General features: G+C 49.1%; 10 protein-coding genes, 4 long non-coding RNA genes and 3 pseudogenes across 22 annotated transcripts in view; 13 read left to right on the top strand and 4 right to left on the bottom strand.

Moving 5' to 3' along the window:
- Positions 1-713: 713 nt before the first annotated feature.
- LOC119059917 (patr class I histocompatibility antigen, A-126 alpha chain-like) lies at positions 714-13,186 on the top strand. 3 transcript variants are annotated; one of them, XM_053672016.1, is made up of 8 exons: positions 714-820; positions 1,020-1,304; positions 1,543-1,821; positions 2,378-2,653; positions 2,751-2,855; positions 3,288-3,320; positions 3,432-3,479; positions 3,629-3,729. In XM_053672016.1, exons 1-8 carry the CDS (start codon positions 757-759, stop codon positions 3,706-3,708), a joined length of 1,170 nt encoding a protein of 389 aa, XP_053527991.1. In that variant the 5' UTR covers positions 714-756; the 3' UTR covers positions 3,709-3,729. The 3 variants fall into 3 exon arrangements, 2 of the variants coding, with proteins under 2 accessions (XP_053527991.1, XP_053527992.1); XM_053672017.1 differs by having other exon boundaries at positions 1,555-1,821; positions 3,629-3,728; XR_008392772.1 differs by lacking the exons at positions 3,432-3,479; positions 3,629-3,729 and adding an exon at positions 13,094-13,186 and having other exon boundaries at positions 1,555-1,821; positions 2,751-3,320.
- Positions 9,461-18,232, bottom strand: LOC128628393 (uncharacterized). Its single transcript, XR_008392780.1, has 3 exons — positions 18,150-18,232; positions 17,768-17,873; positions 9,461-9,654 (listed from the first exon to the last, which is right to left on the bottom strand). It is a non-coding gene; the product is annotated as an uncharacterized LOC128628393 (long non-coding RNA).
- On the top strand, positions 10,143-15,568 carry LOC119037812 (patr class I histocompatibility antigen, B-1 alpha chain-like). Of its 4 annotated transcripts, none has more exons than XM_053672014.1 (7): positions 10,143-10,259; positions 10,460-10,744; positions 10,995-11,261; positions 11,822-12,097; positions 12,199-12,321; positions 12,754-12,944; positions 13,094-15,568. In XM_053672014.1, exons 1-7 carry the CDS (start codon positions 10,196-10,198, stop codon positions 13,106-13,108), a joined length of 1,221 nt encoding a protein of 406 aa, XP_053527989.1. In that variant the 5' UTR covers positions 10,143-10,195; the 3' UTR covers positions 13,109-15,568. The 4 variants fall into 4 exon arrangements, with proteins under 4 accessions (XP_053527989.1, XP_053527987.1, XP_053527986.1 ...); XM_053672012.1 differs by having other exon boundaries at positions 10,147-10,259; positions 10,983-11,261; positions 12,754-12,786; positions 12,897-15,568; XM_053672013.1 differs by having other exon boundaries at positions 10,148-10,259; positions 12,754-12,786; positions 12,897-15,568.
- LOC119037815 (patr class I histocompatibility antigen, A-126 alpha chain-like) lies at positions 17,354-20,208 on the top strand (annotated as a pseudogene).
- A 2,724-nt stretch (positions 20,209-22,932) lies between these two features.
- On the bottom strand, positions 22,933-26,064 carry LOC119037816 (uncharacterized). Its single transcript, XR_008392778.1, has 3 exons — positions 25,975-26,064; positions 25,653-25,770; positions 22,933-25,271 (listed from the first exon to the last, which is right to left on the bottom strand). It is a non-coding gene; the product is annotated as an uncharacterized LOC119037816 (long non-coding RNA).
- LOC119037804 (class I histocompatibility antigen, B alpha chain-like) lies at positions 25,666-28,989 on the top strand. The gene is made up of 7 exons (XM_053672015.1): positions 25,666-25,741; positions 25,908-26,249; positions 26,519-26,785; positions 27,189-27,464; positions 27,565-27,669; positions 28,095-28,127; positions 28,238-28,989. Exons 1-7 carry the CDS (start codon positions 25,678-25,680, stop codon positions 28,345-28,347), a joined length of 1,197 nt encoding a protein of 398 aa, XP_053527990.1. The 5' UTR covers positions 25,666-25,677; the 3' UTR covers positions 28,348-28,989.
- A 2,777-nt stretch (positions 28,990-31,766) lies between these two features.
- On the bottom strand, positions 31,767-32,692 carry LOC128628399 (COP9 signalosome complex subunit 4-like; annotated as a pseudogene).
- Positions 32,693-49,571: 16,879 nt separating this feature from the next.
- LOC119045150 (patr class I histocompatibility antigen, A-126 alpha chain-like) lies at positions 49,572-52,768 on the top strand. 2 transcript variants are annotated; one of them, XM_053672025.1, is made up of 8 exons: positions 49,572-49,680; positions 49,939-50,217; positions 50,489-50,767; positions 51,328-51,603; positions 51,705-51,818; positions 52,247-52,279; positions 52,390-52,437; positions 52,598-52,768. In XM_053672025.1, the coding sequence occupies exons 1-8, from the start codon at positions 49,617-49,619 to the stop codon at positions 52,600-52,602; spliced, it is 1,098 nt and encodes a 365-aa protein (XP_053528000.1). In that variant the 5' UTR covers positions 49,572-49,616; the 3' UTR covers positions 52,603-52,768. The 2 variants fall into 2 exon arrangements, with proteins under 2 accessions (XP_053528000.1, XP_053527999.1); XM_053672024.1 differs by lacking the exons at positions 52,390-52,437; positions 52,598-52,768 and having other exon boundaries at positions 52,247-52,379.
- Positions 50,740-96,306, bottom strand: LOC119037819 (uncharacterized). The gene is made up of 4 exons (XR_008392779.1): positions 96,060-96,306; positions 91,436-92,076; positions 90,340-90,404; positions 50,740-50,819 (listed from the first exon to the last, which is right to left on the bottom strand). It is a non-coding gene; the product is annotated as an uncharacterized LOC119037819 (long non-coding RNA).
- Positions 63,692-66,081, top strand: LOC128628389 (saoe class I histocompatibility antigen, A alpha chain-like; annotated as a pseudogene).
- LOC119037807 (ret finger protein-like 4A) lies at positions 73,990-77,198 on the top strand. Its single transcript, XM_053672039.1, has 2 exons — positions 73,990-74,277; positions 76,470-77,198. Exons 1-2 carry the CDS (start codon positions 73,992-73,994, stop codon positions 77,000-77,002), a joined length of 819 nt encoding a protein of 272 aa, XP_053528014.1. The 5' UTR covers positions 73,990-73,991; the 3' UTR covers positions 77,003-77,198.
- LOC119037811 (class I histocompatibility antigen, Gogo-C*0202 alpha chain-like) lies at positions 91,086-93,020 on the top strand. Its single transcript, XM_053672026.1, has 4 exons — positions 91,086-91,164; positions 91,363-91,678; positions 91,835-92,110; positions 92,660-93,020. The coding sequence occupies exons 1-4, from the start codon at positions 91,102-91,104 to the stop codon at positions 93,013-93,015; spliced, it is 1,011 nt and encodes a 336-aa protein (XP_053528001.1). The 5' UTR covers positions 91,086-91,101; the 3' UTR covers positions 93,016-93,020.
- LOC128628392 (uncharacterized) lies at positions 93,065-94,971 on the top strand. Its single transcript, XR_008392777.1, has 3 exons — positions 93,065-93,162; positions 93,585-93,617; positions 93,935-94,971. It is a non-coding gene; the product is annotated as an uncharacterized LOC128628392 (long non-coding RNA).
- Positions 96,307-101,430: 5,124 nt separating the features above from the next.
- LOC128628391 (ret finger protein-like 4A) lies at positions 101,431-104,259 on the top strand. The gene is made up of 2 exons (XM_053672038.1): positions 101,431-101,716; positions 103,675-104,259. The coding sequence occupies exons 1-2, from the start codon at positions 101,431-101,433 to the stop codon at positions 104,250-104,252; spliced, it is 864 nt and encodes a 287-aa protein (XP_053528013.1). The 3' UTR covers positions 104,253-104,259.
- Positions 104,260-109,947: 5,688 nt separating this feature from the next.
- LOC119052950 (saoe class I histocompatibility antigen, A alpha chain-like) lies at positions 109,948-112,606 on the top strand. Of its 2 annotated transcripts, none has more exons than XM_053672040.1 (6): positions 109,948-110,244; positions 110,803-111,078; positions 111,180-111,293; positions 111,727-111,759; positions 111,871-111,914; positions 112,075-112,606. In XM_053672040.1, exons 1-6 carry the CDS (start codon positions 109,977-109,979, stop codon positions 112,150-112,152), a joined length of 813 nt encoding a protein of 270 aa, XP_053528015.1. In that variant the 5' UTR covers positions 109,948-109,976; the 3' UTR covers positions 112,153-112,606. The 2 variants fall into 2 exon arrangements, with proteins under 2 accessions (XP_053528015.1, XP_053528016.1); XM_053672041.1 differs by having other exon boundaries at positions 111,867-111,914; positions 112,075-112,133.
- An 8,886-nt stretch (positions 112,607-121,492) lies between these two features.
- On the top strand, positions 121,493-125,137 carry LOC119052978 (patr class I histocompatibility antigen, A-126 alpha chain-like). Its single transcript, XM_053672008.1, has 8 exons — positions 121,493-121,569; positions 121,801-122,085; positions 122,241-122,516; positions 123,081-123,356; positions 123,458-123,571; positions 123,996-124,028; positions 124,136-124,183; positions 124,350-125,137. Exons 1-8 carry the CDS (start codon positions 121,509-121,511, stop codon positions 124,598-124,600), a joined length of 1,344 nt encoding a protein of 447 aa, XP_053527983.1. The 5' UTR covers positions 121,493-121,508; the 3' UTR covers positions 124,601-125,137.
- Positions 125,138-138,475: 13,338 nt separating this feature from the next.
- LOC119037813 (patr class I histocompatibility antigen, A-126 alpha chain-like) overlaps positions 138,476-138,609 on the top strand; it is a 3,827-nt gene continuing 3,693 nt past the window's right edge. For both annotated transcript variants that reach the window (XM_053672023.1, XM_053672022.1), the window contains exon 1: positions 138,476-138,552. In XM_053672023.1, coding sequence (XP_053527998.1) covers positions 138,489-138,552 — 64 coding nt within the window. In that variant the 5' untranslated portion in view covers positions 138,476-138,488. The remainder of the gene's footprint in view (positions 138,553-138,609) is intronic.

A 138,609-nucleotide genomic window follows, 5' to 3' on the forward strand; every position in this document is an offset into this window, starting at 1 on the left:
CACCAAAAACTTCTATGTGATGTACAATTCTCTGGTTCTGTTCCTGTTCTAGTTGTTGGCTTAGATCTTCATCCAGGGGACAAGCCCAACTTAGAGCAGTCAATTCAGTGCCAGCGGGGCAGATTTTACTTCTAGTCGATGAGAACTCTCAATTCTGTCCACCACGGAAGTTACATGTCCCCCTCAGTGATGTCCCTGGTCATCTCTCAGATAAGATCCCTCTGTAACCAAATTAAAGCAGCAGCACCTATCCAAGTTTCCTGTCAATCATTCCTGGGAACCAGTAGGTGGTCAGTCAGCACAACACAACTGTCTTCATGCTGTTAAAGGGGGTAGGAGTTGCAGGGTTAAGGTGGTCACACCGAGTTAAAGTATTATTAGGTGCAAGTATTATTAGGAGGAGGACACTTCCTAAGAAGCCCAGGGACGGACAGAGACGTGTTGAGTGGGCTGAGAGGTCAGTGAAGAGTCAGCAGAATGAGGAACACAGTTAGACGAGCGCCCCGAACTACCTCTTTTTCCTGTTCATGTGGCTAAGCGGTAACAGATGTTACCTCACCTAACACTTGGTAGAGTGTAGGAGGCGGGCTCAGGGCAGAGTTTGGGGTCCCCAGCCTGCATACTCAGACAACTCCTCAGTTCTCACTCCCATTGGGTACTCAAACTTGAAAGCAGCCAATCAGCATCCGTGCTTTCAGATACACTATTCTCATCAGTAACAACTTGTCAGTCTTCCAGACCTAGAAGATATGTGTCATGGGCCCCCGACCCCTGCTCCTGTTGCTCTCGGGGGCCCTGGCCCTGACCGAGACCAGGGCTGGTGAGTGCGGGGTCGGGAGGGAACGGCCTCTGCGGGGCAGGGGCGTGGGGACTCTGCAGGGGCGCAGGACCCCTGGCCCAACCCCAGACGCCCTGCGCCCGCCTCGGCCCCTGGCCTCCCCTTTCTCCTGCCCGCTGCGCTCAACTACTGCCCCCTATTCCGTCCTCCCGCACCCCTGCCCCTGTCGGCCGGCGCCCAGACCCGCACAGCCTGAGCTACTTGCACACCACCGTGTACCGACCAGGCCGTGGAGACTACCGGTACACCGTGGCCGGCTACGTGGACGACACGGAGATCATGCGGTTCCACAGCGACCCCGCGAGTGCCAGGCTGGAGCCCCGGGTGGCGTGGATCAAGCGGCCGTGGGTGGAGCAGGAGGGCGCAGGGTTTTGGCAGGAGCAGACGCTGGAAATCAAGCACAACGAACAGCGGAGCAGAGCGAACCTGAACAAGCTGCGCGCCCACTACAACCAGAGCGCGCACGGTGAGCCCCGCGCGCCGGGTCCGGGCACCACCCCCAACCCCACGGGCGGGCCGGGCTTGCCCCGAGTTCGCGGGTCCGAGCGTCACCCCGAAACTGTGGGACCCGCTGGTGTCCCAACCACGGAACAGCCCGCGAGTATTTTTACTTGGATTCATTTCAGTTTAGGGTTAGCCAGCAGGGCGGTGGGGCGGGCGGGACTGTCCTACCTGCCTGGTTAAGTGGCCTGTTCTGACTTCAGGACGGGGGTCAGGGTCGCCCACTTGGCAGGAAATGACCGGCTGCGTCCTGGGGCCAGACGGACGCTTCCTCCGCGGGTTCAGTCAGTTCGCCTACGACGGCGCCGACTTCCTCGCCCTGAACCAGGGCCTAGGATCCTGGACCGCAGCCTCCGGGGTCAGCTGGAGCGACATTGTGCGGGTCCCTGACGCGGAGGTTCAGAGGTTCTTCCTGGAGGACATGTGTGTGCACCGACTCCAGCTGCTCCTGGAGAAGGGGAAGGACACGCTGCAAAGAGCAGGTACCAGGGCGCGGGCCTCACCAAGGAGGGAATCTGTGGGCTGGGGCGGTTCCTACAGGGAGAGGAGGGCAATGGGGCAGTGTCAGAATGTCCCTCCTGCTCGGGACAGGGAAGAGACCCCCAGGTCTTATTCTGTGACTCACCCGTGGGCCCAGCTTCCTCTAAAGGACAGTAAGGGACCCAGCCTCTCCAAAAACACCTCACAGTGGCTCCCTCACACCCTGCAGCACCTGGGGCACCAGGACCCTCTCTCTCCCTGGTTCTGGGGCTGAGACCCTTTCTGGAGGCCTGACTCCCACTTTTCTGAGTCATCAGCCTCCACCTGAGTCTGTGTCTCCCCTTAGACACCTGGACACTCCTACCCTAGGTTTTCACCCTGATTCTAGAACTTTCCAGGACATAGGTTATCTCAGGTGCCTATGCCCAGGCTGGTGACTGGGTGGTGCTCCCCTTCCCATAACCCCGCTTCCTGTCCACTCTCAGGGTGGTCATATGAGCACTGCTGCAGTGTCCCATCACCATGCAAAGTCCCTGAATTTTCTCACTCTCCCCTCAGACCCTCCAAAGACACACGTGACCCACCACCCCATCTCTGACCAGGAGGTCACCCTGAAGTGCTGGGCCCTGGGCTTCTACCCTGCGGACATCACCCTGACCTGGCAGCATGAAGGGGAGGACCTGACCCAGGACATGGAGCTTGTGGAGACCAGGCCTGCAGGGGACGGGACCTTCCAGAAGTGGGCAGCTGTGGTCGTGCCCCCTGGAGAGGAGCAGAGATACACGTGCCATGTGCAGCACCAGGGGCTGCCTGAGCCCCTGACCCTGAGATGGGGTGAGGAGGGGGTGTGGGCATGGAGCCTTTCCTCAGGGTGTCCCTGAGCAGGGGCAGGAGTCAGGCCTCAGGTTGGCCTCTCACCTTCCCCTCTCAGACCCCCCTCCTCAGACCACCATCACCATCGTGGGCATTGCTGCTGCCCTGAGTCTCCTTGGAGCTGTGGCTGCTGGAGCTGTGATGTGGAGAAGGAAGTGCTCAGGTGGGCAAAGGGTGGGGCTGAGTTCCCTGTCCCCCTGGGGGTTAAGCCCAGGTGGAAGTGTGCTCTGCCTGGTTAATGGTCATGGTGTTCCCACACGGGTGCTTATCCATCTGGGGCCTATTTCCTAACACTGACTCTTTAGTGAGGCCTGTGGGAAAGTGAGGGACACATTTATCACCTGATGATTCTAGCAATGGGGACTGATTCCCAGGTATCACAGGTCAGAAGGAGAGGTCCTTGCTAAGGATGGACGTCCACACAGGCAGTTGGTCCAGTCCTGGAACACGTACTTTCCCTGTGTTTCCTGATCCCACCCTGGGTGTTCAGTCCCAGTTCTGGAAACGTCCCTGTGCTTCAGGAGTGTGGGGCTCCTTTAGGGTCACGGGACCCAGCCTCCCCCCTGACTTCTCACAGAACCTGTTCTTCCCACAGGTATAGACAGGACAATCTACTCTCAGGCTGACTGTAAGTCTGGGTGTTGGGAGGTGACATCTGGGACCCTTGGGAGAGTGTGGGCTGGAGTCTGTGAGAGGGGCTCCCCCACACCCTGTAACTCTGCTGTTGTGTCTTCTGCAGGCAGTGACAGTGCCCAGGGCTCTGATGTGTCTCTCACAGCTCCTGATGGTGAGACCCTGAGGGCAGGAAGTGGGGGCATTATGACCGAGGGGCACAACTGGGTTTTGGGGATTCTCAGAGTGGGACATTGTGAGTATGTTATGGGCTGTGGGAGAATGTGACACTTCTGAGACTGACCTGAATTTGTTCACAATAAATTTCTTCCAGTGTGACAGAGCTGCTTTCTCCAGGACTTGGTGCTGAAATTGTCAGTGTAGCCTCCTCTCTGAGATTATGAATTCCTGACTGCTGTATGTATATTAATTTAATATATATATATAATTTAATATATATATATATATAATTTAATATATGTAAACATAAGTGATGGACATTAAAATCTCCAAGGTGTATGGTTTCTGGTAGGTGTTATTCAATATACACCTTCACCCCATTTATTAACCCACTTAAGTTACTTTAAATTCATAAACTTACCATCGGGTCTGGAAACAACCCAGGTGGGAGAGACTTTGTGTCACATGACAAGGGGACCTCAGGGCTCCACAGTTATGTTCCCTGTGACCACCTGTGCTCTGCATGCAATTAAGAGTTTCTTCCCACACATCCAAATGTGACCTTTTAGAGCCTCTGCTTGTGGCTGGTTCAGTCCCCAGATTCTCATCTAGTGACGCTTTGCTGCCTAGTAGTCTCCCCAAGCTTCCAGGGCCCCCTCTTGTAGACCTCAGGATTGTCCCTGTGGAGTCAGAGAGCTGACCAATCAGAAGGTGAGAACACCTGCTTAAAGCAGAAACTGTCCCTGCATCCACTGTCCTTAATCCACTGCAGACACTGCTCTCATTCTGTGGACGCTGAGTTTGAGCACTGGAAGGTCATGGCCAAGGGAACCCATGCCCTTAGTGGCTTCCTCTGAGAGTTCCTCCCCAAGAGACAGCCCTCGGGCCACAGGGTCAGTCTGGCTCCTGAGCTGAGAACAGACTCAGGAGACAAGGGACCAGCCAGGCAGGAGGGAAAGGTGTGGGGAAGCTCCCAGGGTTCCAGGGTGCAGGTGCTGGGTGTTCTGATGGGGCTGTGAGTGGTGGAAACAGTGGGAAGGAATTGGACACTGAATGCATTTGGAAGATGGATTTCACAGCATTTCCTAGTGATTCGATCTGGGTTGTGGGAATGAGTCCAGGAGAGCACCCCACATTTGTGCTGTGCCAACAGAAAGATGGGGTTATATCAGCAGAGATGGGGAAGATGCTGGCAGGAGTATGTGTGGGGGAGGGGTGGGCATTTCAAGCTTTCAGCTGAAGAGAAGGTCAAGGTGAGATGAGTGTTAGAAACACCAGTGAGGAGTCAGGTTGGACAGATGAGTGTGGGGACCTTGAGGAGACACGTCTGGGCTGGAGACATAGGTGTGGAGGTGATGCTTCAAAAATGACATTTAAAGTCATGAACATAGATGAGGCCACCAAAGGGAGCCAGGACTGAGGAAGAGGAAGGAACAAGGACCGGACACTACACTCACCTGTCCCAACAGTGGGGACGTTCATCCTGGTGACTCATCAGGTTGGTGACAGTTAGGTCTCCTCGTGATACAGTCACCATTTGGTGTTTGTTGCCACGTCCACTGCCGCGTCCACTGTTGGATCCCTCTCTCCGTGACAAGGTCCTGAGAGGGGGTGTAAGACTTCAAGGAAGCAGTTTCCAACCTGGTGGATGTGGCATGGAAGGCCTTGCAATACCTATTGTGATTGTGCTTGCTTTAGAGATCATGACCTTTTTGCTTTAATCATTATGAATACCCTGGCAGTGATTCAGATAGTGTGCCTGGACCTTTCCCGGCTCAATAAACAGAATAATATCATACTAGAACGTCAGGGAATATAGGCACAAGGAAACAATCAGAACAATCTGAGAATTCAAGCTTAATCAATAACAATCATTAGAAAAACACCCAAGATAAGATAGAATACTCTAGGAAATCAGGAGATGATCTCACTACTTTCTTGGAAGGAATTAAAGTACAAAACATGTTTATAAAAAGAACTCCTAGAGAAACTTAAAAGAAGTACCCTTGAAAGCCCCCTGCTACATAGGAACAGCCCCTCCTTTACCTTGAATAGGAATATATATCAACTAGACAGGCAAAGTAATAAGAAAAGCTAGTTAGTTATTACAAACTGAATAGTCACTAGGGAGTCAGAATTTATGGTACACTGAAAAAACATTTTAAGCAAAAAAAAGGTAGATAGCTAAGTTAGACATCACGAGGGCCTCATAATAAATCACCTATTTTCTCTACTCAGTCTAGCGTATCCTTATGCCCTATACCAAATTCTGAGAAACTTTAATATACAATAAGATATTTTTGACTGTCTGATTAATGGCTCTCCTAGTTAAAATAATTTTTAACTAAATCTATGGGAACTTTTGTACTTTTACTGATTGCCTTTGTATTGATTTTTTCTGCTTAAATGATCATGTTATACTGCAAATATTAATCACTACCTGAAATGAAAATTATAAAAACCTGCTTGTACTTTCAATAAACAGAACAGAGCTTCACTGTCCTTTGAGGCGTGTTGTCGTCTGTTACCCAGCGCCGGCGCCTTGCCCTCATCTGTGGGACCCCTGACCCGCTGCGGCTGGACGGCGGCAGTTTGTCATTCATCAGTAATTTACAGGGAAGTGTTCTGAGATTGTCCTGCTGTGCCCTTCACCACTTGTACACTCACCCTCCTTGGTTTCTCTATTAACTTCCACCCAAGTCAGCGAAAATATGATGTTTGTTCTGTACCTGCCCTGAGTATTTTTTACTAGGATATACAGTACAGTACAGGGAAGACAGTCAGTAACATCATTGTGAATATTTATGGTGTCAGATGGGTCCTAGATTCATCAGGGAGATTATTCAATAAACTATGCAAATATGTAATTACTGCACTTTCCTGCTGAAACTGGTATAATGTTATATGTCAACTGTAATTGAAAAGCAAAAAATATTCAAAGTTTAAAAAGTTATAACTTGGACTTCATGCCCAATATTCTGAGAGCAGTTTTGAGGAGAAAGCTGAGTATTTTGTGACGAGCCCACAAGCCATCCTGGTCCCCAGTAGATTTGGATGCACACAGTTCTGTAATGCAGTAGAACCCGGGTTGGGGAAAGGCCTTGAAGCCACATTTCAATGTCCTTCCCACCCTTGGGAAGGAAAAGTAGTTCATTATTTGTCATATGAGGTTGGAAGGCACATGCCGTTTTCTCTACCATGGAGTAAAGTCAAAAGGAAGATTTAGAAAGTGGCTCTCAGTTCCACATACCGAAAATCTCCAAATGCTCGCTCTCTGCAATTAACTCTCTGACTGATTTCTTGTAGGAAAGAATGAAATCCAAAAATTTTTACTTTAAGCATAAAAGGATTTTATGTGGGATATTGGGAGCTCATTTTATTTCAAGAAAAGCCACAGAACAGACCTGAGGCCGTGAGCAGAGAGAACCGTGGGACTAGACCCCACAGGAAGACCAGCCTGGGTCACAGGCTGACACAGGATGACAGCGTGAGGGACTTGGGGACAAGCTCTGACAAGAGAAGGAGCTGAAGGAAAAGGTCTAGCCGGAAACACTGTGACAGGAACTGCCAGCACAGATGTCTCTGCACCCCTGTGACGATGAGACTCTAAGTCAGCTGCACCCAAGGAACAAGGGACACTTTCTCTGTCTCCTGCCCAATGTGCCTGAGGGCGTCTCAGTCATTGCCATCTCTGTCTGCGGTCATCAGACCTGCCTGAGGCTGCCATCTTGTGGTCACGTCCTGTGTCAGGTTCATTGTCCTTGCAGTCTGTCCCCAGAGTCTCCATGGTGCTTCACCTGCACAGACACCACCAGAGGCTGCAGCACATTCACACCCTGCAGCAGCCACCAATGCCCTCCAGTGACCAGAGCCACCCACACCATCCTCATGCTGGTGGACACCTGTGTCACCTCCTACCTACTCAATTTCATTCTCACTTTTTACATCTTCGAGTGGGTGTGACCTCATCTCTGGTGGGTGCAGACCTCCCCTGGTTGGCTTCCTGTTCTCTTGCTCTTCACCCCTCACTGTGGATACTCAGGGATCGTAGAGCTCCTGGGGTCACGGACTGTTGGAAGTGACTCTTGACAATCTAATCTGTGGATGTCACTGTTTATAATATTTTTTATTACAGTGTTTAGTGGTCCTTCACTGAGTGACAATGTTGTACATAATATCACTATGAACTTTATTTTTAAATTAAAATATAACTGACACACAACCTCGTGTAAGTGGAAGGTGTCCGGCATGTTTATTTGATGCCCTTACATCACTCATTCACCGCCTAACAGTGGTGATCCACCCTGAGACACACGTGGGAGTGTAATGTTGTGGCTGTGGGAACAGCACAGAGGCTCTCACACGTGGACGGTCTCGCTACTGCTCACCCAGACAGCAGGGCTCAGCCTGTGCTCCTGGGCTGCAAGTCTGCACAGCACATTGTTGTACAAAACACATGAGATTAAATCCACACAGCAGAAAATGAAACTGTGAAGGAGACCAGCTAAACAGCAAGTGCAGGAGGTCACTGAGCTCGACAGAGCAAACTGTTCCATTGCAGTGGTTTTTGTTTTCAACCTCACCCTGAGGATGTGGTTATTGATCTGAGAGTGGGAGAGACTAAGAGAGAGAGAGACGGGGTCAGTGATCTTAAGAGACTAAGAGAGAGAGAGACCGGGGTCAGTGATCTTAACTTAGTTTGCTGAAAACACTTATTAGCATTATACTGGGCTTTGTTGACACGTATAAAAGGGAAGGCAGATGGGGAGGAAAGTCAAGGGCTCAGCCCAGGGCTGACAGTGCTGGGCTCCACGTCTGGGCTCTGGGCAATGAACTTGCACACACTCCCCCACTGCTCACTTAGGGCGCTGCCCTCTGTGGAGGCCAAGCAGGGTCTCTCCCTTCTTCTGGGGTGTGGTCATTTGTATGTCAACACTCTGTTGCTTTTAAGAAGTGACTTTTTTATTACACATGGCATTTTTAGCCTTTTTCAGTCAGAGGATTTGCCCACACCCTCTAACCCCCTCTTGACAGGAATGGCATTTCTAAGGCAGATGGTTGGTCCCAGAGAACAGGGTCAGAACCCGAATCTTAAATTGTGATGTGAGGATGACCTGTCAGGGGTTTCATAAGTGTAAGGGTTTTAATGTAACTTGTTCTTTGAAAACATTATTCATGCACATACAAGAGAATTTAAAAAACTCTCAAGAATATGCAAAATTAAATGAGTCACATTGTCCCCCTGCTTCTTCAGTCACCAAAGTCATCTAAAAGAAGCGGTCACAGTGAGTCGCTTCTGAGTCCTCCTCTCGGGAAAATCCACCTGTGCACTGGTGTTGGCGTTATGTCTGTGAAAATAGCTCAGCTCACAGACTGGGAGAAAATGTTTGCTAATCACTCGTTTTATACTATGCATGAGAATCCTCAAACTCCACCATAAGAAAACAACTCAATAAAAAGTGATCAATATTCTAGAAAAATGCCTCACCAAAGAATATATGGCAGCCTCCGGTTGAGTTGGTTGGAGCATCGTCCCATGTACCAAATGTTGTGGGTTTGACCCCTGGTCAGGGCGCATCTATAGGTTCAGTGTACAATCCCCGGCCTGGGCACCCAGGGCGAAGCAACCTATCCACGTTTTGCTCTCACATCAGTGTTCTGCTCTCTCCCTTCCTCTCTCTCAAAGCAAGAACAATGAAATGTCATGGGGTAATGAAAACAAAGAAGAAAAAAAGGAAAGGAGATGTTTCTTTAAGGGAGTGGCACCAAAAGTTGCCACTCTCTTAGGGGCAAAAGTTGGGATTAGTTTCCCATGGGTTGTACATGTAAGTTCTTTGAATTCTCTGTGTCCTGTACCATTCTTAACCTCTCCCCCATCTATTTAATGCCTATCAATTATGCTCCTTCTTCCCTGTACATTTTCCCCCTATTCCTCCCCTCCCCTTTCCCCACCAAAACCTTCTATGTGATGTACAATTCTCTGGTTCTGTTCGAGTTCTAGTTGTTGGCTTAGATCTTCATCCAGGGGACAAGCCCAACTTAGAGCAGTCAATTCAGTGCCAGCGGGGCAGATTTTACTTCTAGTCGATGAGAACTCTCAATTCTGTCCACCACGAAAGCTACATGTCCCCCTCAGTGATGTCCCTGGTCATCTCTCAGATAAGATCCCTCTGTAACCAAATTAAAGCAGCAGCACCTATCCAAGTTTCCTGTCAATCATTCCTGGGAACCAGTAGGTGGTCAGTCAGCACAACACAACTGTCTTCATGCTGTTAAAGGGGGTAGGAGTTGCAGGGTTAAGGTGGTCACACGGAGTTAAAGTATTATTAGGTGCAAGTATTATTAGGAGCAGGACACTTCCTAAGAAGCCCATGAAGCCCATGGACGGACAGAGACGTGTTGAGTGGGCTGAGAGGTCAGTGAAGAGTCAGCGGAATGAGGAACACAGTTAGACGAGCGCCCCGAACTACCTCTTTTTCCTGTTCATGTTGCGAAGCTATAGCATATCTTACGTCACCTAACACTTGATAGACTGTAGGAGGCGGGCTCAGGGCAGAGTTTGGGGTCCCCAGCCTGCATACTCATAACGACTCCTCAGTTCTCACTCCCATTGGGTACCCAAACTTGAAAGCAGCCAATCAGCGTCCGTGCAGGCACACTATTCTCACCAGTAACAACTTGTCAGTCTTCCAGACCCAGAAGATATGGGTCATGGGCCCCCGAGCCCTGCTCCTGTTGCTCTCGGGGGCCCTGGCCCTGACCGAGACCAGGGCTGGTGAGTGCGGGGTCGGGAGTGAACGGCCTCTGCGGGGCAGGGGTGTGGGGACTCTGCAGGGGCGCAGGACCCCTGGCCCAGACCCCAGACGCCCTGCGCCCACCTCGGCCCCTGGCCTCCCCTTTCTCCTGCCCGCTGCGCTCAACTACTGCCCCCTATTCCGTCCTCCCGGACCCCTGCCCCTGTCGGCCGGCGCCCAGACCCGCACAGCCTGAGCTACTTGCACACCACCGTGTACGGACCGGGCCCTGGAGAGTACCGGTACACCGTGGCCGGCTACGTGGACCACATGGAGATCCTGCGGTTCCACAGCGACCCCGCGAGTGCCAGGCTGGAGCCCCGGGTGGCGTGGATCAAGCGGCCGTGGGCGGAGCAGGAGGGCGCAGGGTTTTGGGAGGAGCAGACGCGGGAAATCAAGCACAACGAACAGCGGAGCAGAGCGAACCTGAACAAGCTGCGCGCCCACTACAACCAGAGCGCGCACGGTGAGCCCCGCGCGCCGGGTCCGGGCACCACCCCCAACCCCACGGGCGGGCCGGGCTTGCCCCGAGTTCGCGGGTCCGAGCGTCACCCCGAAACTGTGGGACCCGCTGGTGTCCCAACCACGGAACAGCCCGCGAGTATTTTTACTTGGATTCATTTCAGTTTAGGGTTAGCCAGCAGGGCGGTGGGGCGGGCGGGACTGTCCTACCTGCCTGGTTAAGTGGCCTGTTGTGACTTCAGGACGGGGGTCAGGGTCGCCCACTTGGCAGGAAATGACCGGCTGCGTCCTGGGACCAGACGGACGCTTCCTCCGCGGGTTCAGTCAGTTCGCCTACGACGGCGCCGACTTCCTCGCCCTGAACCCGGACCTACGATCCTGGACCGCAGCCTCGGGGGTCAGCCGGAGCGACATTGTGCGGGTCCCTGACGCGGACGTTCGGAGGTTCTTCCTGGAGGACACGTGTGTGCACCGACTCCAGCTGCTCCTGGAGAAGGGGAAGGACGCGCTGCAAAGAGCAGGTACCAGGGCGCGGGCCTCGCCAAGGAGGGGATCTGTGGGCTGGGGCGGTTCCAACAAGGAGAGGAGGGAAATGGGGCAGCGTCAGAATGTCCCTCCTACATGGGAGAGGGAAGAGTCCCCAGATGTCTCTATTCTGTGACTCACCCGTGGGCCCAGCTTCCTCTAAATGACAGTAAGGGACCCAGCCTCTCCAAAAACACCTCACAGTGGCTCCCTCACACCCTGCAGCACCTGGGGAACCAGGACCCTCTCTCTCCCTGGTTCTGGGGCTGAGACCCTTTCTGGAGGCCTGACTCCCACTTTTCTGAGTCATCAGCCTCCACCTGAGTCTGTGTCTCCCCTTAGACACCTGGACACTCCTACCCTAGGTTTTCACCCTGATTCTAGAACTTTCCAGGACATAGGTTATCTCAGGTGCATCTGTCCAGGCTGGTGACTGGGTGTTGCACTCCCTTCCCCCAGCCCCGCTGTCCTGTCCACTCTCAGGGTGGTCACATGAGCACTGCTGGAGTGTCCCATGACCATGCTGAGTTGCTGAATTTTCTCATCCTCCCCTCAGTCCCTCCAAAGACACACATGACCCATCACCCCATCTCTGACCAGGAGGTCACCCTGAAGTGCTGGGCCCTGGGCTTCTACCCTGCTGACATCACCCTGACCTGGCAGCGTGAAGGGGAGGACCTGACCCAGGACATGGAGCTGGTGGAGACCAGGCCTGCGGGAGATGGAACCTTCCAGAAGTGGGCAGCTGTGGTCGTGCCCCCTGGAGAGGAGCAGAGATACACATGCCATGTGCAGCACCAGGGGCTGCCTGAACCCCTGACCCTGAGATGGGGTGAGGAGAGGGCGTGGGCACAGAGCCTCTCTCTCCTCAGGGTGTCCCTGAGCAGGGTCAGGACTCAGGCCTGAGGTTGGTCTCTTACCTTCCCCTCACAGACCTCCCTCCTCAGACCACCATCACCATCATGGGCATCGTGGGCATTGTGGGCATGGCTGCTGCCCTGGGCCTCCTTCGTGCTGTGGCTGCTGGAGCTGTGATGTGGAGGAGGAAGTGCTCAGGTGGGCAAGGGGTGGGGCTGAGTTCCCTGTGCCCCTGGGGGTCAAGTCCAGGTGGAAGTGTGGTGTTCCTCCTTCATGGGCCTTGTGTCCCCACACGGGTGCTTGTCCATCTGGGGCCTATTTCCTAACACTGACTCTTTAGTGAGGCCCGTGGGAACGTGGAGGACACATTTATCACCTGATGGTTCTAGCAATGGGGACTGATTCCCATGTATCACAGGTCAGAAGGAGAGGTCCCTGCTAAGGATGGACGTCCACACAGGCAGTTGGTCCAGTCCTGGAACACGTACTTTCCCTGTGTTTCCTGATCCCACCCTGGGTGTTCAGTCCCAGTTCTGGAAACGTCTCTGTGCTTCAGGAGTGTGGGGCTCCTCTAGGGTCACGGGACCCAGCCTCCCCCCTGACTTCTCACAGAACCTTTTCTTCCCACAGGTATAGACAGGACAATCCACTCTCAGGCTGACTGTAAGTCTGGGTGTTGGGAGGTGACGTCTGGGACCCTTGGGAGAGTGTGGGCTGGAGTCTGTGAGGGGGGCTCCCCCTCACCCTGTAACTCTGCTGTGTGTCTTCCTCAGGCAGTGACAGTGCCCAGGGCTCTGATGTGTCTCTCACAGCTCCTAAGGGTGTGACCCTGAGGGCAGGAAGTGGGGGGCATTATGACGGAGGGGCACAACTGGGTTTTGGGGATTCTCAGGTGGGACATTGTGAGTATGTTATGGGCTGTGGGAGAATGTGACACTTCTGAGACTGACCTGAATTTGTTCACAATAAGTTTCTTCCAGAGTGACAGAGCTGCTTTGTCCAGGACTTGGTGCTGAAATTGTCAGTGTAGCCTCCTCTCTGAGATTATGAATTCCTGACTGCTGTATGTATATTAATTTAATATATATATTCATATATAAATTTAATATATGTAAACATAAGTGATGGACATTAAAATCTCCAAGGTGTATGGTTTCTGGTAGGTGTTATTCAATATACACCTTCACCCCATTTATTAACCCACTTAAGTTACTTTAAATTCATAAACTTACCATCGGGTTTGGAAACAACCCAGGTGGGAGAGACTCTGTGTCACATGACAAGGGGACCTCAGGGCTCCACAGTTATGTTCCCTGTGACCACCTGTGCTCTGCATGCAATTAAGAGTTTCTTCCCACACATCCAAATGTGACCTTTTAGAGCCTCTGCTTGTGGCTGGTTCAGTCCCCAGATTCTCATCTAGTGACGCTTTGCTGCCTAGTAGTCTCCCCAAGCTTCCAGGGCCCCCTCTTGTAGACCTCAGGATTGTCCCTGTGGAGTCAGAGAGCTGACCAATCAGAAGGTGAGAACACCTGCTTAAAGCAGAAACTGTCCCTGCATCCACTGTCCTTAATCCACTGCAGACACTGCTCTCATTCTGTGGAAGCTGAGTTTGAGCACTGGAAGGTCATGGCCAAGGAACCCATGCCCTTAGTGGCTTCCTCTGAGAGTTCCTCCCCAAGAGACAGCCCTCGGGCCACAGGGTCAGTCTGGCTCCTGAGCTGAGAACAGACTCAGGAGACAAGGGACCAGCCAGGCAGGAGGGAAAGGTGTGGGGAAGCTCCCAGGGTTCCAGGCTGCAGGTGCTGGGTATTCTGATGGGGCTGTGAGTGGTGGAAACAGTGGGAAGGAACTGGACACTGAATGCATTTGGAAGATGGATTTCACAGCATTTCCTAGTGATTCAATCTGGGTTGTGGGAATGAGTCCAGGAGAGCACCCCACATTTGTGCTGTGCCAACAGAAAGATGGGGTTATATCAGCAGAGATGGGGAAGATGCTGGCAGGAGTATGTGTAGGGGAGGGATGGGCATTTCAAGGGCTCAGCTGAAGAGAAGGTCAAGGTGAGATGAGCGTTAGAAACACCAGTGAGGAGTCAGGTTGGACAGATGAGTGTGGGGACCTTGAGGAGAAATGTCTGGGCTGGAGTCATAGACTCAGTGGTGATGCTACGGGAATGACATTTAAAATCATGAACATGGATGAGGCCACCAAAGGGAGCCAGGACTGCGGAAGAGGAAAGAACAAGGACTGGACACTGCACCTCCCTTTCCTGACAGTGGGGACATTTATCCTGGTGACTCACCCAGGTTGGTGTAGGCCATGTTTCCCTGTGATACAGTCACCATTTGGTGTTTGTCTTTCACTAATTACTTATGAAGAGATGTTCTGAGATTGTCCTGCTGTGCCCTTCACCACTTCTACACTCACCCTCCTTAGTCTGTCTCATAACGTCCACCCAAGTCAGTGACAATATGGTGGTTGTCCTGTGTCAGCGCTGCACACTTATGAGTAGGGTGTAGTGTACAACAGGGGAAAGTAGGAATTATTATTGTTGTCAGTTGTTGGAGCCCAAGAGGCCTGTGAGGGGTCAAGGATAGGGTCTAGCACTGCGGGTGTGGTGACTGGGCCTGGTATCCGGCCTCGGGGCTATCTTGGGTTGTAACAGTTCTCTGACCCCTTGAGAAATTAGCCGCCTCTCCTTACCCATCAACTGGTATCTTTGGCCTGTGCATCATGTACCCAGAAAGTATGTTAGCTTGGGAACGTCTGGACTCTAAGGGAAGAGATAAACTTTGTAGGTCAAGGAAGTGAGCTACGTGCCAGAAGGCTTCTCCTTTGTTCTCCTTTGTACTCAAGATTGTATATAAGCCAGAAGACTGTGCAATAAACTTGCCTTATGCCAGCAGAGCATTTGGTCCTCTCCTTTATTCAGTCCCTCGCTCAGCCTCACGACCACCCTTGCTGCAGCTGGCTGCGGGCTGCGGCAGTGAGTAGGTATGCTGTCAGATGTCTACCAAGTTTATCAGGAACAGTACTTAATGAGCTATATAAATGTCTAATCATGGGGTTTTACACCTGAAAATAATATGATATTTTATGTCAACTACAATTAAAATTAAAGCAATTCAAGTCATGGACACAGACAACAGTGTGAAAATTTCGAGGGGTGAGGTTGGGGTTTGGAGATGGGAAATTGTATTCAGGAAATATACGCTGGTGGAAAAAATTAATGAAAGATAAACAAAGTTATTTTAATTTAGCCCTGGCTGGTGTGGTTCAATGGATGGAGTGCTGGCTTGCAAACCAAAGGGTCGCTGGTTCGATTCCCAGTCAGGGCACATGCCTGGGTTGGGGGCCAGGTCCCAGGTAGGGGGCATGTGAGAGGCAACCACACACTGATGTTTTTCTCTCTCTCTTTCTCCCTCCCTTCCCCTTTCTTTAAGAATAAATAAAAATATATATAACCTTAAAATGTTTCTTAAATAGTTTTTTAAATTAAGTTAGAAAAAAAAGTCATTACTAGGATATCCAACATTCTGACAGTCATTTTCAGGAGAAATTCCAGTATTTTGGGAACCCCGTAACTGTCTGGCCTGGGCTCCTGCTCCCACCCCAGTGACCAGGGTTTCGTGGCTACTTCGGACCACGTCTTCATCAGCAGGGACAACAGGCCTGTGGAGTTCGGGTGCAGGCAGGTCCCACTGCTGGGCCTGGGCCTGGGTTTCCACAGTCTGTCGAGTCTGTTCGTCCACGGAGCTCAGGCCTCACTGTCCTTCTGTGCCGCTTCCCACCCTGTTCCTGCTTCTGAAACAGCAGTCAGTCCCTCTGCAGGACCCACTTTAGGTAAAGGGTCTTTTCTAATGCATGACCTTCTTCACTGACTGCAAGTTCAGCTTGTCCCAGAACACCAAGGCCAGCCCCTAACCCTCCAAGTCCCCCCTTCTATTTCCTTTAGAGGGCGGGTGGGGGTGGGTCCACCAGGGATGTTGTCGCCATTGGGCAGCCAGGGCCAGGGAGCAGCTGGGGTGCACTGAATGGACCCAGACATTTGACTTTCCATCCACTGTTCAATGGGCCGTGGTAACCCCCAAATGACCTAGAGGTTGGCTAGTCCATAGGGCCTCCCACGAGTGTCCAGGACGCAATGAGCTGGGGTATCTACAGACAGACCTGCCTGGGGGTATAGAGGATGGTGCCTCTGCCAACAGGAATGACAACAGTTTTTAAAATGGGGACCCGATGACATTCCTCCTGTTTCACAGACATGCAGCCATAAGACTGTGGCTGCTGAGCCTCTTTTCTCCCTCCATAGCTGTCAGTTAAAAACTTCCACTGATTTAATAGAACATTCTTGGGTCTGGATAATGTGTCAGTTCAATGGCACCTCCCTAGCTTCAGTGTCAGCAAAGTGACTTCCTTTCCCTTCCACGGTGGCAGCGTTAGAATGCCCTGGAATTCTGATAATGGCCCATTCTTTGGGGTCCTTTGTGTCATCTAATAATCCTGCAACCACTTTTGCATTTGTTTGTGGGCTGCCCTAAGGAAGTGCGGAGGCCTGTCCACGTACCCATCATCCCACAGTCAGAGCAGCACCAGGCGCACGGGACTCTCCAGGTGAACATTGACTACTGGATCTTTGTCCAGGTGACAAGCCCGAGTTAGAACAGTGAGTTCAGCTTGGTGGACAGATTTCACTTCCAGTCGATGAGAGATTCCAGTTACGGAAGCTTCCACCATGGAAGGTACTGCATATTCCACTCACTAACGACCCTGGTCATCTCTCAGATAAGATCCCTCTGTAACCAAATTAAAGCAGCAGTATCATAGGAGTTTCCTGTAAATGACTCCTAGGAACCAGCACAACACAACTGTCCTCATGGTGTAAAGGGGGTAACAGTTGCAGGATTAAGATGGTCACACTGAATTAAAGTGATATCGGGGTACAGAGAGCATGACACTTCCTAAGCCAAATGGACGGACAGAGATGTGTTGAATGGGATGAGGGGACAGTAAAGAGTCAACGGAATGAGGAAAAAAATAGTTAAAGGAACGCCCTTAACGTCTCTGTTCTGTTTTGGAAACCTGGCTACAGGAGCTCACTCACAGAAAGCAGGAGTTCTCCATGTTTACCAAACACTCAGGACAGAGCCAGGCCAGGACCCTCCCTGATGTACCTCACTCCCATTGGACGTGCGGTGCAAACAAGCCCAACCGCTTCTCTGTGAGTCCGGTGACCCCCGACTCCTCCACCCAGACGGCTTGGTTGATCTCGGTCATGGGGCCCCGAGCCCTGCTCCTCCTGCTGTCCGGGACCCTGACCCTGACCCTGACCCAGAACTGGACGGGTGAGTGCGGGGTAGGGAGGGAAAGGCCTCTGCAGAGCAGGAGCCAGGGGGCCGGCGGAGGCGCAGACCCGGGGACTGTGCTCCAGCAGCACCGCCGGCCCAGACCCCAGACCTCCCCCACTCCTGCTTTAGCCACGCCCCCCATTTCCCCGCTAAGTCCTCTCCAGCACCCGCCACCTTTCAGTGTCCCAGGCGCCCAGCTCCCACCGGCCCCACAGCAAACCCAGGACCATGCATCCCCCCCCCGCCCCCAGGCCCCCACACCCTGGGATATTGCAGCACCGCCATGTACGTACCCCTCGGCGAGAAGAACCGCTACACCGTCGTCATCTACGTGGACGACAGGGAGATCCTGCGGTTCCACAGTGACGCCGCCAGGGCCAGGCTGGAGCCGCGGGTGCCCTGGATGGAGGCGCCGTGGGTGCAGCAGGAGGGCGCAGGGTTTTGGGAGGAACAGACACGGGAAATAAGGCACAAGGAACAGATGAGCAGAGTGACCCTGAACAAGCTGCACGTCTACTACAACCAGAGCGAGGACGGTAAGCCACGCGCGCCCGGGGCTCGGGGATGAATCCATCCCCACAGAGGAGCCAGAGTCGCCCGGAGTCGCAGGGTCCTAGCATTCCCCTGATGCTGCTGCGAGGTGGGCCCGGGCGGGGCCAAGTGGGTGGTGCTGACCTTGGGCGGGGTCAGGGTCTCACACCCTCCAGGAAATGACCGGCTGCGACGTGGGGTCGGACGGGCGCTTCCTCCACGGGTTCAGTCAGTTCGCCTACGACGGCACCGAATTCCTCTCCCTGGACAAGGACCTGCGCTCCTGGACCACCACGGCCACGGCGCCCCAGATCACCTGGCGCGAGTTGGTGCTGCTCCCTGACGCGGACGTCAGGAGATTCTTCCTGCAGGACACCTGCGTGCGCCGCCTCCACCGCCTCCTGGAGAAGGGGAAGGACACGCTGCTCCGAGCAGGTTCGGGGCGCGGCCTCCCCGAGGAGGGGATCCGTCGGCAGGGGAAATTTTCCTACAAGGAGAGGAGGAAAATAGAACAGTATCAGAATCCTCCTCCTGCTCTCAAGAGGGAAGAGCCCCCCAGGTTTCCTTATTTTAGAATCGTATAAATGTAACTACTTCTTAACTGTTAAGGGGTTGAAATTACATTTAGCCCTTTGAAAGCAACTGGGAGGCTGATGTGACCCTCACGAAAATGAGTTTTACACCCTGCAGCACCTGGTACACCAGGAACTCCCCCTGGTTCTGGGGCTGAGACTCTCTCTGGAAGCTGGACTCCAGCTTTTGTGACTCATTCTGCCTCCACCTGTCTGTCTCATTCTCAACTTAGAGACCTGGACACTCCAACTCTAGGTTCTCTCCCTGATTCCGGAACTTTCCAGGAAATAAGGCCCTGTCCAGGCTGCTGTCTGGGTGGTGCCATGCTGGAGTGTCCCATGACCATGCAGAGTCCATGAATTTTCCCACCCTCCCTTCAGACCCTCCAAAGACACATGTGACCCACCACCCCATCTCTGACCATGAGGTCACCCTGAAGTGCTGGGCCCTGGGCTTCTACCCTTCGGACATCACCCTGACCTGGCAGCGTGAAGGGGAGGACCTGACCCAGGACATGGAGCTGGTGGACACCAGGCCTGCGGGGGATGGGACCTTCCAGAAGTGGGCAGCTGTGGCCGTGCCCCCTGGAGAGGAGCAGAGATACACATGCCATGTGCAGCACCAGGGGCTGCCTGAGCCCCTGACCCTGAGATGGGGTGAGGAGGGTGCATGGACACAGAGCCTCTCTCTCTTCAGGGTGTCCCTGAGCAGGGTCAGGACTCAGGCCTCAGGTTGACCTCTCACCTTCCCCTTGCAGACCCCCCTCCTCAGACCACCATGACCATAGTGGGCATTACTGCTGCCCTGGGTCTCATTGGAGCTGTGGCTGCTGGAGCTGTGATGTGGAGGAGGAAGTGCTCAGGTGGGCAAGGGGTGGGACTGAGTTCCCTGTCCCCCTGAGGGTCAAGCCCAGGTGGAAGTGTGCTCTGCCTGGTTAATGGTCATGGTGTCCCCACACAGGTGCTTGTCCATCTGGGGCCTGTTTCCTAACACTGACTCTTTAGTGAGGCCCATGGGAAAGTGAGGGACACATTTATCACCTGATGATTCTAATCATGGGGATTGATTCACAGACATCCCAGTTCAATGGGGGTTGTCTTTTTTGAAGACAGACATCTAGACAAGTAATTGGTCCAGTCCTGGCATATTCCCCATATTTTCTGCTCCTACCCTGGGTGTTCAGTCACAGTTCTGGAACCTTCCCTGTGCTTCAGGAGTGTGGGGCTCCTTTAGGGTCACAGGACCCAGCCTCCCCCCTGACTTCTCACAGAACATTTTCTTCCCACAGGCAGAGGCAGGAGGAGCTACTCTCAGGCTGCCTGTAAGTCTGGGTGTTGGGGAGGTGACGTCTGGGGCCCTTGGGAGAGTGTGGGCTGGAGTCTGTGAGGGGGGCTCCCCCTCACCCTGTAACTCTGCTGTGTGTCTTCCCCAGGCAGTGACAGTGCCCAGGACTCTGAAGTGTCTCTCACAGATTCTAGTGGTGAGACCCTGAGGGCAGGAAGTGATGGGGGGAGGTTGGGACCTAGGGGTATAGCCGTGTTTTGGGGATTCTCAGCTGGGACATTCTGAGCATGAGGTGGGCTGTGGGAGAATGTGACACTTCTGAGACTGACTTGAGTTTGTTCATGACAACTTTCTCTCCAGAGTGACAGAGCTGCTTTCTATGGGACTTGATCTAAAACAGTCATTGCAGCCACCCCTTCAGACTTTAAGGATCCCTGACTGCTATATCTGCAACCGGCATTGGAACCTGTCTGCATTCTTATCAGCACAGTGAGGAGCTGGTGCCCAGGCCACCCTCCCCACAGGGACCTGTGTCCTCTCTCCTGGGGACTGTCATGTCCTAGCAGAGCTGGGGGAGCTTGTCCCCATCACGGTGCTCACTTCCATTCCTTTGAGTTTTAGTGTCCCGTTTCCCTGTTGGAAATCAGAATCTGGGTATGAATTGTTTTTTTAGATCCTTCCCATAAAGGGTCAATGAGTTAAAGGAAGAAGAATCTACAATGGGAGAGAAGACATCAGTGACTGAGAACCTAGGAACCTTCCAGAATCTGGGTGCTGAGTCTGTTGCAGGTGGGGTGGGGGCGGCTGTGAGGAGGAGGATGCAGCCCAGTCAGGCTCCGTGCGTTGCGGCCTCCGACGGGGTCATTCCTCGGTTGGGTCATCTTTGTTGCTCCTTCGCCTTGGGCGCTTCGGGGAGAACCTTGTCCGACCAGGACCTGTGATCCCAGGGACAAGAGTGCCACCTTGTGGTGGCTCCAGGACTGCGCTCAGTGAGGGCTTCCTGTGGCCGCGTCAGCCTGGGCTCCAGCTGGGTCTGGCCCTCAGCCGCTGTCTTTGGGATATTTGTTCTTTCTTTGTTTTTGTAGATATTGTACCCATCCTTTTGTTTACATTAAATTGTTGCGGTATTAATTAAGTTATTATGGCTGTTTTTAATTGTTCAATTACTGGTGTCTCACATTTTCCCTCGTTGCTGTCTTCTGCCCTGCCCACTCCCCTAAATTATTACTGTGGGTTTTTTTTTAATTTATTGTGATTGGAGCATCATCCCAATATTCCGAGATTGCAGGTTTGACCCCTTGTCAGGGGCCATACAAAGTCAACCACTGACTTTGTGAATAAGCAGGGAGACCAATCTGTGACTCTCTCTGAAAGCCACAAATTGCTTCTTGAAAAAGAAAGTGCAGCCCCACACAAGTTGGTGGTGGGAGGTGGAGCCCTGGCAGGTGCTCAGACCGAGAAGGTGAGGCTTTGGTGAGCAGGCTGAGAGTCTTGCAGAAGCGGCTGCAGCCAGGGCCCTGGCCCTTCCCCCACCAGAGCTCTCGCTCCCACCCCGCCCCTGGGCGCGTCCTTCTGTCCACCGCCCTTTCCCACCCCCATATCCCTCCGCATAAGATGAACCCAGTCCGCAGGACCCGGTCCTCCCCGCAGGAGGTAGGAATGACAGCCCGGCAGCTTGCTCACCTGTGTTGAGTTACATACACTGTGTGCTTAGGCCTCGGTCCTTCCCTGCTGTGCAACCATGAAAATCAATTCATTGGTTGATTCAATGTGAATGGGGACAATACCTGTCCAGAAAATGATGGAGACGTTATCCCCTCAATGAAGACAATCCTAGGCAGTGGAGATGTGCTTCCTCCATTATTTTAGGTCTATATTTTTTCAGCTCTCTCTCATATGCTGGCATGTTACACATAAAATAAAAGTACTTCCAATGAGGTACTACTTTCAACATGTGAAGATTTTTTAAAATTCTCACTTGAGGATATGTTTAGTGATTTTGGAGAGAGAGAGGGGAAGAAAGGGAGAGAGAGGGAGGAAGGGAGGGAAGGAGGGAGGAAGGTTCATTAATTGCCTGTCATCTGAGCCTGGATGGAGGACCATGACCACAACTGAGGCAGGTGCCCTGACTGAGTCTCGGACCCACAACCTTTTGGTGTAGGGAGGACGCTCCAGTGAACTGAGCCACCCAGCCAGGGTCGAACTTCTGTTTTGTTTGACATGGTCAACCTTTCCTGAAGTTTGTTTTTGTTTTTTTTTAAATTTTATTTGGTTTTATTGATTATACCATTACAGTTGTTTTGTTCCCTCCCTTCATTTCCCTGCACCCCCCACCCCACCATTACCCGCCCTTTAGTTTATGACCATGTGTCTCAAGTTCTTTAGAGTCTATATTTCCCATACTATTTTTGCCCCCTATCTATTTTCTATCTACTGTCTATGCTACTTATTTTCTGTACCTTCTCTCCCCTTCTCCTCCTCCCACTCCCCTGTTGCTAACCCCTTGAGATCTTCATTTCTATGTTTCCACTCCTGATCTAGCTGTCCTCTTAGTTTGCTTTTGTTTTAGATGTGGTCATTAATAACTGCGAGTTTGCTGTCCTTTCACTGTTCATGTTTTTTTTAACTTCTTTTTCTTAGATAAGTCCCTTTAACATTTCATATAATAAGGGCTTGGTGATAATGAACTCCTTGAATTTGATCTTATCTGAGAAGCACTTTATCTGTCCTTCCATTCTAAATGAAAGTTTTGCTGGGTAGAGCAATCTTGGTTGTAGGTCTTTGGATTTCATGACTTGGAATACCTCTTTCCAGCCCCTTCTTGCCTGTAAGGTCTCTTTGGAGAAATCCACTGACAGACTGATGGGAACTCCTTTGTAGGTGACTGTCCCCTTATCTCTTGCTGCTTCTAGAATTCTCTCCTTCATTTTAATCTTTGCTAATGTAATTATGATGTGCCTTGATGTGCTTCTTGGGTCCAACTTCTTTGGGACTCTCTGAGCTTCCTAGATTTCCTGGAAGTCTATTTCTTTTGCCAGATTGGGGAAACTCTCCTTTATTATTTGTTCAAATAAGTTTTCCACTGGTGGCTGTTTCTTTCCCCCTTCTGGTACCCCTATAATTCGGATATCGGAGCATTTAAAGATGTCCTGGAGGTTCCTAAGTCTCTCCTCATTTTTTTGAATTCTTGTTTTTCCATTCTTTTCTGTTTGGTCATTTTTTTCTTCCTTCTGGTTCACTCTCTTGATTTGAGTCCCAGTTTCCTTTTCATCACTATTAGTTTCCTGTGCAATTCCCTTCATTTCAATTAGTTTAGTCTTCATATGTTCCTCTAATTTGTGACCAGAATCAACCAGTTCTGTGAGCATCCTGATCTCCAGTGTTTTGAACTGTGCATCTGAAAGTTTTGCTATTTCTTCGTCACTTAGAGTTATGGGGTCTGGGGCTTTGAGATCTTCTTGAGCCATTTTTGGTCTGTTCGCCCCAATTAGGTGTGAGGAGCAGAGCCTTAGATGTTCACCAGGGTGGGGGGCTGCCCAGGTCGCTGGGTTGTGTCTCGGTATGTGGGGAGGACAGCGGTCCTCTCTGCCACTTCCCGCCACTGGGGCCTGCTCAGACCATCTCACTGCTCACTCCTTAGCTGGTCTATCTGTGCAGGAATGTGTGACCACAGTCAACCTTCCACCCTGAGCACTGGCTGGGCCTGCCTGTGGCTCACTGGGTCGCTCCCTGGGTCTGCCCTTTGCAACCCCACGCCTGGAAACCACGTGCCTGAGTCCATTTGACCGAGTTTTCCTGCGCAACCCTGATCCGCCACCTGCTGGCTTCGCCCCTCTTACCGGTCAGGCTGAAGAATTCACTGTTATCAGACTTCCAAAAAGTTCAATTTTCTGTGTTTTGGCTGTGTTTTCTGCTGCTAATATTTTGTTGTCTCTAAACTTGGTTGTGTGAGAAAGCACGGCGTCTCCACCTATGCCTCCATCTTGGCGGAAGTTGAAGTTTGTTGATTGAATGGATGAAGCACTATTAAAATGCCTCAAAGCTGCCATTTATTGATTTGCTAGTAGAATTTTTAGTTCAGTTAATAAAATATAGAAGTGGGGACTTCGTTTTCTCTTGGTGCTTTATTTTTTCCTTTTGTGGCAATCTGCTATTTTTAATACTTTATGTAAGTTATTGGTGTTAAATTATATCTATTGCAGGGGGTGTTGTAGCCATTTAAAATGCATTTCCAAGTTAGCACAGTGTCGTTAAAACTACTGTTGACCATTTCAAAGAATATGAAAGAATTCTACCTTAGTGTAATATTGTATACCTCCTCAGATGCTTTGAGAAACTGACTTCATGTATTTTTATTCTGTTATTCCCCACAAGAAATATAATTTCTGCTGTCATGAGCTAGTTAGCTCTTCCAGAAAATAAGAAATGGAATAGAAGTGTAGATTACCCATGTATCGCCAGGATGGCCAATTCTGTAAATTAGTGTATTTCATGTAAATGTGTTATTTGTATATACTATGAAGAGCTTTCCTTAGCTTTCTTTGAGTGCAGGTTCTCTCTAGGTGATGTGTTTCCATGTTTATTCACATAAAAATGATCTTTATTTCACCTACAGTTTCTCTCATAAAATTGTACAAACTACTTTCATTTTCAAAAGCCAGGAAATTGTGGCCAACAACAACAAAAAATCTATTTAGCACCAAGGAACCGCAAGTTAAAAATTAAACAATGCAGTGCCCGGAAATGATTTTTACTTTTAAAATTCTTGGTTTGAAATCATTTCAAATATACGTAAATTCCCCCTGACCCAAGTACTACAACTGGTGACGCTTTGCTGTATTTGATTTGTCCACAGTTGGTCTGAAAATAGTCCTCGTTATGGGTATGTTCTGCTTCACCTGAGAGCGCCCTGTGTGCGCATCTGACACACCCCGTGGTGTGGTTTCCCACACACACCGTTACACGACATCCGCACTGCCCTTCGACTGAGAAAACCAGCGTCCGTGTGACTCGACCGCTCTGTCTACACGTTGGTTCGGATTTTCCCATTGGTTCAAAACACCTCCTTTTCTTTGCTTGTTGAGTGCTCCCACCAGGGATACATGTCGCGTTTAGTTTTGGTGGCTCTGTCTTCCTCTTTATGGGCCACCTGGAGGAAGTGAAGAGGCCTCCGCACGTCCCCATCATCCCACAGTCACACAGTCCCAGCTGCACCAGGCGCACACGACTCTGGGTGAACATTGGCGACTGAATCTTTGTCCAGGGGACAATTCCGAGTTAGAGCAGTGAGTTCAGCGTGCTGGGCAGACTTCACCTCCAGTCAATGAGCATTCTCAGTTATGTCCACCACGGAAGTTACTGCATGTCCCCCTCAGTGATGTCCCTGGTCATCTCTCAGATAAGATCCCTCTGTAACCAAATTAAAGCAGCGGCATCATAGGAGTTTCCTGTCAATCATTCCTGGGAACCAGTAGGTGGTCAGTCAGCACCACACAACTGTCCTCATGCTGTAAAGAGGGTGACAGTCGCAGGGTTAAGGTGGTCACACGGAGTTAAAATGACAGTGGGCACAGAGATCAGGGCACTTCCTAAGAAGCCAAACAACTGTCAGAGTCATGCTGAGTGCGATGAGGGGACAATAAAGAGTCAGCGCAGTGAGAAGCATAAACAGAGAGAGGAGAACCCACAAGTACTTCCTCTGTTTATTCAGCCAGGCTGCAGCCAGCGGGCCGCAAACGGTGGGGGGCGGGGTGTGAACAAATGGTATAAAGTCTCACCCAAGGAACTCACCTCCCCAGACGTTCAAATTTGGGTCATGGGGCCCCGAGCTCTGCTCCTGCTGCTCTCCGGGGCCCTGGCCCTGACCGAGATCTGGGCTGGTGAGTGCGGGGTCGGGAGGGAACGGCCTCTGCGGGGCAAGAACCAGGGGACCCAACGTGGGTGCAAGACCCTGAACGGCGGGTGCCCAGAACCCAGATCACCGACTCCCGCCTGGACTCACACCTGCCCCTCCCCCCCCATTTTCCGTCCGCTGTCCCCCTGCAGGCCCCACCGCAGACCCCGGACGCGCGTCCTCCCCGCCCCCGGGCACCCACAGCCTGAGAATTCTCACCACCACCGTGTACAGCCCGGGCCGCGAGGAGAACCGCTACATGGGCGTTGGGTACGTGGACGACAGGGAGATGGCGCGGTACGACAGCCACGCCCGGGGTCCGAGGCTGAGGCTGGCAGCAGCGGGGCTGGAGGAGGTGTGGATGGAGTGGCGGCGGGACGAGGAGGCGCACCGACAGTTTGGGGGCGACTACATGCTCAAAATCCAGCACTACGAGCAGATGAGCAGAGCGAACCTGAACAACCTGCGCGCCCACTACAACCACAGCGAGCACGGTGAGCCCCGTGCGCGCTCGCTCCCGGGTCTGGGCACCACCCCCATCCCCAGGGACTGGCGGGGTCGCCCCGATGCCGGGTCCAGCGCCCCTGCGAGGCCGCTGGACCCGCCCGCCCCCACTGAGGAGGACCCCTCCAGGACTTTGATGCGGTTTCACTTTCACCTTAGGTTCAATCACCGCTGGAGGGCACTGACGGGTTGGGTCTCAGACACACCTGTTCTAGGGGCGGGGCTTAGTGACGGCGCGCCAACCTGGGGGCGGGGTCAGGGTCGCACACCTTCCAGGAACTGAATGGCTGCGTCTTGGGGTCCGACGGGCGCTTCCTCCGCGGGTACAACCACTTCGCCTACGACGGCTCCGACTACGTCTACCTGAACGAGGACCTGCGCTCCTGGACCGCGGCCGAGGGCATCAGCTGGAGCGACCTTGTGCAGGTCCCTGATGTGGAACGAAGGAGGGCCTACCTGGAGGAAAAGTGCGTGCGCTGGCTCCGCCTGATCATGGAGAAGGGGAGGGAGACGCTGCTCCGAGCAGGTACCAGGACGCTGGCCTCCCCGAGGAGGGGATCTCTGGGCTGGGGCGGCTTTCCACCAGGAGAGGAGGGAAATGGGGCAGTGCCAGACTGTCCCTCATGCTCGGGAGAGGGGAGAGGCCCGCTGGATTCATTATTTTGTGACTCCCCCAAGGGTGCAGGTTTCTTTTAAGATCTGTAAGGGACCCAGCCTCTCCCTTAAACACCCACAGCGGGTCCCTCACACCCTGCAGCACCTGGGGCACCAGGATGCTCTCCCTGGTTCTGGAACTGAGACCCTCTCTGGAGGCTTGTTCCCCCACCCCCGCTCCCGCTGTCCTGTCCACTCTCAGGGTGGTCACATAAGCACTGCTGTAGTGTCCCATGACCATGCAAAGTTACTGAAATTTCTCACCCTCCCCTCAGTTCCTCCAAAGACACACGTGACCCACCAACCCATCTCTGACCAGGAGGTCACCCTGAAGTGCTGGGCCCTGGGCTTCTACCCTGCTGACATCACCCTGACCTGGCAGCGTGAAGGGGAGGACCTGACCCACGATATGGAGCTTGTGGAGACGAGGCCTGCCGGGGACGGGACCTTCCAGAAGTGGGCAGCTGTGGCCGTGCCCCCTGGAGAGGAGCAGAGATACACGTGCCATGTGCAGCACCAGGGGCTGCCTGAGCCCCTGACCCTGAGATGGGGTGAGGAGGGGGTGTGGGCACAGAGCCTCTCTCTCCTCAGGGTGTCCCTGAGCAGGGTCAGGACTCAGGCTGAGGTTGGTCTCTCACCTTCCCCTCACAGAACCCCCTCCTCAGACCACCATGACCATCTTGGGCATCGCTGCTGCCCTGGGTCTCCTTGGAGCTGTGGCTGCTGGAGCTGTGATGTGGAAGAGGAAGTGCTCAGGTGGGCAAGGAGTGGGGCTGAGTTCCCTGTCCCCTGGGGGTCAAGCCCAGGTGGAAGTGTGCTCTGCCTGGTTAATGGGCATCGTGTCCCCACACAGGTGCTTGTCCATCTGGGGCCTATTTCCTAACACTGACTCTAGTGAGGCCCGTGGGAAAGTGAGGGACACATTTATCACCTGATGGTTCTAGTGGTGGGGACTGATTCCCAGCTGTCACAGGTCAGAGGAAAAGGTCCCTGCTGAGGAGAGTCCACAGGGCTCTAGGTCCAGTCCCAGCACATGTACTTTCTCTGAATTTCCTGATCCTACCCTGGGTGTTCAGTCACAGTTCTGGAACCTTCCCTGTGCTTCAAGAGTGTGAGGCTCCTTTAGGGTCACAGGGCCCAGCCTGCCCCCTGACTTCTCACAGAACATTTTCTTCCCACAGGCAAAGGCAAGAAGAGCTACTGTCAGGCTGCCTGTAAGTCTGGGTGTTGGGGAGGTGACGTCTGGGACAATTGGGAGAGTGTGGGCTGGAGTCTGTGAGGGGGGCTCCCTCAACCCGTAACTCTGCTGTTGTGTCTTCTGCAGGCAGCGACAGTGCCCAGGGCTCTGATTTGTCTCTCACAGATTCTAGTGGTGAGACCCTGAGCGCAGGAAGTGGGGGGTCATTGAGACTGAGGGGCACAGCTGTAATTTGAGGATTCTCAGGTGGGACATTCTGAGCATGTGGTGCCTGTGGGGGGATGTGACACTTCTGAGACTGACCTGAATTTGTTTATGACAACCTTGTTTCCCACTGTGACAGTGCTGTCTTGTATGAAACCTGGTACTAAAACAGTCACTTTAGCCTCCCCTTGGGACTTGAGGGATCCCTGACTGCTGTTCCTGCAACCGCCATTGGAATATGTCTGTGTTCTTATCAGCAGCAGTGTCGAGCTGGTCACCAGGTCACCCTCCCCACAGGGACTTGTGTCCTCTCCCCTGGGGACGTTCATGTCCCAGCAGAGTTGGGGTGAGGCATCCCCATCCTGGTCATTCCTAGTGTGGGGCATCTTTGTTGCTCCTTTGCCTTGGCCACTTCAAGAGAACCTTGTCCCATCAGGAGCTGGGATCCCAGGGACAAGAGTGCCACCTTGTGGTGGCTCCAGGACTGTGCTCAGTGAGGGCCTCATGAGGCGGAGTCAGCCTGGGCTGCAGCTGGGTCTGTCCTGCAGCCCCTGTGTTTTGGGTATTTGTCGTTTCTTTTTATTTTTTCCTTTCTTTTGTATATATCGCACCTGTCCTTGTTTTGTAAAAGTTAAATGATTGTGGTGTTTTTAAGTAAATGATTATGGAGTGTGGGCGCCACTAGCCCCCTTGGCAAAGCCAGGGGGCCGGGGTCAGCTGGCAAGGCCGCTGCCCGTGGCACAGTTCCTCTCCACCTTGCTTGGCTCCCTGCCTGGAACCTGCTGTGGCTAGACAATAGGTCTCCCAAGAAAGCTAGACAGCCTGTTTCCCTGTAGAAGGGTAGGTCATGCACCAGTGCTTGATAAACAGGGATGTTTTGATAGCACCCTGTGTTCCCCTGTTGTTCTGTGGAGTAGCTTTGCAGAAAGGACAAAGAAACTGGCTTGGGTGCAGCCCCCTCCTCCTTATTCCCCATAATTGTAATAAAAGCCTTGAATAAACAGCGGGATGCTGAGACCTCTCCAACCTGACTCCCTGCGTCCTTAACTCATTTCCGCCCCCTCCCCTCTCCTGACGAGGCTGGTCCGCGGCAATGGAGTGTGTGTGTTTTTAATTAAATGTGTTGTGGTTGGAGCATCACCCCAATATGCCAAGGTTGCAGGGTTGATCCCAGGTCAGGGGCCCTGCAAAAACCCACCAATGAACAAAGGAAAGGGTGGGACCACCCATCAGATTTTCTCTCTCTCCCTCCCTCCCCTTATCTCCCTCCATCTCTTTTTAAAATCAATCAGTGAATTGATTTTTGAAGAAAAAAATTGTAGCCCCACTCAAGACAGTGGTAGGAGGTGGGGCCCGGGCAGGTGCTCAGACCGGGAGGGTGGGGCTTTCTTTGGTGCGCAGGCTGAGAAATGGCTGCAGAGAGAGCCCTGGCCCTTCCCCCATGTCCCTCCGCTCAGCTGTTGGGACCGTCTCCTCCTTCCCAGGGGTGAGAGCGCCAGCCCGTGCTCACCTGTGCGGAGGTACACAGTGTGCGCCCCGGCGTCCCAGTGCGTCCCTGCTGTCCCCAGGGCACGGGGGTCACGTCGAGTCACAGCGCCGCTAAGTCCCAGGGGAGACACGGAGGCTGGTGGAGCACAAGGGCCCAGACACAGGGGACGGGGCCTCTGACACTGTTGTAGGACAGCAGGGCTGTGCCCAGGGTCCTCCGTGTCCCTTGTCTCCAGGAACCGCCGGCACCCACGTGTCTGAGTCGAGGGGAGTGGCCTGTCCAGAGGCACCACGCTGAGGGCGGGGCGGGGCGGGGCGGGGCGGGGCTGGCAGGCGGCCAGGCCCCACCTGCGGGAGGGTTCTGACTCCCTGTCTGGCGCTGTCCCCAAGTGTGACCGCGCTGGGCTGGTGGCCACTGTCCCGTCAGGGCAGGGCGGGTGTTGGTGAAGCCCCTCACTGGCGAGGTCGGGCTCCAGGAGCTGTGATCGGAGCCCGCGGGGCTGTGGAAGGGGGTGCGCAGGTCTGTGGGGTCAATGGGGCCAGAAGCAAAGGCCTCACACGGAGCCGCGCAGGTAAGCGCCCCGCACAGGAGAGATGGAGTGACTGACGTGTGCGGTTGGAGTCTCGGACAGGGCAGCTGAGTGCGGGGTGTCGGCGGGGCTGCGGGGAAGGACGGCCGTGGGATCGATCCCGGAGAGGGGACATTTGTGTACAAACGTGTTAAATGCATGTACACAATCAATAAAATGAAGAAGAGTAAATATTTCTACTTTCACTTGCTCCTTTGTCTATTTAATTTTCTTGAATCTTCATCTGAGGATTGTGTTTCTTCCATTGTTTGTAGAGAGAGGAAGGGAGAGAGAGAGAGAGAAACGTCCACGTGAGAGATCAGTTGCCTCCTGCACGCGCCCCAACCAGGACTCGAACCCCCAAACTTGGCCTATCAGGATGATGCTCTAACTAACCTGAGCTACCTGGCCAGGGACATACATTCTCATAGTAGGCAGTGACCGCGAACTCTAAGGGGGTGGGGAGGGTGCAGGGCTCATAGACTCAGTACCTGGTATTGAACTCACACTCATGGACTCAGTACCTGGTATTGAACTCCCACTGTGGGTCAACTGCATTGTTGACCTCAACAGACACGGTCCTGAATCTATGGACCCGATACTCTGGTGGGGAGTCGGAAAGTAAAAGTAAGTAGAATAAACACATAATAATAATGGGGAGCGGGGTACCGGGTTCAGGTGCATGTTCTCCAGGTAAAGCCATTTCCGTGGAGAACAACAGTGTCTTCTTTCTCAGGAGAAGAGCGAGAGTGCGCCCCCTGGTGGTCGTGTAGGAAGGTCGCTGGTGTCCACACAGTCATGGCCTCCTATTGGCTCCAGGACTCTGAGCAGCTGCGTCCATGTCTTTTCAGGACAGTGTCCCAGGACCCCAGGGCAGGTGGCTCTGAAAACCATCTTCCTTTGCAGATGGGGGTTGGGGCCGTGGCCTCTGTCATCCTTTCCTTCCGTGGGGTCTCTCACTATTGCTTGGGCAACAGACAGAGGCCGACACATACGGTCCTCATTCACATGGCCAGTCTTGTGGTTCCTCTGTCCCCTGGATTCCCCACACGAGGCAGCTTTGGTTTTGAGGAGCCCCCGTCCAGCCTTGGTTGTAACTGTGTCTGACATGTACAGACAGTGGCTTGTGGCACCACCCTGTGTCCGTCCACCTGAGTCCTGAGCACCTATCAGTTCCTCTCACTCAACCCCAGGGGAGTGGGGAGGGCGATGCTCAGAGGAGGAGCCCCAAGCCCCTCGGTCCCTCCTGTTGCATCTGCTGGGTGTTGGTTTCTCAATGAATATCTGCACCTGTGAACAGCACTGCTCCACAGAACAGGGAAAACGATGCCAACAGCAGAGGGAAGTGTTTAATTTCACCCTTGAAATCCAGTGCAGGCGTTGCCATCCTGTGGTCATGCTGTGATGTTACATTCACTATAGACGCCAGAACCATCAGCAGAGGTTGCTTTTGGTGAGGCATCAGCACAGCAGCAAATGCTTGAAGCTTATTTCTTCTGATGATCCCACCCAGGTACCTTTTCTCTCAAATCCCATAAGCAGCAGGTTGCTGGCCCCTTTCACCCTGAAAAAGAGTAGCTAGTGTTCGAGAAGGCTGTTGTCCTGCTGATGCTGAGATGTTTCAGTGCCAAGCAGTTTCTAAAGCCTCTAGTCTCCTGCTTTCGTGCCCTGTTGCCTTGTAAGAGAACTCACTGTGCCTTTGTCCAGCTTCAGTGAATTTCCTTCTAAAATCAGGAACATGTGCATGGCATACCTGTCATGTACCTGTAACTGTTTGTTGGTTGATTTGTTCTGAAGCCATGAGGCTGGATTTATGGAAGCCCCTGCCTGGACCGGATCATCGCCCTGCAGACCTAGCTTAGCCATCTTCAGGGACATCTTCAGGTCATGACCCACACTGTACCATTTTGGTCCCGTTGGCAAAGGAATTCCTGCCAGCACTCAGGTTGCCTTTCTCCAGTCTTCCTCCCTCTCATACGGGGATGCCGATGCTGTCTCGTGGAAGCAGCCTGCTCCTCACATGACGTGACCTCTTGCTGGATCCCTTCCAAGGTGAAACGATGGGTTCCTCTGGCTGTGCCATCAGGCAAGTTAGGGAGGTGAGTGCAGTGATCTGTCAGCAACGGTGAGAGATCAGGAGGCCGACATTCTCGTTTACCACGGCTTCCACAAGAGCTTCTGAGCTTCTAGTTGCTCTGCTCCAGGTCACTGAATGCCGTTTTCAGGATCTGACCACACTCACCTGCAGATCGTTGTGAGAGCTGCTGGAGGGCATGGGCTGAGCCAAATCCTGCCACACAGCGGCCACCATCTTTCTTCCCTACACTCAGGCTTTAATATAAGTTTTGCCACCATGTACTCACGTCCTGTATCATGTTCATTGTCCTCATGGTCTGGCCCAGAGTCTCCATGGTGCTTCACCTGCACGGACACCACCACAGGCTGCAGCACATTCACACCCTGCAGCCGCCACCAATGCCCTCCAGTGACCAGAGCCACCCACACCATCCTGATGCTGGTGGACACCTGTGTCACCTCCTACCTGCTCAATTCCATTTTCACTTTTTACGTCATTGTGTGAGAGGGCCCTCATCTCTGGTGGGTGCAGACCTCCCCTGGGTGGCTTCCTGTTCTCCTGCTCTTCACCCGTCACTGCGGATGCTCAGGGAGCTTAGAGCTCCTGGGGTCATGAACTGTTGGAACTGACTCTTGACAATCTAATCCATACATGTCAGTATTTATAATATTCTGAGTTGCTGTTTACTAATCCTTCATCGAATGCCAATGTTGTACATAAAATCCACAGTGAAGTTTATTTTTAAGTTAAAATATAACTGGCACACAACCTCGTGTAAGTGTAAGGTGCCCAGTGTGTTTATTTGATGCACTTACATCGCTCATGCGCTGCCTAACGGTGGTGATCCACCCTGAGACATGTGTGGTTGTGCAAACAGCACAGAGGCTCTCACACCTGGACAGTCTCCCTCCTGTTCACCCAGACTGCAGGGCTCAGCCTGCTGCTCCTGGGCTGCAAGTCTGCACAGCATGTTGTTGTACAAAATACCATGACATTAAATTAACACAATGAGACAATGGTTCCCTCAAGAGAACTGGTAACCACATGCATGAGCCTGCTGCAGCCCTAACAAAGCATACGGTTCTACTGCAAGCCTAAAAATAACTGTCATCAAAGGCTATGTTAATTGATTTGACTGTGCGTGTGTGTGTGTGTGTGTGTGTGTGTGTGTGTGTGTGTGTGTGAGAGAGAGAGAGAGAGAGAGAGAGAGAGAGAGAGAGAGAGAGAGACTGATCGGTTGCTTCCCATAGGCACCCTGGCCAGGGTTCGAACCCACAACATTCTGGTACCTGTGATGACACTAACCAATTGACCCACCTGCACAAGGCAGGCACAAATTCGTTAGTGGGGTATCTGATTAGAATTTTGATAAGTTTTTATTGAGTTATTGTTCTCGATTATTGAGTTGAGGCTTCTTATGTATATTCTAAAAGAACTGAATTGCAAACATTTTCTCCCAGTCTGAGGTCTGAGCTCTTCTTACATCCATAAGAGCAACACTAAGGCACAGGTAGATTTTCCTGGGAGGAGGAATTAGAAGTGACTCACTGCTTCCAGCCCAGATGGAGGCATAGGTGGAAACACGGTGCCTTCTCGGACAACCAAATTTAAAGACAACAAAGTTTTAGTAACAAAAACACAACCAAAGCACAGAATATTGAACTGTAAGAAGACTGACAACAACAAACTATTCAGGGAGACTGGTAAGAGGGGCGGAGTCAGTGGCTCACCCAGCAGGGTCATGCAGGAAAAGGTGGCCAGACCGACCCAGGCTAGAAGTCGGGGGTTGGCAGATCCCAGGTGTGCGATGGCAGATCCAGTGAGGGTGGAGGGCGGCTTGCTGACTGTGGTCACACATTTATGTGCAGATAAACCAGGCAAAGGAGTAAGCAGTGAGATAGACCTCGCAAATCAGGGGCACAGCACCAGGAACTAAAGCCTAAAAGCACCAATTGGAAGAACTTTCGGGGTCGAGGTACCAGGAGAAGATCCCAGGCTCACAGAGAGTTCCTTGGAGAGACCCACAGGGGCCTGGAGGGTGCACAGGTCCACACACCTGGGAACCAGCACCAGAAGGGCCCAATTTGCTTGCCAGAAACAGCAGAGGAGACTGAAATCCGAGAGAGAGCAGAACAAACGCCATTGCCCCTCTCTGACCCCGCCCCCACATACAGCATGACAACACAGTGACTTGAGTTGCCCCACCCTGGTGAACACCTAAGGCTCCGCCCCTCATACATAACAGGCATGAACAGACTAAAACACTATGGCTCAAGAAGAGCAGCTCACAGCCCCAGAGCCAATACTTCTAAGTGACCAAGAGATAGCCAACCCATCAGATACACAGTTCAAAACACCTATGATCAGGATGCTCATAGAACTGGTTGATTTTAGTCACAAATTAGAGGAACAAATGAAGGCTAAACTAAGTGAAATAAAGGGAAATGCACGTGAAACCAGTAGTGATGAAAAGGAAACTGGGATTCAAATCAAAGGAGAGGACCAGAAAGAGGGGAAAAATGACCAAACAGAAAAGGATGAAGAAACAAGAATTCAAAAACATGAGGAGAGGCTTAGGAACCTTCAGGACATGTTTAAACATTCCAACATCCGAATTATAGGGGTACCAGAAGGAGAAGAGGAACAGCAACACGTGAAAAACTTAGCTGAACAAATAAGAAAGGAGAACTTCCCCAATCTGGCAAAGGAAATAGACTTCCAGGAAGTCCAGGAAGCTCAGACAGTCCCAAAGAACTTGGACCCAAGGAGGAACACATCAAGGCACATCATCATTACATTAGCAAAGATTAAAATGAAGGAGAGAATTCTAGAAGCAGCAAGAGCTAAGGGGACTGTCACCTACAAAGGAGTTCCCATCAGACTGTCAGCAGATTTCTCAAAAGAGACCTTACAGGCAAGAAGAGGCTGGAAAGAGGTATTCCAAGTCATGAAATCCAAAGACCTACAACCAAGATTGCTCTATCCAGCTAAGCTTTCATTTAGAATGGGAGGATAGATTAAGTGCTTCTCAGATAAGACCAAATTCAAGGAGTTAATCATCACCAAGCCCTTATTATATGAAATGTTAAGGGAACTTACCTAAGAAAAAGAAGATAAAAAAGATGAACAGTTAAAGGACAGCAAACTCACAGTTATTAACAACCACACCTAAAACAAAAGTAAATTAAGAGGACAGCTAGATCAGGAGTGAACCATAGAAATGAAGATCACATGGAGGATTAGCAACAGGGGAGTGGGAGAAGGAGAAGGGGGGAGAAGGTACAGAAAATAAGTAGCATAGACAGTAGATAGAAAATAGATAGGGGGAGGGTAAGAATAGTAAGGGAAATATAGAATCTAAAGAACTTGAGACACGTGTTCATGAACTAAAGAGGAGGGAATGGTGGGGAGGGATGTGCAGGGTGGAGGGGAATGAAGGGGGGGAATAGAACAAATGTAATGGCATAATCAATAAAAAATGTGTTAGTTATAAGTTTGTTATTAATTAAATAAAATAGTAACATGAAAAAAAGATTCAAAGAAGAAGTGTTGGGTGGCAAATAAAAAAAAAAAGTTGATTTAACAAGGTGGCCAAAACACTGAGTTACAGATGAGTTGATTTCCCAGTGCCACTAGGGTAAGGGTTGTAGAAGGCACTAAGGGACATAGGCTGGAGGTTCCCAATGATTTGTCAGCACTAGGGTAGGGGGTGGTTGGTCATTGTTTCTGGTCTTAATTCAGCCATGGGGTCATTCTGTCTGGTTCACAAATTCATTCCACTGCTCTCCCAGAGTGTAAATCTTCATGAGTATGTATTTGAACACATCAGATTTCCAACCACTTTCCTCTTTGCAGACACCCGTCCACAGCCCTTGGTCCTGCCACAGGTGGACTGGGTCCCCACACACCTGGAGTCAGGCAGACACCCTGAATGTTGGTCACCACACCTCAGGGAAATAATGGCCTCTCCTGTTCTGGATCCCCTGTCACCTGGATCCCACATGTTCCTCTTTTTTTTTTTTTTTGCTTACTCCCTCAGTATTTCCCAAACAGAATGTGAGAAGTTAACTATAAAAACTCTAAATACACTAAGAAACTGTAGGCTATCCTAGCCTACAGGGTTAGGGTTAGGGTTATCTAGCACATCTTGACTAGATATAGAATTCTGTGTTGGAAATATTTTTTTCTGCAGAAAGCGAGAGGCATTACTTCAACATCTTCTAGTCTCCATGCCCATATTTGCTCCCTCTTGAAGCTTTCAAGGTCTCTTCTGCCCTCTTTCCGAAATTCCAATGTGACGTGTCACGGACTGGGTCTGTTTTCATCTGCTGTAGCAAGAATTTGATTAGGCTGTTCAAAATGTAATTTATTATCTGTAAACTTTGAGAAATATTCCTGAAAATGTTAAAAATCATTTTCTACCCATTATTTCTAGACAGATGCTATAAATTTGTTGGGATCCCTTGACTGAGAGACCAATAAGTCTTTTCTCCAGCTTCCCCACACATTTGTACAAGTCAGTAGAAGAACTACATAAATCTTCCAATTCATCTACTGAATTATTCATTTCTATGATGACATTTTTAATTTCCAAGAGGTCTTTTCTGTGCATTTCTATGATTGTGCATAATTGTTCTGTTTCAAACCCATTATCTTTCATGTGTTTTGGAGAATATGGAGAGCAGTAGAAGGGGACACGTAGGTGGCCTGTTTACCCATTTCCCTGATATCAGGAACCTTTCCCCCACTGCACTGGGTCATGATTACATTCTTCTGTGTCATTTCTCCTAGTGGCCCATGTCCCAATGACTGTGCCACAGTCACAGATTGAGGGTTCTACTCTTGCTCTGCATTCTGTCTCCACACTCTAATTCTGATGTAGTGGAGAACTTGAAACCCATGCAGGATGATGAACTTGACTGTGGTCTGGATAGCTAAGGTACACTGCCCCTTGATGTCCTCCAAAGCTCTCAGCCTAGCGGCCTCTCATCACAGAACATTCTGGGACACTGCAACAGTTTGCTTGCATGCACTGTGAAGTCATAGTGAGGCAGGATAGCAAGAAGCTAGGAAAACTGGGTGATGGAATGGGGAAACTGAGGCAAGAAAATTAAAGAAGGCAGAATAGTCTGAACAATTTACAGCCAGCTGATGACTTGCGATACCTTATCTCCCCTAACCAAGAACACTTGAGAACAAATTATTTGTATGTCTTCTCTTTAACAGGAGAACACATAGTGTAAATCACCCTGGTTGGAATATACACAACAGAGACCCAGGTGATGCCATTCCTGCCAGATGAACACAAGGCCAGATGAAGCCAGGAAAACAAAGATAAAAAAAAAACCATCAGGGCCAGACACACCTAAGATAAAAGTAAAACAGTGCAGCCGACCAGAGGATAATCCCCAATCCAACTATGTGCTCATTTTGATGCATCAGCATATTAAAAACACCCCTGAAAAACTCATGAGCATTCTGCTGAAACCCTGCCCTAAGATTCTCTCCTGCAAAAGTGAGATGAAATCACTCCAGACAGAGAGACCTGGGGCATTTCACTCTAGAGCACACCCACAGCCCGGTTTCAGACATGAACTTCCTTCTCTCCTTCTGAGCTCTAAGGTGCCCTTGGGATTTTCAGCCAGCGGAGCAGTGGGCAGTGGCAGCTTCTCCCAGGCCTATCCCCCACCCTGTCCCAAGGCCCCCATGTGTCCCTACTCTCCAGTGAGCTGACAGCTGCCATGCCTTTGCTCACTTCTGTCTCTGTGAGTTTTACTTCCCAGTGAGTTGACTGAAGCCCTGTCTAGGCTCTCCCCAGTGACTTCTTCTCCCCTAAGTCTTTCCTTAGTGTCACTGTCCCCAGATTTAATAAACATTTCAAAATCCCCTGGACATGGGTTATGAAATCTTCTGCAGAGGAAGTCAAGCATCCACACGTCACTCACTACACACCACACACCACACACCACAGGCTGTCCTGAGGCAGAACAGCTCAGGCCCAGGCCAATTCAGTACCAACAGCTGCCAAGGGACCCAGTGAGAGTGAGTCATCAAGGCTCTGAGAGAAAACCCCCTGCCTTCACTGAACCTCCACCACCCAGAACCCCTCTGAGTCTCCTTTCCTCTGTCCCCCACAAGGATCCCACAGCAAGTGCACAATGGATTTACACTTGACCTTCTATGTAGATCTCATGGTGTCACTGCCTGAGACATGTTAAGCGATCCTCTGTCCATAGTTACCAGCATTCTGTTGATTGATGCCTTTAGAGACACTTCATCATTTTGCTTTTATAAAACCACAACACAAGGAACATCCTTAAATATATATTTCTGAAGTATATATGACCAACTTAGGACAAATTCCTAAAAGAGGAATTTCTGTGTCAAAATGTGAGCACGTTTAAATTGCTAAGAATTTTTGCAAAAGCATCCTTCAGGAGTTTTGTCCCAGTTTTCAGTCCCTCCCTTCAACCTTTATATAGAATGAGTTTCCTACTCATCATTTTCTCTCATTTTTCCAAATTGAGAGATTTTTAATTCATTTCTATTTTTCTTAATCCACATTCTCATTTTTGTGTACATGTATTTATTTAAAATATAATTGGCCCTGGCTGGTGTAGCTCAGTGGATTGAGTGCAGGCCTGCGAACCAGACAATCGTGGTTCGATTCCCAGTCAGGGCACATGCCTGGGTTCCAGGCCAGTTCCCAGCAGGGGACTCACAGAGGCAACCGTACATTGATTTAAAAAAAATAATTGTTTAACATTTGCATTTCTTATTTTCCAAATTGTTTCTTAACATTTCTTATGTTCTGAGTGAGTTGTAAGTATTTTTAAAGATTGAATTTAAGAAGGAAGAAAAAGTAGCCCCAACATCAGAACGGGTCTGACACCTGATGCTCACTGCTAGGCCGGGTTCTTCTCCTTTGGAAACCCAAGGTCTCACAGGACATCAGCATCAGACAAGGACATCCCGAGACCACAATCACGTGAGACAGACCAACACCACACTTCGCATTGTCTCAGCACAGACAGAAACGGGACCCGGTGCAGCTCACAAGCTACCAAACAGCTCCGGGGCCTGCGAACAGTAGGGAAGGCAGCATCTATCCTGTCACCCCTCACCCTCGCTCCCGTCTGCTGTGTCCTGAGGTATTTCCTGAGATGCCCAGTCACAGACTTGCCCCCATGTCCTCACGAAGCCAATCTAGAGGGTCCCCTGCACCCACAGACCCTCCCGAGATCGCCGTCTAGAGCCCACATCTGGAGCACATCCTGTATTCCCCCGTCCCTCGAAGGTGCCCCGGACCTGGGGTGCACCCCCCTCACAGCAGCGACGCACACAGCCCGCTGTCTGCTTCAGGTGCCCCTCAGAGCCTTTGGCAGAAGAAAACGGACACACATTCCCTCACTGTCAACATTTTTAAGCGTCTTTGAGTTTGGTTGTGGGCGTGAGTGTGTGTCTCCAGAGCTTGTGGTTGACATAGAAAAGTTTCATGTTTCCCTTCACGGTTTTTCATCTTTGGGTCTTGCTTAGAGAATTCTTCATTCCACTATTGTTAAAACTTAAAATGTATTTTCATATTGGGGAGAAGGGTCCAAGGGTAAAAGGCAACAGAATTGTTAGAGTTTGGGGAAAACATGGAAAAGACAAGTAGGACATCTAAGTTGGAACAACAACGTTTATACCTTCTGCTTTACAACTTTTAATTATGTACAGTGCCCACAGGTGTTTGGTGTGTGTTGTGTTCAACAAATAGTTTCTCTTGAAGTAAAGCCTCATGTGCCTGCTTATGTTCTCCAGGTTCACAGAAACGACCCGAAGGGTCCCAAAGTGATGTGCACAAGGACGAGCTCCAGTGATGAGCCTTTCTGATGACTTACAACGTTAAGGTGTTACATCACATTTTGGTTAATGTCTGCACACTCTAGTTGATAAGTGCATAGTAAATAATCTTTCTTGAACATACCGTATTTTGAAGATATATCTAAACCCTCTCAGACAAATGAGAAACCATGGCTTCCATGGGACAATAATTTTAAGATATGCCAAAGTATGAGTCACACAGGGTCTTTTGGAGGGTGGTGGGCAGACACTAAAAACTACAAACGTTCTGGGGAAGCACTATCTCATATGGCAGCTACAGGACACTTAGGGCTTTTAAATTAAAAGTAAGTAAAATGAAAAGTTCAACTGCTCCACACACAGGTCGAATTTCCAGTGCCCAACAGCCACCAGCAGCCAGTGGCTGCCATGTTGGATGTGAAGACAAAGAACAATCCCTTCTTCCAGAACATTCTATTGGACAGAACTGAGCTTCATGTTGTCTGGGCCTCCAGTCACAGCACTAGACCCATGAAAAATAAAAGGGATAATATCACTTCCCTGACAGAGGACACCAGATTTCTGTGGGATGTGAATTCATATTAAGATGCTGTACAACAGACACAACCAGGTTACCTGTGGGTCTGGTACCTTCAGACACAGACTATTCTGAGTTCCAAAGGGGAAACAACTGTCCCCCCACCTGCCTTCTCAGACTGAGGACAGACACTCTCCGAAATCTCATTTCCAGGGGTTGAGCTTTCTTCTAGAAGAACCCAGGACAATGCCTTCAGCAGAGTGTGGGGAGGCAGGGTTCCCACCTCAGGGAGAGGGGTTCTAGGAAGTGAGGAGGGTACAAAGGCCATGGCCAGTGGGGAGAGGCCCCCTGGTATATCAACAAACAACCATTCCCAAAGTGTGCTCTGTGGAACCCTTGAAGTTTCTAAGACCCTTTTATGTGATCTATGAGGTCAAAACTATTTTCATAGATTAAGGACATCCTTTTGCCTTTTCACTGTACCCACATTTGCACTGAGGTAAACTTAGCAAGAAACCATGGTGGTTGGGACACCCAACTGCACTAGCAGGCATTCTTCACCATGACCCCCTCACAGACTAGAAAACAAAACCAGTGTCCCTTTAGAACAACATGGTTAAAAGATTGACAACTATTAATATTACTAAATCATCATCCTCAAACCAACATTGATAAAATATCTTGGTTTCAGGTCAAGATGGTTGTGTAGGTAAAAGCAGGATACTCATTGCCCCACGACTACATCAAAATTACAACTACACTACAAACAACCACGATCCAGAATCACCTGATGTCTAGCTGAACAGAAGTTCCCCAACTGGTGAGTTAAAGAAGCCACATAGAGACTGGCAGAAGGTGTAGAGATGCAGAACAAGCTGGTCCCACACCCAAGTGTGGCAGATAAAAATCAAAAGAGACATCTCGGCTGCAGAGTTTCCCTCAAGGAGCAAGATGTCCCAGATGCACAGAAGGCTCCCCCACCCAGGGTTTCAGTGCCAGGAAGACATGTCTCCACAACTTCTGGCTGCAAAAAGCATCCATGGTTGTGGCTGAGTGAGAGGGAGGCTTCTGGAGTCCCAGGCAGTTCCTCTTAAAAGGCCTGCAAGCACATGGACCTTCTCTAAGCTCCAGTGCTGGGACTGCAGCTCACAAAGCACCAGGAATCTATGGGGAGCCACTGAATGGTCTGGCATCAGGGTGAGAGCTGAGGGGCAGCTGTCTCCCAGACACAAGTACTGGCAGAGGCCATTGCTCCTTTCTGAGCCCTCCCCTCCCCCACTCAGAGCTGGCAGGCAAACACCAGATCTGATCGTCCAACAGCCTGACTCTCACTGTTTTTTGCCACCCTCATGATTCTCTGAAACCTTACCCCACCTAACTTGCAGGCACCCCCAGGGCCCATTCCAGTGATATCTCCATAGAAACAGCCTGTCTTGGCTCATGCTGAGGACTTTTCCTAAAATGTCTCAAACAAGCAACATCTGGCCTACACATGGTCTGTATCTTCAGCCAAGTGGCCCTCAGCCTAGCACTTGTGGCAGCTGGCCTTGGTTTGTAGCTTGGCCTCTCTGAGGCACCTCCAAGCTCAGCACAAGCAGCAGCCATCTGCAGATTGCTTTGTAGCTCCTGCCGGGCATCTGAGGGCAGAGCACAGGTACTGGCTGACCATGGCCTGCACCTCCTGTGGGGTGCCTGAGCCAGCACACCCAATAGACAGCCTCAGACCCCAACAAAGCACCACCCCACCACCTCCACAGCAACACACTTTAGGGGATGACTAAGTACCAGAGCCTCCACAGTGGCTGCAGCCAGTCCTCAGACCCAAACAAGCTGGGAGTAAATCCCTCCCATTGTCAAAAGCAGTCATGACTCAGCTACAACACGAGAATGCACTCGGCCCACCCCAGCAGAGGGGGGCGGTGCACCTGGAGTGCCCAGGTTAGGTGACCAAGGAGGCTGCACCATTAGGTCTATTACACCTACTACGTGAGGACACTCTACCAAGACCAGGAGATGGAGCAGCTCCACCTAACACGTAGAAATAAACACAGGAAGGAGTTTCCCAAATAAGGAGACAGAGAATATGCCCCAAATGGAGGAACAGAACTAAACTCTAGGGAAAAAAAGTGAAACAAAGTGGAAACAAGCATTCTACAACTACAGAGTTCAAAACACCAGTTGTAAGCATTCTCAATGAACTTCGGGGAAGAGTAGATGAAGTCAGTGTGAGCTTTAGCAAAGAGATAGGACACATAAAAATGAAGATAGAAAACATAAAGAAAGCTCTATCAGTGAAAAATTCCATGACTGAAATGAAGAATACATTACAGGGAATCAGCAGTAGAGCGGTTGAAGCATAAAATGAAATGAGAAATTGGGAAGACAAGGAAGCAGAAAAAATCCAACCAGAATAGCAAAAAGAAAAAAAAATAAAAATAAATAAATAAATGAGCCTCCGGAACAACTTTAAGCATAACAACATTTGCATCATGGGGGTGCCCAAAGACAAGAGAGAGAGCAAAAAATTGAAACCCTATTAAAACAATGACTGAAACCTTCCCTAACCTGGTGAAAGAAGTGCACGTGTGTTTATTTGATGCACTTAAATCACTCATGCGCCGCCTAACAGTGGTCCACTCTGACACACGTGTGGTTGTGCGATGTTGTGGTTGTGCAAACAGCACAGAGGCTCTCACACCTGGACAGTCTCCCTACTGCTCACCCAGACTGCAGGGCTTAGACTGTGCTCCTGGACTGCAAGTCTGCAAGGCTCATTACTGCACAAAACAAGTGAGATTAAATTAACATGGGAGAAAATGACCCGATAAACACATACATGAGGCTCTGCAGCCATAACAAAGGACACTGTTCTCCCAAAAAGGTCTTTCTTTTTAATCCTTACCTGAGGATATGTTTATTGATGAGAGACACCCAAAGTGAGAGAGAGAGAAACATATATCAGTTGCCTTTTCTTTCTTTTCAGCCAACTCCTGTTCGCATGTGATTAGGCTTGAATGTGCACAGGTGAATGAACCCATTTAGTAAGAATTTCTCATTTATAACATTTAACATTTTATGATTTTATAGTGAATATACATTTATCATAGAAATCATGTATTAGCTATATACACATAATTAATTTTAAAAGGCTTTGTTTACATGCATAAAAGGGAAAGGAGGGGGAGGAAAGTTAAGAGCTCAGCTCAGGGCTGACAGTGCCGGGCTTCATGTCTGGGCTGGAATGAACATGTTTGTTCCACAGCTTTTTCCAGAGTCTAAATCTTCATGAGCACATATTTGAGCATATCAGATATTCAGCCACTTCCATCTCTGCAGACACCTGTCCACAGCCCTGGGTTCTGCCACAGGTGGCCTGGGTCCCAAACACCTGGAGCAGGTGGACACACTGGACGTCCATCACCTCTTCACCGGCAGTCCTGGCCTCTCCTGTTCTGGATCCCCTGTCACTGGGATCCCACATGTTCCTCTTTTTTTGTTTACTTCCTCATTTTACCCACTTTCCCCAATAGTATTTTCTAACAGGGAATGTGAAAAGTTAACTATGAAAACTCTAAACACATGAAGAAAGTGTAGGCTACCCTAGCCCTTATTCACATCTTGACTGGATATAGAATTCTGTGTTGGAAATATTTTTTCTGCAGAAAATGAGAGGCATTACTTCAACATCTTCTAGTCTCCAGGACCATATTTGCTGCCTCTTGAAGTTTTCAAGGTCTCTCCCACCCTCTTCCTCAAATTCCATCATGGCATGTCACAGTGCGGGTCTTCTTTCATCTGCTGTAGTGAGAATTTCATTTTGATTAGGCCACTTAAAATGTAATTTTTTCTTTGTAAACATTGAGAAATAGTCTTGAAAACATTAAAAAGCATTTCCTACTCATCATTGTTTTTAGACAGGCATTAAAATCTTGTTGGGGTCCCTTGACTGACAGACTAAGAGGCCTTTTCTCCAGCTTCCCCACACATTTCCATTTGTGTGACTTAGTAGGAGAACAACTCGAATCTTCCAGTTCACCTCCTGAATTATTCATTTCTATGATGACATTTTTAATTTCCAAGAGGTCTTTCCTGTTCTATGACTGTGCATAACTGTTCTGTTTCAGATGTCACTATTGTTTATGTCTTTCCGATAAGATGGGGACCAGTGGAGGGATACCCATAGGTGGTCTGTTTATCTGTTTCTGTGATATCAGGAACATTTCCCCTCATTGCACTGGGTCATGATTACATTTCTGTTTGTCATTTCTCCTAATGGCCCATCTCTCACATGACTGTGCCAGAGTCACAGGGCCAGGGTCCTACTCTTGCTCTGCATTCTGTCTCCACACTCTAATTCTGATGCAGTGGAGGTCTTGAAACCCATGCAGGATGATGAACTTGACTGTGGTCTGGATAGCTAAGGTACACTGCCCCTTGTTGTCCTCCTGAGCTCTGAGCTGAGCAGCCTCCTATTACAGAACATTCTGGAACACTGCAACAGTTCACTTGCATGGAGTTCAGAGTCATAGTGAAGCAGGATAGGAAGAAGCAAGGAAAATTGGGGAATGGAATGGGGAAACTGCACAGGAAAATTAAAGAAGGCAGAACAGTCTGAACAACTTACAGCTAGCTGGTGAACTGAAAGCCCTTTTCTTGCCTAACCAAAGACACTTGAGAACAAATTATTTGTATGTCTCCTTTTTTTTAAATATTTTATTTCTTTATCTTTAGAGGGGAAGGGAAGGAGAGAGGGAGAGAAACATCAATATATAGTTGCCTTTCGTGCATCCCCTACTGGGAACTGGACTGCAGGGAACCAACCTGCAACCCCGGCACGTGCCCTGACTGGGAATTGAACCACGATTGTCTGGTTCGCAGGTCCGCACTCAGTCCACTGACCTACACCAGCCAGGGCTGTATCTCTCCTTCTTAATAGAAGAATATATAGTGTAAATCACTCTGGCTATAATATAAAAAACAGACCCAGTTAATAACATTTGTACCAGATGACCCCAAGGACAGATGAGGTCAGGGGGACAAAAAACAACGACAAAACAAATTAGAGCCCGACAGAACTAAGATAAAAGTAAAACAGAGGAACTGACCAGAGGATAATCCCCAACCCCCCATGTGCTCATTTTTGATGCATCAGCATATTAAAAACTTTCATGGGAAGCTGATGAATATTCTGCTGACACCCTCCCCTAAGATTCTTACCCGGAGAAGAGAGATACAAACCATCCAGTCAGAGACCTCGGGCAGCTCGCTCTAGATCACACCCACACCCCCCTGTCAGACATGAACTTCCTTCTGTCCTTCTGAGCTCTAAGGTGCCCTTGGTATTTTCAGCTGGGAGATCAGTGGGCATCAGCAGCTTGTCTCAGGCTTATCCCCCATCCTGACTTTTGGGTCCCCTTTTTACTGGACTCTCCAGTGAGCTGACTGCAGCCTGACCTTGGCTCACTCCTTTCCTGTAACACTCCCAGGACCCAGAGCAGCCCTGTCTAGGCTCTCTCCAGTGACTTCTTCTACCCCAAGTCCTTCCTCAGTGTCACTGTCTCAACTTTAACAAACATTTCAAAATCCCCTGGACATGGGTTGTGAAATCTCATCCAGAGGAAGTCAAGCATCCACATGCCACTCACCACACACCACACAGCACACACCACAGGCTGTTCTGAGGCTGAACTGCTCAGGCCCAGGCCTGTCCAGCACCAACAGTTGCCAAGAAACCCAGTGAGAATGAGTCATCAAGTCTCTGAGAGAAAACCCCCTGCTTTCACTGCAGCTTCCCCACCCAGACACCTCTGAGTCTCCTTTCCTCTGTCCCCCACAAGGATCCCATATTGAGTACCCAATGGATTTGCACTTGACCTTCTATGTGGATCCCATGCTGTCACTGCCTGAGACACATTAAGCGATCCTCTGTCTATAATTACTGTCATTCTGTTGATTGAAGCATTTAGAGGCATGACATTCTTGGGCTGGAACAAAAATAAAATGTTTTATAAAACCACAATACAAGAAACATTCCTGAATAAATATTGTGTCATTAACTTCTTAGGTTAATGAATTTCTGTGTCAAAATGTCAGCACTTTTAAATTGCTGAGACCTTTTACAAAAGCATCCTTCAGGAGTTTTGTCCCAGTTTTCAATCCCTTCAACCTTCACAACAGAATGTGGTCCCCACCCTCGGGCTGAAACGCTTATCACGTTCCTTCATCTTTGCCCAAATGATAGCTGGTTGGACTCACGCGGTCTCACAGAACATCAGCATCATACCATAGAAACGTGAGACACAAGGACATCCTGATACCACAGCGACGTGAGACACAACACAACCACACCGCGTGTTGTCTCAGCACAGACAGAAACAAGACCCGGTACAGCTCACACACTACCAAGCAGCCCCTGGCCGGGAACAGAAGGGAAGGCAGCGTCTTTCCTATCACCCCTCACCCTCGCTCCCGTCTGCCATGTCCGGAGGTATTTCCTGAGATACCCAGTCACAGACTTGCCCCCACGTCCTCACGACGCCAATCTAGAGAGGCCCCTGCACCCACAGACCCTCCTAAGGTCGCCATCCATAACCCAGGTCCTGGTCACGCCCTATCTCACTCCTTTCCTCAAAGATGCCCACAACCTGGGAGTGCGCCCCCTCCCCTCACAGCAGCAATGCCCACAGCCCACTGTCTGCCCCAGCCACCCTTAGGCTCTTTGGTGGAAGAACACGGACACACGTTACCTTCTTCTGTCAACATTTTTATGTGTCTTTGAGTTTGATTGTGGGCGTGAGTGTGTATCTCCAGAGCATTTAGTGGTTGACTGAGAAAGTTTTAAGTTTTCCTTTATGGTTTGTCATTTTTTGATCTTAGAGAATTTTTTTATTCCATGATTATAAAATCTTTGTATATTTTTTCATGTAGAAAGAGGCATCCAAGGGTGAAGGAAGACAGAATTGCGTGAATTCTGGGGGACATAGGGGGAAGACATATTGGTAAGGAATCTACGTTGGAACTCCACAGTTTACATCTTCCTCTTCACAACTTTTTAATTATGTACGGGGCCTGCAGGAATGTGGTATGTGTTGTGCTCACACATATTTATTTCTTGAGTTAATACAGACATGTGTGCCTGCTGATGTCTCCCGGTTCACAGAAACGACGCCAAGCGTCCCAATGTGATGTGCACAAGGACCGACTCCAGTGAGGAGCGTTTTTGATCATTCACAACCTTAAGGCCTTACATCACACTGTTGTGGATGTCTATACGCTCTGGTTGTTCAGTGGATATTGACTAATCTTTCTTGGGTATGCTGTATTTTTGAGGATGTGTCTAACACCCTCACAGACAAATGATACAAATTGATTAATTCCCTAACTGCCCTTAATGAAAATGGGGAACAAAAACCAAAATATCTTTCATGATGACCAAGAAAGTGCACAAACACACTCCTGCTATATTCCCAAGTGTCAAGAGCCCAGGAAAGTGATCTGTGAGGGCTGAGTCAGCCTCTTCTTTAAGGAACAGCAAGTTCACTTCAGAGAATGAGAGACACAGAACCTGTGATGACTGAGGTGTGGTGAACTGGCGAACACTCTCTCAAATGAACGTGAGCTTCTCCCTCAAGGAAAGTCAACAGGTAGTTGACACTTGACAGCACTTGTCTGGATGGAATGGAAGCTCTCAGAGGAAACCCAGGGTTTTGGCAAACGTGTGTCTCCTCACAGCAGCCAGACAGCTTCCCAGAGCTGACGACCATTTCCAGTGGGGTCTGCGGTAAGGTGAACAAGTGTGATTTTTGATGATGTGTCTGTAAATGCACCAACACTGGGAGAACTCTATCATTTAGTGAGACAATGCATCACTTTCAAATAATCCTGCATCAGTACAAGAGTCACTGAAATAACTAACAGAGTAGGAAATACTCAGTGGATTTGTTTTAGGTTCCACTTTGCAAAGAGCTTTTCAGGAACTACTATTTGTGTAGTTTCAGTGTATGATCCAAAGATAAATATCCACACTTATCTGAAATGGTAATTAAAATTCTCCTCTTACATATTTGTGTGAGGTTGTATATTTCTTTATATACCATAGCCAAAATAACACATTAAAAGCAGAAGCAAATGTGAAATGCAGCCAACTTCTAATTATATAGACAAGCACTGAGACTTGCAAAACTCAAATGTAAGGACATCCACACGTCGTACTACCTCATTCATTTTGGAGAGGTCATTTTTCATAAAAATATTATTCCTCATTGGTTGAGAAATATCTTTACCAAATATCATTGGTTATTAATATTTTTCAAAATGAATTAATTTTTTCAAACTGTTTTTATTTTTTGCATGGTAAATATTGATAGCTATAACTCACACAAATGAAATTATTTGGGGGATCCGCCATATTTTCTAAGACTGTAGAAATGTTCTGAATCCAAAATGTTTGAGAGTCGCTGAATAAAACATCCCGTGAGCCGGGACTCGGGGAGACAGCGGGACAGAGCTCTCTGTGCAGGAGGAGGAATGGGGCAGAGTCCCGGGTCCCCAAGCCAGATCCTCAGTGTATCAGCCCGAGGACCGAGTCTGGGGCAGGGACTCTCAGGGTTGGGGTGCGCCCTTCTCCCTCCGGTTTCCCTTCCCCTTCTCAAGGCTCCTTCTGCCTGGATACTCCTGACGTTCTGAGGCAATTCGGGTTTGTGTGTCCCAACTCGACACGAGCCAATCAGCGTCGCCGTGGTTTGGAGTATAAAGTCTTCCCACAGCACCCGAGTTCTATCTCCTTAGACGCACAGGGTTTGGGTCATGGGACCCCGAGGCCTGCTCCTGCTGCTCTCGGGGGCCCTGGCCCTGACCGAGACCTGGGCGGGTGAGTGCGGAGTCGGGAGGGAAGGGCCTCTGTGGGGCAGGAGGGAGGGGACCCAGCGGTGGCGCAGAACCCCGGGACATGGATGAGCGTCCCCAGACCCCAGACCCCAGACCCCAGACCTAGGACCCAGGACCCCCAACTCAATCCTCCCCTCTTCCCGCCCTCACCCCTCTTTTCTCAACCACCGAATCCTTAGCTGTTTTCCGGGCACTACGGCCCCCACCTCATACTCCAGACGCGCGCCCTCCGTGTCCCCAGGCCCACACACGCTGAGACATTACGGCACCTTAACGTCCAGACTCGGGAAATCCCAGTATGTCAACGTCGGCTACGTGGACGACACGGAGGTCCTGCGGTTCGACAGCGACCTCCCGCACGCAAGGGCGCAGCCGGGGTTGCCATGGAAGGAGCAGCCGTGGGTGCAGCAGGAGGATCCACATTTTTGGGAAGAGCAGACGCAGCTTTTCAAGCTGTGCGAACAGCATTCCGGAGCAAGACTGAACAACCTGCGAGCCTACTACAACCAGAGCGAGGACGGTGAGCCGCGCGCGGATCCGGGCACAAACCCCAACCCCACAGACGGGCAGGAGTCTCCGAGAATCTGTGGGTCTGAACATCCCCCCAGGGCTGCGGGATCCGCCCTGCGCCCCTCCCGGGAGGAGCCTGCGGGCATCCTAACCCAGTCTTACTTTCACTTAGTTTGCGTTTAATCCCCGCGGGACGGGTCGGGTCTCCACTGGCCGGATGCAGGGCACTTCTGTCCCCCAGCGGGACTAAAGTAGCTGGGCTGACTTTAGGGGGCCGTCAGGGTCTCACACCTTCCAGATTGTTTCTGCCTGCGTCGTGGGGTCTGGAGGGCGCTTCCTTCGCGCCTACGGTCAGTACGCCTACGATGGAACTGAAATCTTCACCCTGAACTTGGAGCTGAGTCCCAGAACCAAAGCCAACACGACTGCTCAGATCACAGTACTGCGCAATTTGTTGCATCAAGAGAATGTGGAGGGTTGGAGTGACTACCTGCAGCACAGGTGCATAAGCCGGCTCCGCCAGTTCCTGGAGAAGGGGAAGGAGACACTGCTCCGAGCAGGTACCAGGGCGCAGGCCTCCCAGACGAGGGGATCTGTGGACTGGGGCGGTTCCTACAAGGAGAGGAGGGAAATGGGGCAGTGTCAGAATGTCCCTCCTGCTGGGGAGGGGGCGGAGGCTTCCCCCTTTCCTTATTCTGTGACTCACTCCAGGGCCCAGCTTCCTCTAAAGGACAGTAAGGGGCCCAGCCTCTCCCTGAAATACCCACAGAGGTTCCCTCACACCCTGCAGCACCTGGGGCACCAGGAACCTCTCCCTAATTCTGGGGCTGAGACCTTCCTGGAGGCCTGATTTGAGTTTTTCTGACTCATCAGCCTCCACTTGAGTCTGTGTCTTCCCTTTGAGACCTGGACACTCCTACCCCAGGATCTCATCCTGATTCTGGAGCTTTCCAAGGAAATAGAAGAATATTTCATGTGCCTCTGTCCAGGCTGGTGCCTGGGTGGTACATTCCCTTCCCCCACCCTCGCTGTCCTGTCCACTCTCAAGGTGGTCACAGGAACACTTCTGGAGTGTCCCATGACCATGCAGAGTTCCTGAATTTTCTCACCCTCCCCTCAGACCCTCCAAAGACACACATCACCCACCACCCCATCTCTGACCAGGAGGTCACCCTGAGGTGCTGGGCCCTGGGCTTCTACCCTGCTGACATCTCCCTGACCTGGCAGCGTGAAGGGGAGGACCTGACCCAGGACATGGAGCTGGTGGAGACCAGGCCTGCAGGGGACGGGACCTTCCAGAAGTGGGCAGCTGTGGCCGTGCCCCCTGGAGAGGAGCAGAGATACACATGCCATGTGCAGCACCAGGGGCTGCCTGAGCCCCTGACCCTGAGATGGGGTGAGGAGGGGGCGTGGGCACAGAGCCTCTCTCTCCTCAGGGTGTCCCTGAGCAGGGTCAGGACTCAGGCCTCAGGATGACCTCTCACCTTCCCTTTGCAGAACCCCCTTCTCAGACCACCATCAACATCATGGGCATTGTGGGCATTGCTGCTGCCCTGGGTCTCCTTGGAGCTGTGGCTGCTGGAGCTGTGATGTGGAGGAGGAAGTGCTCAGGTGGGCAAGGGGTGGGGCTGAGTTCCCTGTCCCCTGGGGGTCAAGCCCAGGTGGAAGTGTGCTCTACCTCCTTAATGGGCATTGTGTCCCCACATGGGTGCTTGTCCATCTGGAGCCTGTTTCCTAACACTGACTCTAGTGAGGCCCGTGGGAAAGTGAGGGACACATTTATCACCTGATGGTTCTAGTGATGGGGACTGATTCCCAGCTATCTCGAGTCAGAGGGGAAGTTCTCTGCTGAGGACAGATGTGCAGAGTGGTGGTAGGTCCAGTCTGCACACATGTACTTTCCTCATGTTTCCAGATCCTAACGTCAGTGTTGAGTAGCATTTCTGGAATCTTCTCTGTGCTTCAGAATATGGGGTTCCTTTAAAATCACGGGACCCAGCCTCCCCCCTGACTTCTCACAGAACATTTTCTTCCCACAGGCAGAGGCAGGAAGAGCTACTCTCAGGCTGCCTGTAAGTCTGGATGTTGGGGAGGTGACATCTGGGACCCTTGGGAGAGTGTGGGCTGGAGTCTGTGAGGGGGGCTCCCCTACCCAGTAACTCTGCTGTTGTGTCTTCCCCAGGCAGTGACAGTGCCCAGGGCTCTGATGTGTCTCTCACAGCTCCTGATGGTGAGTCCCTGAGGGCAGAAAGTGAGAGACATTGGGACCAGGGTCACAACTGGGTTTTGAGGATTCTCAGAGTGGGACATTCTGAGCATGTCATGGGCTGTGGGAGAATGTGACACTTCTGAGACTGACCTGAATTTGTTCACAATAACTTCCTTTGCAGGGTGACAAGGCTCATTTCTCTGGGAGTTGGTGTGAAAACAGTCATTGCAGCCCCCCCCCCTTGGGACTTTAGGGTCCCTGACTGCTGTTTGTTCACCCAGCATCGGAATGTTATTTAATAATCTGAATTTCCCTGCATTACTTTAATATTAGTTATATATATATATATATAAATAAACCAGAAGTGTTGTTGATTAAAAGCTCCAAGGTGTATTGTTTCTAGTAGGTGTTATTCTATCTATACTTCATCCCACTTATTAAGCTCTTTTAATTCACTTGAAGTTCATACACTTACCATGAGGCATGGAGACAACCCGGGAGAGACAGACTCTGTGACACAGGACAAGGGGACCTCACGGCTCCCCAGTGATGTTCCCTGTGACCACCTGTACTCAATGAACTATTCACGGTTTCTTCCCGCACATCTGAATGTGACCTTCTGAACTCTTTGGCCAACGCTGGTTGAGGCCCCTGATTCTAACCAAGTGCTGCTTTGTCGCCTAGGAGTCTCCTCAAGCTTTCAGACCCCCCTCTTGTAAACCTCAGTATTGTCCATGTGGAGTCAGAGAGCTGACTAATCTGAAGGCGAGGAACACCTGCTTAAAGCAGGAACTGTTCCAGTGTCCACTGTCCTTAATCCACTGCAGATGCTGATCTCATTTTGCAGATGCTGAGTCCTGGAAGGTCATGGCCAAGGAGCCCATGTCCTTAGTGGCTTCCTCTGAGAGTCTGTCCTTAATAGAGAGAACCCTTGAGCCACGGGGTCAGTCTGGCTGCTGAGCTAAGAACAGAATCAGGAGACCAGGGACCAGCGAGGCAGGAGGGAAAGGTATGGGGAAGCTCCCAGGGTTCCAGGCTGCAGGTGCTGGGTGTTCTGACGGGGCTGTGAGTGGTGGAAACAGTGGGAAGGGACTGGACACTGAATGCATTTGCAAGATGGATTTCACAGCATTTCCTAGTGATTCAATCTGGGTGTGGGAAAGGAGTCAAGGAGGACACCCCACATTTGTACTGTGTTAGCAGAAAGATGGGGTTATATCAGCAGAGACGGGGAAGACTCTGTCAGGAGTATGTGTGGGGGAGGGGTGCTCCCCTCTTCAAGCATTCAGCTGAAGAGAAGGTCAAGGTGAGACGTCTGTTAGAAACACCAGTGAGGAGTCAGGTTGGACAGATGAGTGTGGGGACCTTGAGGAGAAATGTCTGGGCTGGAGGCATAGACTTGGAGGTGATGGTACGAGAATGACATTTAAAACCATGAGTGTGGATGAGACCACCAAGGGAGCCAGGACTGTGGAAAAGGAAGCAACAAGGTCTGGACACTGCACCTCCCTGTCCCGACAGTGGGGACGTTCATCCTGGTAACTCAACCAGGTGGATGATGGACAGGTCTCTCCATCATACAGTCACCATTTGGTGTTTGTCATTTATTAGTAATTTACAGGGAGATGTTCTGGGATTGTCCTGCTGTGCCCTTCACCACTTCCACACTCACCTTCCTTAGTCCCTCTCATAACTTTTACCCAAGTCAGTAAAAATATGATGGTTGTCCCATAACTGTCCTCAACATTTATTACTAGAGTATAAAGTACACCTTAGGGAATACAGTCCATAATATGGTCATAATAATGTGTGGTGTCAGATGGGAGCTAGAAGTATCAGGGATATTACTGAATAAGCCATATACATGTTTAATATGCATATATTTTAACTCATGGACACAGACAACATATAATCATATGGTGGCAGGGGTTGGTGCAGGTGGGAGAGGGAATGTGGGGATAAATATTGATGGGAAAAATAAATAGAAAAACTATTTTAAGTTTGAAAAGGTACTAACTTAGATATCATGCCCAACATTCTGACAGCATTTTGTGGAGATATTTGTGTAGTTTTTAACAAGCTCACAAGCCATCCTGATCTCAGACAGGGTTTGAACCACACAATTCTGTGATGGACTAGGGCCCAGATTGGGCAAAGGACTTCAATGCATGTTTAAGGGTTTTTTGGTTTTTCACTGGGGAAGGTAACATAGTTCATATGTTGTCATATGACATGAAAGGTCCAGCGTTTTCTCTATGGGGGGGGTGGGGGTGGGTAGGGTCAAGCGGAAGATTGAGAAAGTGGCCCTCAGTTCAACATCATGAAAATCTCAGAATGCACGCTCTCTGGGATTATCCCCCTGAGTGATTTCTGGAGCTTAATGGAGCCCCAAATTTTCTAATTAAAACATAAAAGGATTTTAATATGAGATACTGGGGGCTCATTTTGTTTCAGGAAAAGCCACGGAACACACCAGAAGTGCGAGCAGCAAGAGCTGTGGGACTACAATGCACAGAAAGACCAGCCTGGGTCACAGGAATGACAGTGTGAGGCGTTTAGGGAACAGAGTTCTGAGAAGAGAAGGAACTGGAGAAAAAGGGCCAGCGGAAAAAACCATGACATAAGCTCCTGGCCCAGATGTCCCTGCACCCCAATGACATGTGACTGTAAGCTCAGCTCCTCCCCAGGAGCATGGGACACTTTCTTGCCTCCTGCCCATGGCCCCTGAAGGTGTCTCTGTAATGGCCACCACTGTCCCCAGTCACCAGATGTGCCTGAGGATGATCAGCATCGGGCAAGTTTGCTCTACATTAGAGATGCCCCAGGCTCCCTACACAGACAGTGTTACTGACAGAACAAATGGCATTATAGTGGCATCTCTGTGGGGTGGTCAGGACCTGTAACAGGAACACACTCTGTCCCTGTAACTGAGGTCAGGAGCCACCATGCCTGACCTGTCCCTGCACAGAGCTGTGGAGCTCAGACCAGCCAGGTGGGGGCTCCCTCAGGTCAACTCTCAAGGCAAAATCAGGAGGCATCAGCCCAGGAAGGACTCAGAGCTGAGGGTGAGCAGTGCCCTGGTGGGACTGTGCTGAGCCTGCCTGGTCCTGAGCTGCCCCTCCTGCCTGGGCTGAGCAGGGGGGAGATGGGGACGTGCTGGGGGTGTTTCAGGTGGGGCCAGACTCAGGAGGGTCCCTGCAGGTCCCTGTGCCCTAAAGTCCCCATCAGTGAGAGAGAAAGGTTGGTCCTTCGGGAACCTGGGTGCAGCCTTTTATTGCAGGAGACATGGAGCTCCTCCAACCCTTACAGATGTCCCCTTTTCTGAGACCTCCCAGGTTTAGGGTTGGGTGCGAGGACAGGAATGTGAATTGCCATGCAGTTTTCCATTCCTTCTTGAGAATCCCAGATCCTGAAATAAGACCCAATGACAGACACCCACGCGGCACTGACAAAAGGACACAGAGAAGTGTCTGCCCTTCAGTGACCCACATGCACACTTGTCCTGTTTCAAATCCCCCTGCAGGAGGTGTCAGTCTCTCAAGAAGTCCTGCTGGGATATTGTCACCCTCCTGTGTGGTTACTGTGTGTGAGTGTCAGTCATGTTTCTGTCTCTCATTGAGTGGGGACACCCCTCTGACCTCTCATAACCTGAGGCAGCAGGGAAGAAAAGATTATTTAGATTGAGATGAAGTCTCGTTATTTTCGAAGTCTGCCTTAATGGGTGCATGTGGTGAAAATAATTAAATGTGACTTTTTAAAAAATTCAATTATAAATAAGAGAATACCTACTGGCAGTAATTCAACAGTGTGCTTCATATTCAGAAATATCAATGTTCTTCTCTCACATCAATGTTTATCTCACTTCCTCCCTCTCAGAAAGCAATGGAAAAAAGTCCTATAGTGAGGATTTAAAAAAAGATAAGAAGGAAAGGAAAAGTTTATTTAAGGAGGTGGCACCAAAGGCTGAGTAACAGGTGAGTTGATTCTCCAATGCCTCTAGGGTATGGGTTGTAGAAGGCACTAAGGGACTTTAACTCCAGGTCTCCTTTGATTGGTCAGCACTAGGTAAGACTCAGGGCAGTTGACCATTGCGTCTGGTCCTATGTCAGCAATGAGGCTGTTCTGTCTGGTTTCCCAAGTTCATTCTATAATTCATTCCAAAGTCTAAATCTTCATAAGTACATATGTGAGCACATCAGATATTCAACAACTTTCCTCTCTGCAGACACCTGTCTTCAGCCCTCACTCTTGCCACAGATGGACTGGGTCCCTCCACACCTGGAGTCGGCGGACATCTTGGAGGTTGGTCACCTCCTCTCAGGCAGCCCTGGCCTCTCCTGTTCTGGAATCCCTGTCACCTGGATTCTACATGTTCCTCTTTTTTTTTTTTTTAATTTACTCCCTCCTTTTTTCCACCTTGGTAGTATTTCCCAAACAGAATGTGAGAAGTTAACTGTGAAAACTCTAAACACATGCAGAAACTGTAGGCTATCCTAGCCCTTATTCACATCATGACTGAATATAGAACTCTGTGAAGGAAATAATTTTTTCTGCAGAAAGTAGGAGGCACTGCAAGAATGTCTTCTAGTCTCCATGCCCATGTTTGCTGCCTGTTCAAGTTTCCAAGGTCCCTCCCACCCTCTTTCTCAAATTCCATTGTGTTGTGTCTCAGAGTGGGTCTGTTTTTATCTGATATAGTCAGAATATGTTCAGTCCATTCAAACTGTAATTTGTTATCTGTAAACTTTGAGAAATATTCATAAAAATGTTAAAAATCATTTTGTTCTCATCATTATTTTTAGACAGACATTATAAACTGTGGGGATCTCTTGACTGACAGACTAATAGGTCTTTTCTCCTGCTTCCCCACACTATTCTATTTCTATGACTTAGTAGGAGAACAACATGAATCTTCCAGTTCACCTACTCAATTCTTAATTTCTATGACGTATTTAATTTCTAAGAGATCGTCCCTCTTCTATGACTATGCATAACTGTTCTGTTTCAGATGCCATTATCTTTTACATCTTTCAGATTACATGGAGACCAATGGAGGAGGACCTATAGGTCTGCTGGTCATGTGCTTCTGTGATATCAGGAACTTTCCCTCACAGCACTGGGTCATGATCACATTTCTCTGTGTCATTTCTGCTAATGGCCCCTCTCCCCCATGGCAGTGCCAGACTCACAGAGCCAGGGTTCCATCCCTGCTCTCCACTCTGTCTCCAGATCCTAACTAATCCTGAGACAACGGAGGCCTTGAAATGCATGATGGATGACAAACCTGATTGAGGTTTCAACAGCTACCTTACACTGACCCTCAATGTCCTCCTGAACTAAGTCTAGCAGCCTCCTATCAGAACATTCTGGAACATTGCAAAAACTTCACGTGCATGGAGTTCAGAGTCAGAGTGAGGCAGAATAGTAAGAATCTAGGAAAATTTCTGGGCATGTGGGATGGGGAAATGGAGACCAGAACATCAAAGTCAAAATTCCGTCCAAGATGGAGGCACAGGTAGACACACTGTGCCTCTTTGTACAACTCAAAAAGGACAACAACAAATTTTGAAACAAAACACAATCAGAACTAACAGAAAATCAAACTGGATAGAAGTCTGAAAACCAAGGAATTAAAGAAAAACATTCATTCGTAATGGTAGCAGAAATAGAGATAAGTAGCTGGGGTGGAGAGGACTCCTGGCAAGGCAGCAGCTTGAGGACTGGGGCAGGTGGTGGCTGCCACACCTGACAGTCTCACGTTTGCATGAGAATAAACAGGGAAGAACAGCTGGGGAGCAAGACAGACTGCCCAACCCAGAGTCTCAGCACAGGGAAATAAAGGAAAATGTATAGGGAACCAGCCACGACAGGAAGGAAACCAGGACTCTAATCAACAGTATGGACCAGAGGGAAGAAATAAACAGTCAACCAGAACAGAAGGAAGAAACAAGAATTTTAAAAAATGAGTAAGGCTGAGGAACCACAGGACATCTTTAAACATTCCAACATCTGAATCATAGGCATGCCAGGAGGAAAAGAGGAAGAGCAAGAAATAGAAAACTTACTTGAAAAAATAATGGAGAACTTACCCAATCTGGCAAAGGAAATAGACCTCCAGGAAGTCTAGGAACCACAGAAAGTCCCAAAAATTTCCACCCAAGGAAGCACACACCAAGGCACATCATAATTACATGACCCAAGATTGAAGATAAGGGGAGAATCTTAAAAGCAGCAAGAGAAAATGAGACAGTGACCTACAAAGGAGTTCCCATTACACTGATTTCTTAATCAATCTAATTTCCCATCAGCTGATTTCTCAAAAGAAACTTTTAAGGCAAGAAGGTGGCTGAAAAGAAGTATTCCAAGTCATGAAAGGCAAGGACCTACAACCTAGACTACTCTATCCAGCAAAGCTATCATTTAGAATGGAAGAACAGATAAAGTGCTCCCCAGATGAGGTCAAATTAAAGGAGTACATCATCACCCAGTCCTTATTATATGAAATGTTAAAGGGACTAATCTAAGAAAAGGATCAAAATTAAGAACAGTAAAATGACAACAAACTCACAACTATAAGCAACAAAACAAAAAAAGAAAGAAACTAAGCAAACAACTAGAAAAGAAAAGAATCACAGAAATGGAGATCCAATGGAGGGGTATCAGCTGGAGGTACAGGGAAGAGGTTGGGAAAAAAGGTACAGAGAATAAGAAGCATAATTTGTAGGTAGAAAATAGATAGGGGGGTTATGAATAGTATGGGAAATGGAGAAGCCAAAGAACTTGCATGTATGATCCATGAACAGGAACTAAGGGTGGGGGGAATTGGAGTGGGATGGGCAGGTACAGGGAAGAGGGGAATAAAAAAGGGTACTGGGACAACTGTAATAGCAACATTGATAAAAATATTTTTATAAAAAGAACATTAAAGTCAGCCAAAGTGTCTGAACAACTTGCAGCCCACTGGTGAATAGAAAGACCTTCTCTCTCCTAACCAAGGACACGTGAGAACAAATGCTTTTGCCTGTCTTCCTCCCTAAACAGACAATAAGTAGATTAAATCACCCTGGTTGGGGGAAAATAAACAACAGAAACCAAATTAGTGACATTTGTGCGAGAATAACCTAAGGACAGATGAAGTCAGGGGAACAAATATCAAAACAAAACACAAAAGACAAAAGGCGTTGCAGCTGGACAGATCAAAGACAAATGTAAAACAGTGACTGACTGGAGAATAATCCCCAACCCCCATGTATTGATTTTGATGCAGCAACATATTTAAAACACCCATGGAAAGCTGATGAATATTCTGCTGACACCCTTCCCTAAATTCCTCGCCTTGAGAAGAGAGAAAAACACCCTCCAGAAAGAGACCTGGGGCAGCTCGCTCTAGATCACACCCACACCCCCCTGTCAGATTGAACTTCCTTCTGTCCTTCTGAGCTCTAAGGTGCCCTTGAGATTTCAGCCAGGGGAGCAGTGGGCATCAGCAGCTTGTCTCAGGCTTATCCCCCATCCTGACTTTTGGGTCCCCTTTTCCCCTGACTCTCCAGTGAGCTGACAGCAGCCTGACCTTGGCTCACTCCTTTCCTGTAACACTCCCAGGACCCAGAGCAGCCCCACCTAGGTCTCTCCAGTTACTTCTTCTACCCTAAGTCCTTCCTTAGAGTCACTGTCTCCAGCTTCAATAAACATACTCTCCAAATCCCCTGGACTTGGGTTCTGGAACATTCTCTAGAGAACGTCAAGCACCCACACACCACATACCACACTCCACAGGCTGTCCTGAGGCAGCACCACTCAGGCCCAGGCCTGTCTGGTGACAACAGCTGCCAAGGGACCCAGTGAAAGTGGGTCATCAAGGATCTGAGGGAAAACCCCCTGTGTTCACTGAAGCTCCACCACCCAGAACATTTGTGAGTCTCCTCTTTCCTGTCCTCTACAAGGATCCTATACCAAGTGTCCCTTGGGTTTGATCTGAAGATTACACTTGACCCTCTGTGTCACTGCCTGAGACACGTTATGAGGTTCTCTATCCATAATTAACCATAGTTCTGTTGATGGGAGCATTTAGAGACATGCCATCCTTTTGATTTACAAAACCACAATACAAGAAACCTCCTTGAATATATATTTTTCAGAACATGTGTGATAATCTTCTTAGGATAAATTCCTAAAAGAGAAATTTCTGTGTCAAAATGCAGCCCATTTAAATTGCTTAGGTCTTTTACAAAAGCATCCTTCAGGAATTTTGTCCCAGTTTTCAACCCCTTCAACCTTCACAATAGAATGTGTTCCCCACCCTCTGGCTGAAACGCTCATCACGTTCCTTCATCTTTGCCAAACAGATAGATGGTTGGACACGCATGGTCTCACAGAACATCGGCACCAAACAAGGCCATCCCGAGACCACGGCGACGTGAGACACAACACCACCACACTGCGTGTTGTCTCAGCACAGACAGAAACAAGACCCGGTGCAGTTCACACACTACCAAGCAGCTCCTGGTCAGGGAACAGAAGGGAAGGCAGCGTCTTTCCTATCACCCCTCACCCTCGCTCCCGTCTGCCCCGTCCCGAGGTGTTTCCTGAGATGCCCAGTCACAGACTTGCGCCCATGTCTCACGAACAGAGTCTAGAGGGACCCCTGCGCCCACAGACAGATCCTTCCGAGACCACCGTCCAGAGCCCCTGTTCGGTCACATCTTGTCTCACCCCATCCCTCCAAGTTCCCCATGCCCTGGGGTGTGCCCCCCCTCACAGCAGCGATACACACAGCCCCAGGCACTCCTCTGGGTCTTTGGTGGAAGAACAGGGACACACGTTACCTTCCTCTGTCAACATTTTTATGTGTCTTTGAGTTTGGTTGTGGGCGTGACTTTGTATCTATGAAGTGTGTGGTTCATGTAGGAAAGTTTTATGTTCTGCTTTACGGCTTTGTATCTTTTGGTCTTAGAGAATTTTTTATTCCACAATTGTAAAAACTTCATATATATTTTGACCTGGGGAAAAGGCATCCAAGGGTTAAGGGAACAGAATTGCTTGAATTCTGGGGGAAAGAGGGAGGAGACAAATTGGAAAGAAATCTACCTTGGAACTCCAAACTTTACATCTTCCTCTTGACAGCTTTTTAATTACATATGGGACCTGCAGGAATGTGGTATGTGTTGTGCTCACACATATTTATTTCTTGAGTTAATACATACGTGTGTGTCTGCTGATGTCTCCAGGTTCACAGAAAAAACACCAAGCGTCCCAATGCGATGTGCACAAGGACCAACTCCAGTGAGGAGTGTTTTTGATCATTTACAACTTTAAGGCCTTACATCACATTGTTCAGTTGATATTAACTAATCTTTCTTGGGTATGTTGTATTTTGAGGATGTATCCAAGACCCTCACAGACAAACAGAGTAGACAGAAACTATGACATCAAGTAATCAAGAATAAAAACATTTAAAAAGAAGATAAGTATGTCTTGAATTTATGATACAAATTGATTAATTTCTTAACTGCCCTTAATGAAAATGGGGAACAAAAAGCAAAATATTTCCCATGATGACTGGGAAAGTGCACAAACACATCTCTGCTACATTCCCAAGTACCATGAGCTCAGGAAAGTGACCTGTGAGGGCTGAGTTGGCCTCTTCTTTAAGGAACAGCAAGTTCACTTAAGAGAATGAGAGACACAGAACCTGTGATGACTGAGGTGTAGTGAACTGGTGAACACTCTCTCAGATGAACGAGAGCTTCTCCCTCAAGGAAAGTCAATGGGCAGTTGACACCTGACAGCACTTGTTGTCTGGATGGAATGGAAGCTCTCAGAGAAAACCCAGGGTTTTGGCAAACGTGTGTCTCCTCACAGCAGCCAGACAGCTTCCCAGAGCTGACGACCGTTTCCAGTGGGGTCTGTGGTAACGTGAACAAGTGTGATGTTTGATGATTTGTCATTAAATGCACCAACACTGGGAGATCTCTATCATTAGTGAGACAATGAATCACTTTCAAATAATCCTGCATCAGTACAAGAGCCACTGAAGTAACATAACAGAATAGGAAACACTCAGTGGTGGAGTTTCAGGTTCCTCTTTGCAAAGACCTTTTCAGGAACTACCACTTGTGTGGCTTTAGTGAACGGTCAAAGCTGAATACCCACACTTCTCTGAAAAGGTTATTAAAAATGCTCCCCCAGTATATTTGTGTGAGGCTGTATACTTCTTCATATACTGCAACCAAAATAACAGATTAAACACAGAAGCAAATATGAAATTCCAGCCAACTTCTAATTATACAGACAAGAACTGAGACTTGCAAAAGTCAAATGTAAGGAGATCCACACTTTGTACTACCTTATTCATTTCTGGAATCATTATTTTTCATAAAAATATTATATCTCTTAACATATCGTTGGTTATTAATATTTTTCCAAATACATTAATGTTTGCAAACTGTTTTATTTCTTCCATGGTAAATACTGATAGTTATAACCCACACAAACAAAGTTATTTGAGGGATCCACTGTAGTTTGTAAGACTGTATAGATGTTCTGACACCAAAATGTTTGAGTCGCTGAATAGAACAGCCTGGGCCGAGACTCAGGGAGACGATAGGGCAGAGCTCTCTGTGCAGCAGGAGGAGTGGTCAGGGCAGAGTCCTGGGCGCCCAAGCCAGGTTCCCAGGACCGAGTCCCTGAACCGGGTCTGGGGCAGGGATTCCCAGGGTTGGGGTGCGCCCTTCTCCCTTGGATTTCCCTTCCCCTTCTCAAGGCTCCTTCTGCCTGGATACTCCTGACGTTCTGCTGTGATTCTGGTTTGTGAGTCCCAACTCCACACGAGCCAATCAGCGTCGCCGTGGTTTGGAGTATAAAGTCCTCCCATAGCACGTTAAGTTCTTTCTCCTTAGACGCACAGGGTTTGGGTCATGGGACCCCGAGGCCTGCTCCTGCTGCTCTCGGGGGGGCCCTGGCCCTGACCAAGACCTAGGCGGGTGAGTGCGGGGTCCGGAGGGAACGGCCTCTGTGGGGCAGGAGGAAGGGGACCCGGCGGCGGCGCAGAACCCTGGGACAAAGATGCGCGTCCCCGGACCCCGGACCCCGGACCCCAGCCTGTATCCTCCCCTCCTCCCGCCCTCACCCCTCTTCTCAACCACCGAATCCTTAGCTGTGTCCCGGGCGGTCAGGTGCTGCCCCGCCACCTCATGCTCAAGATACGCTACCTCCCCCACCTCACACTCAAGACGCGCGTCCTCCGTGTCCCCAGGCTCACACACCCTGAGATATTTCGGCACCTTAATGTCCAGACTCGGGAAGTCCCAGTACATCGGGGTCGGTTACGTGGACGACACGGAGGTCCTGGGGTTCGACAGTCACCTCCCGCACCCAAGGGCGCAGCCGGGGTTGCTGTGGAAGGAGCAGCCGTGGGTGCAGCAGGAGGATCCACATTTTGGGGAGGAGCAGACGCGGGTCTGCAAGTACTGCGAACAGCTTTCCGGAGCAAAAATGAATAACCTGCGCTCCTACTACAACCAGAGCGAGGACGGTGAGCCACGCGCGCCCGGACCCGGGCATAACCCCCATCCCCACGGAGGGGCAGGAGTCTCCCGGAATCTGTGGGTCTGAACATCCCCCCCAGGGCTGCGGGATCGGCCCGACGCCCAACCCGGGAGGAGCCCGCGGGCATCCTAACCCAGTCTTATTTCCACTCAGTTTGCGTTTAATCCCCGCGGGACGGGTCGGGTCTCCACTGGCCGGGTGCAGGGCACTTCTGTCCCCCAGCGGGACTAAGCTAGCTGGGCTGACTTTACGGCGCCGTCAGGGTCTCACACCTTCCAGATTGTTTCTGCCTGTGTCCTGGCATCTGGCGGCGCTTCCTCAGCAGGTAAGATCACTAAGCCTACATGGCACCAAAACCTTCACCCTGAACTTGGAGCTGAGTCCCAGGAACAAGCCAATAAGACCACCCAGATCAGCATACTGCGCAATTTGTTGCATCAAGATGATGTGGAGAGTTGGAGGGCCTACCTGCAGCACAGGTGCTCAAGCCGGCTCTGCCTGTTCCTGGAGAAGGGGAAGGAGACCCTGCTATGAGCAGGTACCAGGGGCCGGCCTTCCCAAGGAGGGGATCTGTGGGCTGGGGGGGCTTCCTACAAGGAGAGAAGGGAAATGGGGACACGTCAGACTGTCCCTCTTGCTCAGGAGGGGGAAGAGGCTCCCATGTTTCCTCATTCTGTGACTCACCCGTGGGCCCAGATTTCTCTAAAGGACAGTAAGGGGCCCAACTTCCCCCAACACCCCAGAGTGGTCCCCTCACACCCTGCAGCACCTGGGGCACCAGGATGCTCTCCCTGGTTCTCTGGCTGAGAGAGTTCTAGAGGACTAACTCTGTCTGGCCTTTCTAAGTCATTAGCCTCCACCTGAGTCTGTGACTCCCCTTACAGACCTGGACACTCCTACCCTGGGTTCTCACTCTGATCTGGAACTTTGTAAGAAATAAGAGATTATCCCAGGTGTCTCTGTCCAGGCTGGTGACTGGATGGTGCACTCCCTTCCCCCACCCTCACTGTCCTGTCCACTCTCAGGGTGGTCACATGAGCACTGCTGGAGTGTACCATGACCATGCAGAGTTCCTGAATTTTCTCACCCTCCCCTCAGACCCTCCAAAGACACACGTGACACACCACCCCATCTCTGACCATGAGGTCACCCTGTAGTGCTGGGCCCTTGGCATCTACCCTGCTGACATCACCCTGACCTGGCAACATGAAGGGGCAAACCTGACCCAGGACATGGAGCTTGTGGAGACCAGGCCTGCAGGGGATGGAACCTTCCAGAAGTGGGCAGCTGTGGTCGTGCCCCCTGGAGAGGAGCAGACATACATGTGCCATGTGCAGCACCAGGGGCTGCCTGAGCCCCTGACCCTGAGATGGGGTGAGGAGGGGGTGTGGGCACAGAGCCTCTCTCTCCTCAGGGTGTCCCTGAGTAGGGTCAGGACTCAGGCCTCAGGTTGACCTCTCACCTTCCCCTCACAGACTCCCCTTCTCAGACCACCATCACCATCATGGGCATTGTGGGCATTGCTGCTGCCCTGGGTCTCCTTGGAGCTGTGGCTGCTGGAGCTGTGATGTGGAGGAGGAAGTGCTCAGGTGGGCAAGGGGTGGGGCTGAGTTCCCTGTCCCCTGGGGGTCAAGTCCAGGTGGAAGTGTGCTCTGCCTCGTTAATGGGCATCGTGTCCCCACACGGGTGCTTGTCCATCTGGGGCCTATTTCCTAACACTGACTGTTTAGTGAGGCCCATGGGAAAGTGAGGGACACATTTATCACCTGATGGTTCTAGTGATGGGGACTGATTCCCAGCTATCTCAGGTCAGAGGGGAAGTTCTCTGCTGAGGACAGATGTGCAGAGTGGTGGTAGGTCCAGTCTGCACACATGTACTTTCCTCATGTTTCCAGATCCTAACCTGAGTGTTGAGTAGCATTTCTGGAACCTTCCCTGTGCTTCAGGAGTGTGGGGCTCCTTCAGGGTCACAGGACCCAGCCTCCCCCCTGACTTCTCACAGAATGTTTTCTTCCAAATAGGCATGGGCAGGAAGAGCTACTCTCAGGCTGCCTGTAAGTCTGGGTGTTGGAAGGTGACGTCAGGGACCCTTGGGAGAGTGTGGGCTGGAGTCTGTGAGGGGGGATCCCCCACCCCGTAATTTTGCGGTTGTGTCTTCCCCAGGCAGTGACAGTGTCCAAGGCTCTGATGTGTCACTCACAGCTCCTAAGGGTGAGACCCTGAGGGCAGGAATGGGGGGCACTGGGACCAAGGGGCACAGCTGTGTTTTGGGGATTCTCAGGTGGGACATTCTGAGCATGTTTTGGGCTGTGGGAGAATGTGACACTTCCGAGACTGACCTGAATTTGTTCACAATTACTTCCTTTGCAGGGTGACAGAGCTGCTTTCTACAGGAGTTTGTGTTAAAACAGTCACTGCCGCCTCCCCTTGGGACTTTAAGGATCCCTGACCATTTTCTACACCCAGCAATGGAATATTATTTAATCATCTCAACGTCCCTGCATTCTTTTAATATTAGTGACCTACATATATAAATAGATCAGAAGTGATGTTGATTAAAAGCTCCAAGGTGTATTGTTTCTGGTAGGTGTGACTCTATCCAAACCTTCACTCCATTTGTTCAGTTGTCCTAACTCACTTTACATTCATACACTTACCATGAGGTGTGGAGACAACCGGGAGGGACAGACTGTGTGCCATGGGACAAGGGGACCACATGACTCCCCAGTGATGTTTCCCTGTGACAATGTGTTCCCTGTGCAATTAAGGGTTCTGTCCAACACATCCAAATGTGACTTTTTGGAGCCTTTGCCTGTGCCTGTTTGAATCTCCTGATTCTATCCCATTGCCTCTTTGTAGCCTAGGAGTCTCCCCAAGCTACAAGGGCCCCAACTCAGAGACCTCAGGGGTGTCTGTTTGGGGTCAGACACCTGACCAATTAGAAACCTGCTTAAAGCAGGAACTGTTCCAGTGTCCACTGTCCTTAATCCACTGGCGACACTGTTCTCATTCTGTGGATGCTGAGTTGAGTCCTAGAAAGTCATGGCTAGGAGCCCATGTACTAAGTGGCTTCCTCTGAGAGTTCCTCCTCAAGGGAGAGCCATTGGGCCACAGGGTCAGTCTGGCTGCTGGGCTGAGAACAGACTCAGGAGACCAGGGACCAGCCAGGCAGGAGGGAAAGGTGTGGGGAAGCTCCCAGGGTTCCAGGCTGCAGGTGCTGGGTGTTCTGACGGGGCGGTGAGTGGTGGAAACAGTGGGAAGAGACTGGACACTGAATGCATTTGCAAGATGGATTTCACAGCATTTCCTAGTGATTCAATCTGGGTGTGGGAAAGGAGTCAAGGAGGGCACCCCACATTTGTACTGTGTTAGCAGAAAGATGGGGTTATATCAGCAGAGATGGGGAAGATGCTGGCAGGAGTATGTGTGGGGGAGGGGTGGACATTTCAAGCATTCAGCTGAAGAGAAGGTCAAGGTGAGACGTGTGTTAGAAATGCCAGTGAGGAGTCAGGTTGGACAGATGAGTGTGGGAACCTTGAGGAGAAACGTCTGGGCAGGAGACATAGTTGTGGAAGTGATATTACAAAAATGACACTTAAATTCGTAAGCGTGGATGAGGCCACCAAGGGGGTCAAGACTGTTGAAGAGGAAGGAACAGGGACTGGACCCTGCACCCACCTGTCCTGACAGTGGGGACGTTCATCCTGGTGACTCACCCTGGTTGGTGTTGGCCATGTCTCCCAGTCATACAGTCACCATTTAGTGATTGTCTTTCATCAGTAGTTTACATGGAGATGTTCTGAGATTGTCCTGCTGTGCCCTTCACCACTTCTACACTCACCCTCCTTAGTCCCTCTATTAACTTCCACCCAAGTCAGCAAAAATATGATGTTGTCCCATAACTGTCCTCAACATTTATTACTAGAGTGTAAAGTACAGCTTAGGGAATATAGTCAATAATATGATCATAATTAAGTGTGGTGTCAGATGGGAGCTAGAAGTATCAGGGATATTACTGAATAAGCTGTATACATGTTTCATATGCATATATTTTAACTCATGGACACAGACAACACATAATCATATGGTGGCAGGGATTGTTGCAGGTGAGAGAGGAAATGTGGGGATAAATATTGATGGGAAAAGTAAAAAGAAAAAAATATTTTAAGTTTGAAAATGTACTACCTTAGACATCATGCCCAACATTCTGACAGCATTTTGAGGAGAATTTTGTGTGGTTTTTTAACAAGCCCACAAGCCATCCTGATCTCAGACAGAGTTTGAACCACACAATTCAGTGATGTACTAGCCCAGGTTGGGGAAAGGACTTCATTGCACGTTTAAGGGATTTTTGGTTTTTCACTGTGGAAGGAAAAATAGTTCATATGTTGTCATATGATGTGAAAGGTCCAGCGTTTTCTCTACGGGGGGCGGGGGGGGCGCGGGTAGAGTCAAGTGGAAGATTGGGAAAGTGGCCCTCAGTTCAACATCATGAAACTCTCAGAATGCACGTTCTCTGGGATTATCCCCTTGAGTATTTCTGGAGCTTAATAGAGCCCAACATTTTCTAATCAAAATATAAAAGCATTTCTATGTGGGATACTGGGGGCTCATTTTGTCTCAGGAAAAGCCACAGAACAGACCAGAAGTGCGAGCAGCAAGAGCTGAGGGACTAGAATGCACAGGGAGACCAGCCTGGGTCACAGGGGTGGACCACTGTCACACGCTTGGGGACGGCTTCCGAGAAGAGAAGGAGCTGAAGGAAAGGGGCCAGTGGGAAACACCGTGAAGGGAGCTCCTGGCCCAGCTGTCCCTGCCCCCCAGTGACATGTGACTCTAAGCTTAGCTCCCCACCCCAGGAACAGGGGACACTTTCTCTGCCTCCTGCCCACGGCCTCTGAGGGCATCTCAGTAATGGCCATTGCTGTCCCCAGTCACCAGATATGCCTAAGGGTGATCTGCATGGACAAATTTGCTCTAAGTTAGAGATGCCCTTGCACACAGTGGCACTTACAGAACAGATGACATGATAGTGGCTTCTCTGTGGGGAGGTCAGGACCACACACTCTGTAGCTGTAACTGGGGTCAGGAGCCACCCTGCCTGCTCTGTCCCTGCACAGAGATGTGGAGCTCAGACCAGCCAGGTGGGGGCTCCCTCGGGTCCACTCTCAGGGAAGAGCCAGGAGGGGTCAGCTGAGGAGAGACTCAGAGCTGAGGGTGGGCAGCACTCTGAGCAGGACTGTGCTGAGCCTGCCTGGTCCTGAGCTGCCCCTCCTGCCTTAGGAGGTGTGGGAGAGATGGGAGATGGGGAAGTGCTGGGGGTATTTCAGGTGGGACCAGACTCAGGAGGGTCCCTGCAGGTCCCTGTGTCCTGGAGTCCTGGTCGGTGAGAGAGAGGGGTTGGCCCCTTGCAACCAGGGTGCAGCCTTGTATGGCAGGGGCCACAGAGCACCTCCACCCCGTACGAAATTCCCCTTTTCTGAGACCTCCCGGGTTTAGACTTGGGTGTGAGGACAGGAGCGTGAATTCCCATCCAGTATTTCGTTATGTCTTGAAAGTCCTAGACCTGAAATAAGACCCAATGACAGACACACACGCAGCTACAGACAGAAGGACACAGGGAAGTGTCTGCCCTTCAGTGACCCCCACGCACACTTGTCCTGTTTTGAATCCACCTGCAGGAGGTACAAGCCTTTCAGGAAGTTCTGATGTGGCGTTGTCACCCTCTGGTGTGGTTACTGTGAGAGTGTTATGCATGTTTCTGTCTCACATTGAATGAGGGCACCCCTCTGACCCCTCTTAACCCAAGGCATCACGGAAGGAAAAAGAATTTGGAGTGAGATGAAGACCCATTATTTTCCAAGTCTGCCAGAATGGGTGCATGTTATGAAAATGACTAATATATGGGTGTTCTTTTCTTTTTAAATACAATCATGAATCAGACAATTCCTTCCTCAGTAATTCAACAGAGTGCTTCACATTTGGAAATGCGGTGGACCGAATGCACCTTGGGCCATGCCGTGGTCTGCACGTTTGTGTCCATAAATCCATGTGCAGAATTTATAACACAGGCCCGGGCTGGTATCTCAGTTGGATGCATGTTGGATCCCAGATGCAAGAGTAACTTCAACAACCAATCGATGTCTCTCTGTCTGTACGTCTTTCTCTCTTCTGAGAGACTGAACATGCGACAAATGCAGAGAGAACCCCATTGTCCCTTCTCAGACCCCTCCCCAAAATACAGCTGCACAACACAGAGACCTGGGTTCCCCACCCTAGTAAACAGCCAAGCATCCGCCCTTGACTACCTAACGGGCGAGCCCAGATGAAAATATATGGCCCAAAGGAAAAAAAAAGATCAATGCTCCAAAAGTAGACTAATAATGAAGGGGTAGCCAACCTATCAGATGCACACTTCAAAGCACTGGTAAGCAGGATGCTGACAGAAATGAATGAGTGTGGTTGCAAAATAAAGGAAGAAGTGAAGTTTATTAAAAGTGAAATAAAGGAAGTTGTACAGGGAACCAATAATGAAGTAAAAAAAATAGTGAATCAAATTGATCATTTGAAGCACAAGAAAGACATAACCTTTCAGCCATGAAGCAGAATGAAGAAATAAGTATTCAAAAAATGAGGAGAAGCTTAGGAATCTCCAAGACAACTTTAACCATCCCAACATCCAACTAATAAGGATGCAGGAAGGGCAAGAGAAAGAGGAAGAAACTGAAAACTTACTTGAAAACATAATGAAGGAGAACTTCCCTAATATGGCAAAGAAAATAGACTTTCAGGAAGACCAGGAAACTCAGAGTCTCAAAGAAGCTGGACTGAAAGACAAAGGATCCAAAGAAGAACACACCAAGGTACATCATACTTACATTACCCAAGATGAAAGATTAGGAGACAACCTTAAACACCACAAGAGAAAAGGAGACATTAAACTACAAAGAATTTTCCATAAGACTATCAGATGATTTCTCCAAAAAAAAAAAAAATCCCTTCCAGGCAAGAAGGGGCTGGAAAGAACTATTGGAAGTCAGAAAAGGAAGGGACCTAAATCCAAGATTGCTCTATCTAGCAAAGCTTTCATTTAGAATGAAAGGGCAGATAAAGGTCAAGTTAAAGGAGGTCCTCATCTCCAAGCCCTCATTATATGATATGTTAAAGGGACTTAGTGAAGAAAAAGAAGATGATCAAAAATATGAACAGTAAATGATAACAAATCCACAACTATCAACAAATGAACCTAAAAACAAAAAGAAAAAGACAAACAAGCAAACAACTAGAACAGGACCAGAATCACAGAAATGGAAATCACATGGAGGGTTATTGGTGGGGAGAAAGTGCGGGGAGAGTAAGGAAAAAGGCACAGGGAAAAAGAAGCATAAATGGTAGGTACACAATAGACAGGGGGACGTTTAGAATAGGATAGGAAATGGAGAAGCCAAAGAACTTCAGTGTATGACCCATGGACATGAACTAAGGTGGGGGAATGATGGCGGGGCAGGTACAGCATAGATGGGAATAAAGGGGAGAAGAATGGGACAACTCCAATACCATAATCAATACATCATATTGGAAAAATTAATAAAATACAATAAACATAACATTCTTAAAATAATGTGTACATAACAAAAGAGGGGTCATTTATGATTTTGTTTTTAATTTTCAGAGAGAGGGGAAGGGAGGGAGAAAGACAGAGAAACATCGATCTGAGAGAGACACATTAATCAGGTCCCTCTCTCTGTGACCAGGAATCCAACCTGCATCCTTTCACTTTGTGGGATGACACCAAACCAACTGAGCCACACCAGTCAGGATGTGAAAGATTTAAAGGGCCAGCCGGAGGCAACAAACACAATCTAATCTCATTTATCTGTGGAATCTCAAAAACCAGATGGACCACAACCCACAAACACAAGGCCCTGAGAGAAAATCCAGCTCTCCACCTTGTTTTATACCTCCCAGCACCTTGTTTCTACCTGGCCACAGCACCACACTCCTTGCCCCTAGTTAAGGGGTAGTTACATCTATACAGTCCTAAAATCACATTCTGCCCTTTGAAGGCAACCATGAGGCAGATGTGGTTCACCGTGAAAATGAGTTTGACACCCTTTAAATGGACAGAGGCATGGACACAGGGAACAGACTGACAGCTGGAGGAGAGGAGGAGGGGAGGGGAGGAGAGAAGGTGAAGGGATTAGCCCAGAGGCTCAGACTACTGAGTGCTGATGCCCAGAGGGCAGGGAGTTGACCGCAGGGACCCAGGGGCCAAAAGGGGGGAAACAGTGCATCAGAAATAAGGTCAACAAAAAACTAGGTAGGATGAGGCTGGTTGACTCTCAGGTGATGCTACACAATCCACAATCCAGTGATTCCAAACATTTTTAGGCCAATCAGTCACCAACATTCCAAAGGATTATCGGCAATAAATTTTACCATTGACAATAAAAATTTTGTCATTTGTGATATCATTTCCCAAGAAAGGACTGGAAATAATTTTCAGTATCTAATCTACGTTGATTACAGGAGAACATTTTGTTTGCATTTGTTTAAAAATAACTTGCATACAGAACTCTGTCCTTTGTTCCCGGTTACCCGCCTCCCCCTCTCTGGTGAGAAAAATCTCATTATCTCCAGGAAAATCTGATTGGATGGAGTGGGACAGACAGGAAGTGACTGAAGTGGGAGGAGCGACCTGCCTGATAAAAGGGGCTTGCTGGTCCACCTCACTCCAGAGCTGAGCCAACCAGGGAAGCAGCTGGAGTCCAGAAGAGGATCTAGTGCCCGAGAGGTGAGTCCATGGTTTTGACTTTGCATTTTCTACAGAAGGTTCAGCAAGTGCTGTCTGATGTCTGAGGCCAGCTCACTGCCAGGCTTGGGGTGGACACCTAGGGGTGAATTGCCCTTGATGGGGGCAGTGGACAGAACATATGTGTTTTAACACCAGGTAGCAGAAATAACAAGGTGGTCTTTATCCTGAGTCAGATGGGAGATGGGTGGACCCTGCGAGGTGGCAAGTGGAGTGTCAGCCACTGACTTCCTCCGCCTCTCAGCTTCTGCTGTGGGTCTCAACCAGCACTGTCCACAGGATATACAAAGTCACACAGAGATGTCATCGTAAACTAGTGGGTTGTTTTTTTTTAACTTCTTGATGTGAGGGAGAAAGAAGCATGGAATTGTTGTGAATTCCTTTATGAATTCACTGATTGCTTCTTGACTGAGCCCTGACTGGGGACTGAACATGCCATCTAGGGTATCAGGACCTTCATCTAACCAAGTGAACTCCCCAGCCAGAGCTCACCTGGTTTTCTAGAAGCCACATATACAGAGTAAAAACAAACAAACCAACAAAAAACCAAGCCTTTTTTTATAACTTGCAAAAGGCAGTCATTCCAACATCTCATCAATTTCAGAAGTTGGTTGGGAGGTGGCTAATACTCGCCTATCCTGTGATGCCTTCCAATTCCAGGTTACATCTCATGCTCAACACCGATCATTGTGGATAAGCCTCATCCCAGTGGCTCAATAGCCACTCCAGGCTAAAGTGCCCCATAAGACACTCCAGGTAGCCCTGGCCAGGTGGCTCATTTGGTTTGATCCTCATCCCATTTTACTGAAGATTGAGGTTCAACCTCCACTCAGGGTGTGTACAAGAAGCAACCCATCTCTCTCTCTCTCTCCCCTTCTCTCCCTCCCTCCACTACATCTCTGTTTCTAAGACCAAAAAAACCCCTGTACTTGGTTGAGGGCTGAAAAGAAAAATTCACAAGTAGAGTAGAGACCATCTCACCCCCTACCTTACAGACCCAGGATGAATCTGGTCTTCCTTCTAAGTAGCATTTTAGACATCAGAAATTCCGGGCCATTCATGAGCTATTGATATTTGTTCTTGGACTGCATCTTGATTGCCTGGGAGTGGTGAGTGCAGATCCCTATTCATAGAAAGAGGGTGAAGTCCCAGGACCACCGAGTCCCTGTCACTCACAATATTCTAACCCCATGCTCCTTTTCCCCAGACAGCCACCATGGCCCAACACTTTAAAGCCACAAGCACTTGCCCCACCTGCCTGACCTACCTGGAAAACCCTGTGAGCCTGAAATGTGGGTGCGTCTGCTGCCTCCAGTGTGTCAGCTCACTGCCAAGGTACCCGGAGGGAAATGGGATCGTGTGCCTCACCTGCTGCAAGGTTTCTCAGAACAGTGACATCAGGCCCAACCGCCAGCTGGGCAGGCTGGTGTCAGCAGTCAGGGCGCTGGAGCCCCAGCTGAGAGACACCCTACAGATGAACCCGAGTTTGCGGAGGTTCCAAGGTCAGTTCTGGGACCACCTTCCCCTACCCCCTGGGAAAACCCAATTGCCAAAGCCCTCCAGTCAAGGTGTTTACCTGGGTTCTGGCACCTGAAATGTTCATTCTTTCCCAATTTTCCAACCTGGAAGTCTGCATTAAAACTGTCTGTAGGTTTTCTTTCTTTCTTTAAAGATTTCATTTATTTATTTTAAGAGAAGGGGAAGGAAGTGAGAGATGGACACAAACCCTGATACAAGAGAGACACATGCATGGATTGCCCCCGGGAAGGGCCCTGACCAGGAACCCAATCCCAGGTTCCCACTAGGGGGCCCGTGTGAGGCACCCACACATTCCTGTGTCTCTCCCTCTCTTTTTCCATCCCTTCTCCTCTCTCTGAAAACAAAACAAACCCAAACAAAATCTTAAAAAATGAAAAGAAAAAGGACATAGTCATGCCCTTGACCTGTACCATCCAGTATTTTTGGTAGCCACACAGGTAACCAGCTGGTGGTCACTAGGAACTGGGGACTGATCGAGTAGAAATCCGAGGCTGGCTGTTACATAGCCTGGATCCCTGACATCCATTCTTCCTGATTCTTCATTGTGTTTAATGTGTTTGTAAACCACTTTCAGTTTTGAGTGTGTTTGAAATTGATTATTGCATAACAATTGCCACACAATAGGACAGTAGTTTAAAATTACAGCATAGTAGTTAGATATTCATATACCCCAAGAAGTGACTCCCCTTGATAAGCCTCCTCCCCTCCTGGCACCATACACATTACTGCAGTATTAGTGACTGTATTCCCTGTGTTTCTCACCAAGACCCTGGGCCTGTTCTGTCAAACGGCCAATCTGTTCTTCTCAATCCCTTCCCAGGTTTTACCTCATTCCCCACATCCCCTCCCATCTGGCAAACATCCATTTTTTTAAATGTTTTCAACTCTAGTTACATGCAATATTATTGTGTATTGCACATCAACTGTAACTGAAAAAACAAGATGGTTTTAAAAATTAAAGAGCCCTGGAGCTGGCTCAGTTGGTTGGGGGGGGTTCCTGTCCACCACAAGGTGGCAGGCTCGATTCCCGCCAGGGGGCGCACCTGAGGCAACTGATGAGTTTCTCTGCCAATCCCAACCTCTCCTTTCCTCCCTGGGTAAAATCATTAAAAACATATCCTCAGGGAAGGATTACAAAAATAAAACAAATTAAAAAGAAAAAGAAAGAGATAAAGCAGACAACACAGGGAGCAAGGAGTCTTTATTTTTAAAGGTTTCTTTCTAAGGCTGCACCAACCCTAACCGGGGGAGTATGGGGGTACCTTGGACGCAAAGCTCTGAGCCCGAATCAGAGTCTCAGGGAAGCGGCACCAGTGCCCAGGGTGCTGTCCGGCGCTGTGGGTGCTGCCCAGTTGAAGGGCGGTCCAGGTTATTGCTAAGGTGTCAACACATCAGGACTCTTAGAAAAAATACATATATACACAGATATTTATGAATCTAGATTTCTATATTTACATATAAATATATTATATATATGTGCATATGCAATTATAATATATAGAGAGAGAGAAAGAGAGGAAACAGAAAACTTTGATGTCATTTTTATTCTACAGTAAGTAGAATACTTTCGATCCTTTAAAAATACCTAGTTCAGGTCTATGTGTGGACAGAATCTGTGATGATTTGTATGCTGATTTTGAAAATAAGCAGCAGTCATGGTCTCTTGTTTCATACAGACACCACAATAAAGGGAAGAAAAGTCCTTAATCAAATAAGTAAAGAGCTGCCCTGGCTGGTGTACCTCAGTGGATTGAGCGCGGGCCTGCGAATCAAACAACTGCGGTTCGATTCCCAGTCAGGGCAAATGCCAGGGTTGCAGGCCAGTTCCCAGCAGGGGACGCACGAGATGCAACCGTACATTAATATTTCTCTCCCTCTCTCCTTCCCTTCTCCTCTAAAGACAAATAAGCAAAATCTTTAAACAAAATAAGTAAAGAGCTTAATGTAGAGAGAATGCCTGTCATGACCAAGGACTAGTTCCAATGATAACCATTGGTTGTGTCTATGAAACGTGATGTAATAGGGGACCCGGGAAGTTTCCCCAGGAAAATCCGATGTGTGAAGTTGAAGAGGTGACAGTGAATGAGTGGCCATGGCCCCTGCAGAGGCCCCGAAGGGTGCGGACAGAACTTACAGATTATTTCTCTTTCCACAGAGGACATGACCTTGGATGTGGACACGGCCCACAAGCACCTCTACATCTCCAAGGACCTGAGGCGAGTCCGCTCTGTGTGTGTGGAGCAGAAGCGCAGGGTCTGTCCTGAGAGTTTCAGTGTCACCTTCTGTGTGCTGGGCTCCCCGCGGTTCACGTCAGGCCGGCATTACTGGGAGGTGGACGTGGGCCTCAGTGCAGAGTGGGACCTGGGCATATGCAAGGAGTCTGTGTCTCGGCAGGAAGAGGTCGACCTCTCTTCAGAACGTGGCTTCTGGACCTTGAGCTGCAGGGAGAAGTACACCTTCCTGGCCAGCACCAGGCCAGCAACACAGCTGATGGTCAGTCCCCGCTTACGCCGTGTGGGTGTTTTCCTGGACTGTGAAATGGGGACCATTTCCTTTTATCACATAGGTGATGGCTGCCACATTTTTACGTTCCCTCCAATTTCTGTGACAGAGCCCCTGCGTCCGATCTTTGCTCCTGGAGTTCCTGGGAAGGCTGGCTGTAGCTTCATGACGCTGTGCCCTGGGTAGAGTCCCAGCGTGGCCAGTGAGCTGGACAAGGTCATGGGACCCTGAGCACAGATCCCTCCCAGACGCGATCTGAGTGCCCACAGCCATGGATACCATCTCCTGCGCTGCTGACCTAGTGTCCTGAAAACCACAGGACAGTTTGGGAGTCCCAAACACAAATTATGGGGAACTCTCACCTCCCACACTAAGTACTGTTATGGTTGTTGATGGGGGGGGGGCTTCCTTGTATAATTCTCCAATAAATGTGTTTGGAATGTGCACATGAATTGCCAAATGGTTTCCTTTTTATTTGCTAAAAGATCAACTGTATGTCTCAGGGAGGTTGTAGACAAAATGAAAATATGGGCGTGAGCCAACAGAATGATTGATTTTTCTCTGCCATCGGGAACCAGACCTATAGAAACAGTTCAGACAAAGGTGTGCCCTGGACGGGTGGGTGGCTCAGGTGATTGGAGTGTCCACCCAAGCACCAAAATATCACAGGTTCCATTCCCAGTCAGGGCAGGTGCCTGAGAAGCATAAGGAAGGCAACTAGATTGATGTTTCTCTCTCTCAACAACAGGAGATGTGTGTGTGTGCCATTTCTCTCAGCCACAGAAAAACACATTTGTTTCAAGTGCACATAGGAGGTTCTGGGACCCTTATAGGAAAGCAGGACGACTTCAGGAGTGGCTGGATACAGGAGGTTCATGGGCTCAAAAAAAGTCGTTATGCTCAGTTATAATGTGTGGAGTTCATGAGGCTTCACCTGCTTTCAGCTTCGAGTGATGAGAGCTGAAAGGGTCAAGGAGAAAGTTCCTCAGGTGCCACAGGGCTGACTCTGCCACAGTCCCCTCTGGGCCTTTTCCTCCCGGTTCCTCCCCTTCATCACAGCAGGTTTTCCCCCACGTGAGCAGCACAGCTGTGTTGCTCAGCTCCCACCACACAGGTTCTCCTTGGAGTAAAACTCCCAGATTCTTGAGGAGGGTGTTGGATGGGGCTGCAGGTGCAGCACATGGGCTGATGTGTTCAGTGGGGGACGGAGGGCAGGACACCAGCATCGTGGTGGAGTGAGGACACCTCTGAAAGGGACAGTCAGACCCTGGGATGCTCCCCACAGAAGCCTGTCTGTGAGACCCACGTATCAGATGGAGCATGGAGGGCGTCCAAGGGAAGTAGCCATGGTCCCCAGTGCAATCTGGCTATAACACCCCCTCCAGTGGCAGAGGGCAGGAGGGTACACATGACCTTAAGTCTATGGAGCGGCTAAAACCTTGGAGAGGTGCAGGGATGCCAAGGCGCTGCTGGCAATGGGTACAGGAGGTAGAGAGCCTCCAGAGTGAACTGACAGACCAGGAACATGGGGAAAGCAAACACTGGAGACACAAGGCGACCAGAAACCAAAGATAGAACGTCTGGAGAGAGTCCTCGTAGGTCAACAATCACCTGCATGGACAGGGACTGAACTCGAGACCAAAAGGCACAGAGAAGATGAATAGGTTAAAGCAGAACCCAACACGCTGCCTGTAGGAGACCCAACTCACATCCAAAGACACACAGACGCTCACAGTGAAGGGGGAGATGAAACAGTCTCCCTGTAAAATGGGCAGCCCTGGCCCAGAGGCTCAGTGGGTTGGAGCCTCCTCTGGTCACCAAAAGGCTGAGGGTTCTATTCCTGCTAGGAGGTTGGACAAGAGGCAACAGATTCCTGTATTTCTCTCACGTCAATGTCTCCCATTCTCTCACTCTCTCTCTCTCTCTCACTTTCTCCCTTCTTCTGTCTCTTCAAAATCAGCAAACATATTATCCTCAGTGAGCATTGAAAAACAAGGGACAGAGGACCAGAACAGACACTGACAGATGGCTAACAGAGGACTTCCAGATGGCTTAGAGATGCCTAATAGACATGAAAAACTGCTCAAGGTGACTCTAAGTCACAGGCAAATTAAAATCACAATGAGGTGTCACTTCATGTCTCTCAGAAAATCTACCTTCAATAAAGCCACAAACCAGTGCTGGCCAGAATTTGGGGGAAAGGAACCCTCGTGCACTGTGGGTGGGAATGCAGACTGGTGCAGCCCCTGTGGAAAACAGTGCGGAGTTCCCTCAGAATAATGAGTATGGAACTGCCTGTTGGCCCAGCGATCCTACTTCTGGGGATTTACCTGAAAGAATCCAAAACACGTACTTGAAAGAATATACCCACCCCTCTGTCCATTGCAGTGGTGTTTACAACAGCCGAGCTCTGGAAGCAGCCCAGGTACCTGTCAGTGGGTGAGTGGATAGAAAAGCTGTGGTGCATTCGCACAGTGGGACACCATGAGGCTGTAAAAGAGAATGAAATCTTGCCATTTGCGACAGCGTGGATGGACCAGAAAATATTAAGCTAAGGGAAATGCCACAGAAGTGGTGGCAAAAACAGTGGACTGTGCCCCTTGCTCCCTGTGGTCTCTCAGAAGGACGACTTCAGGCCAGTGCGCTGGCTGGCAGAGCTGGTTTCTAAGATCTGATTTTCAACTGACATTTCTTACTGTCAGTTGAATATTGCAGTCATCAATTTTGATGTCATCTTCCTGTATTTCCACATCATTGCTTTGTTTCAATCCCAGTGTGTATGACCAGAAAGGTTCTCTCCACAGTCATCACCCAGAACATGGGGACAGGATGGTCCAATGGGAGACTCCAGTCTGAGCTCTCTGAGTGATAGAGAGGTATTACAGTGTCCTTTAGGTCACATGGACAGAGGGACACCCCAGACCCTGAGCAAGGACACAGTGGCTTTTATTGAAGCTATTTTCCAGACTAAACACACCTCAGGCTCTGAATAGCAAGCCATATGGAACTTGAATTCTGAGGAATACCAGCCAGGGGTCACACAGGATGACCACTGTGAGGGACTTGGGGACAGAAGAAGAAAAAGCTGAAGGTAACAGCCCAGCGGGAAATGCTGTGACCCAACCTCCTGGTGCAGAGTGTCCCTGCACCCCAATGACAAAGTGACTCAGCTTAGATTCTCCCCAAGGAACATGGGACACCTTTTCTCCCTCCTGCTCCCTGCTCAAGAGGGACATCTCAGTAATGACCATCACTGTTCCCAGTCTCTAGACCTGCCTGAGGCTGCCATCTTGTGGTCATGACCTAATGTCACGTTCATTGTCCTCAGGGTCTGGCCCAGCATCTCCATGGTGCTTCACCTGCACAGACACCACCACAGGCTGCAACACATTCACACCCTGCAGCCACCACCAATGCCTTCCAGTGACGAGAGCCACCCACACTGTCCTGATGCTGCTGGACACCTGTGTCACCTCCTACCTACTCAATTCCCTTTTCACTTTTTACATCATTGTGTGAGAAGGCCCTCATCTCTGGTGGGTGCAGACCTCCCCTGGTTGGCTTCCTGTTCTCCTGCTCTTCGCCCCTCACTGTGGATGCTCAGGGATCCTAGAGCTCCTGGGGTCATGGACTGTTGGAAGTGACTCTCAACAATCTAATCTGTGGATGTCACTGTTTATAATATTCCTAATGACGCTGTTTACTAATCCTTCACCAAATGCCAATGTTGTACATAATATCTGCTGTGAACTTTATTTTTAAGTTAAAATATAACTGACACACAAGCTCATGTAAGTGTAAGGGGTCCAGTGTAGTTATTTGATGCACTTACATTCACTCATGCACTGCCCAATGCTGGTGATCCACCCTGAGACATGTGTGGTTGTGCGATGTTGTGGTTATGGGAACAGCACAGAGGCTGTCACACCTGGACGGTCTCCCTGCTGCTCACCCAGACCGCAGGGCTCAGCCTGTGCTCCTGGACTGCAAGTCTGCACAGCACATCATTGTACAAAACAACATGAGATTAAGTCCAGACAAGAGACAATGGCACTATCAAGAGACCCAATAGACACATGTATAAAGCTATTGCAGCCATAACAAAGAATATTTTCTTTTGTAAGCCTTTAAAAAGACTGTCACCAAAGGCTATGTTAATTCATTTGAAAGAGAGAGCATGGGTGTGTGAGAGAGAGAGTCAATTTGCCTCCCCTGAGCGCTCTGAGCGGGGATCAAACCCACAACACTCTGTTCTCGTGATGACCTTCTAACCAACTGAACCACCTGGCCAAGGCAGGAGCAAATTCTTTGATGAGGGTCTGTTTAGAGTTGTGATCAATTTTTTTTTAGTTAAGGTTTTCTTATTGTTGAGTTTGAGCATTCTTATTGATATTCTAAAAGACTTGGATTGCAAATAATTTTCCTAGTCTGAGGCCTGAGCTGTTTTCACGGACATAACAGGAACACTGAGACACAGATAGATTTTCCTGGGCAGACAAATCAGAAGTGACTCACTGAGGTGGTTTCCTGGGAGAGGACTTGGGTGACTGAGGGAGCAGGGGGACAATGTGACTCATTCATTTTGTCTATATTCCTGAGTGTCTTTTGAACTCTCTTATATGTGCATAAATAATGTTTTCAAGAACAAATTACATAAAATCCCTTCACTTATAAAACTCCTGACAGACCGTCCTCACATCACAATTTAAGATTCAAACTCTGATCTTCTTCTCTAGGACCAACCACTTGCCTTAGAAATCTCATTCCTGAAAAACTTGGCTGGACTCTATGGACAAACCCTCTCAGTGAAAGCAGCTAAAAATGCCCTGTGTAATACAAAAACCAACTTCTTAAAAGCAACAGAGCATTGAGATACAAATGAGCACACCCCAGAAGAAGGGAAAGACCCTGCTTGGCCTCCACAGAGGGCGGTGCCCTGAGTGAGCAGTGGGGGAGGGTGTGCAAGTTCATTGCTCAGGCCCAGACATGGAGCCCAGCACTGTCAGCCCTGGGCTGAGCCCTTGACTTTCCTCCCCATCTGCCTTTTCTTTTATACATGTCAACACAGCTTTTTAAATCAATTATGTGTAGGCAGATAATATGCAGTTAATATGATGAATGCATATTCACTATAAAAATTATAAAATGTTGAGTTATAAATGACAAATTCCTACTAAACTAAAGGAGTTGATTCACCTGTGCACATTCAATCCTGATCAAATGCAAACATCAGTGTGCAGGAAAGAAAGTAAAGGTTCAGCCCTGGCAGATGTGGCTTGGTTGGGTGGAGCATCTTCCCATAACTGAAGGGTTGCAAACTAATTCCTCGTCAGAGCACATACCTCAGTTGTGAGAATGATTCCCAGTCAGCCTGCCTGTGGAAGGAAATAAATCGATCTTTCTCTCTCACATCCATGTTGCTTTCTCTCACTTCCTCTCTTTCTGAAAGCATTAAAAAATATATCCTCAGATAAGTACTAAAAAAGAGAAAGTGAAGGTTTATTTAAGGAAACGGCACCAAACCTGGAGTCACAGATGAGTTGTTTCTCTCAGACCTGATGGCTTCTAGGTGATGGGCTGCACAGGGGACTGAGAAACACAGGGTAAAGGTCTCCATTGATTGGTCAGCACTAGGGTAGGGGGAGGCCGATCATGGCTTCTGGTCATATGTCAGTCATAGGGCCATTCTGTCTGGTTTCAAACGTTCATTCCTCTACTTTCCGCACAGTCTAAACCTTCATGAGTATGTTTTTGAACACATCAGATATTCAACCACTTTCATCTCTGCAGACACCTGTCCAGAGGCCTGGCTCTGGCCACAGGTGTACTGGGTCTTTGCAGACCAGGAGCCGGGTGTCCTCCCCCTCGTCTCAGGCACCCATGGTCTCTCTTGTTCTGGCTTCCCTGTCACCTGGATCCCACATGGTCCCCTTGTTTGGCTTACTTCCTGATTTTCCCCACTTTTCCTGCTAGTATTTTCCAAAACAGAACGTACAAACTTAACTATGAAAACTCTAAACACATGAAGAAACTTTAGACTTTCTTAGCCCTTCTTCACACCTTGACTTGATATAGAAATCTCTTCTGGTAATATTTTTTTCTCCAGAAACTGGAAAACATTGCTTCCATGTCTCCCAGTCTTCAGGTTCATATCTGCTGTCTCTTGAAGTTTCAAGGTCTCTTCTGTCCCCTTTCTGAAATTCCACCGTGATGTGTCTGGGTGTGGGTCTGTTTTTATCTGCTGTAGTGAGAATATAGTTAGGCCACTCAAAATGTACATTTTTATCTGTAAACTTCAAGAAATATTCTTGGAAAATTCTAAAATCATTTCCTACTCATCATGTTTTATTTTTATTTTCCTGTACTATTTTTAAACTGTCATCATTAACTTGGAATCTCTTGACTGACTAATAGGTCTTTTCTCCAGCTTGCCCATACCTTTTCATCTATGATTCAGTAGGAGTGCACTTCGAATCTTCCAGTTCACCTATTGAATTATTCATTTCTATGATAATATTTTTGATTTCCAAGTGATCTTTCCTGTTCTGTGATTGTGTATAATTGTTCTGTTTCAGATGCCATTATCTTTTATATCTTTCAGATAATACTGAGACCAGTGGAAGGGGACCCATAGGTCTCCTGGTTACCTGATTCCATGATACCAGGAACTTTCCCTCACAGCATTTGTTCATGATCACATTTCTGTGTCATTTCTGCTAATGACCCATCTGCCCCACCAGAGTGAGAGAGTCACAGAGCCAGGGTCCTACTCTGGCTCTCCACTCTGTCTCCACACTCTGACTTATCCTGACACAGTGGAGGCCTTGAAATCCATGCTGGATGATGAACTTGGGCTGTAGATTGGTGCCTGAGCAAGGCAATAGGCAAAGCTTGATCCCAGTGGAGATGCGTTTCTTGACACAGGGTGGCTACATTTTTCTTCAAAGTGTGATTACCTTGTCTACCTTCCCAGAAGCCTGAGCTCTCCATGCCATGCGAATTCTCCACTAGATTCCTAAAAGTTGACAAACCTTCTGTGTAATTTCTAATGAATGCAGGTCCATTATCACTCTGGATGCTGCCACGGAGGCCAAAGCAAGGGATTACTTCCCTCAGTAAGGCTTTTACTGCCTTTGGGGATTTCTCTGTTCTGGTAGGATAGGCTTCTACCCATCCTGGAAAGGAGTCAACAAAGACTAGCAAATATTTCCTCCCTTGGACCCTTGGCATCTGATTAAGCCTATTTGCCAGTTCTCAAGTGGGCTCTGTCCTTGGTGTTGTTTTTCTTCTTTCTTTTGCTGGGGATCTGTCTTGGAGTTGTTTTTCTGGAACACAACACATCCAGCAATTACTTTTTATATGGCCTTAGAAATTCCAGGACCTTTGAGCCACAGCTTGAGACAGGTGGTTAATAATTCTCTTCCATAGTGAGTGGCCTCAGGCAAATGCTTCATGGCTGGCTCTACCAAATGTTCAGGAAGCAGTAAAACTCCTTTCTTATCCTTTCTCCATCTACTGTCAGGACCTTGGTCATCAAAACCCCAGCTCTTATCTTTCATCTCTAAGTCTGCAGTTGAATATTCAAGGTCACATTGTGACAAGTATGGAAGAGGTACAAGAGGCATTAGAAATGTTCCTTTAGCAGCCTCTTTTGCTGCCCGTTCAGCCAGATTCTTCCTCTAGCCACTTCAGTGTCCTCCTTCTAATGTCCTGGGCAGTGAGTGACTGCCACCTGAGCAGTAAAGGTACCTGAGCAGCCCCGAATAATTTTAAAACTTCTGCTGCATGCTTCACCTCCTGTTTACTGGAGGGTGATAGCCATCTTTCCTTCCAGGTGGAACCATGTGCAAGCCAAATCAGGAAAGTGCACCTCGAGTAGGCACACCCATTCCCTCTCTTTCCCTGTGACAATTCCAGCGTCCTCCTCAATGCAATTGGTTCAGCTCTCTAAGCAGAGGTTCCCGGCGGCAAGGCCTTGGCCTCCATTCCCCCTTCAAACCTCACTACTGCACACCCATCCTCTGTGTTTCCTTTGTCCATACAGCTGCTTCCATGGGCACAGAGAGTCCAGCCTGCTTCTTCTAGAGGACGATCCTGTACATCAATTCTGCCAGAAGACACTTCATCAATGATCTGAGCTCAGTCATGTGTTAGTGCAGCCAAATCAGGCTCTGGGAGCAGAGAGGCAGGGTTGAACTTGGTTACTGTTTTGAGGGAGACATTGGGGTGCTCGAGAGGAATAGCCTGCTACCTGCCCATTCTTCCAGCAGCAAGCCACAAACTTCCCTCTTACTCCAGCAGGCTCAGCTCTTGGTGGGGTCGCAAATGGAGAGAGGCTGCCCCAAGGAAAACACTTCAACATCCAGGGCTCATGCTGTCTGTCAATGCTCAGCCAAAAAGAAGAGACAGGGATCATTTATAGTTGTGCTTTTAATCTCAGAGGCCAGCAGTCAGAGAAGGGGGTGGGTTAGAACCTTAACGTGCACCTTATCTTGAGATTTCAGAAGTAAGTTTATATGGAGAGTAACATGGAGAGTATATGGAGAGAAACTGGAAGAAGGAAATTCCTGGAGGTGGAGGGAGGGTAAGATGCTGTTACTCTTGGGACTAAGGGGAGGAGGAGCTGAAAGGGATTCCTCAGTCTCTTCCCAAGCTCCCTCCCTTTGTGGCACTGCCACCTCTCTGCAACAAACTCCTTCTCCTGCCTTCCCATGAGTCCTGTGGTTTATGGCCAGGGAGGAGAAAATAAACCCTTTGCTCTCAATGCCCTTGGTTAGGGAGGTAAGGTCCTGTAAATTACTAGCTGGCTATGAATTGCTCAAACCCTTTGGCCTTGTTTAATTGTCTCATTTCAGTTTCCTCATCCCACTTGTCCAAGAATTATCCTACCTTCTTACTCTCCTATTTCACATCTAGTCCTGACATCAAACCACCGAGTTTCATTTCAGGAGGTGGTGATGCAGGTGGGCTTCTCAAGAGAGACCTCTAGTGTGGACACAAGCAACCAGGTAAACAAGGTCATTGGCATACACCCTATGAAAATAGGAAGAACACAAAGGTCAATGAACACAGCAAATCCTCACCACTTTCTGAGTCTGCAAGACTGTCAGAAAAGAAGACTTCCAAAGCAAGGCTTTTTCCTGAATGACAGTGAGTAGGGACAGTGTGATAGATTGTCCGTGTGTGTGGACTAAATGTCTGGTGATGTTGTCAGGTGCACAGGTGAATTCTGTACAGCTGGCATTGCATCAGCAGTTCTCAGTAATTCAAAGTCAAAGGATGAAAGGAAAATGAAACGTTCATTTGAAAGAAAACTAGAAAAATTCAGGGTCCAATTCAGTTTGTAGGTGAAAAATAAAAATTTAACTGTAGTCCAAGACCCACAATTCAGTGTTATGGTTTCCATAGAAACACAATTTCCCTCCCTTAAAATTGCCATCTTTTTTTTTTTAATCAAAGAGACTGCATTAAGTCTAATGTTCATTTGGCCTAATTATTTACACAAACACAAGAAGAATAGTAATTGAGCCCTGGCCTGTTTGGCTCATTGGATTGAGTGCCAGCCTGTGAACTGAAGGGTTGCTGGTTCAATTCCCAATCAGAGCACATACCTGGGTTGTGAGCCAGGTCCCCATTAGGGAGCACAGGAGAGGTAACCACACACTGATGTTTCTCTCCATCTCCTCCCCCCTCCCCCTCTTTCTAAAAGGAAATAAATCAAATCTTTAAAAAATAGTCATTGATCACATAGGCTTTCTTAAATCTGCCTCACTGGAATGCTACAGGGATATTCTACTTTGACCTTTAATTTGCTCCTCAGGGCACAGAAGCCAAGCCACACAGTTGCCATCAGGGAAAATGTTAATCATATAAAAGCAATTTTCCTAGCATTCTTTCATCTATTGACCTGTGAATTTTTATCTATGTCCTGGGTAGTGGCTGTGCCTCCCTGGAGCACATGGCTCAGATATGATCTTCATTACTTGTAGTCCCCCTGGGGCACAAGGATGGAATCGCTTGTGTTACCTGGGTTCAGGTGGCTGGTTCCTTCAGTGCCTGAAACAATAGTGTTTTACAGGCCTTCATTACCAAGCTTACCAAGCTTAACTATTACCTAACACTGAAATTTTCTCAACTCCTGAGTTCCCCATCAACAGTCACCAGCACTCTATTGATTAGAGCATCTAGATACATTCCATCCTTTTGCTTTTATAAAACCACAATACAAGAAGCGCCCTTGCATATATGTGTATTTGAGAACATGTGTGATTATCTGCCGAGGATAAATCCCTAAAAGATAAATTTCTTTCCCAGAAAAGCAATCGTAACTCAACTGCAACAGCAGGGTGCACACAGCCCACAGCAGGGGAGGTGGACACTGGGACTGCCCAGGTTGGGTGAACAGGGAGGAGACTGTGTCCCTGGGCCCTACAGGACACTCACTGCATGGGGACATGCTACCAAGACCAGGAGACGAAGCAGCTGTACCTCACAATAGAGACAAACACAAGAAGGCAGACTAAACGATGAGAGAGAAACATGTCCTAAATGAAAGAACAGAACAAAATTCCAGGAAAAGAACTAACCAAATTTCAGACAAGTGATCAACCAGATGTAGAGTTCAAAACACCGGTTATAAGGATGCTCAATGAACTTAGGGGCAGAGCAGATGAACTTAGTGAGAACTTCAACAGAGAGATAGGAAACATTAAAATGGAGATAGAAAATGTAAAGAAAACATTGGAAATTAAAAATACCATAACTGAAATGAAGAATACATTACAGAGCCCTGCCTGATGTGGTTCAGTGGATTGAGTGCTGGCCTGCAAACCAAAAGTTTGTTGGTTCAATTCCCTCTTAGGGCACATGCCTGGGTTGCAGGTTCTGTGCAGCTGATCAGTGTTTCTCTTCCTCTCTTCCTCTCTACCCCTCTTTCTAATATAAATAAATGTTTAAAAATTTTTTTGGAAAAGAATACATTACAGAGAATCAAGAGTGGAGTAAATGAAGCACAGAATGAAATCAGAGATTTGGAAGATAAAGAGCCAGAAAACACACAATCAGAACAGGAGAGAGAGAGGGAGAGAGAGAGGAAGAAAAAAAAAGCTGAGGATAGCATAAGGAGCCTCTCAGGTGACTCACCAACATCCATGTCATGGTGGCACCTGGAAGAGAAGAGAGAGGGAGGGCAAGGGATGGAAACCCTATTTGAAAAGCAGTGACAGAAAATACCCTAACCTGGTGAAGAAAGTAGACATACAAGTCTGGAGTACAGAGTCCCAAACAAGATACATCCAAAGAAATCCACTCCAAGACACATTACAATGAAAACAACAAAGTTTAAAACAAAAAAAAAATTAAAGAGTGGAAGAAAATGGCAAAGGTTAAAGACAAAGAGAATTTTACAAGCACCAAGATAAAAGCATTTAATTACTGACAAGGCAGCTCACATAAGATGGAAAGATGATTTCTCAACAAAAACTTTTCAGGTCAAAAGAGATTGACAAGAAATATTCAAAGTTATAAAAACCGAGGAGCTATCATTTTTAATCAAGGGACAAATAAAGAGCATTCCAGACAAGAAAAAGCTAACAGAGTTGATCACCACCAAACCAGCAGTACAAGAAATGTTAAAGGGTCTTCATTGAGAAGAAAAATAAAACAACTATAAATAGTAAAATGGCAATAACTACATATCTATCAGAAATTAGTATAAATGCAAATGAGTTTATTGTTCTAATTAAAAGACATATGATGACATATAGATAAGAAAATAAGACCCTGTTTTATGGTGCCTGTAAGAGACCCACACCAGATAGAAAGACACACACAGACTGAAAGCACAGGATGGAAAAAGATATTTCATGAAAATGGGAACAAACAATTAAAGCTGGAGTAGCAATGCTTATACCAGAAAACATAGACTTTAAGACAAAGGCTATACCAAGAGACAAAAAAGACCCAGCCATTCCACTTCTGGGTATTCATCTGAAAAAACCCAAAACATGACATCAAAAAGACATACACATCCACATGTTCATCATGGCATTATTTATAAAAGCTGATATATAGAAGCAACCTAAGTCCGTGTCCATCAATAGAATATTTGATCAAGAAGTGGTGCATATATACAATGGAACATGACTCAGCCATGAAAGAATGAAACCTTGCCATTGGCAACTACATGAGCGGAAAGTATTGCGCTTAGTGAAATATGTCAGAGAAAGACAAATGCCACATGACTGCACTTATATGTGGAATCTAAAAACATGTAGTGATCAGCCCTGGTTGGTGTGGTTCAGTGGACTGAGCACCTGACTGTTAGCCAAAGGGTCACTAGTTTGATTCCCAGTCAGAGCACATGCCTGGGTTGGGAGCCAAGTCATGCCCCCAGTAGGGGACACATGAGAGGCAAAAAATGAGAGAAACATTGATGTTTCTCTCCCTCTCTTTCTCCTTGCCTTCCCCCATCTCTAAATATAAATAAATAAAATATTTTAAAAAATAAAATAACAAACAAAAACTAAAGTAATCAAGCAGAACCAAAACAGACTCACAGATTCACAGAACAGATGCTGGTTGCCAAATGGAATGGGATTGAAGGGACTGAGAGGAAAAAGGTGAAGGGATTAAGAAGTAGATTGGTGGTTACAGAATAGTCACGGGGATGCAAAGTACAGCATAGGTAATATAGTCAATAATATTATAATAACTACATATGGTGTCAGATGAGTACTGGGTTTATCAGGGTGATCAGTTTGTAACTTACAAAAATATGTAAACACACAGTTATACAGAACCCATTTTAGTACTGTAGATCAACTATAATTGAAAAATAAAAATATTTTTAAAAGATAAATATATCCTGAAGTCATTTACAAATGAATTCATTTCTTAACTGTCCTGAATAAAAATATAAAATATCTCCCAACATGACCAAGAAGGTGCACAAACACACTTTTGCTACCATGAGCCCAGGAAAGTGACCTGTGAGGGCTGAGTCAGCCTCTTCTTTAAGGAACAGCAAGTTCACTTAAGAGAATGAGAGACACAGAAGCTGTGATGACTGAGGTGTGGTGAACTGGCGAACACTCTCTCAAATGAACGCGAACTTTTCCCTCAAGGAAAGTCAACAGGCAGTGGACACCTGACAGCAGTTGCTGTCTGGATGGAATGGAAGCTCTGAGAGGAAATCCAGGGTTTTGGCAAACGTGTGTTTCCCCACGGCAGCCAGACAGCTTCCCAGAGCTGACGGCCATTTCCAGTGGGGTCTGCGGAAAGATGAACAAGTGTGATTTTTGATGATGTGTCATTAAATGCACCAACGCTGGGAAATCTCTCTCACTCAGTGAAACAGTGCATCACTTTTAAATAATCCTGCATCACTACAAGAGCCACTCAAGCAACATAAGAGAATAGGAAACACTCAGTGATGTAGTTTCAGGTTCCACATTGCAGAGATTTTCAGGAACTACCACTTGCAAAGCTTCAGTGAACTATCAAAGCTTAATACCCACACTTACCTGAAAATGTCTGTGGAATGCTCCAATCCTACATATCTGTGTGAGGCTGAATATTTTATTATACACTGCAACAACAAAAAAGATTTAATGCATAAGCATATATGAAAATCCAGCGGACTTCTAATGATACAGACAAGAACTGAGACTTGCAAAAACGTAAAATGTAAGTAGATTCACTCTCCTTACAGTCCCGCGTATCTGGGAAATAGTAATTTTCCACAAAAACATCATTTCTCTTAACATAGGTTATTAATATTATTCTCAATGAAGTTAACAATTTTCAAACTGTTTTCTTCCTTCAATGGTAAATATTGATAGCTATAACCCACACAAACAAAATCATTTTGGGGATTCTCCCTATTTTGTGAAACTTTATAGATGTTCTGACACCAAAATGTCTTGACGGTCGCTGAATAAAACAGCACGTGGGCTGAGACTCAGGGCAACAGCGGGACAGAGAATTTTCCATGCACCGGGAGGGCTCAGCGCAAAGTCCCGGGTCCCCAGACCGGGCTCCCAGGGTCTCAGCCTGAGGACTGAGCCTGGGGCGGGGACGCTCAGTGCTGGGGCGTCTTCTTCCCTGGGGTTTCCCTTCTTCCTGTCGCGGGTCCTTCTGCCTGGATACTGGTGACGCCAAACAAGCTCTCACTCCAATTGGGTAATCCGCTCTAGATGAGCCAATCAGCGTCAATGTGGTTCCAGATATAGTGACCTCGCGGAGAACTAGAACTGCCCTCTCTCCAAGCTATCGGAGTCTGGGTCATGCAGCCCCGAGCTCTGCTCTTGCTGCTCTCGGGGGCCCTGGCTCTGACCGAGACCTGGGCGGGAGAGTGCGGGGTCCGAAGGGAACGGCCTCCCTGGGGCAGGAGCGAGGAAACCCCCGCAGGGGGCGCAGGACTCGTCTCCCGCGCTCTCCGCCCAGACCCCCGACTCCAGGTGCCCGAGTCCCTCGCCCGCCCCTCCTGTCAACCGGCGCCCCCTTTAACGTCCCCATGTCCCCCTGTTCACACCGGCCGGACCACAGACACCAGGACACGCGTCCTGTCCACCCCGGGTACGCACAGCCTGAGCTATTTGCACACCGCGGTGTCCGGACCTGGCCGCGGGAAGAACCGGTACATCGTCGTCGGCTACGTGGACGACACGGAGATCCTGCGGTTCGACAGCGACACCGTGAACCCGAAGATGGAGCCGCGGGTGCCGTGGCTGGAGCAGGCGTGGGTGCAGCAGGAGGACCCAGATTTTTGGAAGGACCAGACGGTGGAAACCAAGCAGCATCAGCAGATGAGCAGAGCGAACCTGAACCAGCTGCGCGCCCACTACAACCAGAGCGAGGACGGTGAGCAGGCGCGCCCGGGTCCTGGTACAGCCCCGTCCCCACAGGCGGGCCGGGGTCGCCCCAGGTCTCCCTGCCTGTGCAACACCCCCGGGCTGCGATGTGGAAAATGGTGGGGCTCAGTCGTGCAGTGATGACCACAGGGGCGGGCGGGGTCAGGGTCTCACACCCTCCAGGAAATGACCGGCTGCGTGGTGGGATCGGACGGGCGCTTCCTCCGCGGGTACAGTCAGTTCGCCTACAACGGCACCGACTACGTCCACCTGAACGAGGACCTGCGCTCCTGGACCCCAGCCTCCAAAGTGGACCAGGTCACCGGGAGCACCTTGGTGCAGGTCCCTGACGCGGACAACAGTAGATTCTTCCTGAAGGTCACGTGTGTGCACCGGCTCCAGCTGCTCCTGGAGAAGGGGAAGGACACGCTGCAAAGAGCAGGTACCAGGGCGCGGGCCTCCCGGAGGAGAGGGTCTGTGGGCTGGGGCGGCTTCCTACAAGGAGAGAAGGGAAATGGGGCAGTGTCAGAATGTGCCTCCTGCTCGGGAGAGGGAAGAGTCCCCCAGGTGTCCTCACTCTGTGACTCACCCAAAGGCCCAGCTTTCTATAAAAGACAGTAAGGGACCCAGCCTCTCCCTGAAACACCCACAGCGGTTCCCTCACGCCCTGCAGCACCTGGGGCACCAGGAACCGCTCCCTAATTCTGGGGCTGAGACCTTCTCTGGAGGCCTGACTCTGGGTTTGCTGAGTCATCAGCCTCCACCTGAGTCTGTGTCTCCCCTGAGAGACCTGGACACTCCTACCTTAGGTTCTCACCCTGATTCTACAACTTTCCAAGAAATAAGAGATTATCCCGTTCACTGGTGTCTGCGTGTTGCTCTCCCTTCCCCTACCCTCACTGTCCTATCCACTCTCAGGGTGGTCACATGAGCACTGCTGGAGTGTCCCATGACCATGCAAAATTCCTGAACTTTCTCACCCTCCCCTCAGACCCTCCAAAGACACACGTGACCCACCACCCCATCTCTGACCATGAGGTCACTCTGAGGTGCTGGGCCCTGGGCTTCTACCCTGTGGACATCACCCTGACCTGGCAGCGTGAAGGGGAGGACCTGACCCAGGACATGGAGCTTGTGGAGACCAGGCCTGCAGGGGACGGGACCTTCCAGAAGTGGGCAGCTGTGGTCGTGCCCCCTGGAGAGGAGCAGAGATACACATGCCATGTGCAGCACCAGGGGCTGCCTGAGCCCCTGACCCTGAGATGGGGTGAGGAGGGGGCGTGGGCACAGAGCCTCTCTCTCCTCAGGGTGTCCCTGAGCAGGGTCAGGACTCAGGCCTCAGGTTGACCTCTCACCTTTCTCTTGCAGACCCCCTTGAGAACACCGCAGACCCCCTTCCTCAGACCACCATGACCATCATGGGCATTGCTGCTGCCCTGAGTCTCCTTGGAGCTGTGGCTGCTGGAGCTGTGATGTGGAGGAGGAAGTGCTCAGGTGGGCAAGGGGTGGGGCTGAGTTCCCTGTGCCCCTGGGGGTCAAGCCCAGGTGGAAGTGTGCTCTGCCTGGTTAATCGGCATCGTGTCCCCACACGGGTGCTTTCCATCTGGGGCCTGTTTTCTAACACTGATTCTTGTCCACAAGGCCCGTGGGGAAGTGAAAAACACATTTATCACCAGATGGTTCTAGTGATGGGGACTGATTCCCAGCTGTCACACATCATAGCAGGAGGTCGCTGTGAAGACAGGCGTCCAGACAGGCAGTTGGTCCAGTCGCCACACATGTACTATTTCCTGATCCTACCCTGGGTGTTCAGTCACAGTTCTGGAAACTTCCTCTTGTTTCAGGGTATGGGGCTCCTTTAGGGTCACGGGACCCAGCCTCCCCCTGACTTCTCACAGAACATTTTCATCCCACAGGCAGAGGCAGGGAGAGCTACTCTCAGGCTGCCTGTAAGTCTGGGTGTTGTGGAGGTTACATCTGGGACCCTTGGGAGAGTATGGGCTGGAGTCTGTGCGGGGGGCTCCCCCACCCCAAAACTCTGCTGTGTGTCTTCCCCAGACAGCGACAGTGCCCAAGACTCTGAGGTGTACATCACAGCTCTCAATGGTGAGACCCTGAGGGCAGGATGTGGGTGGCATTAGGACTGAGGGGCACAAATGGGTTTTGGGGATTCTCAGAGTGGGACATTCTGAGCATGAGGTGGCTGTGGGGGAATGTGACACTTCTGAGACTGACCTGAGTTTCTTGATGACAACTTTCTTTCCAGGGTGACAGAGCTGCTTTCTATGGGACTTGGTGCTACAACAGTCACTGCAGCCTCCTATTGGGGCTTTAAGGTCCCTGCTTGCTGTTTCTGCAACCAACATCAGAAAGTGTTTGCATTTTCATCAGTATTATGACAGGAGCTGGTCACCAGGTCTACCTCTCCACAGGGACCTGTGTTCTCTCTCCTGGGACTGTCCTGTCCTAGCAGAGGTGGGGTGAGGCCATCCCCATCCTGGTCATTCCTCAGCTGGGACATCTTTGTGGTTTTCTTGTCCTTCCCACTTGAGGAGAACTGTGTCCCACCAGGACCTGGGACCTCAGGGACTTGAATGTCACCCAAGCCTTGTGGTGGCTCCAGGACTGTGCTCAGGGAGGGCTTCCTGTGGCCACATCAGCCTGGGGTCAGGCCTGGGTCTGACCTCAGCCCCTATCTTTTCGCTTATTTATTGATTCTTTGTTTTCATGCATTTTATACCTTTTCCATTTACTTGATTAACTTATTGGGGTGTTTTTTTTAAAAGTGCATTTCATTGGCTTTGGTTCCTGGGATCATACAGGACTCCGTTGTATGTTTCTATGATGTTGTGCAATGAGGAGTCTCTCCACCAGTGGGTTTTGAGTCCTGGGTAAATGACACTTGTTTTTACATCTGGAATCCAGACGTTCCTTGCAGATACTTGGTTTCATGTGTACACCAGCACAATAAAGCAAGTATCATAGTAAAGTGACTCACACACACATTTTGGTTTCCCTGAGCATATAAGGTTAAGCTCATGGTAACTTTAGTCTATAAATGCTAAAAGCTATTATGTCTAAAAAGTAATGTACAGCCCTGGCTGGAGCAGTTTAATGGGTTGAGTGCAGGGTTGCAAACCAGAGGGTGACCGTTTCAATTCCGAGTGAGGTTACACGCCTGGGTTGCAGGTCAGGTCCCCAGTTGGGGACGTGTTAGAGGCAACCACACATTGATGTTTCTCTCCCTCTCTTTGTCCCTCCCTTGCCCCCCCAAAATAAATAAATAAAAAAATTTAAGAAGTACTGTACGTATCTTGATTAAAATATACTTTGTTGTTAAAAATACTGTCATCTGAGCCTTTAGTGAGATGTAATCATTTTCCTAGTGGGAAATCTTACCTTCAGTTGTAAAACAAACACAGCCTGGGTGGGGGGTTCAGCTGGAGTGTCACCCCACACACGAGAAGTGACATGTGCACTGGCTCTCAGTGCCTGTGGCATCATGGATGAGACATGAGACAAATGCACTCAGACTACTGAGTCCTGTGAAGGAAAAGGGACGGCACGGCTGCTCCCTCAAGGGAGGAGCGCCTCGGAACGGCCTCACCACCCTCTCAACCAGAGAGGGGCCTGCAGTGGCCCAGCAACTCTCTCCAGGAGAGAGAGCACGCTGACCCTGGCCTAGACAGGCTTTTATTGGGTTTTTCCACACAGGAGTTCAGGTGCAACTTATTAATCATTGTCAGACAGTAAACAGTAGGTAGCATGCAAAGAACCATTAGGGCTTCTCCTAAGTCAGGGTCTGTCAGCTAAAAGGTTACAGAACTTTGGGAACATAAACTCGCTTTTCTGCTCAGGCCTTTATCATCTAACTCAAAGCATTCTCAGCAAAGCAGACTTCACAGGATTGTTAGGAATTCTTTCCTTTGCCAGATCACCCGGGGAACTCACCCTTTCCAGCACAGGGCTGCACCGCCTTCCCCATCATCAGTTTTTAGGCTCAAGTGGATTAGAGCCAGGAAGCACTTCTCCCGAGGACATGGGGACTCGGGCTTTGTGAAAGCTGGGAGGCAGGGTCCATCACCCCCTTTCTGTAGCAGCCCCCCGAGTCCTTCCATGATGGCCTCCCAAGTGATCATCTCTGGGTTAGGTTACCCCCTTTTGAAGGGTTGCACCCCTCTCCGAAGATCCAACCCGACCGTACTTTGGAGGCAGGGAATGAAGCAGAAGCAGTGCTTGCTGCCAGAGACAAGCTTTGTCCTCTTAGTGGCTTATGGTCTTAAGGTCGCTCACTCAGCCTCAGCCATGGAGGGTGGCTTCAGCTCCTGAAACCAGGCAGGGCACTGCCAACACAGAAGGTTATGGGTTCAATCTCTGTTAAGGACACATACCTGGCTGGGGTTGAATTTCTGCTCAGGGCCGTTACGGGAGGCAACCAGTCGATGTCTCTCTCACTCTCTCCTTTCTCCTCTGTAAAATCAGTAGCAACAATCCTGGGTGAGGACTAAAATTAAAAGTGGGGTCTCTGTGCAGTGCAGTAGCAGCTGCTTACCTGTACGTCAGTGAACCGAGCACAGGCCGAATGCCCGGCCTCACAGAGCACACACTGTATGGCAAAGGGACAGACTGTGCCCTGTGACCACAGTCAGTGAGGAAAGAGTTCCCGGGAGCAGGTGGGAGGTGCTGTGGAGAAGAAGACCCACCTGGGTGTGTTGGGAGAGACAGGGGGCCTATTAGAATTCAGGGGTCAGCGTGGGCCTCAGGGGAAGGTGGCCTTGGAGGAGAGATGAGAGGGACATGATCCACTACCCAGGAGCATGTCTGGGGCAGGCTCCTTCCAGGCAGGGAGCCTCCCAGGCAGACACCCTGGGGAGGGAGTCTGTGTGTGATCTGGGGACAGCCAGGAGGCCTGTGTGGCTGCAGCAGAGTCATTGGGAGGGGTCAGATTCCCGCCACATCATGCAGGCTTTGGGAACATTGGAAGGGTTTTGACTTCAGTGAAACATCTTTCAGCAACAAAAAAGCAAAATATAACTAAAGATACTGAAATACAGAACAGGCTGACAGTGACTAGGGGGGAGAGGGGAGAGAATTTCAGGGGTAAAGGGGAAGGGCTGCAGGCACAAGTATAAAGGACACATGGACAATGATGGGAGGTGGAAATGACAGGGAGGTGGGGAGGGCTGGAAGGGTGGGGAAAGGCAGAAAACTGCACTTAAACAACCATTAAAATCTTTAAAAATTAAAATAAAAATAAAATCTTTCAGCAAAGATAGGTACAGTATAACTTTCCTTTTTTATTCAATGAGAGAAATATTTATTTTAAAATTACTGCTATATATTTTTCCAAATTGATTTATATGAAAATCTCCAAGGTGTATGGTTTCTAGTAGGTGTTGTTCTGTCTACACCTTCACCCCATTGTCAACCTGTTCTGGGTCACTTTTGCATTCATACACTTACCAAGAGCTGTGAAGACAACCTTCAAGGACCAGGCTGTGTAACATGGGAGAAGGGGACCGAGTGGCTCCCCAGTGATGTCCCCTGGGACCACTTGTGCTTCATGGGCAGTTAACGGTTTCTTCCCACACATCCAAGTGTGACCTCCTGTGCCTCTGGCCATGGCTGCTTTAGTCCCCTGATTTTAACCCAGTGTGACTTTGACACCTAGGAGTTGCTCTTACCTTCCAGGCCCCCCTCTTAGAGACCTCAGGGGTGTCCCTGTGAGTATCAGAGAGCTGACCAACCAGAAGGTGAGGACACCTGCTTAAAGCAGGAAGTGTCCCAGCATCCACTGTCCTTAATCCACTGCAGACACTGCTCTCATTCTGTGGATGCTGAGTATTGGAAGGTCATGGCCAAGGAACCCATGTCCTTAGTGGCTTCCTCTGAGACTTCCTGCCCAAGAAAGAGCCCTCGAGCCACAGGGTCAGTCTGGCTGCTGACCTGAGAACAGACTCAGGAGACCAGGGACCAGCCAGGCAGGAGGGAGAGGTGTGGGGAAGCTCCCAGGGTTCCAGGCTGCAGGTGCTGGGTGTTCTGACGGGGCTGTGAGTGGTGAAAACAGTGGGAAGGGACTGGACACTGAATGCATTTGGAAGATGGATTTCACAGCATTTCCTAGTGATTCAGTCTGGGTGTGGGAAAGGAGTCAAGGAGGACACCCCACATTTGTACTGTGCCAGCAGAAAGATGGGGTTGTATCAGCAGAGATGGGGAAGACTCTGTCAGGAGCATGTGTGGGGGAGGGGTGGGCATTTCAAGAGTTCAGCTGAAGAAAAGGTCAAGGTGAGACGTCTGTTAGAAACACCAGTGAGGAGTCAGGTTGGACAGATGAGTGTGGAGACGTTGAGGAGAAATGTCTGGGCTGGAGACACAGACCTGGAGGTGATACTACAAAAATTACATTTAATGTCATGAGGGTGGATGAGGCCACCAAGGGAGCCAGCACTGTGGAAGAGGAAGGAACAAGGACCGGACACTGCACCTCCCTGTCCTGACAGTGGGGACGTTCATCCTGGTGACTCATCAGGTTGGTGAGAGTTAGGTCTCCTCGTCATACAGTCAGCATTTGGTGTTTGTCATTCATCAGTAATTTACAGGGAGATGTTCTGAGATTGTCCTGCTGTGGTCTTCACCACTTCTACACTCACCCTCCTTGGTTCCTCTATTAACTTCCACCCAAGTCAACAGGAATACGATGTTTGTTCTGTACCTGCCCTGAATATTTTTTGTTAGGATGTACAGCACAGGGAAGACAGTCAATAATATTGTTGTGAATATTTATGGTGTCAGATGGGTCCTAGGTTTATCAGGGAGATTATTCAATAAACTATGCAAATGTTTAATCACCACGCGTTCCTGCTGAAACTGGTGTAATATTGTACGTCAACTGTAATTGAAAAGTAAAAAATTATTCAAAGTTAAAAAAAGTTATAACTTGGACTTCATGCCCAATATTCTGAGAGCAATTTTGGGGAGAAAGTTGATTATTTTGTGACGAGCCCACAAGCCATCCTGGTCCCCCAGTACATTTGGATGCACACAGTTCTGTGATGCAGTAGAACCCGGGTTGGGGAAAGGCCTTGAAGCCACATTTCAATGTTCTTCCCACCCTTGGGAAGGAAAAGTAGTTCATTATTTGTCATATGAGGGTGGAAGGTACGTGCCGTTTTCTCTGCCGTGGAGTAAAGTCAAGCAGAAGATTTAGAAAGTGGCTCTCAGTCCCACATACTGAAAATCTCCAAATGCTCGCTCTTTGCAATTAATCCTCTGACTGATTTCTTGGAAGAAATAATGAAATCCCAAAATTTCTACTTTAATCATAAAAGGATTTTATGTGGGATATTGGGAGCTCATTTTACTTCAAGAAAAGCCACAGAACAGACCTGAGGCCGAGAGCAGAGAGAGCGGTGGGACTAGAATGCACAGTGGGAACAGGCTGAGTCACAGGGATGACAGTGTGAGGGACTTGGGGACAAGCTCTGACAAGAGAAGGAGCTAAAAGAATGTGTCCCCCAGGAAACACCGTGACTGGAACTCTTGGCACAGATGTCCCCGCACCGCTGTGACCACGAGACTCTAAGTCAGCTGCACCCAAGGAACAAGGGACATTTTCTCTGTCTCCTGCCCAGTGTTCCTGACGGCGTCTCAGTCATTGCCATCTCTGTCTGTGGTCACCAGGCCTGCCTGAGGCTGCCATCTTGTGGTCATGTCATGTGTCATGTTCATTGTCCTCACCTAGTTAAGAGGTAGTTACATCTAGACAGTCCTAAAATCACACTCGGCCCTTTGAAGGCAGCCATGAGGCAGATGTGGTCCCCGGTGAAAATGAGTTTGACACCCCTGAAATGGACAGAGGTATGGACACATGGAACAGACTGACAGCTGGAAGAGGGGAGGGGGGAGGGGATGGGAGAAGGTGGAGGGATTAGCCCAGAGACTCTGACTACTGGGTGCTGACGCCCAGAGGGTAGGGAGTTGACCGCAGGGACCAAGTGGGCAAAAGGGGGGAAATGGGACATCAGAAATAATGTCAACAAAAAACTAGGTAGGATGAGGCTGGTTGACTCTCAGGAGATGCTACACAATCCACAATCCAGTGATTCCAAACATTTTTAGGCCAATCAGTCACCTACTTTCCAAAGGATCAGACTTTACCATTGACAAAAAAAAAATTGTAATTTGTGACATTCATTTCCCAAGACAGCACCAGAAATAATACTCAGTATCTAATCTACAATGATTACATGACAATATTTTGTTTGCATTTGTTTACAAATAATGTTCACACTTGACTATATCCTTTGTTCCGGCTAAACTCTCTCTGGGAGAAGATAATCTCATTATCTCCAGGAAAATCTGATTGGATTAAGTGGGACAGACAGGAAGTTAGCGAAGTGGGAGGAGCGACCTGCCTGATAAAAGGGGCTTGCTGGTCGACCTCACTCCAGAGCTGAGCCAACAGGGGAAGAAGCAGCTGGAGGCCAGAAGAGGATCTAGTGCCCGGGAGGTGAGTCCATGGTTTTGACTTTGCACTTTCTACAGAAGGTTCAGCAAGTGCTGTCTGATGTCTGAGGCCAGCTCACTGCCAGGCATGGGGTGGACACCTAGGGGTGAATTGCCCTTGATGGAGGCAGTGGACAGAATGTAGATGTTCAACACCAGGTAGCAGAAATAACATGGTGGTCTTTATTCTGAGTCAGATGGGAGATGGGAGGACTCTGCAATGTGGTAAGTGGAGTGTCAGCCACTGACTTCCTCCGTCTCTCAGCTTCTGTGGGTCTCAGCCACACTCAGTTGTAGGATTTGTGGGTCTCAACCAGCATTGTCCACAGGATATATAAAGTCACACAGAGACATCATCCTAAACTAGTGTTTATTTTTTAACTTCTTGATGTGAGGCAGAAAGAAGCACAGATTTGTTGTGAACTCCTTTATGAATTCACTGGTTGCTTCTTGTCTGAGCCCTGACTGGGGACTGAACCTGCCACCTTGGGGTAATAGCACCTTCGTCTAACCAAGTGAGCTCCCCAGCCAGGCCTCACCTGGTTTTCTAGAAGCCACATATACAAAGTAAAAACAAACAAACCAACAAAAAACCAAGCCTTTTTTTATAACTTGCAAACGGCAGTCATTCCAACAACTCATCAGTTTCAGAAGTTTGTTGGGAGGTGGCTTATACTCACCTGTCCTGTGATGTCTTCCTATTCCAGGGTACATCTCATGCTCAACACTGTTCATTGTGGGTAAGCCTCATCCCAGTGGCTCAATAGCCACTCCAGGCCAGAGGCTGCCCCATAAGACACTCAGGTAGCCCTGGCCAGGTGGCTCATTTGATTTGATCTTCATCCCATATTACTGCAGATTGAGGGTAGACCTCCACTCAGGGGCTGTACAAGAAGCAACCCATCTCTCTCTCTCCCCTTCTCTCCCTCCCTCCACTACATCTCTGTTTCTAAGACCAATAAAAACCTGCCCTTTGGTGAGGATTGAAAAGAAAAATTCACAAGTAGAGTAGAGATCATTTCACCCCCTACGTTACAGCCCCAGGATGAATCTTGTCTTCCTTCTAACTAGCATTTTAGACATCAGAAATTCTGGGTTGTGAGCTATTAATATTTGTTCTTGGACTGCATCTTGATTGCCTGGGAGTGGTGAGTGCAGATCCCTTTCATAGAAAGAGAGTGAAGTCCCAGGACCACCGAGTCCCTATTACTCAGGACGTTCTAACCACACGCCCCTTTTCCCCAAACAGGCACCATGGCCCAGCACTTTAAAGAAATAAGCACTTGCCCCATCTGCCTGACCTACTTGGAAAACCCCATCGGCCTGAAATGTGGGTTCATCTGCTGCCGCCAGTGTGTCAGCTCACTGCAAAAGTACCCGGAGGGAAATGGGATTGTGTGCCTCAGCTGCTCCAAGGTTTCTCAGAACAGTGACATCAGGCCCCACCATCAGCTGGGCAGGCTGGTGTCAGCAGTCAAGGCGCTGGAGCCCCACCTGAGAGACACCCTGAGGATGAACCCGAGTTTGCGGAGGTTCCAAGGTCAGTTCTGGGGCCACCTGCCCCTACTCCCTGGGAAAAAGCCACTTGACAAAGCCCTCCAGTCAAGGTGTTTACCTGGGTTCTGGCACCTGAAATGTTCATTCTTTCCCAATTTTCCAACCTGGAAGTGTGCATTAAAACCGTCTGTAGGATTTCTTTCTTTCTTTAAAGATTTCATTTATCTATTTTAAGAGAAGGGGAAGGAAGTGAGAGATGGACAGAAACACTGATACAAGAGAGAAACATGCATGGATTGCCCCCGGGAAGGGCCCTGACCAGGAACCCAATCCCAGGTTCCCACTAGGGGGCCCGTGAGAGGCACCCACACATTCCTGTGTCTCTCCCTCTCTTTCTCCATCCCTTCTCCTCTCTCTGAAAACAAAACAAAATCTTTAAAAAAGAAAAAGAAAAAGGACATAGTCATGCCCTTGACGTATACTATTCAGTATTTTCCGTAGCCACACAGGTAACCAACTGGTGGTCACTAGGAACTGGAGACTGATCGAGTAGAAATCCGAGGCTGGCTGTTACATAGCCTGGATCCCTAACATCCATTCTTCCTGATTCTTCATTGTGTTTAATGCGTTTGTAAACCATTTTCACTTTTGAGTGTGTTTGGAATTGATTCTTGCATAACAGTTGCCACACAATATGAGAGTAGTTTAGAATTACAGCATAGTAGTTAGATATTCATGTACCCCAAGAAGTGACTCCCCTTGATAAGCCTCCTCCCCTCCTGGCACCATACACATTACTGCAGTATCAGTGACTGTATTCCCTGTGTTTCTCACCACGACCCTGGGCCTGTTCTGTAACGGCCAATCTGTTCTTCTCAATCCCTTCCCAGGTTTTACCTCATTCCCCACATCCCCTCCCATCTGGCAAACATCTATTTTTTAATGTTTTCAACTCTAGTTACATGCAATATAATTTTGTATTGCACATCAACTATACCTGAAAAAAACAAAGATTGTTTTAAAAATTAAAGAGCCCCGGTGGTGGCTCAGTTGGTTGGATCTGTTCCTGTACACCACAAGGTGGCAGGCTCGATTCCCGCCAGGGGGCGCACGTGAGGCAACCGAAGGTTCGATGGGCTCGAACCTTCCCAACCCCTCCTTTCCTCCCTGGGTAAAATCATTAAAAACATATCCTCAGGGAAGGATTACAAAAATAAAAATTAAATTAAAAAGGAAAAAAGGCTTAAAGCAAACAACCCAGGGAGCGAGGAGTCTCTATTCTGAAAGCTTTCTTTCTAAGGGTGGGCCAACCCCAGCGTGGGGGGTACGGGGGTCACCCTGGACCGGAAGCTCTGCCCGGAATAAGAGTCCCAGGAGGGCGGCACAAGTGCCCAGAGTGCTGTCCGGCCCCTGTGGGTGCTGCTGGGTTAGGGGCAGTCCAGGTTTCTGCTAAGGTGTCAACATATCAGCAATCTTGGAAAAAATACATATATGCACAGGTATTTATAAATCTATGCACAGATTTCTATATTTACATATAAATATATGTATGTGTATATATAATTTTAATATAATTATATATAGAGAGAGAAAGAGAGGAAACAGGAAGCTTTATTATGATTTTATTCTGCAAGAAGTAGAATACTTTCCATCCTTTGAAATACCTAGTTCAGGTCTACATGAGGACAGAATCTGTGATAATTTGTATGCTGATTTTGAAAACAAGCAGCAGTCATGGTCTCTTTTTTCATACGGACTCCACAATAAAGGAAAGAAAAGTCCTGAATCAAATAAGCAAAGAGCTTAATGTAGAGAGAACGCCTGTCATGACCAAGGGCTAGTTCCAATGATGACTCTTGGTTGTGTCTATGAAACCTGATGTCATCAGGGACCCAGGAAATTTCCCCAGGAAAATCCAATGTGTGGAGTTGAAGAGGAGACAGTGAATGAGTGGCCCCGAAGGGTGGGGACAGAGCTGACGGGTTATTTCTCTTTCCGCAGTGGACATGACCTTGGATGTGGACACGGCCCACAAGCACCTCTACATCTCCAAGGACCTGAGGCGAGTCCGCTTTGTGTGTGTGGAGCAAAAGCGCACGGTCTGTCCTGAGAGGTTCAGCGCCACCTTCTGTGTGCTGGGCTCCCTGCGGCTCACGTCTGGCCGGCATTACTGGGAGGTGGACGTGGGCACCAGCGAAGAGTGGAACCTGGGCGTCTGCAAGGAGTCTGTTTCCCGGCAGGACAAGGTCATCCTCTCTTCAGAACGTGGCTTCTGGACCTTGAGCTGCAGGGAGAAGTACACTTTCCTGGCCAGCACCCGGCCAGCAACAGAGCTGATAGTCAGTCCCCGCTTACGCCGTGTGGGTGTTTTCCTGGACTGTGAAATGGGGACCATTTCCTTTTATCACATGGGCGATGACTCCCACATTTTTACGTTCCCTCAAATTTCTGTAGCAGAGCCCCTGCGTCCGTTCTTCGCTCCTGAAGTTCCCGGGAAGGCCGGCAGGAACTTCATGACGCTGTGCCCTGGGGAGAGTCCCAGTGTGGCCAGTGAGCTGGGCAAGGGCACGGGGCCCTGAACACAGAGCCCTCACAAACACACCCTGATGCCCACAGCCATGGATACCAGCTCCTGCCCTGATGACTCAGTGTCCTGAAAACCGCGGGACAGTTTGGGAATGACAAACACAAATTATGGGGAACTTTCCCTTCCCACACTAAGTACTGTTATGGTTGTTGGTGGGGGGAGGGGGAGCTCCCTTGTATAATTGTCCAATAAATGTCTTCTGAGCGTTCACATTAATTGCCACATGATTTCCTTTTTATTTTCTAAAAGATCAACTGTATGTCTCAGGGAGGTTGTAGACAAAATGAAAATATGGGCGTGAGCCAACAGAATGATTGATTTTTCTCTGCCATCGGGAACCAGACCTATAGAAACAGTTCAGACAAAGGGTGGGTGGCTCAGGTGATTGGAGTGTCCACCCAAGCACCAAAATATCACAGGTTCCATTCCCAGTCAGGGCAGGTGCCTGAGAAGCATAAGGAAGGCAACCAGACTGATGTTTCTCTCTCTCAACAACAGGAGATGTGTGTGTGTGCCATTTCTCTCAGCCACAGAAAAACACATTTGTTTCAAGTGCACAGAGGAGGTTCTGGGACCCTAGAGGAAAGCAGGACAACTTCAGTAGCAGCTGGATACAGGAGGTTCATGGGCTCAAAAAAAGTCCTTATGCTCAGTTATAATGTGTGGAGTTCGTGAGGCTTCACTAGCTTTCAGCTTTGAGTGATGAGAGCTGAAACGGTCAAGGAGAAAGTGCCTCAGGTGCCACAGGGCTGACTCTGCCACATTCCCCCCCTGGGCCTTTCCCTCCCAGTTCCTCCCCTTCATCACAGCAGGGTTTCCCCATGTGAGCAGCACAGCTGTGTTGCTCAGCTCCCACCACACAGGTTCTCCTTGGAGTAAAACTCCCAGATTCCTGAGGAGGGTTTTGGATGGGGCTGCAGGTGCAGCACATGGGCTGATGTGTTCAGTGGGGGATGGAGGGCTGGACACCAGCATCGTGGTGGAGTGAGGACACCTCTGAGAGAGACAAGTCAGACCCTGAGATGCTCCCCGCAGGAGCCTGTCTGTGAGACCCATGTATCAGATGGAGCATAGAGGGCATCCAAAGGAAATAGCCATGGTCCCCAGTGCAATCTGGCTATAACCCCCCCTCCAGATGGCAGAGGGCGAGAGGGTAGACGTGACCTTCAGGCCATGGAGTGGCTAAAACCTTGGACAGGTGCAGAGACGCCGAGGCACTACAGAGGGGTTGGTGGCCATGGGTACGGGAGGCAGGGAGCCACCTGACTGAACTGACAGACCAGGAATGTGGGGAAAGCAAACACTGGAGACACAAGGCGACCAGAAACCAAAGATAGAACGTCTGGAGAGAGTCCTCGTAGGTCAACAATCACCTTCATGGACAGGGACTGAACTTGAGACCAAAAGGCACAGAGAAGATGAATAGGTTAAAGCAGAACCCAATACGCTGCCTGTAGGAGACCCAACTCACATCCAAAGACACACAGACGCTCACAGTGAAGGGGGAGATGAAACAGTCTCCCTTTAAAATGAGCAGCCCTGGCCCAGAAGATCCCGGGTTGGAGCCTCCTCTGGTCACCAAAAGGCTGAGGATTCTATTCCTGCTGGTGGGGTTGGACAAGAGGCAACAGATTCCGGTATTTCTCTCATGTCTATGTCTCCCATTCCCTCTCACTCTCCCTCTGTCTCACTTTCTCCCTTCTTCTGTCTCTAAAATCAACAAACATATTATCCTCAGGTGAGCATTGAAAAACAAGGGACAGAGCAATCAGAACAGACACAGATGACTAACAAAGGACCTCCAGATGGCTTAGAGATGCCTAATAGACATGAAAAACTGCTCAATGTGACTCTAACACACATGCAAATTAAAACCACAATGAGGTATCATGTCATTTCTGTCAGAAAATCTACCTTCAATAAAGCCACAAACCAGTGCTGGCCAGAATTTGGGGAAAGGAACCCTTGTACACTGTGGGTGGGAATGCAGACTGGTGCAGCCCCTGTGGAAAACAGTGTGCAGTTCCCTCAGAATAATGAGTATGGAACCGTCTGTTCGCCCAGCGATCCTACTTCTGGGGATTTACCTGAAAGAATCTAAAACACGTACTTGAAAGAATAGACGCACCCCTCTGTCCATTGCATTGGTGTTTACAACAGCCAAGCTGTGGAAGCAGCCCAGGTGCCTGTCAGCGGGTGAGTGGGTAAAGAAGCTGTGGTGCATTCGCACACTGGGACACTACGAGGTGGTAAAAAAGAATGAAATCCTGCCTTTTGTGACGGCATGGATGTACCAAAGGGTATTATGCTAAGAGAAATAAGTCACATGGGAAAAGATAAAAGTCGTATGATTTCACGATCATAAAACAGAGAGCAATAAACAAATTGACAAAGTAAACAAAAAGGGCCTCGCAGTCACATCCAATGCTGTCTGTGGTCACCAGAAGGGAAGGGAGTGTCCGGGGGAGAGGAGAGAAGAGGGGGTCACAGATGCGGTGATGGAAGGAGACTAGAGGTCAGGTGGAGAGCATTTTTATTTCTTAGTGAGGGGCCACAGCTGGATACTGTATAGAAACCTTAGATGTCCCACTTGCAGGACACTTCCTAAGGAACCAAATGACTGTCAGAGTCATGTTGAGTGTGATGAGGGGACAGTAAAGTGTGGGTGGAAATAGGAACATAAATGGTTAAAAGTGCGACCTGAGAAATTCTAAGTTGGAACTCCATAGTTTATATCTTCTGGTGTACAGTTTAATGAGAGTATGCATGGCCCCCACAGGTGTTTGGTGTATGTTGTGTTCGATAAACATTTTCTCTTGAAGTAAAGATGTACACACCTGTGTATGCCCACCAGGCTCACAAAAAGAACACCAAGGGGCCCAAAGGGAGCTGCACAAGGACGAGCTCCAGTGACGAGTGTTTTGACCGTATACAACTTGAAGGCATTCCATCACATTTTGGTTAATGTCTGCACGCTCTGGTTGCAAACTGCATAGTGAGTAATCCTTCTTAGGCGTGCTCTGTTCATAGGATGTACCCCAACCCTCACAGATGAATGAAGAGCCGTGACTTCCATGTGACAACAATTTTGATGCACATCAATCTGTGAGTCACACGGTGTCTTTGGGGGCAGAGACTGAAAACTAATGACATTCTAGACAGGCACTGTCTGATACAGAAGCTACAAGATAGTTTATGGCTTTTAAATTAAAAATAAGTAAAGGTTGCCCTGGCTGGTGTAGCTCAGTGGCATTAAGTGTGGGCCTGTGAACCAAACAATTGAGGTTCAATTCCCAGTCAGGGCACAGCCTGGGCCCCAGGGGTCATGAGGGGCAACCATACATTGATATTTCTCTCCCTCTCCCCTTCCCTTCCCCTCTAAAGATAAATAAATAAAGTCTTTTTTTAAAAAGTGAGTAAAAGTTCAACTGCTCCACACCCAGCTCACACTTCAAGTGCTCAACGTCCACCTACAGCCAGTGGCTGCCATGTTAGATGTGCAGACACAGAACAATCCCTTGGTCCAGAACATTCTATTGGACAGAACTGAGCAGTATGTTGTCTGGACCTCCAGTCACAGCACTAGACCCATAAAAAATGAAGGGTTCAATATCATCTCTGTGACAGATGACACCAGATTTCTGTCTGGGACATGAATACATATCAAGCTGCTGTACAGCAAACAAAACGAGGTTTCCTGTGGGTCTGGTGCCTTCAGACACAAACTGTACTCAGTTCAAACAGGAAACAGCTGTCCCCCCATCTCCCTCCCAGACTGAAGACACTCTCTGACATCTCATTTCCAGGGGGTGAGCTTTCTTCTAGAAGAATCCAGAGGCAATGCCTTCAGCAGAGTGTGGGGAGGCAGGGCTCCCACCTCAGGGAGGCGCGTTCTAGGAAGGGAGGAGGGTGCAAAAGACGGGACCAGTGGGGAGACAGTACTTGCTGTCTGGATGGAACGGAAGCTCTCAGAGGAAACCCAGGGTTTTGCAAAGGTGTGTCTCCCCACAGCAACCAGACAGCTTCCCAGAGCTGACGGCCGTTTCCAGTGGGGTCTGTGGTAACGTTAACAAGTGTGATGTTTGATGATGTGTCATTAAATGCACCAACACTGGGAGATCTCTATCATTTAGTGAAACAATGTGTTACTTTCAATAATCCTGCATCAGTACAAGAGCCACTGAAGTCATGTAACAGAGTGGGAAACACTCAATGGTGTAGTTTCAGGTTCCTCTTTGCAAAGAACTTTTCAGGAACTGCCACTTGTGTAGCTTTAGTGAATGATCAAAGCTGAATACCCACACTTATCTGAAAAGGTTATTAAAGTGCTCCTCCTACATATCTGTGTGAGGCTGTATGTTTATTCATGTACTGCAACCCAAGGACAGATTAAACACAGCAGCAAATGTGAAAATCCAGCAGACTTTTAGTCATACGGACAAGAACCGAGACTTGCAAAAATGTAAAACATAAACAGATCTACTCTCTCACTGCCTAGTGTATGTGGAAGTTGCTATTTTTCACAAAAACATTATTTCTGTTAACTGCAATAACTATTAATACTATTCTGAATGAATTAATAATTCTCAAACTTTCATTCTTTGTAAGGTAAATATTCATAGCAGGAACCCACATAAAGGAAATTATTTTGGTGGCCGTCCCTATATTGTGAGACTGCGTAGATGTTCTGGAGCCAAAGTAGTTGGGCATGAACGAATGAACAGCGCGGGGCCCGGACTGGGGAGACCCGCGCGGGTCAGAGTCCCCGGTGCAGGAGGAAGGGTCGGGGCGGAGTCCCGGCCTCCGCGTCTGCAGCAGCTGCTATAAAATAGTCACTGAGACCGAACTCATTCTTTCCGCACGATTAACGTGTGAGCCATGGTCTCCGGACTCGACTTCCTGCTGCTCTCCGGGGCCGTGGCCTTGTCCGAGACCTGGGTCGGTGAGTCGGGGGTCGGGAGGGAACGGCCTCTGCGGGGCTGGAGCGAGCGGGCCCTGCGGGGGCGCAGGACCCGGGGACAGCGCGTCTCCACTGCTCCCGGCCCAGACCCCCGGACCACCGACCCCAGACGCCCATCTCGGCCCTCCTCCCCTCCGCCCAACCACCGCCCCCTTTTCCATCCCCAGGGCCCCCTGCCCTCACCAGTACGACCGCAGACCCAGGACGCGACCGCAGACCCAGGACGCGCGTCCTCCGCGCCCCCGGGGCCCCACAGGCTGAGAATCTTTACCAGCTCCGTGTCCGAACCCGGCACCTGGACGTCCCGGTACTTCGGCGTCTGCTACGTGGACGACACGGAGGTTGCGCATTTCAACAGCGATGCTGCGAGTTCCAGTCTGAAGCTGCCGTTAAAGATTTCAGATGACGGGCTGAGGGTCAACCTCACTCGGAAAATCGAACAATATGAGCAGATGAGCAGAGCGAACCTGAACAAGCTGCGCGCCCAGGACCACCAGAGCGAGGACGGTGAGCATCGCGCGCCCGGGTCCGCGCGCCACCCCCATCCCCACGGACTCGCCGGGGTCCCCCAGGACGTCGGGACCCGCCGGGCCCCATGGTCAGAGGACCCTGCGAGGACTGTGCCCAGTTTCATTTTCACGTTAGGTTCACTCACCGCGTGTGGGGTCCGCACGGGTTGGGGCGGGGACACGCCTGTTCTCTCTCGTAACTGGGGACCCGCCTTGGGCGGGGTCAGGGCCCCACACCCTCCAGGAAATGACCGGCTGCCTGGTGGGATCGGACGGGCGCCTCCTCCGCGGGTACAGTCAGTTCGCCTACAATGGCACCGACTACGTCTACCTGAACGAGGACCTGCGCTCCTGGACCTTGGTGGACGTGAGGGACACGAAGACTGGAACAAGCCCCAGACACAGATTAGTGCACCTCCCTGCTGCTGAGGGACAGAGGATCACCCTGGAGGACACGTGCGTGTACTGGCTCCGCCTGCTCCTGGAGAAGGGGAAGGAGACGCTGCTCCCAGCAGGTAACAGGGAGCAGGCCTCCCCGAGGAGGGGATCTGCGGGCTGGGGCGGCTTCCTACAAGGAGAGGAGGGAAATGGGGCAGTGCCAGACTGTCCCTCCTGCTCAAGAGAGGGAAGAGTCCCCCAGGTTTCCTCATTCTGTGACTCACCCGCGGGCCCAGCTTTCTCTAAAGGACAGTAAGGGATCCAGCCTCTCCCTGAAACACCCACAGCGGTTCCCTCACGCCCTGCAGCACCTGGGGCACCAGGATGCTCTCCCTGGTTTTGGGGCTGAGACATGCTCTGGAGGCTGGACTCTGACTTTTCTGAGTCATCAGCCTCCACCTGAGTCTGTTTCTCCTATTAGAGAACTGGACACTCCTACCCCAGGTTCTCACCCTGATTCTGGAACTTTTCAAGAAATAGATTATCCCAGGTGTCTCTGTCCAGGCTGGTGTCTGGGTGGTGCACTCCCTTCCCCCACCCCCACTGTCCTGTCCACTCTCAGGGTGGTCACATGAGCACTGCTGGAGTGTCCCATGACCATGCAAAGTCCCTGAATTTTCTCACCCTCCCCTCAGACGCTCCAAAGACACACGTGACCCACCACCGCATCTCTGATCATGAGGTCACTCTGAGGTGCTGGGCCCTGGGCTTCTACCCTGCTCACATCACCCTGACCTGGCAGCGTGAAGGGGAGGAACTGATCCAGGACATGGAGCTGGTGGAGACCAGGCCTTTGGGGGATGGAACCTTCCAGAAGTGGGCAGCTGTGGCCGTGCCCCCTGGAGAGGAGCAGAGATACACGTGCCATGTGCAGCACCAGGGGCTGCCTGAGCCCCTGACCCTGAGATGGGGTGAGGAGGGGATGTGGGCACAGAGCCTCTCTCTCCTCAGGGTGTCCCTGAGCAGGGTCAGGACTCAGGCCTGAGGTTGACCTCTCACCTTCCCCTTGCAGACCCCCCTCCTCAGACCACCATCACCATCATGGGCATTGTGGGCATGGCTGCTGCCCTGGGTCTCCTTGGAGCTGTGGCTGCTGGAGCTGTGATGTGGAGGAGGAAGTGCTCAGGTGGGCAAGGGGTGGGGCTGAGTTCCCTGTGCCCCTGGGGGTCAAGCCCAGGTGGAAGTGTGCTCTGCCTCCTTAATGGGCATCGTGTCCCCACACAGGTGCTTGTCCATCTGGGGCCTATTTCCTAACGCGGACTCTTTAGTGAGGCCCGTGGGAAAGTGAGGGACACATTTATCACCTGATGATTCTAGTGATGGGGACTGATTCCCAGCTGTTCACAGGTCAGAGGGGAAGGTCCCTGCTGAGGACAGGCATACAAAAGGGTGGGTGGTCCAGTCCTGGCACATGGACTCTCCCTGTATTTCCTGATCCTACCCTGGGTGTTCAGTCACAGTTCTGGAACCTTCCCTGTGCTTCAGGAGTGTGGGGCTCCTTTATGGTCACGAGACCCAGCCTCCCCCCTGACTTCTCACAGAATGTTTTCTTCCCACAGGCAGAGGCAGGAAGAGCTACTCTCAGGCTGCCTGTAAGTCTGGGTGTTGGGGAGGTGACATTGGAACCCTTGGGAGAGTGTGGGCTGGAGTCTGTGAGGGGGGCTCCCCCACCCCGTAACTCTGCTGTTGTCTTCCCCAGACAGTGACAGTGCCCGAAGCTCTCATGTGTGTCTCACAGCTCCTGATGGTGAGACCCTGAGGGCAGGAGGTGGGGGGCACCGAGACCGAGGGGCACTAATGGGTTTGGGGATTCTCAGGGAGGGACATTCTGAGCCTGTGGTGGGATGTGGGAGTTGTGACACTTCTGAGACTGACCTGAATTTGTGCATGACAACTTTCTTTCCCAGTGTGACAGAGCTGCCTTGTCTGGGTTTCGTACTAAAACAGTCACTTTAGCCTCCCTTTGGGGCTTTAAGGGACCCTGACTGCGGTTTCTGCAACAAGTACTGGAATGTGTCTGTGTTCTCATCATCATCGTGTCAGGAGGTGGTCCCCAGGCCACCCTCCTCAGAGGGACCTGCATCCTCTCCCCTGGGGATGGTTCTGTCCTCCCAGAGTTGGGGTGAGGCCATCCCCATTCTCATCATTCCTTGCCTGGGTCATGTTTGTTACTCCTTTGTCCTTGCTGCTCCAGAAGAATCTTGTCCTTCCACTTGGAGAGAACCTTGTTTCACCAGGACCTGGGATCGGAGCAATTTGAATGTCACCCAGGCCTTGTGGTGGCTCCAGGACTGTGTTCAGTGAGGGCTTCATGGGGCGGGGCTTCAGGACTGGGTCTGCCCACAGCCTATATCTTTATGGTGTTTTATTGTTTGTTTCTGTAGATACTGTACCTGTCTTGTTTTCTTAATAAATTATTAGAGTATTTTTATTAAATTATTGGGGTGTGTTCTTATTAAATGTATTGGGGTGCACTGGTTAAGAGGTTCCTGTAGGTTTCAGGTGCACATTTCTATGATACAGAGTCTGTACATTGCACTGTGTGCTCACCACCCAAAGTCAAACCATCTTCCCTCACCAGGTACAAGGTCCCTCCTCCCCCACCCCCTTCCCTCTGGGAACCACCACACTGCTGTCTGTGTCCCTGAGTTTCAGGTTTATGTCCCATGTGTGAGTGTAATCATATGGTTCTTAGATTTTTCTCACTGACTTATTTCACTTAGCATGACATTCCCAAGGTCCATCCAAGTTGTTGCAAAGGGCAATATTTCATCATTTCTGAGGGCTGAGTACCTGCTCCCCAGGGAATTTGGGACATTTCCCCTGTCTCCTGCCCTCTGCTCCTGAGGGACATCTCAGTAATGACCATTTCTGTCCCTACTGTCCACACCTGCCTGAGTGTGCCTGCCATCCTGTGGTCATGTCCTGTGTCACGTCCATTGTCCTCACAGTCTGTCCCCAGAGTCTCCCTGGTGCTTCACCTGCACAGACACCACCAGAGGCTGCAGCACATTCACACCCTGCAGCCACCACCAATGCCCTCCAGTGACCAGAGCCATTCACACCATCCTGATGCTGGTGGACACCTGTGTCACCTCCTACGTGTTCAATTCCATTTTGACTTTTTACGTCATTGTGTGAGAGGACACCCATCTCTGGTGGGTGCAGACCTCCCCTAGTTGGCTTCCTGTTCTCCTGCTCTTCGCCCCTCACTGCGGATGCTCAGGGATCCTAGAGCTCCTGGGGTCATGGACTGTTGGAAGTGACTCTTGACAATCTAATCTGTGGATGTCACTGTTTATAATATTTTTGATTACAGTGTTTAGTGGTCCTTCACTGAGTGACAATGTTGTACATAATATCACTGTGAACTTTATTTTTAAATTAAAATATAACTGACACACAACCTCGTGTAAGTGGAAGGTGTCCAGCATGTTTATTTGATGCACTTACATCACTCATTCACCGCCTAACAGTGGTGATCCACCCTGAGACACACGTGGGAGTGTGATGTTGTGGTTGTGGGAACAGCACAGAGGCTCTCACACCTGGACAGTCTCCCTACTGCTCACCCAGACTGCAGGGCTCAGCCTGTGCTCCTGGGCTGCAAGTCTGCACAGCACATTGTTGTACAAAACACATGAGATTAAATCCACACAGGAGAAAATGAAACCTTCAAGAGACCCAGTAAAGGGGAAGTGTGGGATCTCCTGCAGTCAAACAGACCAAGCCTTTCTACCCCAAAGGCTCTTCTTTTTAACCTCACCCTGAAAATGCAGTTATTGATCTGAGAGTGGGAGAGACTGAGAGAGAGAGACATAGGTCGGTGATCTTTACTTCCCTTGCTGAAAACTCTCATTAGCATGATATTGGGTTTTAGGGTGCAGAGGTGACCAAACAACTTTACTTTAGTAACAATTTCTCATGTATAAAATCAACATTTTAAATTTTTACAGGGAACGTACATTCATCATATAAATCGCATATTATATATCTACACAAAATTGATTTTAAAAGGTATGTTGACATGTATAAAAGGGAAGGCAGGTGGGGAGGAAAGTGAAGAGCTCAGCCCAGGGCTGACAGTGCTGGGCTCCATGTCTGGGCTCTGGGCAATGAACTTGCACACCCTCCCGCACTGCTCACTCAGGGCGCTGCCCTCTGTGGAGGCCAAGCAGGGTCTTCCCCTTCTTCTGGGGTGTGGTCATTCATATCTCATCAACTCTCTGTTGATTTTAAGAAGTTGGTTTTTGTTTTACACATGGCATTTTTACTTAGTTTCAGGGGGAAGATTTGCCTGCACCATCTAGCCCCCCTTGTCAGGAATGGGATTTCTGAGGCAAACAGCTGGTCCTAGAGGACAGGGCCACAATCTGATCTCACAACACGATCTGAGGATGGTCTGTCGGAGATTTATAAGTGAAGGGATTTTATGTAACTTGTTCTTTCAAAACATTATTCATGCACATATAAGAGAACACAAAAGATTCTCAAGAATACACAAAATTAAATGAATCACATTGCCCCCCTGCCCCCTCATTCACCTAAGTCCTCTCCCAGGAAACCATCCCAGTGAGGCACTTCTGATTGCTCCTCCCAGGAAGATCTACCTGTACATTGATGTTGGTGTTATGTCTGTAAAAAGAGCTCAGGCCACAGACTGGGGGAAAATGTTTGCAAATCACTTGTTTATGAATACCTCAATAAGAATCCTCAAACTCAGCGAGAAGAAAACAACAACTCAATACAAAGTGATCAATATTCTAGACAGACACTGCACCAAAGAATCCATGTCAGCCCCAGGCGGGTGGCTCGGTGGGTTGGAGTGTTGTCCTGTGTACCAATAGGTGTGGGTTTGACCCCTGGTCAGGGCCCAGAGGTACGTCTTGTGTACGATCCCTGGGCCGGGCATTCATGGGAGGCAAAAATCAGTATTTCTCCCTCACATCAGAGTGTTTCTCTCTCAGCCCAGTTCTCTGACCCACCAAACTGCTCATGACTCAGTTGTCCTAACTCACTTGGTAGCCTGAGGCTTAATTGAAACCCTCTCCCACCTCCCGCAATAGACACCTGATACCAGCTCTAGTGGCCGGTGCTCAGACTGACCCTCCTGCACCTGGGAACAGCCCGGCTCTTTACCTAATCCATTTCCCCAGCTCACATCCAGGAACTCTGAGGCAACAGCCAAGAAGAACAAGAGACTAACCCCTCTCCTATCCCCCTACAAACCCCCGTGCTTTAAAAAGAAAAAATCATTCTTGCCTTCCCTCTGCAGGCTGCAGTCTGGTCCTACTCAGCCCACCTGTAAACATGGCATCAAACAAAGATGCTTGGATCAGATCATCTGGCTCCTTCCACCTGTACCGCTTGCACATTTCTAAGAGTCTCCGTGTAGATCCCAGGGCAGTGCCTGAGATACCTGAGCCTCCCCGTGTTCACAGTTACCATCATTCTGTTGGTTGGAGCATATATATTTATGGACATATGTGATTATCTTCTTAGGACAAATTCCTACAGGAGGAATTTCCAGGTCAAAATGTCAGGACATTTACTGGCCAAGATGGAGGCATAGGTAGACACACTGTGCCTCCTCAAACAACCAAAAGAAGGACAACAATTTAAAGACAAAAACAACCAGAACCAACAGAAAATTGAACTGGATGGAAGTCCAACAACCAAGGAGGTAAAGAAGAAACACTCATCCAGACCAGTAGGAGGGGTGGAGACAGGCAGCCAAGCGGAGAGGACTCGCAGCAAAGCTGTACCTGGAGAACCCAGGAAGGCAGCGACTGGTGGAGCAGGTGGTTCCACATTCACGTGCAGATAAACCATGAAGAACAGCTGGGGAGAGAGACAGACCACCCAACCCAGGGCCCCAATGAGAAGAAATAAAGCCTCAAACCTCTAACTGAAAACAATGCCAGGTGGGCATTGAGGCGGCAGCAGGAGAAACTCCCAGCCTCACTGGAGAGTTCGTTGGAGAGACCCACAGATCATACACAAACCCACCCACCTGGGAGTCAGCACCACAAGGGCCCAATTTAATTGTGGGTAGCAGAGGAAGTGACTGAAAACCAGCAGAGAGCAAAGCAAGTGTTGTTGTTCTGACTCGAATTCCACCCCCACATACAGCATCAAAAAAACACCTGCCCAGGTGAACATCTGGGCTCTGCCACTCACTATGAGACAAATGTGCTGAGAAAAATAGTGGCCCAAATGAAAGAACAGATCAAAGCTCTAGAAAAAATACAACTAACCAAAGAAGAGATAGCCAACCTATCAGATGCACAGTTCAAAACACTGGTAATCAGGCTGCTGACAGAATTGGTTGAATTTGATAGCAAACTAGATGAAAAAATGAAGGCTACACTAAGTGAAATGAAGGAAAATGCACAGGGAACCAATAGTGATGGGAAGAAAACTGGGACTCAAATCAATGAAGTGGACCAGAAGGAAGAAAGAACCAAACAGAAGAGAATAAAGAAACAAGAATTCAAAAACATGAGGAGAGGCTTAGGAACATCTTTCAGATGTTCCAACATCCAAATTATAAAGGTAACAGAAGAAGAAGAGGAAGAGCAACAAGTGGAAAACTTACTTGAACAAATAATAAAGGAGAACTTCCCCAATATGGCAAAGGAAATAGATTTCCAGGAAATCCAGGAAGCTCAGAGAGTCCCAAAGAAGTTGGACCTAAGGAAGAACACACCAAGGCACATCATAATTACATTAGCCAACATTAAAATCAAGGAGAGAATCCTAGAAGCAGCAAGAGATAAGCGGACAGTCACCAACAAAGGAGTTCCCATCAGACTGTCAGTGGATTTCTCAAAAGAGACCTTATAGGCAAGAAGGGGTTGGAAACAAGTATTCCAAGTCATGAAATCCAAAGACCTACATCCAAGATTGCTCTATCCAGCAAAGTTTTCATTTAGAATGGAAGGGCAGATAAAGTGCTCCTCAGATAAGGTCAAGTTCAAGGAGTTCATCATCACCAAATTCTTATTATATGAAATATTAGAGGGACTTATCTAAGAAAAAGAAGATAAAAAATATGTATAGTAAAATGTCAGCAAACTCACAATTACTAACAGCCACACCTAAAATAAAGACAAACTAAGGAAATAACTAGAACAGGAACAGAATCACAGAAATGGAGATCACATAGAGGGTTAGCAACAGGGGAGTTGGAGGGAGAGAGGGGGGTAAATGTACAGAGAGTAAGTAGCATAGATGGTAGGTAGAAAATAGACAGGGGAAGGGCAAGAATAGTATGGGAAATGTAGAAGCTAAAGAACTTATAAGTATGACACATGGACATAAACTAAAGGGGGGAATTTGGGTGGGAGAGGGTGTGCAGAGTAGAGGGGAGTGAAGCAGGGGAAATGGGACAACTGTAATAGCTTAATCAATAAAATATATTTTTTAAAAAGGTAACCACATTTACATTGCCTTGACCTTTTACAAAAGCATTTTTCGGGAGTTTTGTCCCGGTTTTCAACCCCTTCAACCTTTACAACTGAATGTCTTCCCCACTCTCTGGCTGATACACTAATCATTTTCATTCATCTTTTCCAAACTAATAGATTTTTATTTTATTACTATTTTTCTTATTCTACATTCTCATTTTTGGTTACATGCATTTATTACAAATGTAATTGTTTACCATATGCATTTATTCTTTTTCAAATTGTTTCTTAATATTCTTCATGTTTTGACTGAGTTGTAATTTTTTTTTTATTTTAGAGAGAGGGGAAGGGAGGGAGAAAGAGAGGGAGAGAAACATCAATGGGTGGTTGTTTCTCATGTGTCCTGTACCTGGAACCTGACCAGCAACCCAGGAATTTGCCCTGCTGGGAATTAAACCAGGAAGCCTTTACTTCCCAGACCATTGCTCAATCCACTGAGTGACACCAGCCAGAGCTGAGGTATAAATATTTTAGATATTGAATTTAAGAAGGAAAAATAAATCACCAGAAAAATAAAGCACTTCCCAGACCAGAAAAAGCTAAAGGAGTTTCTCATCACCAAACCAGTATCATAAGAAATGTTAAAGGGTCTTCCTTAAGAACAACAAGAAGAATAAAATAAAAATGCGCATAATGAAATGGCAATAAATACATGTCAATCAAGATTTATCGTAAATGAAAATGGATTAATTGCTCTAAGTCGGAAAACAAGACCCTCACCTGTGCTGTCTACAGGAGACTCAGTCTAAAGGACAGACACACACACACAGACTGGAAGTGAAGGAATGTAAAAGAAAATTTCACAATAACTTTTTGTTCCAGCGTGATGAAGCTATTTTCTATGGGACGTCGTGCTTAAATAGTCATTCCAGCCTCCCCTTGGGACTTTAAGGATCCCTGCCTGTTGTTTCTGTAACCCACATCAGTGACAAAAGAGTCGAGAAGGATTCCCCACATTTGTACTGTGCCAACAAAAAGATGGGGTTATATCAGCAGAGACGGGGAAGACATAGGCAAGAGCATGTGTGGGGGAAGGGTGGGCATTTCAACCATTCAGCTGAAGAGAAGGTCAAGGTGAGACATCTGTTAGAAACACCAGTGAGGTGTCAAGTTGGACAGATGAGTGTGGAGACCTTGAGGAGAAATGTCTGGGCTGGAGTCATAGACTTGGAGGTGATGCTACAAGAATGACATTGGGAACGGTGAGTGGTGATATGGCCACCAAGAAAGCAAGGACTGTGGAAGAGGACAGAACAAGGACTGGACACCGTCCCAACAGTGGGGATGTTCATCCTGGTGACTCACCCAGGTTGGTGACAGTTAGGTCTCCCCATCATACAGTCACAATTTACTATTTGTCATTCATCAGTAATTTACAGGGAGATGTTCTGAGATTGCCCTGCTGTGCCCTTCACCACTTCTACACTCACCTTCCTTAGTCCCTCTCATAACTTCCACCCAAGTCAGTGAAAATATGATGGTTGTCCTGTGTCAGCCCTGGTCTTTTCTTAGTAGGATGTGAAGTACAGCACAGGGAAAGTAGGCAGTAATATTGCTGTGAGTAAATATGGTGTCAGATGGGTCCTAGGTTTATCACAAAGAGGATTTAATAAGCTGTATAAATGTCTAGTCATGGGGTTTTACATATGAAAATAGTATAATATTATATGGCAACTGCAATTAAAGTTAAAGTAATTGAAGTCATGGACACAGACAACAGTGCAATAATTTCAGGGGGTGAGCTTGAGGTTTGGAGGTGGGAGATTGTATTCAGGGACTATATGCTGGTGGAAAAAAATTAAGAAAAAAAAACCAAACAGTTATTTTAATTTAGCCCTGTCTGATGTGCCTCGGTGGATGGAGTGCTGGCCTGCAAACCAAACGGTCACTAGTTTGATTCCCAGTCAGGGCATATTCCTGAGTTGGGAGCCAGGTCCTAGGTAGGGGGCACATGAAAGGCAACTACACACTAATGTTTCTCTCCCTCTCTTTCTCCCTCCCCTTCCCTCTCTCTAAAAATAAATAAAAAATATATCACCTTAAAGTGTTTCTTAGTTTTTTTAATTATTTTAAGTTATAAAAAGTCATTACTAGGATATCCAACATTCTGACAGTCATTTTCAGGAGAAATTCCAGTATTTTGGGAACCCAGTAACTGGCCTGGGCTCCTGCTCCCACCCCACTGGCCACGGTTTCGTGGCTACTTCCGACCTCATCTCCATCAGCAGGGACAACAGGCCTGTGGAGTTCGGGTGCAGGCAGGTCCCACTGCTGGGCCTGGGCCTGGGTTTCCACAGTCTGTCGAGTCTGTTTGGCCACGGAGCTCAGGCCTCATCATCCTTCTGTGCCGCTTCCCACCCTGTTTCTGCTTCTGGAACAGCATTCGGTCCCTCTGCAGGACCCACTTTAGGTAAAGGGTCTTTTCTAATGAATGACCTTCTTCACTGACTGCAAGTTCAGCTTGTCCCAGAACACCAAGGCCAGCCCCTAACCCTCCAAGTCCCCCCTTCTATTTCCTTTAGAGGGCGGGTGGGGGTGGGTCCACCAGGGATGTTGTCGCCATTGGGCAGCCAGGGCCAGGGAGCAGCTGGGGTGCACTGAATGGACCCAGACATTTGACTTTCCCATCTACAGTTCAATGGGCCTTGGTAACCCCCAAATGACCTAGAGGTTGGCTAGTCCATAGGGCCTCCCACGAGCGTCCAGGATGCAATGAGCTGGGGTATCTACAGACAGACCTGCCTGGGGGTGTAGAGGATGGTGCCTCTGCCAACAGGAATGACAACAGTTTTTGAAATGGGGACCTGACGACATTCCTCCTGTTTCACAGACATGCAGCCATAAGACTGTGGCTGCTGAGCCTCTTTTCTCCCTCCATAGCTGTCAGTTAAAACTGTAACAGATAAACTTCCACTGATTTAATAGAACATTCTTGGGTCTGGATAATGAGTCAGTTCAATGCCACCTCCCTAGCTTCAGTGTCAACAAAGTGACTTCCTTTCTCTTCCATGGTGGCAGCTTTAGAATGCCCCGGAATTTTGATAATGGCCCATTGTTTGGGGTCCTGTGTGGCATCTAATAAATCTGCAGCCAGTTTTCCATTTCTTTGTGCACAGCCCTGACGAAGTGAGGAGGCCTCACCCACTTCCCCATCATCCCACAGTCCCGGATGCACCAAGCACACAGGACTCTCAGTGTAAACATCGGTGACTAGGTCTTCGTCCAGGGGACAATTCCGAGTTAGAGCAGTCAGTTCAGCGTGCTGGGCAGATTTCACTTCCAGTCAATGAGCATTCTCAGTTATGTCCACTACGGAAGTTACTGCATGTCCCCCTCAGTGATGTCCCTGGTCATCTCTCAGATAAGATCCCTCTGTATCCAAATTAAAGCAGCAGTATCATAGGAGTTTCCTATAAATCACTCCTAGGAACCAGTAGGTGGTCAGTCAGCACCACACAGCTGTCCTCATGGTGTAAAGGGGGTAACAGTTGCAGGATTAAGGTGGTCACACTGAATTAAAGTGATATCGGGGGCAGAGAGCATGACACTTCCTAAGAAGCCAAACAACTCTCAGAGTCATGTTGAGTGTGATGAGAGGTCACTAAAGTGTCACCAGAATGAAGAACATAAATGGTTAAATGTAGGTCTTGAACCCTTTCCTTTCTAAGCAGCAAAGAGGAAAAGGCAGGGAGCTCTCCCAGTGGGAGGACCAGTCAAAGTTCCCGGGTAAGAAAGTCCTGACTCTGTACCGTATGCCATTGGCTGAACAAACTCCGCAACAGCCAATCAGCGCCACGGTAGTTCCGGGTATATATATACACAGCCTTCCGGAGAAGCAGAAGTCAGTTCCCCGTGACTCCCGATTTCTGGTTATGTTGCGGATCTTCATCCTGCTGCTCTCTGGAACCCTGACCCTGACCGAGACCTGGGCCGGTGAGTGCGGGGTCGGGAGGGAACGGCCTCTGCGGGGCCGGAGCGAGGGGACCCGGCGGGGTCGCAGGACCCGGGGACAGCGATTACCCAGCACCTCCGCCCAGACCTTCACCCCCCCCTCCCTCCCCGCCCCCCCCAACTGGGCGGTTTTCCTTCTCCGCGCCCCGCCCCCAGCCCCCGGCCCTACCCGCCACGCGGTGAACCAAGGACCCGCGTCCTCCCCGCTCCCAGGCCCCCACAGCCTGAGCTATTTCCACGCCGCCGTATACGAACCGGGCCGCGGAAAGAACCGGTACATCGTCGTCGGCTACGTGGACGACATAGAGATCATGAGGTTCCACAGCGACGCCGCAAACCCGAAGATGGAGCCGCGGGTGCCGTGGGTGGAGCAGGCGTGGGTGCAGCAGGAGGACCCAGATTTTTGGGAGGAACAGACGGTGGAAATCAAGCAAGATCCGCGGATGAGCAGAGTGAACCTGAACCAGCTGCGCGCCCACTACAATCAGAGCGAGGACGGTGAGCAGGCGCGCCCGGGTCCTGGTACAGCCCCGTCCCCACAGACGGGCCGGGGTCGCCCCGGGTCTCTCTGTCTGTGCAACACCCCCAGGCTGCGGCGTGGAAATGGTGGGGCTCAGTCGTGCAGTGATGACCACAGGGGTGGGCGGGGTCAGGGTCTCACACCCTCCAGGAAATGACCGGCTGCGTGGTGGGGTCAGACGGCCGCTTCCTCCGCGGGCACAGCCAGTTCGCCTACCAGGGCACCGACTGTGTCCACCTGAATGAGGACCTGTGCTCCTGGACCACAGCCTCCAAAGTGGACCAGGTCACCGGGAGCACCTTGGTGCAGGTCCCTGATGCAGAGGGCAGGAGGTTCTTCCTGGAGGACACGTGTGTGCGCCGGCTCCAGCTGCTCCTGAAGAAGGGGAAGGACACTCTGCAAAGAGCAGGTACCTGGGTGTGGGCCTCCTGAGGAGGGGGGATCTGTAGTCTGGGGCAGCTCCTACAAGGGGAGAAGGAGATGGGGCAGTGTCAGAATGTCCCTCCAGCTCCAGAGAGGGAAGAGGCCCCCAGGTTTCCTCATTCTGTGACTAACCTGCAGGCCCAACTTTCTCTGAAGGACAGTAAGGGACCCTACCTCTCCCTGAAACACCCACAGTGGGACCCTCATACCCTGCAGCACCTGGGGCACCAGGACACTCTCCCTGGTGCCGGGGCTGAGATCTTCTCTGGAGGCCTGACTCTGGGTTTTCTGAGTCATCAGCCTCCACCTGAGTCTGTGTTTCCTCTTAGAGACCTGGAGATTCCTACCCCAGGCTCTCACCCTGATTCTGAAACTTTCTAGGAAACAGGAGATTGATTATTCCAGACACCTCTGTCTAGCCTGGTGTCTGGGTGGTGCACCTCCTTCCCCCACCCCAGTGGTCCTGTCCACTCTCAGGGTGGTCACATGAGCACTGCTGGAGTGTCCCATAACCATGCAAAGTTCCTGAATTTTCTCACCCTCCCCTCAGACCCTCCAAAGACACACATTACCCACCACCCCATCTCTGACCATGAGGTCACCCTGAAGTGCTGGGCCCTGGGCTTCTACCCTGCTGACATCACCCTGACCTGGCAGCGTGATGGGGAGGACCTGACCCAGGACATGGAGCTGGTGGAGACCAGGCCTGCAGGGGACAAGACCTTCCAAAAATGGGCAGCTGTGGCTGTGCCCCCTGGAGAGGAACAGAGATACACATGCCATGTGCAGCACCAGGGGCTGCCTGAGCCCCGGACCCTGAGATGGGGTGAGGAGAAGGTGTGGGCACAGAGCCTCTCTCTCCTCAGGGTGTCCCTGAGCAGGGTCAGGACTCAGGCCTGAGGTTGGTCTCTCACCTTCCCCTTGCAGACCCCCCTCCTCAGACCATCATCACCATCATGGGCATAGTGGTCATCACTGCTGCCCTGGGTCTCCCTGGAGCTGTGGCTGCTGCAGCTGTGATGTGGAGGAGGAAGTGCTCAGGTGGGCAAGGGGTGGGGCTGAGTTCCCTGTGCCCCTGGGGGGTCAAGCCCAGGTGGAAGTGTGCTCTGCCTGGTTAATGGGCATCGTGTCCCCACACGGATGCTTGTACATCTAGGGCCAGTTTTGTAACACTGACTCTTTAGTGAGGCCCGTGGGAAAGTGAGGGACACATTTATCACCTGATAATTCTAGTGGTGGGGACTGATTCCCAGCTGTCACACATCATAGCAGAAGGTTGCTGCTGAAGACAGGCATCCAAACAGGCAGTTGGTCCAGTCCCCACACATGTACAATTTCCTGATCCCACCCTGGGTGTTCAGTCACAGTTCTGGAAACTTTCCTGTGCTTCAGGAGTGTGGGGCTCCTTTAGGGTCACAGGGCCCAGCCTTCCCCTGACTTCTCACAGAACATTTTCTTCCCACAGATAGAGGCAGGGAGAGCTACTCTCAGGCTGCCTGTAAGTCTGGGTGTAGGGGAGGTGACATTGGAACCCTTGGGAGAGTGTGGGCTGGAGTCTGTGAGGGGGGCCCCCCACCCCGTAACTCTGCTGTGTGTCTTCCCCAGGCAATGACAGTGCCCAGGGCTCTGATGTGTCTCTCACAGCTAATAATGGTAAGACTGAGGGAAGAAAGTGGGGGACATTGGGTCCTAGGATCAGAAATGGGTTTGGGGATCCTCAGAGTGGGACATTCTGAGCATGAGGTGGCTGTGGGGGAATGTGACACTTCTGAGACTGACCTGAGTTTGTTCATGACAACTTTCTTTCCCACTGTGACAGAGCTGGGTTGTCCAGACTCGGTGCTACAACAGTCACTGCAGCCTCCCCTTGGGACGTTAAGGATCCCTAACTGCTATTTCTACAACGAGCATCTGAATTCGTCTGTGTTATCAGCTCATGTGAGGGACTGCTACCCAGGCCACATTTCACCCAGGGACCTGTGTCCTCTCTCCTGGGGCCTGTCCTGTCCTAGCAGAGCTGGGGGAGCTTGTCCCCATCACGGTGCTCACGTCCATTCCTTTTTGTTTTAATGTCCTGTTTCCCTGTTGGAAATCAGAATCTGTGTATGAATTGTGTTTTTAGATTCTTCCTAGAAAGGGTCAGTGGGTTAAATGAAGGAGAAGAACCTACAATGGGAGAGAAGACATCAGTGACCAAGAACCTGGGAACCTTCCAGAATCTGGGCGCTGAGTCTGTTGCAGGTGGGGGCATGGGCGGCTGGGAGGAGCAGGGTGCAGCCCAGTCAGGCTCCATGTGTTAACTGGCTCCGACATGGTCATTCCTCCTCTGGGTCATCTTTGTTGTTCCTCAGTCTTGGCCGCTTCAGGAGAACCTTGTCCCATCAGGACCTGTGATCCCAGGGACAAGAGTGCCACCTTGTGGTGGCTCCAGGACTGTGCTCAGTGAGGGCCTCATGAGGCCGCGTCAGCCTGGGCTGCAGCTGGGTCTGTCCTGCAGCCCCTGTGTCTTGGATATTTGTTGTTTCTTTTTCTTTTTTCCTTTCTTTTGTATATATCGCACCTATCCTTGTTTTGTAAAAGTTAAATGATTGTGGTGTTTTTAATTAAATGATTTTGTGTGTGTGTTTCTTTTTTTATTAAATATGTTGTGGTTGGAGCATCATCCTAATATGCCAAGGTTGCAGGGTTGATCCCAGGTCAGGGGCCCTGTGAAAACCCACCAATGAACAAAGGAAAGGGTGGGACCATCCATCAAATTTTCTCTCTCTCCCTCCCTCCCCTTATCTCCCTCCATCTCTTTTTATTTTTTTTTTAAATATTTTATTTATTTATTTTCAGAGAGAGGGGAAGGGAAGGAGAAAGAGAGGGAGAGAAACATCAATGTGTGGTTGCCTCTCATGTGTCCCCCACTGGGAACTGGCCCGCAACCCAGGCATGTGCCCTGACTGAGTATCGAACCTCGATCGCATAGTTCACAGGCCTGCGCTCAATTAACTGAGCCACACCAGCCAGGGCCCTCCGTCTCTTTTTAAAATCAATCAATGAATCGATTTTTGAAGAAAATAGCAGCCCCACTCAGGATGGTGGTAGAAGGTGGGGCCCTGTCAGGTGCTCAGACCGGGAGGGTGGGGCTTTCTTTGGTGCATAGGCTGAGAAATGGCTGCAGAGAGAGCCCTGGCCCTTCCCCATGGGAGGTCCCCGTCCCCCGCCCTGACTGTGTCCCCCTGTCCAGGGCCCCTTCTCGAGCCCCATGTCCCTCCGCTCAGCTGTTGGCACCGTCTCCTTCCCAGCGGTGAGAGCACCAGCCCGGCAGCTGGGTGTCCCAGTGCGTCCCTGCTGTCCCCAGGGCATGGGGGTCACGCTGAGTCACAGCGCTGCTAAGTCCCAGGGGAGACACGGAGGCTGGTGGAGCACAAGGGCCCAGACACGGGGGACGGGGCCTCTGACACTGTTGTAGGACAGCAGGGCTGTGCCCAGAGTCCTCTGTGTCCCTTGTCTCCAGGAACCGCTGGCTTCCACGTGTCTGAGTCGAGGGGAGTGGTCTGTCCAGGGAGTGGAAGGGGACCCATAGGTGCCCTGTTTACCCATTTCCCTGATATCAGGAACCTTTCCCCCACTGCACTGGGTCATGATTACATTCTTCTGTCTCATTTCTCCTAGTGGCCCATGTCCCACATGACTGTGCCAGAGTCGCAGAGCCAGGGTCCTACTCTTGCTCTACATTCTGTCTCCACACTCTAATTCTGATGTAGTGGAGATCTTGAAACCCATGCAGGATCATGAACTTGACTGTGGTCTGGATAGCTAAGGTACACTGCCCCTTGAGGTCCTCCAAAGCTCTCAGCCTAGCAGCCTCCCATCACAGAACATTCTGGAACACTGCAACAGTTTGCTTGCATGCACTGTGAAGTCATAGTGAGGCAGGATAGCAAGAAGCTAGGAAAACTGGGCAACAGAATGGGGAAACTGAGGCAAGAAAATTAAAGAAGGCAGAATAGTCTGAACAATTACAGCCAGCTGATGACTTGCAAGACCTTATCTCCCCTAACCAAGGACACTTGAGAACAAATTCTTTGTATGTCTTCTCTTTAACAGGAGAATACATAGCATAAATCAGCCTGGTTGGAATATACACAGCAGAGACCCAGTTCATGCCATTTGTGCCAGATGAACCCAAGGCCAGATGAAGCCAGGGAAACAGAACAAAAAAAAAAAAAACCCGTTAGAGCCATACAGACCTAAGATAAAAGTAAAACACTGGAGCTGACCAGAGAATAATCCCAAACCAACTATGTGCTCATTTTGATGCATCAGCATGTTAAAAACACCCCTGAAAAACTCATGAGCATTCTGCTGAAACCCTGCCCTAAGATTCTCTCCTACAAAAGTGAGATGAAATCACTCCAGACAGAGAGACCTGGGGCAGCTCGCTCTAGAGCACACCCACAGCCCGGTTTCAGACATGAACTTCCCTCTCTCCTTCTGAGCTCTAAGGTGCCCTTGGGATTTTCAGCCAGGGGAGCAGTGGGCAGTGGCAGCTTCTCCCTGGCCTATCCCCCACCCTGTCCCAAGGCCCCCATTTGTCCCTGGCTCTCCAGTGAGCTGACAGCTGCCATGCCTTTGCTCACTTCTGTCTCTGTGAGTTTACTTCCCAGTGAGCTGACAGAAGCCCTGTCTAGGCTTTCCCCAGTTACTTCTTCTCCCCTAAGTCTTTCCTTAGTGTGACTGTCCCCAGACTTAATAAACATTTCAAAATCCCCTGGACATGGGTTATGAAATCTCCAGAGGAAGTCAAGCATCCACACGCCACTCACTACACACCACACACCACAGGCTGTTCTGAAGCAGAACTGCTCAGGCCCAGGCCCATCCAGCACCAACAGCTGCCAAGGGACCCAGTGAGAGTGAGTCATCAAGGCTCTGAGAGAAAACGCCCTGTCTTCACTGAACCTCCACTACCCAGAACCCGGCTGAGTCTCCTTTCCTCTGTCCCCCACAAGGATCCCACAGCAAGGGCCCAATGGGTTTGACCCTCTATGTAGATCCCATTGTGTCACTGCCTGAGACACATTAAGCAATCGTCTGTGCATAGTTACAATTGTTCTGTTGATTGGAGCCTTGAGAGACACCCCATCCTTTTCCTTTTACAAAACCACAACACAAGAAACCTCCTTAAATATATATTTCTGAAGTATATGTGACTAACTCTTAGGACAAATTCCTAAAAGAGCAATTTCTATGTCAAAATGTGAGCACATTGAAATTGCTGAAACCTTTTGCAAAAGCATCCTTCAGGAGTTTTGTCCCGGTTTTCAATCCCTTCCTTCAACCTTTATACAGAATGAGTTCCCCACCCTTCGGCGGAAATACTCATCACTTTCTTTCATTTTTCCAAACTGAGAGATTTTTAATTTATTCCTATTTTTCTCAATCCACATTTTGATTTTTGCATGCATACGTTTATTCAAAATATAATTGTTTAACATTTGCATTTCTTCTTTTCCAAATTGTTTCTTAATATTCCTTATGTCTTGAGTGAGTTGTAAGTATTTTTAAAGATTGAATTTTAGAAGGAAGGAAAAGCAGCCCCAACATCAGAACGGGTCTGACACCTGGTGCTCGCTGCTAGGGCGGGTCTTCTCCAGTTGGACACCCGTGGTCTCACAGAACATCAGCATCGGAGAAGGACACCCCGAGACCACGGCGACGTGAGACAGACCAACACCACGCTGCATGTTGTCTCAGCACAGACAGTAACGAGACCCGGTGCAGTTCACACGCTACCAAGCAGCCACTGGACCCGAGAACAGAAGGGAAGGCAACATCTTTCTTATCACCCCTCACCCTCGCTCCCGTCTGCCAAGTCCCGAGGTATTTCCTGAGATGCTCAGTCACCGACTTGCCCCCATGACCTCACGAAGTCAATCTAGAGGGTCCCCTGCACCCACAGACCCTCCCAAGATCGCCGTCCAGAGCCCACATCTGTATTTCCCCGTCCCTCAAAGGTGCCCCCGACCTGGGGTGCGCCCCCCTCGCAGCAGCGACACACACAGCCAGCTGTCTGCTTCAGGCGCCCCTCAGAGCCTTTGGCAGAAGAAAACGAACACACATTCCCTGTCAACATTTTTAAGCGTCTTCGAGTTTGGTTGTGGGCGTGAGAGTGTGTCGCCAGAGCTTGTGGTTGACATAGGAAAGTGTAATATTTTCCTTCACGGTTTTTCATCTTTGGGTCTTGCCTAAAGAATTTTTCATTCCATTATTGTTAAAACTTAAGATGTATTTTCATATTGGGGAGAAGGGTCCAAGGGTAAAAAGCAACAGAATTGTTAGAGTTTGGGGAAAACATGGAAAAGACAAGTAGGACATCTAAGGTGGAACAACAACATTTACACCTTCTGCTTTACAACTTTTTAAAGTATGTACGGCACCCACATGTGTTTGTTGTGTGTTGTGTTCAATAAATAGTTTCTCTTGAATTAAAGCCTCACATGCCTGCTTATGTTCTCCAGGTTCACAGAAACGACCCCAAGGGTCCCAAAGTGATGTGCACAAGGACGAGCTCCAGTGACGAGCATTTTCGATCACTTAGAATGTTAAAGCATTTCATCACATTTTGGTTAATGTCTGCACACTCTAGTTGTTAAGTGCATAGTAAATAATTTTTCTTGAACATACTGTATTTTGAAGATATATCTAAACCCTCGCAGACAAATGAGAAACCATGACTTCCATGGGACAATAATTTTAAGATACGTCAAAGTATGAGTCACGCAGTGTCTTTTAGAGGGGTGGTGGGCAGAGACTAAAAACTACAAACATTCTGGAGAAGCACTGTCTCATGTGGCAGCTACAGGACACTTAGGGCTTTTAAATTCAAAGTAAGTAAAATAAAAAGTTCAACTGCTCCACACACAGGTCGCACTTCCAGTGCCCAACGGCCACCTGCAGCCAGTGGCTGCCATGCTGGACATGCTGACTCAGAACAATCCCTTGTTCCAGAACATTCTATTGGACAGAACTGAGCTTCATGTTGTCTGGGCCTCCAGTCACAGCACTAGACCCATGAAAAATAAAAGGGACAATATCATTTCCCTGACAGAGGACACCAGATTTCTGTGGGATGTGAATTCATATTAAGCTGCTGTATTACAAACACAACCAGGTTACCTGTGGGTCTGGTGCCTTCAGACACACACTGTTCCCAGTTCCAAAGGGGAAACACCTGTCCCCCCCACCTGCCTTCCCAGACTGAGGACACTCTCTGACATCTCATTTCCAGGGGCTGAGCTTTATTCTAGAAGAACCCAGGGCAATGCCTTCAGCAGAGTGTGCGGGAAGCAGGGATCCCACCTCAGGGAGAGGAGTTCCAGGAGTGAGAAGGGTGCAAAGTCAGGACCAGTGGGGAGAGGCCCCCTGGTTTATCCAGAATAACCATTCTCAAAGTGTGCTCTGTGGAACCCTTGAAGTTTCTAAGATCCTTTCATGAGATCTCTGAGGCAAAACTATTTTCATAGGATTAAGGACATCCTTTGCCTTTTCACTGTACCCACATTTACACCCATGCAAACTTACAAGAATGGAGGCTGGGACACCCAACTGTAGTAGCAGGCATTCTTTACCATGACTCCCTCACAGATTAGAAAACAAAACCAGTGTCCCTTTAGGACTACGTGGTTAAAAGACTAAAAATTATTAATATTACTAAATCATCATTCTCAAACCGACATTAATAAAATATCTTGGTTTCAGGTCAAGATGGCTGTGCAGGTAAAAGCAGGATTCTCATTGCCCCACGACCACATCAGAATTACAACTACACTACAAACAACCACGATGCAGAATCACCTGATGTCTAGCTGAACAGAAGTTCCCCAACTGGTGAATTAAAGAAGCCACATAGAGATTGGCAGAGGTGTAGAGATACAGAACATTCTGGTCCCACACCCAAGTATGGCAGATAAAAATCAAAAGGGACATCTCGGCTGCAGTTTCCCTCAGGGAGCAAGATGTCCCAGATTCACAGAAGGCTCCCCCACCCAGGGTTTCAGTGCCAGGAAGACATATCTCCACAACTTCTGGCTGCAAAAAGCATCCATGATTGTGGCTGAGTGAGAGGGAGGCTTCTGGAGTCCCAGGAAGTTCCTCTTAAAAGGCCTGCAAGCACATGGACCTTCTCTAAGCTCTGGTGCTGGGACTGCAGCTCACAAAGCACCACGAACATATGGGGAGCCACTGAATGGTCTGGCATCAGGGTGAGAGCTGAGGCACCACTGTCTCCCAGACACAAGTACTGGCAGAGGTCATTGCTCCTTTCTGAGCCCTCCCCTCCCCACTCAGAGCTGGCAGATGAACACCAGATCTGATTGTCCAACAGCCTGACTCTCACTGTTTTTTCCACCCTCGTGATTCCCTGAAACCTTACCCCACCTAACTTGCAGGCACCCCCAGGGCCCATTCCAGTGATATCTCCATAGAAACAGCCTGTCTTGGCTCATGCTGAGGACTTTTCCTAAAATGTCTCAAACAAGCAACATCTGGCCTACACATGGTTTATATCTTCAGCCAAGTGGCCCTCAGCCTAGCACTTGTGGCAGCTGGCCTTGGTTTGTAGCTTGGCCTCTCTGAGGCACCTCCAAGCTCAGCACAAGTAGCAGCCATCTGCAGATTGCTTTGTAGCTCATACCAGGTATCTGAGGGCAGAGCACAGGTACTGGCTGACCATGGCCTGCACCTCCTGTGGGGTGCCTGAGCCAGCACACCCAATAGACAGCCTCAGACCCCAACAAAGCACCACCCCACCACCTCCACAGCAACACACTTGAGGGGATGACTAAGTACCAGAGCCTCCACAGTGGCTGCAGCCAGTCCTCAGACCCGAACAAGCAGGGAGTAAATCCCTCCCATTGTCAAAAGCAGTCATGACTCAGCTACAACAGGAGAATTCACTCGGCCCACACCAGCAGAGGGGGGCGGTACACCTGGAGTGCCCAGGTTAGGTGACCAAGGAGGCTGCACCATTAGGTCTACTACACCTACTACGTGAGGACACTCTACCAAGACCAGGAGATGGAGCAGCTCCACCTAACACGTAGAAATAAACACAGGAAGGAGTTTCCCAAATGAGGAGACAGAGAATATGCCCCAAATGGAGGAACAGAACTAAACTCTAGGGGAAAAAAGTGAAACAAAGTGGAAACAAGCATTCTACAACTACAGAGTTCAAAACACCAGTTGTAAGCATTCTCAATGAACTTAGGGGAAGAGTAGATGAAGTCAGTGTGAGCTTTAGCAAAGAGATAGGACACATAAAAATGAAGATAGAAAACATAAAGAAAGCTCTATCAATGAAAAATTCCATAACTGAAATGAAGAATACAGGGAATCAGCAGTAGAGTAGTTGAAGCATAAAATGAAATGAGAAATTGGGAAGATAAGGAAGCAGAAAAAAATCCAACCAGAATAGCAAAAAGAAAAAGAAATAAAAATAAATAAATAAATAAATGAGCCTCTGGAACAACTTCAAGCATAACAACATTTGCATCATGGGGGTGCCCAAAGACAAGAGAGAGAGCAAAAAAAATGAAACATTGAAACCTTATTAAAAAATGACCGAAACCTTCCCTTACCTGGTGAAAGAAGAGCACGTGTGTTTATCTGATGCACTTACATTCACTCATGTGCTGCCTAACGGTGGTGATCCACCCTGACACACGTGTGCTTGTGTGATGTTGTGGTTGTGCAACAGCACAGAGGCTCTCACACCTGGACAGTCTCCCTACTGCTCACCCAGACTGCAGGGCTCAGCCTGTGCTCCTGGGCTGCAAGCCTGCACAGCTCCTTACTGCACAAAACAAGTGAGATTAAATTAACATGGGAGAAAATGACCCGATAAACATATACATGAGGCTCTGCAACCATAACAAAGGACACTGTTCTCCTGAAAAGGTCTTTCTTTTTAATCCTTACCTGAGGATATGTTCATTGATGAGAGACACCCAAAGTGAGAGAGAGAGAAACATATATCAGTTGCCTTTCCTTTCTTTTCAGCCAAGTCCTGTTCGCATGTGATTAGGCTTGAATGTGCACATGTGAATGAACCCATTTAGTAAGAATTTCTCATAACATTTAACATTTTATGATTTTATAGTGAATATACATTTATCATAGAAATCATGTATTAGCTATATACACATAATTAATTTTAAAAAGCTTTGTTTACATGCATAAAAGGGAAAGGAGGGGGAGGAAAGTTAAGAGCTCAGCTCAGGGCTGACAGTGATGGGCTTCATGTCTGGGCTGGAATGAACATGTTTGTTCCACAGCTTTTTCCAGAGTCTAAATCTTCATGAGCACATATTTGAGCATATCAGATATTCAGCAACTTTCATCTCTGCAGACTCCTGTCCACAGCCCTGGGTCCTGCCACAGGTGGCCTGGGTCCCAAATACCGGGAGCAGGTAGACACGCTGGACGTCCATCACCTCTTCATCAGCAGCCATGGCCTCTCCTGTTCTGGATCCGCTGTCACTGGGATCCCATGTGTTCCTCTTTTTTTGTTTACTTCCTCATTTTACCCAGTTTCCCCAATAGTATTTTCTAACAGGGAAAGTGAAAAGTTAACTATTAAAACTCTAAATATATGAAGAAAGTGTAGGCTATCCTAGCCCTTATTCACATCTTGACAGGATATAGAACTCTGTGTGGGAAATATTGTTTTCTGTAGAAAGTAGGGGAAATGTAGAATCTAAAGAACTTGAGACACGTGGTCATGAAACCAAAGGGGGGAGAATGGTGGGAGAGGGAGATGCAGGGTGGAGGGGAATGAAGGGGGGAAATAGAACAACTGTAATGGAATAATCAATAAAATATATTTTTTCTGCAGAAAATGAGAGGGATTACTTCAACATCTTCTAGTCTCCAGGACCATATTTGCTGCCTCTTGGAGTTTTCAAGGTCTCTCCCACCCTCTTCCTCAAATTCCATCATGACGTGTCACAGGGTGGGTCTGCTTTCATCTGCTGTAGTGAGAATTTCATTTTGATTAGGCCACTTAAAATGTAATTTTTTCTTTGTAAACATTGAGAAATAGTCTTGAAAACATTAAAAAACATTTCCTACTCATCATTGTTTTTAGACAGGCATTAAAATCTTGTTGGGGTCCCTTGACTGACAGACTAAGAGGCCTTTTCTCCAGCTTCCCCACACGTTTCCATTTGTGTGACTTAGTAGGAGAACAACTCGAATCTTCCAGTTCACCTCCTGAATTATTCATTTCTATGATGACATTTTTAATTTCCAAGAGGTCTTTCCTGTTCTATGACTGTGCATAACTGTTCTGTTTCAGATGCCATTATTGTTTATGTCTTTCAGATAAGATGGGGACCAGTGGAAGGACACCCATAGGTGGTCTGTTTATCTGTTTCTGTGATATCAGGAACCTTTCCCCTCATTGCACTGGGTCATGATTACATTTCTGTTTGTCATTTCTCCTAATGGCTCATCTCCCACCTAACTGTGCCAGAGTCACAGAGCCAGGGTCCTACTCTTGCTCTGCATTCTGTCTCCACACTCTAATTCTGATGCAGTGGAGGTCTTGAAACCCATGCAGGATGATGAACTTGACTGTGGTCTGGATAGCTAAGGTACACTGCCCCTTGATGTCCTCCTGAGCTCTGAGCTGAGCAGCCTCCTATCACAGAACATTCTGGAACATTGCAACAGTTCACTTGCATGGAGTTCAGAGTCACAGTGAAGCAGGATAGTAAGAAGCAAGGAAAACTGGGCAATGGAATGGGGAAACTGCACAGGAAAACTGAAGAAGGCAGAACAGTCTGAACAACCTACAGCTAGTGGGTGAATTGCAAGACCTTATCTCACTTAACCAAAGACATGTGAGAACAAATCATTTGTATGTCTCCTTTTTAATAGGAGAATACATAATGTAAATCACTCTGGCTGTAATATAAACAACTGAGACTCAGTTAATAACATTTTTACCAGATGAACCTAAAGACAGATGAGGTCAGGGGGACAGATAAGGTCAGGGGGACAGATAACAACAACAACAAAACAAATTAGAGCCAGACAGAACCAAGATAAAATTAAAACAGTGGAACTGACCACAGGATAATCCCCAAGCCCCCTATGTGCTCATTTTGATGCATCAGCGTATTAAAAACACCCATGGGAAGCTGATGAATATTCTGCTGAAATGCTCCCCTAAGATTCTCACCCAGAGAAGAGAGATAAAAACCCTCTAGACAGAGACTGGGGAAGCTCGCTCTAGAGCCCACCCACACCTGCCTGTCAGACATGAACTTTCTTCTGTCCTTCTGAGCTCTAAGGTGCCCTTGGTATTTTCAGCTGGGAGATCAGTGGGCATCAGCAGCTTGTCTCAGGCTTATCCGCCATCCTGACTCTAAGGTCCCCTTTTCCCCTGACTCTCCGGTGAGCTGACTGCAGCCTGACCTTGGCTCACTCCTTTCCTGTAACACTCCTAGGACCCAGAGCAGCCCCACCTAGGTCTCTCCAGTTACTTCTTCTATCCTAAGTCCTTCCTTAGTGTCACTGTCCCAACTTTAATAAACATTTCAAAATCCCTTGGACTTGGCTTGTGGAATCTCATCCAGAGGAAGTCAAGCTCCACTCACCACTCACCACACACCACACACCACACACCACGGGCTGTTCTCAGGAAGAACCGCTCAGGCCCAGGCCCATCCAGCACCAACAGCTGCCAAGAAACCCAGTGAGAGTGAGTCATCAAGGCTCTGAGAGAAAACGCCCTGCCTTCACTGAACCTCCACCACCCAGAACCCCTCTGAGTCTCCTTTCCTCTGTCTCCCATGAGGATCCCATATCGAGTACCTTCGAGTAAATGGATTTATACTTGACCTTCTAAGTAGATCCCATGGTCACTGCCCAAGACATGTTAAGCGATCCTGTACCCATAGTTACCATCATTCTGTTGATGGGAGCATTTAGAGACATTCCATCCTTTTGCTTTTACAAAACCAATACAAGAAACATCCCTGAATAAATATTCTTGAGGACATGTGTGATTATCTTCTTAGGACAAATTCCTAGAGGAGGAACTTCTGTGTCAAAATGTCAGCACATTTAAATTGCTGAGACCTTTTACAAAAGCATCCTTCAGGACTTTTGTCCCAGTTCTCAACCCCTTCAACCTTCACAACAGGATGTGTTCCCCACCCTTGGGCTGAAATGCTCATCATGTTCCTTCATCTTTGCCAAATTGATAGATGTTTGGACATTCGTGCTCTCACAGAACATCAGCATCAGACAAGGACATCCCGAGACCACGGCGACTTGAGACACAACAACACCACACTGAGTGTTGTCTTAGCACAGACAGAAATGGGACCCGGGGCAGCTCACACACTCCAAGCAGCTCCTGGGCCTGTGAACAGAAGGGAAGGCAGCGTCTTTCCTGTCACCCCTCACCCTCGCTCCTGTCTGCCAAGTCCCAAGGTGTTTCCTGAGATGCCCAGTCACAGACTTGCCCCCACATCCTGATGAGGGCAATCTAGAGGGGCCCCTGCGCCCACAGACCCTCCTGAGACGGTGGTCTAGAGCCCATGTCTGGGGCACCTCCTGTCTCACTCCCTCTGCTAAAGGTGCCACGACCTGGGGGATGCTCCCCCCCATAGCAGCAACGCACACAGCCCCCTGTCTGTCCCACGTGCCTCCTCCAGGTCTTTGGCAGAAGAACACGGGCACACGTTACCTTCCTCTGTCAACATTTTTATGTGCCTTTGAGTTTGGTGGTGGGCATGAGTTTGTATCTACAGAGCTTGTGTTTCACATAGAAAGGTTTTATATTTTCCTTCATGATTTTTCATCTTTTGGTCTTGCTTAGAGAATTTTTCATTCCACAATTATAAAACCTTCATATATGTTTATATGTTTTCATCTAGGGAAGAGGCATCCAAGGGTAAAGGGAAACAGAATTGCTTGAATTCTGGGGGAGAGAGGGAAAAGACATATTGGTAAGGAATCTATGTTGAAACTCCAAAGTTTACACCTTTCTCTTTACAGCTTTTTAATTACATACGGGGCCTGCGAGAATGTGGTGTGTGTTGTGCTCACACATATTTATTTCTTGAATTAATAAAGATTTACGTGCCTGCTGATGCCTCCAGGTTCACAAAAACGACACCAAGGGTCCCAATGTGATGTGCACAAGGACCAACTCCAGTGAGGAACGTTTTTTGATCATTTACAACCTTAAGGCCTTACATCACATTGTTGTTGATGTCTATACGCTCTAGTTGTTCAGTGGATATTAACTAATCTTTCGTGGGTCTGCTGTGTTTTGAGGATGTATCTAGGACCCTCACAGACAAATGAAGTCAGCAGACTTGTATAGAAATTAATATAATATTGCCCTGGCTGTTGTAGCTCAGTGGATTGATCTCGGGCCTGCGAACCAGATAATCGCAGTTCGATTCCCAGTCAGGGCACATACCTGGATTGCAGGCCAGTTCCCAGCAGGGGACGCACAAAAAACAACCATACATTGATGATTCTCTCCTTCTCTCCTTCCCTTCCCTTCTAAAGATAAATAAATAAAATCTTTTTTAAAAGTTGCAAACATTAAAAAAAATTAATATAATATTGATCACTAATTATAATTGAAACATAAAAAACATTAAAAAAAGAAGATAAGTATGTCTTGAATCCATGATACAAATTGATTGATTTCTTAACTGCCCTTAATGAAAATGGGGAATAAAAACCAAAATATCTCCCGTGATGACCAGGAAAGTGCACAAACACACTCCTGCTACATTCCCAAGTGTCGAGAGCCCAGGAAAATGACCTGTGAGGGCTGAGTCAGCCTCTTCTTTAAGGAACAGCAAGTTCACTTCAGAGAATTAGAGACACAGAACCTGTGATGACTGAAGTGTGGTGAACGGCGAACACTCTCTCAAAGGAACATGAGCTTCTCCCTCAAGGAAAGTCAAGGAGCAGTGGACACCTGACAGCACTTGCTGTCTGGATGGAACGGAAGCTCTCAGAGGAAACCCAGGGTTTTGGCAAACGTGTGTCTCCCCACAGCAGCCAGACAGCTTCCCAGAGCTGACGACCTTTTCCAGTGGGGTCTGCGGTGACGTCAACAACTGTGATTTTTGATGATGTGTCATTAAATGCACCAACACTGGGAGATCTCTATCATTTAGTGAAACAATGCATCACTTTCCAATAATCCTGCATCGGTACAAGAGCCACTGCAGTAATGTAACAGAATAGGAAACACTCAGTGGTGTAGTTTCAGGTTCCACTTTGCAAAGAGCTTTTCAGAAACTACCACTTGTGTAGCTTTAGTGAACAGTCAAAGCTGAATACCCACACTTATCTGAAAAGGCTATTAAAAATGCCCCTCCTATATATTTCTGACTCTGTAATTTCTGTTAACATATCAAAAGTTATTAATATTATTGTCAATGAATTAATTTCTTCAAAGATTTATTTTTTGTATGATAAATATTGATAGCTATAACTCACACGAACAAAATTATTTTGGGGATCCACCGTGTTTCCTAAGACTGTGTACATGTTCTGACACCAAAATGTTGAGAGTCGCTGAATAGAAGAGCCCGGGGGGGCCAGGGCTCCAGGAGACAGCGGGACACAGCTCTCTGTGTAGGGGGTGGGCTGGTGCAGAGTCTCTGGTCCCCAAGCTAAGTCCTCAGGGTGTCAGCCTGAGGACCGAGTCTGGGGCGGGGACTCTCAGGGCTGGGGTGCGCCCATTCTCTCTGGGGTTTCCCCTCTCTTTCTCCTGGGTCCTTCTGCCTGGATACTTCTGACTTTCTGCTGTCATTCTGGTTTGTGTGTCCCAACTCCACACGAGCCAATCAGCGTCGCCGTGGTTTGGAGTATAAAGTCCTACCACAGCACCCGAGTCCTTTCTCCTTAGAAGCTCAGGGTCTGGGCCATGGGGCCCCGAGCCCTGCTCCTGCTGCTCTCGGGGGCCCTGGCCCTGACCGAGACCTGGGCGGGTGAGTGCGGGGTCGGGAGGGAAGGGCCTCTGTGGGGCAGGAGGGAGGGGACCTGGC

This window comes from Artibeus jamaicensis, unplaced genomic scaffold (genome assembly GCF_021234435.1).
Source record: "Artibeus jamaicensis isolate MK-2021 breed Jamaican fruit bat unplaced genomic scaffold, CSHL_Jam_final contig_723, whole genome shotgun sequence".
NCBI classification, from domain to species: domain Eukaryota; kingdom Metazoa; phylum Chordata; class Mammalia; order Chiroptera; family Phyllostomidae; genus Artibeus; species Artibeus jamaicensis.

Coding starts and splice junctions, on each gene's coding strand:
- LOC119059917 (XM_053672016.1), top strand. CDS start 757: ATGGGCCCCCGACCCCTGCTCCTGTTGCTCTCGGGGGCCCTGGCCCTG. Junction 821..1,019: donor CCTGACCGAGACCAGGGCTG/GTGAGTGCGGGG, acceptor GCCGGCGCCCAG/ACCCGCACAGCCTGAGCTAC. Junction 3,480..3,628: donor GTCTCTCACAGCTCCTGATG/GTGAGACCCTGA, acceptor GTTCACAATAAA/TTTCTTCCAGTGTGACAGAG.
- LOC119037812 (XM_053672011.1), top strand. CDS start 10,196: ATGGGCCCCCGAGCCCTGCTCCTGTTGCTCTCGGGGGCCCTGGCCCTG. Junction 10,745..10,982: donor CTACAACCAGAGCGCGCACG/GTGAGCCCCGCG, acceptor TTGTGACTTCAG/GACGGGGGTCAGGGTCGCCC. Junction 11,262..11,821: donor GGACGCGCTGCAAAGAGCAG/GTACCAGGGCGC, acceptor TCCTCCCCTCAG/TCCCTCCAAAGACACACATG.
- LOC119037804 (XM_053672015.1), top strand. CDS start 25,678: ATGGGGCCCCGAGCTCTGCTCCTGCTGCTCTCCGGGGCCCTGGCCCTG. Junction 25,742..25,907: donor CCTGACCGAGATCTGGGCTG/GTGAGTGCGGGG, acceptor GTCCCCCTGCAG/GCCCCACCGCAGACCCCGGA. Junction 27,670..28,094: donor GTGGAAGAGGAAGTGCTCAG/GTGGGCAAGGAG, acceptor TTCTTCCCACAG/GCAAAGGCAAGAAGAGCTAC.
- LOC119045150 (XM_053672024.1), top strand. CDS start 49,617: ATGGGACCCCGAGGCCTGCTCCTGCTGCTCTCGGGGGCCCTGGCCCTG. Junction 50,218..50,488: donor CTACAACCAGAGCGAGGACG/GTGAGCCGCGCG, acceptor GGGGGCCGTCAG/GGTCTCACACCTTCCAGATT. Junction 51,819..52,246: donor GTGGAGGAGGAAGTGCTCAG/GTGGGCAAGGGG, acceptor TTCTTCCCACAG/GCAGAGGCAGGAAGAGCTAC.
- LOC119037807 (XM_053672039.1), top strand. CDS start 73,992: ATGGCCCAACACTTTAAAGCCACAAGCACTTGCCCCACCTGCCTGACC. Junction 74,278..76,469: donor GAGTTTGCGGAGGTTCCAAG/GTCAGTTCTGGG, acceptor CTCTTTCCACAG/AGGACATGACCTTGGATGTG.
- LOC119037811 (XM_053672026.1), top strand. CDS start 91,102: ATGCAGCCCCGAGCTCTGCTCTTGCTGCTCTCGGGGGCCCTGGCTCTG. Junction 91,165..91,362: donor CTCTGACCGAGACCTGGGCG/GGAGAGTGCGGG, acceptor GGCCGGACCACA/GACACCAGGACACGCGTCCT. Junction 91,679..91,834: donor CTACAACCAGAGCGAGGACG/GTGAGCAGGCGC, acceptor GGGCGGGGTCAG/GGTCTCACACCCTCCAGGAA.
- LOC128628391 (XM_053672038.1), top strand. CDS start 101,431: ATGGCCCAGCACTTTAAAGAAATAAGCACTTGCCCCATCTGCCTGACC. Junction 101,717..103,674: donor GAGTTTGCGGAGGTTCCAAG/GTCAGTTCTGGG, acceptor CTCTTTCCGCAG/TGGACATGACCTTGGATGTG.
- LOC119052950 (XM_053672040.1), top strand. CDS start 109,977: ATGACCGGCTGCCTGGTGGGATCGGACGGGCGCCTCCTCCGCGGGTAC. Junction 110,245..110,802: donor GGAGACGCTGCTCCCAGCAG/GTAACAGGGAGC, acceptor CCCTCCCCTCAG/ACGCTCCAAAGACACACGTG. Junction 111,760..111,870: donor GAGCTACTCTCAGGCTGCCT/GTAAGTCTGGGT, acceptor TTCCCCAGACAG/TGACAGTGCCCGAAGCTCTC.
- LOC119052978 (XM_053672008.1), top strand. CDS start 121,509: ATGTTGCGGATCTTCATCCTGCTGCTCTCTGGAACCCTGACCCTGACC. Junction 122,517..123,080: donor GGACACTCTGCAAAGAGCAG/GTACCTGGGTGT, acceptor CCCTCCCCTCAG/ACCCTCCAAAGACACACATT. Junction 123,357..123,457: donor GCCCCGGACCCTGAGATGGG/GTGAGGAGAAGG, acceptor TTCCCCTTGCAG/ACCCCCCTCCTCAGACCATC.